General features: G+C 30.3%; 3 protein-coding genes across 7 annotated transcripts; 2 read left to right on the top strand and 1 right to left on the bottom strand.

Annotated features, from left to right (window-relative positions):
* The first annotated feature begins 1,867 nt into the window (after positions 1–1,867).
* LOC129945867 (pickpocket protein 28) lies at positions 1,868–9,225 on the top strand. Its single transcript, XM_056055808.1, has 8 exons — positions 1,868–2,037; positions 2,139–2,351; positions 7,217–7,465; positions 7,537–7,797; positions 7,853–8,197; positions 8,253–8,383; positions 8,450–8,702; positions 8,773–9,225. The coding sequence occupies exons 1-8, from the start codon at positions 1,985–1,987 to the stop codon at positions 9,059–9,061; spliced, it is 1,794 nt and encodes a 597-aa protein (XP_055911783.1). The 5' UTR covers positions 1,868–1,984; the 3' UTR covers positions 9,062–9,225.
* Positions 9,226–28,142: 18,917 nt separating this feature from the next.
* Positions 28,143–122,384, bottom strand: LOC129944342 (putative mediator of RNA polymerase II transcription subunit 26). Of its 5 annotated transcripts, XM_056053700.1 has the most exons (11): positions 121,737–122,384; positions 82,642–82,668; positions 53,124–53,648; positions 52,808–52,915; positions 42,280–42,358; positions 39,619–39,636; positions 38,714–39,531; positions 33,333–33,464; positions 32,543–33,051; positions 29,790–29,966; positions 28,143–29,657 (listed from the first exon to the last, which is right to left on the bottom strand). In XM_056053700.1, exons 3-11 carry the CDS (start codon positions 53,266–53,268, stop codon positions 29,544–29,546), a joined length of 2,100 nt encoding a protein of 699 aa, XP_055909675.1. In that variant the 5' UTR covers positions 53,269–53,648; positions 82,642–82,668; positions 121,737–122,384; the 3' UTR covers positions 28,143–29,543. The 5 variants fall into 5 exon arrangements, with proteins under 5 accessions (XP_055909675.1, XP_055909677.1, XP_055909676.1 ...); XM_056053702.1 differs by lacking the exon at positions 82,642–82,668; XM_056053701.1 differs by lacking the exons at positions 82,642–82,668; positions 121,737–122,384 and adding an exon at positions 57,638–57,960.
* LOC129944343 (ras-related protein Rac1) lies at positions 76,446–77,760 on the top strand. The gene is made up of 2 exons (XM_056053706.1): positions 76,446–76,587; positions 76,675–77,760. Exon 2 carries the CDS (start codon positions 76,969–76,971, stop codon positions 77,545–77,547), a length of 579 nt encoding a protein of 192 aa, XP_055909681.1. The 5' UTR covers positions 76,446–76,587; positions 76,675–76,968; the 3' UTR covers positions 77,548–77,760.
* Positions 122,385–144,179: the final 21,795 nt, after the last annotated feature.

Below are 144,179 nucleotides of genomic sequence, written 5' to 3'. Positions count from 1 at the left end.
TTCGCATTACAAATACACTGTTGTGTAAAATATTTTTTTTTTAAGTAAAATGTTATCAATTTTTATTTTATTTAACAATGTACAAAAATTTATATTTTAAATAAAAATGTTTCCTTAGTAGTCTTAATTTTAAATAAAATACGTCACTAAAACTATAAGTTTCGATTTTATTGGTCATTATATTACAGCCTAATGTAGAAGTCGTCACGCTTAGGAATTGCCAACCGATGTGGCTTATTATTGAACACAATCCTTTTATTATTATCAAATGTATACTAGATTAGATTAGTATCTAGCCAAGTCACACTTAAATAAATTATCGTCTAGGATAATATCTTAGTATTAATAAATAAATAAGTATGAATAAAATATTTCACAAAATCACAATGTATAATAGAATATTTTCCATTAATGGTGATCAAAGTTCATGTCAAAATTTGTATAAATAAAAATGTATTCATTTACCATTTGTTTTCTCAAAAGAACTTAATTTTTTAAAATTGATAAGAAAATCCTTATAGCGTATTTTTTGTATTAATTCATTTTTGATATAATGACATTTTTTAGTCTGAGTTCAAAAATATGTTTAGAGTGCAGTTACTTAGAACATTCTGCGTTTCAATTTCGTGAAAAAAATAACGATCCATTTTCCATTTTAACGGAAATCGGCTAAAAAAATTAATTTCCAAGTTTGAACTAAATCGACTCAATGGTTTGGAAGTACAGGCGAGGACAGACAGACTGTTGGACGGAATCGTGTGACCCTCTTTTTTCGACTTCTCAACCATCGTAATGTCATTTTTGATTAAATACTCGAGTTCAACATTTTTTACGAATGCAATACTTGCCATATAGTTTCTATATCTTGCAAGTAAAAAGATATAAGTTGACTGGCCATAATGACTACATTACACCACCAGTTTGTAATTTAATTACCATCTGACAAATTCACACATTTGCGGCCTTCGATAATTTCTTGAATTCCAAAGTGAAGGTTATGAATCGATTATCGAGCAATAGCATTGATCTTATTTGTCATTTAGCCCTAAAGAAAATGTCTATTAAAAAATATTAAATTAAAAGATCTCCCTGTAAGCAGTTGTGATCAAATGTGAGAGATAATACGGTAAAGAAACTTTTCTTTTAAAATTGTGTCACTTCTTAAGCATCTTCCAAAAAATAATAAAGCCAAATTTAAAAAAAGCTATTGGGTCCGTTTTGAAGAAATTTGAATTGGGGAGTGGGACTGGTGTTTTTTTTAGTGTTAATGTCATTTTTGATTAAAATTTGACTCCAAATATTTTTGCGAATGCCAAACTTGAAATAAATGTGTTTAAATTAATTACACACAGTACTGTAGTTATTTTTCAAATAAAGGAGATAGACCTGGATTGCACTTATTATAACCCATCACTATGGAACGATATACATATATCTAACTAATACATTTTAATTTTACCATTTAACTATTTTTATAATATAAATAAACAAATATAACCTTTCTTCTTGAAGGTATGGTCATTTTTTAGTTTGTTTGTATTGTTAAGACTTTTCACATAAAATATAAATGTATTAGTTTGAAGTTATGTATAGTTACATATGTTTGTATTTATTAAGTTGATAGTGCGGTCATTCAGGGTATTAGCCCCACAAAGCTTATACGCAAGGAAGTATGATGGCAACGGCAGTGTGATTCCCAATTGAATAATTTGGGAATACATATAGTGGCTATATACTCTATTAATTAAAAAAAAGGAAAGGAATCATTCGCATAAGCACTCCTTGCTGACTTATTCATAGAACTTATGTATATTTTGCCACATCTTAACCAACCGCGGCTATAAAACACCTCTCATCAACTAAATTATCCTCCAGAAATATTCCAAACACCGGCCTAACTAAACGTAGCTCGGTCTGGTTATTTCGTTGGAAGTTCTGGAACAACTTTTTAACTTCTAACCAATTTTTATTTTCTATTGTCATCATGGATAAAGATGATCAAAAAGAAAAACCCAATCCGTTTAAAAATGATCAATGGTGAGTTTCTTGCTATTTCTTAATTTTTTGTTTATTTATTTTTTGATAAAGTTTTATTATAATAAACAAAATATAAATGTTTTATAATTTCTTAATTTCAGGAAAAGAGCAGCAATTTACACAAGAGCCGTAAATGCTTTTCGAGATACAATATCTATAAACAGTGATGTTGGATCTGAATTTGATACAAGAAAACAAATCAAATATGGAACTAAATATCAAGCAGCATGGGGTATATTTACGGAATACTGTGATAATAGTACTATTCATGGCATTAGATATATGGGTGAAATGAAACGGCCAATATTGGAAAGGTTTGTTTTGGAATACTTATGGAGAATTTTTCTATTTCTACAAAGGCAAAGAATTGTGTGATTTAAATCGACAAGGTTGTGTTAAGCAAGATTTTTACAAAAGCAATAATACAAATTTCTAAAACCTCACTAGAACCTTTTGTGCTTTTAAAAGTTCAAGAAATTTAAGTGCAGAAAATTTAATAGATTTTCTTATAATAGTGAATAATTAACTTAAAAAGTGTGTACAATATGAAAGGTACTTATCAGTACACAAAAACTAACGCGTTTTTCTAACATTTTTGTGAGCCATGCTACTAGATAGATTATAGTTAAACAAGTTTGTTTTGTGAATAAAAACGTCAAACATTAAATTTAAATTTAAATTTAAATAAAAGAAATAATTCTGAGATTAAATTATGAATCGAATAAATTGTTAAATTAAATAAAGGAATAAATGGAACACCTCACGTTCCAAGTTTAAGAACGTACTGCTTCATTGAATTAAGTTAAAGGAGCAAGTTTTCTTTATCATCTTTTAACATTTCAATATTAATTCATAAACAAGAACAAAATATTTATTTTTGTAGGAATCAAAAAAAAAACTATCTAAAATTTAACCTTTTTTATGCTTGAAGCATTTAATCCTATTTATGATTAGTACCATTTATTTAAATTTCTTGCGTACTTGCACAAAGCAAATGAATTTTCAGAAAACTGAAAAATGTCTAATATTAATTACAAATTGAGCTGACTTAAAAATATGCATTCGTACGGTTTTAAATTTTTGTAGAAAAACTATACTTTAATTTTTTGAAATGTATTTAGGTCATCTTATTTGAAAATTTTGCATTTAAAGGTTTAAAGCCATTATCCTTACTTTTTTATAAATGTTTTCGTTGTAGTCTTACTAGCATTTTGATAATATTTAATTTTGTTCGTAAAAACATTTTAAGATTTTTGGAATAACTAAAATTTGGTCAAGAACAAAAATTATTTGCTAGAAAAAATTGATACAAACTACGTTAAAGTTTTGTTAACATTTTAAAGATCTTATACTTAATTTCATTCTTTAAGTGTACATCAATGAAAAGGTCATATTGTATATTCCACATCGGTTTTTTTTCTCAATATTTTTCAGCACAAGTCACCATTTTAAAATAACCAACGAAAAATTACGCTTTATAGAATTCATACATGCAATTATTGTCATTAGTCCGATTTGTCAAACTGAACATTCTGACATTTCCTGACGTTTCAAGACCCACAGAACATGTCTCAAGAATCGTCAAAGATATCGACTTCAAATACATTTTGTTTTACAAATAATAATACCAGAAAGGACTTTCAAAACAATAGATTTTTAGTCGAAAAATTTTATTTACCAATTTCTTAAATTTTTACAAATTGGAAGAATGAAATTAATTTGAGAGATATCAAGAACCGAAAATTAATTTTTACCAAATTTGCGTACTATTTTTTTGTAAATTTTATATTTGTATGAAAAAAACAACTGTGGATTTTTACAAAAAAAACAAAATTGTGAATATATAAAACAATATTTTCCGTGAAATAAAACAAGTTGAAGACAATATTTTTAATTTTTAAAAGGTTTTTGAGTCGTAGGTAAATTTTGACCAAGTTTTAGTATTGTTTTTTGTTAAATTTTTATTTTTTGTAATAAAATAGATTTTCCTCAAAATTTGACTTAGTGAACAATATTATTATAAAGATAAAAGAAGCCGATAACTCACTGTTTTGAAAAGATATTTGAGTCTAAAATCAATTTTTATCAACTTTTGTTACATTTTCTTTTGAGTTTCTATTTTTTGTAAGAAAAACTGTCAATTCGATTTTTCTCAAAATTTTACTGAATATTTTTTAATGACAAAATTAGGTTAAAGCTAATATCCCAAAGTTTAAAAAAAATATTTGAGTCGAAAATCAATTTTTAATAACTTTTATTAATTTTTTTGTTTAGGTTATTATTTTTTGTAAAAAAAACTGTCAATTTGATTTTTCTCAAAATTTTTCAAAATGTTGAAAACAATATTTCTTATAAGTTAAAATTAGTTGGAAGGCACAGTTCAAGTTTTTGTTTTTATTTTTTGTAAAAAAAACTGTCAATTTGATTTTTTTTAAAATGTTTCAGAATTTTGAAAACAATATTTCTTATAAGACAAAATTAGTTGAAAGCAATAATCTCAAATTTTTGAAAAGATATTTTAGGCGAAATTCCATTTTTACCAGCTTTAAGTAATGGTTTTTTGGGTTTTTATTTTTATAAAAAAAACTATCAATTCGATTTTTCTTAAAATTTTACCAGATGTTTAAAACGTTATTTTTCGTTGTACAAAATTGTTTTTGAAATAATTTTCGGGGTGACACATTTTTTTCACATTTTTTAACTTATAAAAAAATGTTAATTGGATTTTTCCAAAAAATATATTTGTGTGGTATCACGTAACAATATATTATATAAAATTTAATTCAAGTCTCTGCCGTTTTTGGTTCGTAAGATATTTAGGGTTATCCAAGAATTTCACCTTTTTTCAAACTGCTATGTTAAAAAAACCACCCACTCAATTTTTTTGAGAGCCCTTTCTGCATCTTTCTGCCTTTTTATCTGTATAACAAAATTTATTTGAAATCGATATCTCTTCTGGTTCTTGAGCTATGGAGAACGAAAAAAACGTCGTGAACAAGCGTACACACGCACGCACAGATATCTTTCTAAAAATCTTTTATTTCTACTCTAGGGGCCTTGAAACGTCGAGCAATGCCAAAATTTTGAATTTGACAAATCGGGCCCATCACAATAACTTCCTATGGAAGTTAAAAATACTATGTAAAATTGGTAAATTTGATGTTCGATTTGAATATCTCGAAAATAAATTATTCCAACATTATTTCATTCTTTACAAAATAATGTACCAATTGGTATTGTTTTTTCGTAAGAAATACGAATTTCCAAAAATTGGTAAAAATTGTTTTTTGACTAAAAGTCTCGGGAGTAAAAACAAATATTAAAATCATACTGATTTTATCGTATGGAAACTATTGTTGTAGACTTTTAGTTTTAATTTTATAATTTTTTTTAAGAAAAATTATACAATACAAAAAAAAATTAAAAATAAGACAAAACTGAAATTAGTATAGTATATTGACTCAAATATTATCACAACAAACAAAGTAATTGACTTCAAATTTGTTTATCTTACACAAAATGTTGTAAATAATAATTTGTTTAACTTTTAAAAAAAATCAATAGACTGGAACGGATGGAAAGTTACTCTTGTTAGTGTGAGTCGCATTCAAGCTTGTTTTATATAATGAAAATAATGTTCCATCATGGAATTGTACATTTGCATCTTAAAATTCAATATTTTCATTATTAAGATCTTGAATCGATTGTTGAACATTGACCTTATCTGTGTTCCAAAAATCTGGGTGGCCAAATGTGGTTACCGAAAAATTACATGGTCAATAAACTTTTCTTGGAAAACAACAATTGTTTCGGTACTTGTCTTGTTGATAATGAACTTCGGAAACATTATTATCTACCATCTGCTATAAGAAATCGCTAAACATAGCTTGAGAGTGCAGTCCACCGTACTAGTTGAAACAGCCTCACTCAAAAATCACTTGCTAGCATAAACATCACATTTTATAGTGTCAGGTTAAATATAGAGATGCTTTTCGAAAAAAGCTCTAGAATTCTTCCTCAAATGCGAACATTTATTTTATTAACTTTCGATTATGGAACGACTTCAATTTTGGTTTAAAACTTAAGTGTAATGCAAAATACGGTGTAATTTCATTTTTGGAATTCTTAATTTCCAAGATCGAAGACAAAATTTCAAACTTGGTATTTCGTTAACACTGCATGCTACTTCTGATTTTTGTAGGTACTACTTTGTTGGTGCACTTCATTGGTGTAGAGATAAATATTAACAACCCTTACTTTTATGGACTTTAGAAACATGTTCCTAAAATTTTTCATAAAATTCATCATTTCGCTTCTATTCTCTATGAGTTACGGTCGCATCACCAATTTCAACTTATTTACTTAACCGTTTAAAAAATTGATATTTGATATGATATGTTAGTTTGATAGATGACATTTTTAATATAAATAAAAGGAAGTACACGCACTACCAATAAATGTATCTACTATATTTACATACATACGCTCGTTAGTAATTTAATAGGCATCAACAAAATTAAAAAAGTTGTGCACATTCGTGCATCTATTAATCATTTTGAAAACCTTGTGCAAAAGTAAAAACCTATTTTTGGACTCAAATTTATTCATATAGGAGTATTTACCAATTTGTATTTAGAAGGTCGTAGAAAAATAATAGAACTTTGCTAGACAATTAAAAAATAAAAAAGACAATTAATCTGTGAAAAAACACAAACATTCGCATTTACTTGCTTTTATAATTGTATGCGAATTCAATTTTAAAGATTTAACAAAAATAATGTAAAAAAGTAAAAATTTATCTGATTTAAAAGTTCGAAATTTGTGTTTTCCAAATACATTAGATATTAATTTATTTTCGTTAAAGAAAGAATAAAGAATTCTAAAGAGTTCTAAAAATAGTACAAAAACAGTATAAGAAACAAGCTTGTGTATACAAATTTTGGTCTAAGATATGTCAAACTTGAATTCTTGTCCAAACTCTTTGTGCGTTACAGACTCTACGACAGGCAACATTACGACCAAATAGTATCATACAGAATTTTGAAACATAATATTTTAAATAACTCCTGTCAAGCTAACTTACTGAATGATGACCTTATATTAGCATATTTCATAGCCTAATGATCATATATTTTGAATCTTTTATATTCAAGAACAAACATACGCTTATAATTCACAGGCTATTTTGGACCATTGTCTTTTGTTCCTCAATTTTCATCTGTGCCACTTTGACAATGAACGTATGGGATAAATGGAACAACAATCCAGTGATTGTAAGTTTTGCAGAGAAATCCACCCCAGTCTGGCAAATACCATTTCCTTCAGTGACAGTATGTCCCGAAACAAAAACCAGACGTGAAATATTCAATTTTACTGATATGTTTTGGAAATTAGCTGAAGGACAAGCTGGTAATATGACAGAAAAAGAGTAAAGATCAACCATCAATTTAATACATTCATCAAGTAGCCTTTTTCAAGTTTTTAGTTCTTATTTTTTAGGGATTACTATTTGGAAGCTATCTCACAAGTTTGCCTTTACCATTTATTGGGTGGCTTTGATTATGGCAGTAAGTACGCCAATGGATCGGAACTTATAGCTGCTCTGGAAGAGACTAATTTGGTATTCAATGAGACATATTTCTTTTGCAAATGGCGGAATTTCGATAGTTATTGTGATAAGTTCAAAAAAATGATCACGGAAGAGGGGTTGTGCTATAGTTTTAATGCATTCGATCCGAAGGACATCTATCGAGAAGAAGCGTATGTATAAGAGAGGGAAAGCTTGAAAATGAATAATTTTTCTAGCCTCTATTAGTCTTGTAGATGATATAATCTTTGGTGGGGATTACAACGAAACGGTGGAATGGAATCTCGAGGACGGTTACAGTGACGAAGCAGGCCCCGAAACTTTCCCACATCGAGTCTTGGGGGCTGGAGCTAGGGCTGGGCTGTTTTTGGTACTTAAAGGGATGGAATCTGATCTTGATCAATTGTGCCGCGGCCCTGTTCAGGGTTTCAAGATTCTATTGCACACGCCGGGAGAGGTTCCACAAGTGTCACAGCAGTATTTTAGAATTCCGTTTGATCAGGAGGTTCTTATATCAATCAAGCCGAAGATCATTACCACATCGGATGGTTTGAAGCACTATGAACCAATGAGGTTATAGCAAAGTTTTTGGTCAAAAATTGTCTATTTAAACTTTTTCAACTTTCAGACGACAGTGCTATTTCCAAAAGGAGAGATATTTAAGGTTTTTCAAGGTCTACACTCAGAGTAATTGTGAGTTAGAATGCCTATCAAACTTTACTTTGAAGGAATGTGGTTGTGTAAAGTTCTCTATGCCAAGTAAGTGTTTATGGTGAGAAGAAAGGTTTAGTGGACGTCTGAAGGTTTTCGTTGATTTTTTCGTAGGAACTGCTGATATGCCAGTTTGTGGAGCTGCCAGCTTGTTTTGTGTCAACAAAGCTGAAGACTCTCTTCTCCTCAAAGAATTCAAACAAGGCTTAAAAACTTCCGCTGAGAATTTCCGAGGTGCTACAGAATGTAATTGCCTACCAGCTTGTACTTCCATTGCCTATGAAGCTGAAATTTCACAAGCCGATTACGATTATGCCTCACAGTTTCGAGCTTACAAAGAAGAATCGTATTTAAAAGAAAATGCTGGGTAAGGATAAACCTTCTTCTTAATAATAGACTAGTATCATTTTGCAATGACTTTTTATTATTGTTTTCAGAACTCAAATGTCAAGATTGTCAATTTTCTTCAAAGAAGCCCAATTTTTAACCTCAAAACGTTCTGAATTATATGGTACTACGGATTTTCTTGCCAATTGTGGTGGTTTATTGGGACTTTTTATGGGTGTATCGACTTTAAGTATTGTCGAATTGGTGTACTTTTGTACAGTAAGATTGTGTATTAATTTGAGAATGCGTAGAAAGAAACGACTTGAGATGAAACGCCTTGAGAAGGCCAATGAGGAAGGCTTGAATCCAGAAACGGATTTAAATGAAAAAGACGCTTAAAATTACATAATTTGTTTTTCTTTATCATCTTTATCAGGAAAAATTTGCCAAAAATTGTTATGTTTTTTAAATAAAGACAAAAAATATACGTAGGCTAAGATTTGAACAGTTATTACAAATTATGGGGATTTATTAAAGTGCCTTCTAATACAAAATTTTGAAGTGTTATTTTATGATTTACGAAAAAATTTGATTGGAAAACATTTTTAGAAAAACAAAAATTATATGCGACTTTTTTTAAATGGGGAAATTATTAAGCTTTTTGAGATATCGCTTTGATTCTTAACTCAGTCTTGGAAGGTTTTGTAAAAGTTTAGAATTGTCTAATTGAATATTTAAATATTCATATTATTAATAACCAATAACACTATAATTACAATTGGTGATACGTCAGAAATACACAAGAAATATTCTACGTTAAACGATCACCGGCCGTATGGGGGCCATGTAGCAAATTACTTTCACTCTGGGGTCAAGCCGACTGCTGTAAAATAGCCGTTTCGTCAATAAATATTGATCTAACCAGATACCGAGTTAATTCACTACACTTATGCTCGCTAATCGATGTCCGTGAAGATCAAAGTCCAACGCACTAACCGTTACGACATGGGTCTTCTCTTTAATATTTCGTTAATATCAGCTTTATTATTTTCCCAAAATATATCCAATTGATGGAAGGAAAGTCTTTAACTTCCATTCACTCGCATTTTCTTCACCAACCCAACACACGAGAGAGAGAAGACAGGAAAAACTGCAAAATAAAAATAACAAAACTCCTCTTCATGGTCGAATGTCCCTTCAAGTGTCCTATTTTCAATGTAGCTAGCTGGAGCTACCTAACTATAATCCATATAAATTTTTGTCCGATTGATTCACAATTTCATTTTCAATATTGTAAAACATCTCTTCTGTGTCTGCAAACAATTCCCTTTCATTTCAATAGCACTCGTCTTCGATTGTTGTCATCCGTCGTCCTCGTTGTCAAAGCAAAAGTACTATAAGGTAGGTGCATTATCTATTCCTTTGGATGACCGGTGGTTTTGGGCGGTCGGTGGGAGAGCTGTAGAGGATCTCCTTAGAAATCTGAAGTGTTTATTGAAATTGATATTCCTCCGGTGAGAAGTTTATGGTCAGTTGAACAGACTGGTCCTCTGTGTGAGCGTATACATAAAGCTATTCAACTCTTTATGGTCCTTAAAAAATAATACAGTCGTACAAAAATCTAATAATTCGGATTCACTTTTCCGTAACGCAATATTGTCATGATGCGTTCGTGGTACTTTAATAATCATTTACTTTGTATATCTCATGAGAATCATCACAAAGGACACTCGTTCACATGGGATACCGTATTCCCGTAGATTCCCATTTTTTCTAATGAACTCGTCGTCTGTCCGCATCGTCATTGTTGTCCTTTTCTCACTAGAATGACACCACACACCGGAATCGGAAAAGGACAACTACTTATCCGCAATTATAAATAATTTTGGTGTAAACATTAATTTCCTATGACGGTAGGTAACTAAAAGCTAAAAACTCTCAGTTCGTCCTTTTTCACACACCCCAAAGGACATACTATCGCACATAAACCTACTCAGACGACGACAAGGACGAGAGACGTCGACAACGACACCACCAAGCAACGACCAGGGCGGCGGCAGCGATGGACAAAATGTAAACATTATAACTTTGTTTAATGAGGGTTACCGAAACCCTTTTTTCCTGTTTTCTGTTTTCGTATAGGTCGTTTTGGTCGATTTTTGGGGGAAATAAGGTATAAAAAAAGAATAATGATGGTCAAGACCATAAGACCCAGGCCATAGCATGGCACACTCATTTTACCCCTAAGTGACCATTAAGTTGAAAAATTAAAACAATTTTTTGGTTTTTGAAACTTTTGCCATCATTTAAAGGACAAGGTACGAATATAGTGTGCGGTATGTTTATCTAGAGGTATAAAGGTAGTGATGATGGTGGCTAGGGGGATATGATTCAATTATGTGGTGTACTAAAGGATGTCATGAGAAAAATGTACGTACTCCTGCGGTTGTAGGTGTTCGACTCGAAGGTAGTTGTTGACGAAGTTTATTTTCAAAATGAAAAGGTGTAGGTAATGTAGAAGATCTGCGAATAAATAAATTTTCTTGTCGATCATCTTTTCAAGAATTTGATTTTAGATCAAAAAGCGTTTCAAATTGAAATTAGTTATACAAACAAATTTTAACATTTTATCATCGCAAGAATTTTAAAGGCAACTACAATTAAAATTTAATGAAAACCAAAATCTAGACGAATTGGTTTTTTCCTCAAGACCAAATTAAATGAAAGACGGGATCGCAAAAACTTGTCCGAAAAAAGTTTATCTTTAAAAATTTAAATATCGTATTATGTTTCAATATAAATGTCCGATAGGAAGTTATTGTAATCGGTCCGGTTAGTGGAATTGAAAATGTTGACATTTCTCGACGTTTCAAGGTCCCAAGAGTCAAAATAAAAGATTTTATGTACATACGTTCTTACATCCGTCTGTTCGAACCACACTGATAACTTCTACTTGTTTAAAATTTTGTCAGTTGAATTATTCTTAAAAATTTTAAAATTACTAACAATATTGTTCATATAAAGAAATAGGTTAATTCGAAAATCTAGTTTTGTTGAATAGATTTTTAGTCGCAAACTAATTTTTACCAATTTAAGCAAAAGTTCTTAAATTTTTACAAATTCAATGAATGGAATTAATTTGAGAGAGATATTAAGAACCGAACATCAATTTTTACCAAAATTGCGTACTATTTTGTATAAATATTTTTTTAAGAAATCACAGACTGTTAGATTTTTATAAAAAAAAATACTGAATATCAAAAACAATATTTTCTGTGAAATAAAAAGAGTTTGAAGACAATATTTTTAATTTTTAAAAGCTATTTGAGTCGAAAGTACATTTGCTCCAAGTTTTACTATTGTTTTTTTTTGTTAGGTTTTTATTTTTTTTTTAAACTTTCAATTAGATTTTTCTCAAAATTTTACTGAGTGTTGACAACAATGTTTCTTATAAGCTAAAATTAATTAGAAGCCATAATCTCAAACTTGTGAAAAGATCTTTCAGACGTTGAAACAGAAACAATTTTTACCAACTTTTGTTAAATTTTTTTTAGGTTTTTAATTTTTTGTACAAAAACTATAAATTCGATTTTTATCAAAATAAAACTGACAGTTTAACATTGACAACAATATTTTTTAAAAGATAAAATTAACTTAAAACCAATATCTCAAAGTTTTAAAAAGATATTTGAGTCGAAAATCAACTTTTATTATTTTTTTGTTTAGATTTTTATTTTTTGCGAAAAAACCGTCAATTCAATTTTTAACTTCCCATAGGAAGTAAATGTAATCGGTCCGATTTGTCAAATTGAAAAATTTGACATTGCTCGACGTTTCAAGGTCCCTAGAGTCGAAATAAAAGATTTTTAGAAAAATGTCTGTGCGTGCGTGTGTACGTACGTTCGCGACGTTTTTTTCGTCCTCCATAGCTCAAAAACCAGAAGAGATATCGACTTTAAATAAACTTTGTTATACAGATAATAAGGCTGAAAAATGCAGAAAGGGCTCTCAAGAAAATTGGGTGGGTGGTTTTTTTTACCATAGCAGTTTAAAAAAAAGACGAACATTTTGGTTAACCCTAAATATCTTACGAACCAAAAACGCTAGAGACTTGAATTAAATTTTATATAATATACTGTAACGTGATCTCAAAGAAGTATATTTTTTGTAAAAAATCTATTTAACGGTTTTTTTTCTAAATCAAAAAAAACTGAAAAAAAAATTTGTCACCTTCTAAATTTAACGACTATAATACGATTTCATCTCCAAAACAATTTTAATCAACGGAGAGTAATGTTTTTGAAATCTGATAACATTTTGAAAAAAATCTAAATGACAGTTTTTTTTATAAAAAATAAAAATCTAAAAAAAAAAGTTGGTAACAATTGAATATCGATTCAAATATCTTTTCAAAAACTTGAAATTTAGTCTTCGAACTTAGTTTATCTTTTAAGAAATATTGTTTTCAACATTCAATAAAATTTTGAAAAAAATCGAATTGACAGTTTTTATACAAAAAATAAAAACCTAAAAAAAAATTAATAAAAGTTGGTAAAAATTAATTTTCGACTCAAATATCTTTTCAAAACTTTGAGATATTGGCTTTAATTTACTTTTATCTTTCAAAAAATATTGTTTTCAACATGCAGTAAAATTTTGAACAAAATCCAATTGACAGTTTTTTTTACAAAAAATTAAAAACCGAACAAAAATTAACAAAAGTTGGTAAAAATTGAATATCGATTCAAATATCTTTTCAAAAACTTGAAAGTTAGACTTTAAACTTATTTTACCTTATAAGAAATATTGTTTTAAACATTCTGAAAGATGTTGAGAAAAATCGAATTGATAGTTTTTTTTACAAAAAATAAGAACCTTTAAAAATATTATAAAAGGTGGTAAAAATTTATTTTCGACTCAAATATCTTTTCAAAAATTGTAGATATTGGCTTTTAACTACTTTTATCTTTCAAAAAATATTGTTGTTAACATTTGTTAACATTAAGTAAAATTTGAAAAAAATCGAATTGATAGTTTTTGTACAAAAAATTAAAAACCAATAAAAAATTTAACAAAAGTTGGTTAAAATTTATTTTTGACTCAAATATCTTTTTAAACCTTTGAAATATTGGCTTCAAAATAATTTTATCTGATAAAAAATATTGTTTTTAATATTCGATAGAATTTTGAAGAAATTTGATTCAACAGTTTTTTTTACAAAAAATAAGACTCTAAAATAAAACAATACTAAAACTTGGTAAAAATTTACTTTCGACTCAAATAGCTTTTCAAAAATTAAAAATATTGGCTTCAAACTTATTTTATTTTACAGAAAATATTGTTTGCGATATTTAGTAATTTTTATATAAAAATCCAACTGTCCGTTTTTTCATAAAAAATAAAATCTATAAAAAATAGTACGGAAATTTGGTAAAATTGATACTAGTACATATAGACAAACTTTTAAGCAAGACAAATCGACGGACGGGATGGGAAGTTATCAGTGTGGGTCGCATCCCAGCCTCTTTTTTTTCAAAATTGTTTTTAATGTTGAAAACAATATTATTAATAAGTTAAAATAAATAAATGGAAGCCATAATCTTAAATTTTTGAAAAGATATTTGAGTCAAAATTTAATTTTTACCAACTTTTGTTCAATTTTCTTTTAAGATTTTATTTTTTGTAAAAAAAACTGTCGACTCGATTTTTCTCAAAATTTTACCGAATGTCAACAACAATATTTCTTATAAAATTAAATAAGTTTGAAGTAACAATCTCAAGTTTTTGAAAAAATATTTGAGTTGAAGTTCAATTTTTACCAACTTTGAGTAACCTTTTTTTTATGTTATTATATTTTATAAAAAAAACTGTCAGTTCGATGTTTCTCAAAATTTTACCAGATGTTAAAAACTTTAATATATCGTAAATATACTTGTTTGGTATATTATAAAATGTAACACAAGTCTCTAACCATTCAAGTGGTTAACCAAACTTTCACCTTTTTTAAACTGTTAAACTATGGACAGCGAAAACAACGTCGTGAACGTACGGACGTACGAACTTACGTACACACACACTCACAGACATATTTCTTAAAATTTTTTACTTCGACTCTATTGACCTTGAAACGTCGAAAAATGTCAAAATTTTCAATTTGACAAATCGGACACATTACAATAACTTCCCATGGGAAGTTACAAATTAAAACCTACACAAAAAAAATACTTAAACGAGGCAAAAATTTATTTTCGACTCAAAAAGCTTTTCAAAAATTAAGAATATTGTCAGACTTGTTTTTTTTTTTAATCCAACAGTTCGTTTTTTTTTCATTACAAAATAAAATCTACAAGAAATAATACGAACATTTGGTAAAAATTGATGTTCGGTTCTTAATATCTCTCAAATTATTTTTATTCATCCTATAAAAATTTAAGAAATGTTACTTATATTGGTAAAAATTTGTTTTCGACTAAAATTCTATTTAACAAAAGTAGATTTTCAACTAAACTATTTCTTGATACATAAAAAATATTGTTGGTAATTTTAAATTTTTAAGAATAATTCAACTGACAACTTTTTTAACCCCACACGAAAACCTACAAACTTTTAAGCACAAGTAAAATCGAGAGACGGGATGGGAAGGTATCAGCGTATGTCGCATCCCAGCCTCTATTTTTTTAAAGAAAGATCCATAAAATTGGATATTTTATTTCAAAAACTGCTTTAGCCTTCGATTAATTTTTTTGAAACTGTAAAACACTTCCCCCAATTCTCTGTAATGTTGCAAAGTCGCTAGAAGGTAAAAATTAAAGTTTCCACCAAAATTTACCTCTATCATATTTTTTTCGAAGTGGATACGAATTTTCGCGTTAAATACTATTTGCATGACATTTTTCAGTCACACACAATTTCAAATCTAACTATTGGTTATGGAATTTGTTGGTTTTCGCTCTAACATATTTTATTATTGTATTTATTCGTAAACAACAAAACTTCTACTTTAGCTTTTATTATCTAAATCCTTATGTCTTCTGACCAACCAAAAATTTCATTATTAATATGTAACCCAAGTTCAGCTATATTGAATTTTGCGTTTTTTTTATAAAATTAATTTTCAATACTCAAAATTAAAAAAATCATTGACATCAAAAGAGAAAGAGAAATGAAAATTTAATCAATTCAATAAAATTGCTGCATTATAAAAAGTTTTATCGATTGTCAAATAATAATATAATAATAATGAAAACGATATGATATTGATGTTGTTGATCTCGATAAGACTTTGGTTATGGTAATAGTGACGAGATAATGATGATGACACCAATTTGTATGCAGGCCGCGAAGAAAATTACTTTTTCGCAGGGAATCTATGAGTATACAACATAGCACTCTTACCCGCATATTATATCGCCCAAGGATACTCAATATTGTAGGGCTGTTAATGCTGTGAGAAACCGCGAAGAGTCCTTGTGTCAGTCCTTGTATACAGATACACGTATACCTATAACATTATATATTTACTATAATAATAAACTAGGTTTATGCCATAATCTTATCATAGCCAATCACGTGTCATGATTTTCATTTCCCAACACAGAACATGCCATTCCAATAGCAATTCTATCGAACTGACACGTCTGGCACTTTGATTGAGTGTTAATGCGTTTTTCTTCGACGATGACGATGATGATGAAAGAAAAAGGAAACCATTGAACATTCACACCACAGCAACACACCACCAACCTCATTAAATGTGGGAATTTTTAATTCCCGATTGCGTGAATCTTTTTGAACGAGGACTAAGAATGGACGTGACACGTAAGCGATGAGCAAACAAGAATCAAACTGGATCTTCAGTCATTAGATACTGTAATTAATTGTTTAAGAATTTTGTTGTCAAATTGTCGTTACAGAATTAGTTTCATTTTTACTTAAATAGTTATGACCTACAAATATTTTTTTGCTCATGTATTTCAAAAACAAAACTTTTATAGACTAATATTTATATAATTCAATAATTAAGGTAGTTATTTTGTGTATTATAAATAAAGAATCTTGTCTTTATCATTATTATTTATAAGATTTTAAAAACCAATGTCTACAATTTGGCAATGCAGGACTACGGAAGATGTCCCAAGTATTCAAATATACAATTCAAAGAATTATGACGAATGCTCGTTTATTCCAACGGTCTTCGATTCTTTTTAATATGTTATTTTACATTTCGAAAATTTTGATTTTTCTCGAAGTTTCAAGGTCCCTAGAGTCGAAATATACGAAATGTACGAACGTTCGTACACCCCTACGCTCGTGAAGCTTTTTTCGTCGGCCATAGCTCAAAAACCAGAAGACTTTAAAAAAACGTTGTTATACAGATAATAATGAAGAAAGGACGAATTAACAGTTTTTTTACAAACATAAGAAAAACATTACTAAAAGTCGAAACTTTAAGATATTGGCATCAAATACATTCTATCTTAAAAGGAATATTGTTCTCAAAATGCAGTCAAATTTTAAGGAAAATGGAATTGAATTGCAAAAATTGATGGTAATTTTATTTTTTTAGAATAATTTAATTGACAACTTATTTAGCAAAACACAAAAACCTACAAACCTGCTAAGCAAGGCAAATTGATGGGATGGGAAGGTATCAGTGTGAGTCACAACCCAGACTCTTTTTAAAATACGAACTGCAGCTACTTAAACCTTGACGTAGTCTTATTGTTTTTCACAATATTCTCGTAGGAAAAAGCAATACTAAACATTAAAACAAAGAACTTACACACATTTTGGAGCAAATTATTACTATTTTTTAAAATGCTAATAATAAACAAAAATTAATTAATTTAAAAATCCAACGCAATAAGAAATTTATTTATTTATTAATTGAATTCGTTAAACAAACTAACGTTAGAACTTAAGACTAATATTATATTTATTCTAAGATAAATAGATTTACAATGCTTTAAGCAATTTGCAAAAAAAAGCTAAACTGAAGTGTTGAAAAAATTTACTTTAAATGTTTTACTTTTTTACATAAAGGAACTTGTCTTCTAATACTGGAACGGCTATAAATAAAGTTTAATTGTTCCAAAATTGATGGTGATATGACTGACCCATTGATTAATTTTATAATAAAGCATAGCTGAATGCTCCCTGTGTTAAGAAAGCGATGGAAGATTTTTGAGTGTAAGCCTATGGTGGAAGTTCGTGCCTATTGGACCATGGGAAGAAACGCAGTCAGAAGCGCATGAATCTTCTTTGTATTCTTTTCTGTCTATATGGACTGAAGCCATATTCCAATATTGGTCTAACAAATGATATATAAAGAAGTTTTAGAATATGTGGGTCGCGAAAATCATGTGAAAACCGTTTTATAAATCCGAGTGTCTTATTTGCTTTTTTAATAATATAGTCATAGTGATTTGTAAAAGTTAATTTTGCGTCAAGAATAATACCAAAGTCTGAGAAAGTAGAGAGTTTAGTCAAATAAGAAGAGTCTAATTGATAATTGAAAGTCAAATCATTTTGTTTGGGTTTAAAACACATTGATTTACGAGTACATTTGTGAATGTTTAATAAAAGCTTATTTATAAAACACCATTCGCTAAAACTTTTTAGATCATCTTGTAGGAGTAAACAGGTGTCAAGTGAGTCGACACGTTTGAAAATTTGAATGTCATCAGCGTAAGGTAAAACAGATGAGTGTTTTATAATAGAACGTAAGTCTTTAAAGTAAAAAATAAACAGTAAAGGTCCTAAGTGGCTATCTTGTGGTACGCCAGAGTTGGTATAAAAATATGATGACGGCTTTTCCTCAAAACTACGCCGTATGATCTAATATATAAGTACGACGAAACACAACTTACAAATTTATCGTTAAAGCATTGGGTTTTAAGTTTCGAAGTTAACGTTTTATGACACAATTTATCAAAGGCCTTACTGAAGTCAACTTGTTTTCGTTTTTCAAACGAATCTAAACAAAATGAACTGAAATGAAAGAGGTTAGTAACTATTGACTTATTTTGAACAAAAAAAATGTTGACTGTCATAAATTATAGACTTACAACTAAACTATATGACTTTAGGATAAATAAAATGAGCATTTTTTCAAAATATAAGAAGGTACACCATCTGGACTAGCGCTAAAACAAACGTCAAGTTCTAACGATTTCATCTTCAGAGATCCAAAGACTAATTGAATTCAAATGAAGAAAATTTTGTGAGAGGGCCTATGACTCGGGCGTTTGACAGGAGTTCGCTACTTTGAAATCATCTTTGAACAAATTTCCAAACATATTTGAAAATTTTTCAGAGTCATGGCTAAGTTTGTTGTTGAACAACATACTATTATCATACCTCCAAAAGTTTTTTTGGTTGTTTTTAATGTCGGTTTTTAAAATAAAGTCATTATAAAGAATATCTGAATAGTCAATAAACATATTTCTTAGCTAATTGTATATTACCAAGTCATTATCAACTTTTGTTTTATTAACGTCTCATAGGAAGTTATTGTAATGGGTCCGATTTGTCAAATTGAAAATTTTGACATTTCTCGACGTTTCAAGGTCCCTAGAGTCGAAATAAAAGATTTTTAGAAAGATGTCTGTGCGTGCGTGTGTACGTACGTTCGTACGTCCGTACGTTCGCGACGTTTTTTTCGTCCTCCATAGCTCAAGAACCAGAATAGATATTGATTTCAAATAAACTTTGTTATACAGATAAAAAGGCAGGAAGATGCAGAAAGAACTCTCAAGACAATTGCGTGGGTGGTTTTTTTTACCATAGCAGTTTGAATAAAAGTTGAAAATTTTGGTTAACCCTAAATATCTTACAAACCAAAAACGCTAGAGACTTGAATTTAATTAATAAACTGTAATGTGATACCAAACAAATATATTTTTTGGAAAAATTCCATTTAACACTTTTTTTTTATAAATCTAAAAAACTGAAAAAAAAATTTGTCACCTCCAAAACAAAACAAAACAATTTTGTGCAATGAAGAATAATGTTTTTGACGTCTGATACAATTTTGAGAAAAATCTAATTGACAGTTTTTTTTATAAAAAATAAAAATTAAGAAAAAACATTACTCAAAATTGGTAAAAATTGAATATCGATTCAAATATCTTTTCAAAAACTTGAAATTCAGGCTTCAATCTTATTTTATCTTATAAGAAATATTGTTTTTAACATTCAGTAAAATTTTGAGAAAATTCAAATTGACAGTTTTTTTTACAAAAAATTAAAAACCGAAAAAAATTAACAAAAGTTGGTAAAAAATGATTTTCGACTCAAATATCTTTTCAAAATTTGAGATAATAGCTTCTTATTAATTTTTACTTATAAAAAATATTGTTTTCAACATTAGGACAAAGTTTGAAAAAAATCGTATTGACAGTTTCTTACAAAAAATAAAAGTTGGTAAAAATTGATTTTTGACTGAAATATCTTTTCAAAATTTTGAAATATTAGATTCAAACTAGTTTTATCTTATAAGAAATATTGTTTTCAACATTCGATAAAATTTCGAAAAAAATAAAACTCTAAAAAAAAAAAACAATACTAAAACTTGGTTAAAAATTGACTTTCGACTCAAATAACTAGCTTTTCAAAAATTAAAAATATTGGTTTCAAACTCATTTTATTTCACAGAAAATATTGTTTTCGATATTCAGTAATTTTTATATAAAAATCCAACAGTCCGTTTTTTCATAAAAAATAAAACCTACAAAAAATAGTACGCAAATTTATTAAAAATTGATACGAGTACATATAGACAAACTTTTAAGCAAGACAAATCGACAGACGGGATGGGAAGTTATCAGTGTGGGTCGCATCCCAGCCTCTTTTTATATTTTGTTTGTTTCTTTTGTTTTTAAAGTTTTTTAAGCAAGAGTCAAACCACGGAGGAGATTTTGAAATATTGCGATGTTATCGCAAAGATGTCGTGTCATAAAAAAGTTAAAAAGAACACATCAGAATTTATAGCACATAGCATTAATGTCACAGTTCTCAAACAAATGATTCCAGCTAACATTACATAACAGGTTGAAAAGTTCATTAAGTCTGCATTTTTAAAGTTAAATTCAGGATTGTCTTTGGAGCAATTACGAACATTACATACATTTAAATTAAAAGATAGGTCTAAAGCTGGGTGATGCCGGTCTTCTCCGACAAATAGGGTATTGGCTGAATTTACAACTTTATCAGCTTTGAGTGTGTCCGAGAAGAATATAAGGTCCAATTTTTTGTTGAACTTGTTGGCAATTAAAATAAATTAATTAAATTAAAATCTCCTAATACCAATAGCTCATCTTATGGCTCAATTTGATCATATATTTTGTCTATGCAATTAATTAAGTTTTCATAAACTTTGTTACAAGAGTTTGGAGGTAAATATGTTACGATAATGTTTAGCAGTCCTGTCACAGTTTTAACATTATGCAAATCATTTCTACATCAGATTGATGAAAGCCGTCAATCAAAGTGGATATCAAGCAATTTTTATTCGTATCAACAAAATATTGAAAAAAATTCTATTAGTTTGCGAGATCTCAGAAATGTAAAAAAAGTGAGTCCCTGTTTTAGTTCGCCTGGCTGTCTGTACTTGCCTCTACAGCCCTATCTATTGGGTCAAATGAATTTTAAGTTGTCAAGTGAATTTAAAGTTGCATTTTATTTTTGTTTTCATTATTGCTTTTATTGCTAAAAATCGTATGTTCCAATCATAAAAATATTATTTTTTTAAGTTTTGGTTATGGTATAATAAATAAATAAATTATAAATTGGGTGACGCAACAGTCCTTTGCGAACTAGGGCCTAGTGACTTACAACTCTCAACCATTCCTGTGTGCGAGTAATGTTGTCAGGAATGGAGGGGACCTACTGTTTATATGCCGAATCCGAACGGTTAATTTGAGAAAGCACTTTTTCATGACAAGAGTTACTCTTGGAGAATTTGTCAATTCCTCGCAAGAGGCAGTACCCGTGAAAAGACTTTAGATGGCATAGGCAGGGATCGAACCCTAGACCTCTGGTAGGACAGTCCAACGCACTATACAAATATTATTAACAACTTAGCTAGAAAATAGTCAATTTCTAGATAGCTCATTAGTTAAAAGAAAAGTGAAACATCTTCGCTATCTCTTAACATTTTATTAAAGATGAAATGAAATGGATGCCTTATCATTTGATATATTTCTAAATCCATATACGTATTCTGAGGTATGAGTCTCTGACATTTTTATTTTTTTTCTTTTAGTTATTATTTGATGAAATGTCACTAATTAGTTGTGTTCCAATTTAATAAAATGTAGTTAGTATTTTAGTTGTTAGTTAAGTATTAAAATCTTGCTATAGCTGTCAAATTAATAAATTATGAACCCTTCAACTTAAAAAGAAGTTGAAGTTAAAAAAGTTCTTAGCAATATCTTGCTTACAATTTTAAACCAAACTCTTCGGTGAGAGAATCTCAATATTTTTCAATGTGTTGTGTGTCAAAAAAATTCGAATACATTTTTAAAGCATTTTAAAATTTTATCACAAGTTTTTTAGAATTACATATAAAAAAAATTGTTTATAATTTCTAAAATAAATATATTAAATATTAAATCAAAGTATTTCGACTTCCACTGAACTATATCCCAAGCAGGCAGTCTCTAAACACAATGAGTTGTCATTGTCTTTAATGAAAAACAGTGGGTAGATTATTAAAAATCAATCTTAAATTCAATTAGTGTTACAGTGTTTTCTGCGAGCTTTTAAACTTTTCGTTTTAAACAGTAACTTCAGTTTAAACAAAACAAAATCTTACACCTTCGCTTCAAGGCAGATGATGATCTTGATATCGTCACCATGATGAATTATGAACATCCTATAGTCAGCAAGCCGGTTTTTTCAATTCATTGTATCCTTGCATTGGTTAATTAACTTTTATTTTCATTTTACCAAACCCATATCATATCACCACGATGACACAGATGTATTTTTTGCCAGATTTCCGTCACATGTAAAATGTCCTAAATAAGAAGCGGTACTTCAAAAAAAACAACAACAACATACAAACATGTTCCGGTGCAACTCTTCTAATTCTCATTAAAATAAATGATCTGCATGTAATCCTTTGGCCAAGTTATCGCTTAGCTAAAAACGGATTAAAAGCAAACACGACAAAATACTCTCACAAAAAACACGTACATACTCACACATCAACAGACGTACTTATACACACATTTAAATTTTAGCTATTGTGTGTTGCATTTGTATGTGTAACACAAACATATATGTATGTATGTTCAATGTTTTATGTCAAATTCTAGATGAGCTCGATGGCCATGTCTCCATGTTGTATTATAGTCGGATTGGCCCTTTTCAGCAGAGATGCAACAAGGACCTGACTGTATCTAGAAAAGGTTCTAGGCAGTCGACAACATTTCCAACAGTGTTACCTATACAGCTCTACAACTAACTACTGTATACCTAATTTTAAAACGAGTGTCCTTGGCGATGAAGGTGAATATGTGTATAGGCGCATAACACCGACTATGAATTGAAGTGATGTCCTTTTTGAATCCTTTGTGTTTAATTTTTGGTAAAATGTTTCAAGCACCAAGGACATGCTGTGTGTTTTTGTGTGTGTGTGTGTATTTGTTCGATTTACCGGTGTGTTGTTTGAAAATTAAGTAGCTCGTTCAGTAGGCACATACCTATATGCTTGGTGATTTAAAATGAACATTGGAGGCAAACTGCAAAACATTAACCGTGACCAAGGACTAACCAGGACTTAAAATGTGCTTCGGTATAAATAGATATAATGTTCGTATGTATGAGGAAACAGGAACATGCAAACTGTTATTATGCGAATATAGATAGGAACTTGTTACCTTAAATGTGTATCAAATGTTTTTGTACATTATAACCTGAAGGACCCTGACTGTGAACTCGGTTCCACTTTGTGGCTATCTATGCTACGCAATCCCTTAGACTTCCGGTTACATTTTGTTTAGTTTGACCAAAAGTCTCGGAAAAACATGATGTCATCATTAAAGTGGAAAGAAAAAAAATGAAAACAAAAAATAGCACTTAAAATCCGCCTGGACGACATCAACACGCTAAATTGAGTTATTTTGCTTGGAATTAATTGAAGAATCTGGGGATGTATATAATATATACACAAAACTTTATTAACATTCCATTCCGAGCAATTACATTTAACATTTTGTTTCCTCTTTTTGTATCCATTTTTATTTTTGGTCTTTCTTTATTTATACTTACTTGGGCCTGTGCGGATGAAAATTGTCGAAATTCCACCCCAAGGACAAGGCAAGTATAAATCCCTTTTTTTTTGGCAAGAGTGGTTTTGGTTTGTATGCGATTTTGGGGCCGGTTAAAGTGTGTACCATCAGGAGAAGAACTGTTTTCGTTTGAGAAATGAAAAGTATGTTGTGTAGTTATTCAAATTAAGTAATAAAAGTGATGGATATTATTTCCTTGCAGAAGGATTTCCCATAGCATCGGGTCATAGTAAATAAGTATTTTGGTGGAAAATTATTTAATGAAGTATATTATTAAAGAATTAACAGCAGATTGAAATGTCTGTTAAGTATTTATTCTATTAATTTTGAATAGGCGATTGAGCTACATTTAGTAGAAAGATTTAAACGGACATTAACTATGTTTGAATAACATTTAAGGGGCTTGACGTGAAGTTTGTTTAACCAATGGATTACATTTTAAAATACTAGGATATTCTAGGAAAAATTCAAGGTTTAGTAGTATTTTGTACCGGTTTTTATTTTTTTATGTCAAAACGTTATTCATTGTAGTTAAAAAAAAATTTCAAACCAATAGAAACTATATGGCAAGTATTGTATTCGTAAAAATATTCGAACTCGAGATTTTAAACAAACATAACATTACTATGGAAGAGAAGTCAATAAAACTGGGTCCGCGATTCCGTTCGTCAGTCTTTCTCCTTGCCCTACAACTTAAACAATAAGGTCGATTGTGTTCAAACTATGATAATTAAGTTTTAAGCAAATTCCCATTAGGCGTTATTTTTATTTTTTTAAGACGGCAAATAACAGTAGTCCCCTCTGCTTGTAGTTAATATTTGTCACCTCGAAAATTTTATGAACAAAAAATGATTTCATCTCCAAAAAAAATGTGTGCACCGAGGAAAACGTCAATCAATTTTAACCAACTTTTATTAATTTTACTCTAGGTTTTCATTTTTTTTAACTGTCAATTCAACTTTTCTCAAAATTTGTCTGAATATTGAAAACAATACTTCCTATAGGATAAAATAAAATAAAATCCAAAATCTCATATTTTTGAAAAGTTATTTGAGTCGAAAATCATTTTTTACCAACTTTTGTTAATTTTTTTTCGGTATTTAATTTTTTGCAAAAAAACTGTCAATTCGATTTTTTTCAAAATTTTATTGAATATTGACAACAGTATTTTTTTGGAATATAAAAGTAAACTTAACCCAATATCTCAAAATTTTGAAAAGATATTTAAGTCGAAAATCAATTTTTACGAACTTTTATGAATTTCTTTTAAGGTTTTTCTGTTTTGTAAAAAATCTGTCAATTTTATTTTTCTCAAAATTTGTCTTAATGTTAAAAACAATATTTCTCGTAAGTGAAAACTAATAAGGAGCTATTATCTCAAATTCTTGAAAGATATTTGAGTCGAAAATCATTTTTTAAAAACTTTTGTTAATTTTTTTGCAGTTTTTACTTTTTTGTAAAAAAAACTGTCGATTCGATTTTTTTTAACATTTTTCAGAATGTTGAAAACAATATTTCTTATAAGATAAATAAGTTTGAAGCCTAAATCTTAAGTTTTTGAATAGATATTTGAATCGATATTCAATTTTTATGAACTTTAAGTAATGTTTTTTTTAGATTTTTATTTTTTATAAAAAAAACTGTCAATTATATTTTTCTCAAAATTTTATCAGATGTCAAAAACATTGTTTTTCGTTGCACAAAATTGTTTTAGAGATGAAATCATATTTCAGTCGTAAAATTTTAGAGATGACAAATTTTTTTTCAGTTTTATTGATTTATAAAAAAAAACCGTTATATTGATTTTTTTCAAAAAAATATACCTGTTTGGTATCACGTTACAATATATTATATACAATTTAATTCAGGTCTCTAGCGTTTTTGGTTCTTAAGATATTTAGGGTTAACCAAAATTTTCACCTTTTTTACAAACTGCTATGGTAAAAAAACCACCCACGCAATTTTTTGAGAGCCCTCTCTGCATCTTTCTGCCTTATTATCTGTATAACAAAATTTATTTGAAATCGATATCTCTTCTGGTTCTTGAGCTATGGACAACGATAAAAAAACGTCGCGAACGTACGGACGTACGAACGTACGTACACCCGCACGCACAGACATCTTTCTAAAAATCTTTTATTTCGACTCTAGGGACCTTTAAACGTCGAGAAATGTCAAGATTTTCAATTTGACAAATCGGACCTATTACAATAACTTCCTATGGGAAGTAAATAATAACGTAATGAATGAGCTTTTATCGATTCTTTGTGAACTTTGGTTAGTTTTAGTCTTTAGAAGGTTGTCAAAAATATTTGTATGAAACTCGTCTATGTATAAAATTGGATTTATACTCAGTCTCGTCTCGTATCGGTCTTATATGTTTTGCAGATTATTAATTTTTAAATTCGGAGTCTATTTAGTTTATTAGGTTAAACATATTAAAGTAAATTAAGTATGATGGACCTAATGCAAGATTAAAAATACGATAATTTAGAGGAGGCTAAAATTCTGAAGAGGTTAAACACTGAAAAACAGAAAAATCACATAAACTAAAGCAAATACTTACGTTACAATTTTTTTTTTTTACCGCAACCATTTTGAATGTACTTCTTAAGACGCAATAAATTAAAACAAATGTATTGTTATATATATATATATATATTTATATAAGTGGAGGACATATATTTATTATAGAATAGTAGCAACCTTAATTTAACATTTTACATTTTTCTTTTTTATAATAAATTTAATTGTTATAATTTTTATATAATCTTTTTATTTAAATGTTATTTAAGAGAATTTTTTATTTTGCAATACATAAACACTAGAAGAACAAAAATAAACAATATTATTTAAAACATTTAAGGCTTTCGATATAATTTTATAATATTTATGTAGTTTTTTTAAGAAAACATAATACAAATAAGAAAACACATTTCAAATCAATAAGAAACAAATAAATTCCAATTAATTTATTTTTTAGTAAATATATATATTTTTAACAATTTATTTTTTTCTAGCAATTGAATTTTGTTTTTGGTTTTCTTTAAAAATGATATGATTATATGATGAGTGTATTTTGTTCGATATTTGTTTTTATTTTATTTTTAATAGCTAGTCTTACTTAATATGTACTAATTTATGTTAACATATATAGGTTTGTATATATATTTATTTAAATTTTATTTTTTAGATTTTGTTTTACTTTAATATTTTACAAAAGCTCATATTTTCATATTTTGTGTGATGATTTTTAATATGTTTATCTTTGGTTTTCTTCTCTTTATAGAACTTTTGGTCATTTTATTTAATACATGTATTTTTTTTAAACTTAATTTTACTACGTGTACAATTTAATCGCACAACAAATAATTTTTTAAATTACATTTAAATAATATTTAATTTGATATATGTATATATTTTTCTTTAATTAATACAATGTATCTAATTGAATTGCATAGTATAATTATTATTACAATTAATAAAGTGATATGTATTTACACTCAATACTCTAATTAATGTGGTAACATTTTATGGCACATACGTAATAATTATATATTTAAGTTTTTTTTTCATTTATTTTTATCTTAAACACAATGTAGATGAATTTGAATAAAACTTAACTAAAAACAAAAAATTCACTTTCACTTTCACTATTCACTTAGTAAAAACTTAACTTAGAGTTAAAGAAAGGCTAACCAAATTATGTGTTATCAGAACAATCAAGCTAGAGCTTTTTTTAGGTAAAATTTATCATCTTTGGTTTTTTTCATAACTTTCTCATAACTATTTTTAAAATTTTGATTTTTGAAACGTCACAATCAATTACAAATCAATTTTTTTGAAATTAAGCTTAGGAAATTTTGAATTTGGTGAAAAAATTAGTTGGACTTGAAAAAATAATGAACTGGGATATGAAAAATCTTAATGGAATTAGAATCAAACTATGTTATGTGAAATGTTCATAGCCTTTTTAAAATATTGTTTAATTATGAAAAAAATGTCTTAATCCTAAACTTTCAACTGTTGAGTTGTTTTTATTAGGGCTAACAACGCTTTAATACTCAAATTGAGGAAAAATTAAACTTGAAGAGTATTCTGGGACATCCTTTACGAAACAAGTTTGAACAAAATAAGCATAGTTATTTGGATATTTCACAAGTAGATTCATCGTAATTAGGACAATCACTTAGGCGTATGCGCACTTTGTTAAGAATTGTATTTGTACCTTTTACGTTGTAGACATAATAAGAGCAGACAAATGTTAACTTTAGATCTGATGCACACGTAAGATCTTATTGGACATTTTTTTTAAATCAAATGATATCTCAATGACCAATAGAACCAAAAATGAAGAAAAGATTATTATTTGTATATTATTTATTTTTTTTCAAACAAGAAGAGTATTTTTTTTCGGTATTGTATACATTTTCAAAGTACGTATTATTAAATGCACAGTTATTAATTTGACTTTAGTTTTCTTCTTTTTTAAATTAGTTACAACAAAATTTATGCAAATCTAATTGTAACTCATTTTAATTGATTGTAAGTTTATTTGTTTAACATGTAAATATGAATTTTAATCTCCCAAATGATACAATTCAAAATGAAATATGAAAAAAGTAAAATTAAAAACAAAAAAAAACATCCTAGTGTGATTATAACTCTTTGAGTTGTAATCTGCTCGTTTATATTTTTGTTGTTAAAAACAAACAAGGATTTAATCATCGTTGTGTATAGTCATTACAACATTGATACGCAAGTGACCTTTGGTCATATTTATACAAAAACAATCCCAACAACGAAAAATCATCTCATTCACAAGTAATCCCCTCCTCATTCCAATTCCAACAGAAAGAAAAAAAAACAACAAAAATTAAATAAAATGTCCAAGTCCTTCCCTGATCGGCTTAAAATCAACCCCATCAACCCATCTGATGATACACCAATTTTCCCTATATCCAGGTAACGAAACAACGAGGACTTACATACATGTCGGTATCCCCAACACATGATATGAATCTCTGATAAAATGCATGTTCTACTCGTAGTAGGTATATATTGTGATTGATAACCCTCCTACTGGCAACCGGAAAGCATGCAATTAAAATTCCTATAAATGTACATATATACGAGTATATCCAAGATATTAATATTTTGGTTCAAACATCAGCTCGCGTCCATCGTCCATACCAAAATTCCATATCCGACAAGCAATTTAATAAAAAAAAAGGACTCATTATATCCCAAAAACTGACACAACACAATTAAAAAAAAAATATTAAATAAATTATTAACGCAAAAATTCCAAGGAACAAAAATGCAAACACATAACAACTACAACAGGATAACATTTCGGTGATAATTGGGAACAACATTCATTTATTTAATAATTTTTTTTGTATCCTTTTTTACTGTTTTTTTTTTTTTTTTTGTTGGTAGGTATTATTTGTTTCGCTCTCTGGCAACGAATTTGTTGTTTTATTTTTGGATTTTGTTAAATATATGTGTATATAATCTTGTTTTTACGTATCTGTATCTGAATATCGCACCCTCTATCCGTCATTTATTGGGCTGGATGTTGTCTACTGGGGGGATACAGTGGCAGTGCCATTCGTTAAGCTTATAGCCAGACTTGTGGTCATTAGCCCAAGAGCTGCCGCTGCTGCTGCTGTGGCATTTGGTGGGCTTGTGGCTTCCTTAAATGAAATAAAGGTTTTTAAATTATTATTTTTTTGTCTTGATGTTTTTGTGAAAAAAATCGTTTATTTAATTATAAAAATTTTTAATTGTTAAAAATAATTTGTTTTTTAAAGGTAAAATATACTCACAATGCTTAGTGTACGAACAATACAGGCTCGTGGTTGATCGTCCAATGGTTCCAGTGATGGTGAACTGCCACGTGATGACACCGATCCATTAAGTTTCATCATGTCATCGGAGTGATGAGTTGGCGATGAGATTGACATTTGTCCGTCCAGAGATGCGCCGCCATCTGAATGAATTTCCTAAAAAGAAAAAAAAGCATAAAACATGCATAAGGACTTAGTTTCAATCCAGAAAAAAAAATAGAGTTCCAAGGAAAGGGTTCAAAATGGATTCGCGAATGCTCTTTCTCTCTCTCTCTCTCTCTGTCATCATCCATCATTCGTAATTACTTTTGGCGGGACGTATTAAGCCAGTGCAGTGACCAGACCACCAGGCTATCGTCGTCGTGGGGTGTCCTCAAAACAAACAACAGGAGAGTTATATGGTTTAATGAGTAAAGTTTTTGGTTTTCCTTTAATTAATTTGCAAATGAATATTTTAACAGAAGGTTCTTGTTTCAATGAAGTTGTGAGTGTGAGTTTCAGGTCATATACATACACACATACATATATATGTATGGAAATTTACTTACTGAAATGTTTTAATTATGTTCTTAGACAAATTAAGACAGATCGTTTGTTTCATCAGAAGAAACGACAAATGATACATTTATATCATTTACACTCAATTTGGGAAGAATTCTTATCCAAAAAAAGCATGGATACGAATGATATCGATAACTTCCCCTTTTTTCTTTTGAAATAATAAGCCATTTTATCCTTCCAGAAATTTAAAAAAGTATGAAGTAAGTATTTGAAGTTTAAACTGTTTTCTGTCGACATTTTCCGTGAATTAAGTGTTTTTATAATTTTATTGAAAATTAACTTTAATGTTTTGTGAAAAATAGACTATAATTGGAGCCAATACCTTTTTAGGTATTCGAGTCGAAAACCGAACTAACCTGAATCAAGAAATGTTCCTAAAAAATATGAACAATGTCATAAGATTTTCAAACATTTTTTTAAAATAATTTGATAATAATCTTAATAAATTTATTATTATAAAGGGTATTTCAATTGGCACGGGTAGATTTTGGCACCCCGTGCGAGCAATTGACATCTGTCAAATCTTTTGTTTATTATTCAGTAGTTTATGCAAAATCATTATGGCAAGTAACACGATTGAACAGGTACAACTTTATTATCAAAATGAGTGTTCGTTAACGCAATCGTTGCGCGCATCGTGCCCATTTTAAGGTAGACGTATTGGCCCTTCACAGTCAACTCTTCAACGTTTGGTGGCGATCTCCTCAGTTCGTGAAATTATTCCGTACAACCCGAGGCAGTCTTTTTCTCGTCGTGCACAAGAACTTTGCCTTTGGCAGACTTCAGCGTCGGGACTTGGGCCTACAATCGTACAAGATCCAACCGACCCAGGAGGTCAAAGTTCATGACCACAGACAACGCCGTTTTTTCGCTGAATGGCTGTGTTAACAAGCAAAATTGCGGTATATGGAACGACATCAACCCACGCGAGGTTCACTAGGTGATAATGCATCCTCAAAAAGTAACAGTTTGGTGTGCATTTTTTGACGGCGGCTTAATTGTTCCGTAATTTTTTTAAAACGGCGTTAGTGAGGTAGTCACCGTCAACAACGAGCGCTACATAACGATAACAATTTAGTAACAAACTGAACCATATAGACCTAGACGACATGTGGTTCCAGCAGGACGGTGCTACGTACCACCTACCAAACGCCACGATTGACATTTTGCATGAACGGCCACCAAGGTCATGAGATTTGACAACTCTAGACTTCTTCCTGTGTTGTTTCTTGAAGTCGCAGATCTATGTAATGAACCACAATCGACCGATGCTATAAAGATAAAAATAACACAGGCTATCGCTCAAATTCAGGAGAATCTATGCGAAAGAGTCTTTGAATGTTGGACCACTGGGATCCGTGCCCCTGTAAGAATCCAAGGCGGGAATTTGAATGATGTCAAATTCAACACTTAATGTCATACAATGCGTTTTTCAAATAAGAACTTAATTTTTTTAATACCTCATACACAGCTTGTTTTATTCCATTTCAACATCTTCGCCCTCTTATTGAAAAACCCATTACTATTTATTTAGATCACATTGTACTGGTCTATTCGGGATTTTGGAATTTCGGATTTTAGGGACATTGGGATGTTAGAGTGTGATAAATTGCACCGCGGACTCTTTATTATATTTTTACAATTTTAATATCTACGGTAATACATTTGAATTTTCTTATCTGAAAGTTGTCAAAAAGTAAAATCAAAGTGCTATTTCATAAAATTCGTTAAATGGCGCCCGGTTAAAGTGACTATATCCTCAAAAAGGATAAGTCGTATTGAAATTAAATACAAACGCATTCTTAAAACAAATACTCATTTAAGATCAATCAACTGTGTTACATAAAAATGTATATAAGATGTACTTTGAAAATTCATAGATCGATTTGCTAAAATATCTATTCCAAAATGCCCTTTTGGTTACCAACTTACACATAAATCCAACTGCATCTATCGTAACACTATGTAGCACATGTATCTATTTGCTTAAACTTTGCAACGTTATCCATCCAAACCCCAGACAATAAAATGTCAGACGCACTTCACTTGTCTGCACCCCAATAGGGACATTCCCTTAAAAAATCACATTTCACTCAGATTCCGTTACAAACAACACACATACATATCAAGTAAGGCCAGACCCATGGTTTATGCTAGGCATACCTACTTACCTCTTTGGGAATTGAACCATTCGGACTGCACATCATCCCGCCATTGATTTCCATGCAGGAGCCATCACCATCACTGGCATTGCCATCGCCCGGAAAGCTGCCATTTAGAGTGCCATTGACTTTAGGCGGCATCACTAGTCCAACGGATGGCACTAATTCGCCTCCACCAGATCCATTTCTACTTCCAGTACCAATAATAGTTCCATTTCCAACACTAGCGTTAGCACACGCTGTTGAAATACAAACGTCACTTTCCGTTACAGATGTACCATTCATTTGGCTGATTCCATTTATTTCCTTGTTGTTTTTGTTGATACTGTTAGAATTGTTGTTGTTGTTATTATTATTGTTGCTGATATTTGCAGTGTTTGTGGTATCTGATGCCTCATTGCCCAGCTCATAGATGTTCACCATGTGGGCAGCTTGAGCGTGCACCATCAGATCCCAGGGATTTGTGAATGCATCCTTACAAACTGCACATAAAAGTTTAGCTCCCGCGGGTGGATTTTCTGAAAGTAGGAATAGACGAAAATATTAAATTAAACATCATGTTAATTTGCATCCTGGATGATGTTGAGTTTTGTGTTGTGTACAAGGATTTTGAGTTTAGCTGGGTGAGCGTATACTCTTAAAAATAATGCGTTCAATGTTAACATTATCCTAATCCTTGTATAGGAGGAGGTATATGTGCACATTTTAAAAGTAATGTCTCAACCCAACTTATTCTCTTTCAAATTTTCAATGTGTGTTAACTGTGAAGCTATATAAGGAGTTTTAATAAATTAATTACTTGATGCTAATGCTATGTCCTGGCACTTGCATGTAAACCTTAATTTACAGTAAGTCCTTTTGTGGTCCAATAATTCACCGAGGTCCGAGAAGCATTCTCTGCAGTTGCCACAAATTAATGTGTCCGGATTACCTAGAATCAACAAAAACAACAACAAACTTTGAATAAGATACAAAACACAAACCAGAAGAAGTGTGGTCGAGAAGTACAAAGAAAAAAAACAAAAAACCAAAGTAGTTGTCTACACCAACCCTAACCTGAACCTGGGGCAAAAAGGACACATTTGGCATTACTGCTGTGTCGTCGTTGTGTCGGTCTTTGCCCGCCGTAGGTATAAGTACTTTTGCAAACACAAACAATATTTTCATCTGTTTTTTCAATGCAAAAGGACTTTTCAGTTTAACGTTCTCTCAAATGTCATACCCGGCGAAGTCTTTTTACGCTTGCATCTGAAAGAGTATAGGTATATGGTGTATAGGTTAGGTTAGTGTTGTTACCGGCTTGCAACAATGGCCAATGTTTGTTGGCATTGTGCCCCAACCCCGCGGCCATGATCCTTGTGGTATTTTCAAGTTTAGTTCGTACAATTGTATGGCAATTGTTTATCCATTATCCCCTTATATTCATAAATCATATAAGTTTTGTGAACTATTCAGAGTTTAGCTAAATTTATAAAGGAAAACGCAATTTGGAGAGCTTTAGGCTATTGTCAAGTGAAAATAATCTAAGTCGGCATGTTGAAAGGAATGGCGAGGAAAATTGATATACATATGAATACTGCACATGTATGTAAATTAAAAGCAAGTATGTAAAATATGTTCGTACGTTAAAAATTAAAAATTTATTGGAATTCACTTTTTTTTTAACAGCACGCTATTTTTAAAGCTGTCACGTTTATAGCTGTCAGCTGTCAGCATTTAACATTCAATATACTACAGAAATACTAAAAATCAACAAGGAACTGAAGTTGTTGAAATTTACTCTAAAATTGGGGAAAAATGTACAGTCACTAGTTAATATTATTTTGCAAGAAAAGTTTTCTGACCGTGTTTTTTCTCGAGAAGGCTTTGTCCGATGAATGGAATCTCAGTATTGTTTGCCCTCTGAACTGCACCAACTAAAGAGGAATCAGGCTACTTAATATCGCCTACAAAATCTGCTGCCGTAATAAATGAACGTCTAAAGCCCATCGCCAACAACCTTACAGGTCCTTATTAGTGTGGTTTTAAGTCCACGGTCCATCAAATATTCACAATATGGCAGATCCTGGAAAAAACCCAAGAACATCAAATTGACACCCACCATCTTTTTATCGATTTCAAGGCCGCATCTGCAGGGACCAGCCGTATAGAGCCATGCCTAGTTTCGGCATCCCTGCCAAACTCGTTTGTTTGTGCAGGATGACCATGGAGAATTCACGCTGCTCCATAAATGTTGGAAACAACCAAACAGAACCTTTCGATGTCAAAAAATAGTTTTGGAGAAGGTGATGCGCGATTTTTTAACATCGTACTTGAAAGAATAGTGCATCAGAGCTCCCATCTAAACACTAGAGGCACTATCTTTTAAAAGTCTGTCTTTTAAAAGTCGTTATGACGTCTCGGTCATAACGTCACCATCGACAAAGGCGATTGAATAGCAAAGCCCTCTCTCGAGGGACCAAAGTGGCGCTGTATAAGACCCTCATTATCACCGTCCTGCTATCCGGTGCAAAAGCATGGACTATGACATAAGCGGATGAAAGCACGTTGGGTCTTCGTGTGAACTACGCTCCCGTATGCATAGAAGCGGAGTGGAGAAGAAAATGAAACGACGAGCTGTACGGGCCAACGACTAAGATGGGTGGTTCACCTAGAGCGCATGGAATCCAATTCCCCGGCCCGGAAATTCTTCGAATCCACACTCACAAGACAACGTAGTAGAGGTAGACCAACTTGGACCGCGAAACTGGAGACATCTAGATAAAAACCGAGCTTGATGAAGAAGTTTGTTAAAAAAAAGGGACTGGGATGGGACCCACACTGATAACTTAACATTTCGTCTGTCGATTTGTCTTGCTTAAAAGTTTGTAGGTTTTCATGTTTTGTTAAAAATGTTGTCAGTTGAATTATTCTTAAAAATTTTAAAACTACCAACAATATTTTTCATATAAAGAAATAGTTTAGTTTGGAAATCTAGTTTTGTAAAATAGATTTTTAGTCGAAAACAAATTTTTACCAATTTATGTAGCATTTCTTAAATTTTTACAAATTGAATGAATGAAATTAATTTAAGAGATATCAAGAACCGAACGTCAATTTTTACCAAATTTGGATACTATTTTTTGTAGATTTTATTTTTTTATGAAAAAACAGACTGTTGAATTTTTTAAAAAAAAAGTAGGTACTGAAAATCGAAACCAAAATTTTCTGTAAAATAAAAAAAGTTTTAAGACAATATTTTTGAAAAGCTGTTTGAGTCGAAAGTAAATTTTTACCAAGTTTTAGTACTGTTTTTTATTTTTTAGGCTTTTAGTTTTTTGTAAAAAAAACTGTCAATTCGATTTTTCTCAAAATTTTACTGAATGTTAGAAACAATATTTCTTATGAGTTAAAATTAATTGGAAGCCATTATCTTATTTATTTTTAAAAAGACATTTGAGTCGAAAATCTATTTTTAAGAACTTTTGATTAATTTTCTTTAAAGTTTTTATTTTTTGTACAATAATATCCATTCAATTTTTCTCAAAATTTTACCGAATGTTGAAAGCATTTATTACTAATAAGATAAAATAAGTTTGGAGTCATAATCTCAATTTTTTGAAAATATATTTGAGTCGAAATCCAAAAATTTAAAATCACCAACTTTGTGTAATGTTTTTTTAAGTTTTTAGTTTTTACAAAAAAAACTGTAAATTTGATTTTTCTCAAAATTTTACCAGATGTGTTGCAAAAATTAATTTTGGAGATGAAATCATTTTTCATTCGTAGAATTTTCGAGGTGACAAACATTTAAAAAAAAAAAAAAAACCTTTATTGGATTTTTTCGAAAAATATATTGATTTGGTATAACGTTACAATATATTGAAGTCGATATCTCTCTTGGCCCTTTGGCTATGGATGACGAAAAAAACGTCGCTAAAGTACGGGCACACGCACGCATGCACAAACATTTTTCTAAAACATCTTTTATTTAAACTCTAATTGAACCCATTTTGAGCACGAGAATTGAACCAAAACTTAACGAATTTTGTGTCACGACTTGTGGTCTAATATTCGTTACTTACAGAAGAGCGATGATGACCTAAATTATTTTTAAATCGTTTGAGTTTGGGCTTCGCATTTATATTTGTGAATATTTTTTCTCAGAACTGTCATATTACATTAAGCGCAGAGTGTGCTAAATGGATTCTGCAAATTTTGATGACATAAATGCGCTTAATAATATTGAAACATACTGGCCTATTACTGATTATAGACAATTACGAAAAATTGACGTATATGACCCACTCTTTGAAAGGCTCAAAGTATGAATTCAATATTTTGCGATAAAACCATTTCTAGAGATCATCCATCGTCAAAAAAAACTAATATTTTCTAACGCAACAATTAACAAAATTTTGTTAATAAATTCGTTTTTGCCAATATCCCGAAGTATTCAAAGGGGATTGCTCATTTTATAAGGGACATCCGGCCCGGAGTGTACACCAATGAATTTGGTATCAAATTAAAGGTTGTTCTAAGCCGGATATATCTGCAAAAATATTTTGTCCATAACTCATGGGAGATCCGAGATATTTGAGATTGAAGTTCGAAATGTCCAACCATTAAAAATCAGCACTTTTTCGACATAAATGCTAATATCTTTAGATATAGAAAAGCTAGGAAAATCAAAAATGGATTAAAATAAAGGTGTCAAAAATATCTTTCAAATGAATTTAAAATTACATTTCTATGATTTATATATTTTGAGTTATTTTGAATCAAACCTTTGAAAAACAGCATTTTTTAGGCAAACTTTTGTACAATAATATCTTTTAAAATTCAATGATGATATTAATTTTTTTTTGGCACCAATAAATGGTTAAGTTTACAACCTTTATTTTCGTATATAATTTTTTAGGTATTCTTCAAAAATTTATTCATTTTGCCAATCATAACTCAAAAATATGCTCCTAAAATACAAAAAAAAATCTTATACCTAACACTAAAATAAAAATAATTCTTATAGTAACAGTGGAAAAATTAAAACAAAAAATAAATTATTCTTATTAAAGTGGTCGAAATATTAGAATAAAAAAAGAAGTTGTTATCACAATATCGACAAAACAAAATTAAATTAATTCAAAGAAAAGTAATAAATAATTATAAACTAAATAATAAAAAATAAATAATTTTAATGGCAATGGGTTTGGCAAAACATAATTCTAATCTGAATCATAGGTCACTAAAAGGTTGTTTTAAAATTGAGAAGGGGGTCTTAAATTACTCTCATATCTTGCCCAACTTAAAAACCATATTATGGTCATAACATGAGCGCAGCATCCAACCGTTTGTTCGTTTCTTTGCACTTGGGAACTATTTAAGTTACTTATATTTTCATTAAAAGTTGAATCGTAATCCATTTTTGTCAAAAAACATATTTTAAAAAGAAATCACATCAAAAAACCAAATATCAACTGCATCAAACCAAAAAATATAACGGAAAAAAACTAATTGATAGATATTTAATAGCGTGAGTGGTTAACTCTTTCTTGTATGTTAAGCTTATACGTGTTAGGTATAAGATTTGTTTTGTATTTTAGGAGCATATTTTTGAGTTATGATTGGCAAAATGAATAAATTGTTGAAGAATACCTAAAAAATTATATATGAAAATAAAGGTTGTAAACTTAACCATTTATTGGTGCCAAAAAAAATAATATCATCATTGAATTTTAAAAGATATTATTGTACAAAAGTTTGCCTAAAAAATGCTGTTTTTCAAAGGTTTGATTCAAAATAACTCAAAATATATAAATCATAGAAATGTAATTTTAAATTTATTTGAAAGATATTTTTGACACCTTTATTTTAATCCATTTTTGATTTTCCTAGATTTCTATATCCAAAGATATTAGCATTTATGTCGAAAAAGTGCTGATTTTTAATGGTTGGACATTTCAAACTTCAATCTCAAATATCTCGGATCTCCCATGAGTTATGGACAAAATATTTTTGCAGATATATCCGGCTTAGAACAACCTTTAAGATGATACCAAATTCATTGGTGTACACTCCGGGCCGAAAATGAGCATACCCCTTTTGAGTAAAGTCATCAAGCTTTATATTTTTCAGAATGATAAAATCGTTCCTAGCAACAATATAAATAATTAAGAAATTAAGGGAAAAGATTTGACTTACTGTACAATTTGAATGGGCCCCACTGTGTTTGCTGTTGTTGCTGATTCTGCTGTTGCTGTTGTTGTTGCTGCAGCAATTGTTGTTGAAACAATTGCTGTTGTTGCTGCATTTGCTGTTGTTGTTGGTGCTGTTTAAGGTTCGTCTGCTGCTGCTGTTGTTGTTGCTGCTGCTGCTGCTGATGCTGCATCAGTGATGAACTATTTACACACAATGTTGACATTGGTTCACAATTCGCCATAGTTACGGCCGTTGTCGTCAACGGATTATTATTTGTGATGCCCGACGATGTGGATGGCACTACTGTAGAAAGAACTGCCGACGGAGGTGCATTGATTGTGGGTGAGGTTGGTTTCAAATGGAGTCCAGCAAATTGATGTTGTTGTTGCTGGTGCTGATGCTGCTGCTGTTGTTGCTGCTGTTGTTGTTGCTGCTGCTGCTGCTGTAAAAACGCATTCAAACTGTGATGGGGTGTAGTGCCCGACCCAGCACCACCTACTCCATTAACCATTCCATTAGCAGCTGCAGCCACAGCAGCAGCAGCGGCTCCATTCGATAGTAAACTTTGCTGATGCAAGATAAGCTGTTGTTGCTGGGGTAGTAGATTGGCCATAGCTGCCATTGCAGCGGCAGCAGCATGCTGCTGATGTTGCTGTTGTTGTTGTTGCTGTTGCTGCTGTTGGGCGGCTGCGGCTACGACAGCCGCATTCAGAGTGCCATTATTTACCGAATCGGTCAACAATCGGGCTTGTGGTGTCATTAACCGTTTACGCTTCTTGGGACGAGCACCAGCTGCCCGGAATAGGGTCGATGAATAGTAGCTATATACAAAAAGGAGGAATCAAAATTATTATAAACCAAGGTTTTTATTGAACAAAAAAAAGTCTGCTGCATTTTCATCTGCATACCTGTCATAGTAGTAGTCCCTGAAAAGAAAGAAACAACAAGAGAACAAATTAAAAGGAGGTTTTTCGGAAATTTTCTTATTTAATCAAATAAATAGGGATTCATGAGGGTTACACCCCCAAAGGACAATTCTACATATATAACAAAAGTTTCTGTCAATATTTGATTTAGAATTATATTCCAAACCAACCCAACCCAACCCAATTTTCTCACCCTCGATTAACTTTGGGTCTTGGAGGGTGGTTCGTTGAGAAAAGGTATGTTTTGTGAAACTCTTCAACAACTCAAAATCCTCACAGATTTATATAAATTACCGAGGTCGCCCACAAGCTGGTAGTTAGTGGTTCGACCGAACTCACCACACCTCCCAGGAATCACTTCACACCATGCTCGTTCGTCAACGTTGTTGGTTGTTTGACTTTTTGGTCTGGTTTTTGAAGGCAAAGGCAGGACAGTGTGAAGTCAGTTTAACCTTAAACAATTTATAAATAAAACTTCAGACAGTATAGCTAACGCCTGTCACACAGATGCGGGACAGAAAAACAGAGAATATTGGGTCAGCAGCAGTACACTCTTGAATTGTACAACCGGCAGCAGAAAGAGTTTCGGGAAGTTGATTCAGTTCCAGAGAGATGATGATGACAACTGGACGAATCCAGTGCGGTAAAAAGTGTCGGTCACACACAAACTTCCAACTCCCTGTGAATACGAAGTGAATTGTGGCATAAAGTCGAGCGGGATGGCAGGCATCATCAGGAGGGTGTTTCTGTTTATACCAACGAATTTTCCACTTGGAAAAATGTTCCTTTTCAAGTTATTTTTTTTTTAGTTTGAGTGTTGTGTGTGTTTGGTTGTGACTTTAACCATACCCCCTTCACCGCCCCCCTTTTTCAACACTGATGATAAAGAACCGGAACGCGCTGTGGAGCAAAGTTATACAATTTATTTCCGGTCGCTTGCATTCATTTATTCAGCAAAAATGTTCACTCTTCTGTTGATTTTAGCAAAATAGTTAGGAGTGGCGCCCGGGTGTGGGCCTTTTTTTCTGAAAACTTTGTATATATGGCAGAGAATGAATGAAAATTGTTTTATTTGTGAGAAAGGTGTAAAAAAAGGAGGACAGGAACTATTGTCAACCCTATATAGTAGCGTTATAAGTAGGTCTAGTAGCAGCGGTAGAATGTATAAGGATCGGACGGTCGGTTGATTTTATTTTATTTTGTATTGCTTGTTTTTTTTTGTGAACTGTAAAGTGCCGCTCGTTGTCATTGTTGGTATATATATTGAGGAGACAGTTAAGTGATGAATTGGTGTTATTTGTGAAGGGAATATAAAATAAATGTTAAATGGAATGTAAATAAAAACAAATGGAGTACAAAATGATGTTGATGGTTTGAAGTATATTTGAAAATGTCTACTGATATGTTTAAAAGGCAAAACTGAATTCAAGGACTCATATATAGTGTTTTTAATTGTTTGATGGAAAAAAACAAAATATTGCTTAAAGTATAGTCATTTTTGTATGGCTTGTAATAGTTTAGGAAAAAATCTAAAAAAAACTTTTATTGCATGAATATTCAGTACCCGAATTCGAAGTTTGCAGAAATGACAACAGAAAGGACCTTAAGTTTTTGCGAAATTCTAATTGGTATACATTCTCCTGGATAACAAATAAAGAAGTGATATCTATTCACCAATTGACCTTTAAAGTCTCATAGGCTGGGATTTGATCCTTTTGACATCTGATTGGCTTGCCAGACCAACTTTCTAATTATAAGGTACGAATAAAGAAAAAAATTGGAGCAAAAACATAACAAAACATTTAAAATCTTAATTAACAGTAACACCAAAGTCATGTTAAAAGCAAATAATTATCCATTTAACAAACTTTTTTTTATCAAAATACCACACCTCTCCCATCACTAGCACGCATGTAACACAACAGAATACCGCAACAACCAACCAAACGCGTTCTATAAAAATTCTAACACCAATTTGTATCATGCAATACATTTTGTTCCAACTAAATGGAACATCACATGCAAGATTGTCACTCATGGGTCATGGGGTTGCATGTCGTCTTGGTCATTATTATTTTACATATAACCGACATATACAAAAATACAAAAGGACATTTTTAGAATGCCACTCCTTAAAATAATAATAACAAAAAATTATTATGTACATTTTCATGAAAATTTGGGGTAGATGAAAGGAAACCAGAAAATGACCTTCCCTGTTTCCTTTTTCCTTGATACCCTTCAAACATCATTTACCAATGTCCAATTTGATTAAGGGGTTGCCTTTTGTGCCCAGACAGTCTGTATGAGGCCTCAGCTTATAATAATAGCCATCAATCATATTATTTTTTCTTTATTCTAATGACCGTTTAGCATTTTAATGCTAACCTAACACTGATACCGACCGATTCTGACACCACCCACTGACCGTTTCAAAGGTTTTGAACAAATTTATAAATGGGTATGGATTTAACTCTTATGTTGCGGGACGCTTAATTGAAGGTTTATCAAATTTGAGGTGACTTTGGGTTTATTTTTTGACGTGACGTAAGCAAATATGTAGGTTAGGTAGGTATGCAATATCTCAATTAAGGACAAGGAGGATTGAAATATATGTAATCAATCAAGACTTTTATAATTTACCAGTCATTTCCTGTTTTTGTAATATTTTGTCGTTTCCGGCCAACTTGGTGTGGTTTTGGTTCAGCAACCATGTTGACATCTGCAAAAAAAAAAAAAGAATAACTTTAAATTTCGGACACAGTTTTACAATAACAAAAATTAAGAACTAAACTAAACTACGCCAAAAATTTGCAGGTGACCTTCCTTAACCAAAATTATAAACAAAAGTCTTTTTAAGTTGTGCAGCTTGTCGTTAAGTCGTCATCTTCTCAAATATTCTCACACAAAAATGTCAAATAAATTCCTTTTTGAAAATCTTAACCAAGAACACAAATATTTCATCAAAAGACAAATCATCATCATCAAAATCAACATCATCATAAAGGCATCAACACAATTATTATTAACAAAAAAAGAAAATATATGCAACGTTCATGGGATACACATGTTAATTGACTATCATCGAGGGCATAACAAATTGTAAAATATTTGAAAGCTATTTTCCATTTGGCATGCCAAAAGCGTGACGTGGCGTGAATGGAACGTATTCAGCCAACCAGATAAACAATCAACCAGGCGTTTAGGATACTAAAGGTGCACACGCACACTGCACAGTGGACAAGCTAGAAACAAAAGTCAAAAATACTCCAATCGGAATCTAATGAATTTATGAGTTGGCAGCACTTGAAAAAACTCAACTTTAAGACTTTGAAAACTAATGAATTAATGGAAGAAGTCCTGGATTTTGGTTGTCGATTAATTGAAAAGTAATCTTGAAATGAGTAAGAATTTACTCAAAAAGTATTTAAAACAAGATAAAAAGCTGTTTATGTAGATTTTCGTGTTTTGTAAAAAATATTAATTACATTTTTCTTAAAATTTACAAATAGTTAGCAACAATATTTTTCATATGATAAAATAAGTTTTATTCCAATTTTTACTAATTTTGCGTAATGGTTTTTGTAGATTCTTATTTTTTATTTAAAAAAAAACGATTATATGTATTTTCCTTAAATTTTAACCTTTTGATTAAATAAAATTAGCTGGAAGGCAATAACTTTGCAATTTTTACCAACTCTAAGTATTATTTTTTTAGGTGATAAATTTTTTTTTTTTTAATTTTGTTTGATTCATAAAAAAACAGTTCATTTAATTTTTGCTGAAATTACTTATATCAGTTTTTATCACTTCACAATGTAACGAGCTATCCATTTTGAAGTTTTAAAAGCATAGGGCTATAATTCGACATCTGTCAAACTAATTTGTTAAACCCATTTTTGTTTTCAGTAGAAAGAAAGAAAGTCAGACTTATACGAAAATGGATCACTCAACTATCGCAAAACCCGTACGAATTTTTACAACCTACTACGAAAAATGTGAATTTGCCACAGCCACATATTGAGCTTTAAGAGAAGATTATGGTTTTCATAATCGTCCAACTACTCAAGAAAATTGGCAAAATTGTAAAGAAATTTGAAAAGACTATATTGGTATCAGATATTGAAGGGCCTGTCATCATTGTTTTTCTCGAACAAGTGAAAGTGCTGGCTAAGACTCAAATATGTCGATTCCTCGTCGTTCTCAGGAACTAGGACTGCATTTGGATTTACACCTTCAACCATATAAAGTCCAGCTTACTACTTCAACCATATAAAGTCCATCTTACTTACTCACAACGTCGCAGAAACGTCGAATGGATGCTTAAACAGCAGGAGGTGGCCGGCTATTTTTCGAAACAAATGTATGTTTATAAACATGAAATTGAAAATCCTCAAGCAATTGAAGAGAAGCCATTACTTCCACAAAAAGTCACGCTCTTTGGCCCGGAGGTTTGGTTGAATCTTACTTCTTCGAAAACGATGATGGAACAACGTTATGGTCATATGATAACCGACTATTTTTGGGCTGCTATTAAAGAATACTACTTGAAAAATATGTGATTTCAACAAGACGGTGCCACATGCCACACAACTCGAGCGAATATGGCTTTATTGTAAGAGACATTTCCTTGCCTCGTTATTTCTCGTGGCTTCAAGATCATGCGATTTAACACCGCTACTCATTATTTTGTGGTGCTACGCAAAAGACCGTGTTTATGCAGATAAACTTTTAACTCTTGAGCACTTCAAAACCAACATTCGTCAAGTTAAGGCTGAGATGCCGCCCAATATGTGTCAAAAAGTGGTCGAAAATTACCTTAAAAGAATCGATGCTTACAACAATTCTCTTGGTGATGATGTAGTATTTCACACATAACGTCAATGTTAAATCTTTATAATAAAAAATTAATATCATGAACAAAATATGGTATATGTGTTTTATTTACGTTTACTGTTGAAACCCCAAAGTGGATAACCCTGCATAATTCTAAATTTATTAGTTCGTTCCAACTAAATTTTTCACTTGCTTCAGCAAAGATATGATGGACGACAAAAAAACTTTCTGACGTACGGACGTACGAAAGTAAGGGAGAGGGGGGTAAGACGGGCTACCCGTCTTATATCGCAACCGTTTGACCAATCAGGATCTTTTATGCGCGTGACGCAGCGCCACCATAATAGCTTTTAGTCTACGCAATGAAAGATCGACGACGCCACTGTTTTCGTTTGTTAAGTAGAAAAAATAGTGCCCGAACTAAAATAATTTCTATATCAGTAAAAGACTAATTGCAACTACGACGACTGCAACTCCAACATCTAATATCGGATTAGCCCAACTGTCACAGGAGCTCAGCGAAATATTGAAGGAAAACCAAGCCTGGTTGTTCTATTTGGGTTCATGACACTGAAATAAACAAGACACGAAGTGCTCCACAAAAATCAACATTTTCCGTAACCACTCCCCAGTCTGTTGAGAACTACGGCCTAGTGACTTAAAACTCTCAACTATTCCTGTGTGCGAGTAATGTTGTCAGGAATGGAGGGGACCTACAGTTAACATGCCGAATCCGATCGGCTAATTTAAGAAAGCACTTTTTTGTGACAAGAGTTACTCTTGAAGAATAAATTTTATTTGTTTAACCCCATCTTTCCCCTCAGTGTTCACCATCTTACCCGACGTAGGGGGCATGATAGGGAAATCTGACCTTGTCTACTTATTGTCAATTCAATGTTTAATTATTTAACATATGTTCATAATAAGAATTCATTATAAAAGATTGATTACCAAAGATGATTACTGAAATAAAAACAAGAGTAAAGATACGAAAATGTTAGTTTTATTGAGATTCAAACGTAAAGTATTTAGTCTCACCGCTCTCTCCCCTAATACACACGCACGGTGCACAGTGCACATACGTATCTCTCGAAAAACCTTTCATTTAAGTTCTAGGGACCTAGGAACGTCGAGAAATGGCAAAATTTTCAATTCGACAAATTGTACTAATTGAAATAAGTTTCTATGGGTTGTTAAAAAAGAAATATATATTAAGTTATAACTGCAGTATTTAGTTTTTTCCACAAAATAATACAAACAGAACCACTGTGAATTAATCCAAGAGGCCTTACAAATTTGGCAAAGATTAACAATCCATCGGTCAGATGGCAAACGAGTAAAATAAAATGATGAAAATCAAAACTGTAGCCAATTCTAATTGCATTAAAAATAATAACAAAAAAACCTTAAACAAAAACATTGAAAGCAATATTGAAGAGAAATCCACGAAGATTCAGTTTTTGCGTTTTATACCGAAATTAGAAAGTCCTTATTATATACCCCATTGCAATTGTCATTATATTCTGTCATGTACTATATACCAAGTGATGTATATTTTGAGTATAAAATTCTAATTTTGAATAAAAAATTAATTTAATTTTACTCTACTGTGGCTTTTATGCACACCCTCTGTTCTCTGTATCATTCTCATCCCCCTTTATCCTATTCATCTCATTTTTGTCTCGTACATACATATTTATATGTAAATGCACCGCACAAACGATTTGTCTATCAACAACCAGACAACTGCACATACAGATAGGTATGAATGAAATTAGATTTAATGTACATAGATATAGGTATATGTGCATACATCAGAACCATTTTTGAAGGCATTTGAATTCTAAAGGCCCGTCTCGCGGGAATATGAAATTGATTTTTAGAGTTAAAATGTAAATATTTGTTTTAATCTGAAAAAAGTTAAGAATAAAAGTAAAATAACACGGGCCCCAATGAAAGCAGAACTCATATTATATAGAAAAATCGTCCGTACACCCTTTTACAACACTCCGTTTGGGAAAGGGATTCAATAGTTTAAAGTTGGCATCGATTTTTTAAAGTCAAAAAACCTGATTCGAGAAGTTCTCGTGTATATATAAAAACAAAAATTGGAGAACAAACATTTGTATTAATTTTATCGAAGTTTTTACTCCTAAAAAATGTCAAATGTTTATTTGTATTTTTTTCTTTCAATTTTCATTTAAAAAAATTTCGACTTTCTTATACCATTAAAATAAAGTATTGCGCCCAAAATAAAAAAAAGTGTCACGACAAATCCGTCCCTGAATAAGCAAATGGGATATAAAAGTGGATTGTGTCATTATCGCCATATCCAGCGTATGTAGAATGTAGATATAAAACTAGCTCTCAAATGTTTTTGGTTTGTTTGTAAATTTTTGACTCCCTTTCTCTTTCGCTGTCTCTTCTCTTGCATGAAATTTATTCAAATTTTAAACTAGAAACAGTTTTGCGCTTTTACCAGAAACATCTTAATGCACTTAGAGTCGCTATAATGAAATTTCCTTTTGGCATTACACACAAATATTCTGCATCAGTTTTATGTGTTACTTTATAACAAAAAAAATTATATGAGACTCAAAACAGAAATGTCCCTTCTAACGAAAGGATAGATTGACAATGCATGTGAACTTTATTACATACACCCTCTAACACCATTCCCAACCAACTGTACGCTCTCAAAAAAGGAGGAATATATCCGTATAAGGGATTTTAAGCTTCGCAATGAATAACGCCGGAAAATCCCAAAAATGTGCATTTAATTAAAAATAAATATTAAGCATTGTCGTGTCTGCCGCGTCGTGAGTCCTTTTTCGTCGCATCTATAAGCTAGAAGAAATGATAAATTTTATACCCTCTATAAAAGGGAGGTAGGCTAAAATGGAGATATTCAAACAAAAGTTTTGACAATGCCCCCACTGAATCGCATTGACATTATCCTCTTCATCATTCATTTGTTTGTTGCTTACAAACTGTTGAATGAGATGATTAAGCTGGCATAAACATCATATTAACTCTTTTCTTTATAAAACATAAATATCGCGAGTGTTTTGTATTTTTAACAAATACTGACATCAACCCTTTTGGTATTAATGTTTACATAGTCTGAGAGGTAAAAAAGATATCAAAAAGTGAGACATTTTTTTAACTTCCCATAGGAAGTTATTGTAATGTAAAATTGTAAATTTTGACATTTCTCGACGTTTCAAGGTCCCTAGAGTCGAAATACAAATTTTTTAAAAAGATGTCAGTGCGTGCGTGTGTACGTACGTTCGTCCGTACGTTCGCGACGTTTTTTTCGTCGTCCATAGCTCAAGAACCAGAAGAGATATCGACTTCAAATAAATTTTGTTATACAGATAAGGCAAAAAGATGCAGAAAGGGCTCTCATGAAAATTGCGTGGGTGGTTTTCTTACCATAACAGTGTGAAAAAAAGGTGAAAATTTTGGTTAACCCTAAATATCTTACAAATTAAAAACGCTACAGACTTGAATTAAATTTTATATAGTAAATTGTAACGTGATATCAAAGAAGTATATTTTTTGAAAAAAAAAATCTATTTAACGCTTTTTTTATAAATCAATAAAACAGAAAAAAAAATTTGTCACCTCCAAAATTTTACGATTAAAATATGATTTCATCTTCAAAACAATTTTGTGCAAAAAAAATATGTTTTTAACATCTGATAAAATTTTGAGAAAAATCGAATTGACAGTTTTTTTTACAAAAAATTAAAAACCGATAAAAAATTAACAAAAGTTGGTAAAGAATGATTTTTGACTCAAATATCTTTTAAAAAATTTAAGATTATATCTTCTAACTAATTTTACTTATTAGAAATATTGTTTTCAACATTAGGACAAATTTTGAGAAAAATCTAATTGTTAGGTGTCTTACGAAAAATTAAAACCTAAAAAAAAATGTATAAAAGTTGGTAAAAATTGATTTTCGTCTCAAATATCTTTTCAAAAATTGTTGATATTGGCTTTCAACTAATTTTATCTTTCAAAAAATATTGCTGTTAACATTCAGTAAAATTTAGAAAAAATCGAATTGACATTTTTTATACAAAAAATTAAAAACCTAAAAAAATTTAACAGAAGTTGGTAAAAATTAATTTTCGACTCAAATATCTTTTCAAAAATTTTAAATGTAGGCTTCAAACTATCTTATTACAAATATTGTTTTCAACATTCCATAAAATTTTGAAAAAAAATCGAATTGACAGTTTTTTTTACAAAAAATAAAACTCTTACAAAAAACCAGACTAAATCTTGGTAAAAATTTACTTTCGGCTCTAATAACTTTTCGAAAATTAAAAATATTGGCTTCAAACTTATTTTATTTCACAGAAAATATTGTTTTCGATATTCAGTAATTTTTATATACAAATCCAACAATCCGTTTTTTCATACAAAATAAAATATACAAAAAATAGTACGCAAATTTGGTAAAAATTGATACGAGTACATATAGACAAACTTTTAAGCAAGACAAATCGACAGACGGGATGGGAGGTTATCAGTGTGGGTCGCATCCCAGCCTCCTTTTTTCACTCTGGAGAGCTTGAGGATCCCGCAGAAAATTGATAAGACGATGAACCATCAGGAAGACGTCGACAACATTAATGCTTTGTATAGCGTTGGCATATACTAGTTGTTAAATACGGTGATACTATTCTTGTCCATCGTCGAGAAATGTCAAAATTTTCAATTTGACAAATCGGACCCATTACAATAACTTCTATGGAAAGTTAAAAAAACTCTAATTCCCAGAACCAGAAAACCAAAATGTCAGTTTTAAAACCAGAAATCTCAAAAACAAGTCTTAAAATCTTAAATCCTATTTGGGATCTGCTGAAAAAAATGATAATCTCCTTGCTCTTCCTGAGACACTAAGTGAGCTGAGATCTGGACAGATTAAATAGTTGAATAACTTGGACGACGCCATCGTAAAAAACCTTATTAAAGATACGCCGAGGTGAATTATGGCTTTAATAGATATTGGGGGAGGAAATATCCACTACGCAATAAACAAAAACTCAATTATCTTATGTTTTATTTAAAAGTTCTTCTCATACATTAATAGTATTAAATGTTAATAAACAATACTGAATTTAAAAAAAAGTCATTTTTATATTTTTGAAATTATTGCGAAATTTTAAGGTGTGCCACTTTTTTTGTAACTCAGTGTACTTAAAATTTTGAAGTACTATACATTCCTTTTGTACTTTAAATAGTATAAAAGTAATTGGAATTAAAATTCAAAAAAAATTAAAAGAAATCTGAAAATTAAGATACTGGTACTTTAAATGAGTACAAGAGAATCGTACTCAAAAAATGTAAGTACCAAAGAATTCTGAAAGTTCTCTTACTTGAACATTAAGTAAACTTTAATTGCCGACAACAACTTAAAGACAACTCTGATGATAAACATAAAATTTTGCCTTTAGGGGAAGTATTTGAAGTATGGCTTAAAGAATTGCTCAAGAACGCAAACAAATACCAGATATTTTGTAATTTTCTAATCTTACCCAGAAGAAAATCCTGGAAATTTGCTTTATTTGAAAACTAGCATAGGTACTTATAGTTCTCATACTTATCTCGTATTAACACTTAAGAAGACTTAAATTGAGAAACACTTTCAAGTCTTGTTTTTTATTTTGAGTTAATTTTTATTGTAAACAACTTTATATTCCGGATTATAACTGAAGAATGTTCGAAATATAAGCTTTTCTGCTATTCTGTTCTTTTCAGTTTCTTGGAATAAGAACTGTGGCAAAAGATGTTGCTTTTTGAAGTTTAAAATTTCTACCTACAATCATATATAATAATATATACAATACATATAGCAACTTCCTTGCACATTTCAGACAACAAAGAGCTGATGTTCGGTTTGGCTCGGCGTCGGTCGTGGGGGCGACGGCAGTGGAGCTGGGTGATGAGAGGCTTCATCTTAATTATGAAAAGTTTCTTTTTTTTTCCTCCCCAGTTTTCATTTTTCCCATTTCAACTCGACTAAGTGACTTAATTCCTTGTTTTTGATGATGGCATAGTGGTTTGGTTGATGGTTCTGCGATGGTATTGTTTTGTTAAAATCTGACTGAAAGGACTTTAATTCCATAATTTTTGTATTTTTTTTTCTCACAACTTTTGGTTTAATGTTTATGAAGATGGACGCAGCCCCTACCACTGCAACAACAACACTCCGTGGATAAATGAAGTGGGTTGAAAGGATATAATATTCATAATAGCCAAGTTACATGGAAGTGGTGAAAAGGGTTTGTGTCGGACTCGGAAGGAAGAAGAAGGAAATGGTGGATTCAAGCCAAAACCGAAAACGAAAAGTGGATAATGGGCTTGATGAATATAACACTCAGGATCAGTAGTTGTGTCTATAGGTAAGTAGTTGTTTTGTATTGAGAGAGGGTGTTGAATGGAAGTCATCCTTGAACGAGAATACCCACTTATATATAACTTTGTAACTATTGTTTTATAAATATTATGTAGGTATATAATGTGATAGAGAAGAAGAACTCAATTTATTTAAATAAAAGAGTCTTGTTGCATTAAAGTTTACAAATACTTTTTGTTTTTTTTTTCTTCTCTCAAAATATTGTATGTTCTTTTGTTTTCAGATGGATATTGTGTTAATTTTAAGTAGTCTTGTTTTTAAGTATTGAAACTTTAAAGTCAGTGACGAACATAGGCAGTATTGTATTTTTTTTTTAATTTACAATATTTTGCTAAATCCGAATACAATATTTACTCGGGAAGAAACTTTTTATGATTAGAGTTTCTATTGAAGGGTTAATTAATTATCTTGAATGGTTTATTAAAAATCCTCATACGTCATGTGGTTCTTTTTATCAAAAACTGAAATACTGATTTAGTTCTAACCTTGAATATTCTGAATTCTGTGTTGTTTTTAAAAATTCTGTATTTAAGTGGGAAATGGTGGCTTTTCTTAATTTATTCTTTTAAATCTTTTTTGCTAGGATATTAAATTTTAAATAAAAATCGTGTTTAGAGTTATAGGGAGTTTTTTTTGAAATAAAAATGTTAGAAAAATCATTTTATTTTCTTCATCTAAGGATTATGATTTTTAATAACTTTTACCTTCCATCATTTGAATGAAGATACTAATTTTTGACTAAATCAATACCTCACTAGTACCCATGGCTTGATTGTTAGAAGTCCAAAATTCAATACCTGCCTGTGCTATCTAAAGATTCTTCACAGGTATTACCTCTTGCGAGAAATTGAAAAATCCCTCAAGAGTGAATCTTGTTATGAAAGTGCTTTCTCAAATTAGCCGCTCAGATTCAGCACATAAACTATAGAGTCCCTCCATTACTGACATGATTTACACTAGGGAATGGTTGATGGTTGTAAGTCACTAGGACTTGGTTCTCTAATGACTATTTCGCTTACTAATTTATTTGCATTTAATACCTTACAGGATTATTTTGAAACGTAAATTTAAATACAAATAAAAAATACATGAGTTTCAATGCAAGAAATTTGAAGAAATAAGATATCATCTTTCTTAGGATTTTCTAAGAAGAAGTTTCTCTTATTTGATATTTTTTTTTAACTATTACTTTCATGAAGAGTCGATCTTAAAATTGAATATAAATAAAAACCTATTTACGGGTTTTCTACTGTTATCTTCCATGTTCTAGTTCTCTTGGCTGCCCTCTCTAAGGAGACAAAAGCCAAATGGCAATAAATTTATCGTTTCTCGAAATTAGTCGAAATAAAAACAGACAGTACTTCGACAGGCAATAAATTTTCACAAGTGCAATGCACTAAAACGGAATTCCCTCCATACATTTTTCTATACATGAGTGAGAAACATAAGAAGAAACATTACGCCAATATGGTATTAAGTTGAAACTTAAACCAAAGTATACAATCTATGTTGTACGAGTAGGTACATCGACCGCTTGTTAAATTCAAACACAAACCTCTTCCCTTTCTATATACTTCCGGAGAAATTGGTTCGTTTGGAATAGAATGGCTTGATATTCTCGACCAATACTCCGGAAGTGAAAAAGTGAAAATTATCGCTCTTCGTCGAGGACTATAGGACAGTGTTCTTTGTATGCAAAAAGAATACAAAATAGAAGCATTTTTAAAAGGATAACTTGCTTCTAACACGAAGGACGAAACGTACATCAAAGAATGTTCAAACTTAAAATGCACTGATCCAATAAAAAATCCCCACCAATTGAACTTTTAAAACTGTGAAAACGACAAAGCTAAAAAAATAAAAACAAAATAATATAATTTAGCCATACGGCCAATGACTTACCCAAAGTTTGGCTAAGGACTGTCCGTCCATCCTCTCCATGGCAGGCATTGCGCGCATCGAATGGATTTGTAAATTGTACGAATGCATATCCCTTGTGCATTGAGATTCCTGCAATTGAACAAACAAGAACCACTTTACTATAGGTACAAAACTCGTATAAAATAGTCAAATGGGTCAACATAAGCGATATGTACATTTATATGTTCAATGAAAATATGTTTTAATCGCATTAAGAGACCAAATCAGGTGAAATGAAAAAAACAAAAAGTATAAGGACGAAAAAGGATTTCTGGATTATGACAAGCACATAACATACCTGCCAATCGGCCATATATCTGGAACATACGTTCAACATCCGTTTTCGAGCACTGGAACGTATTCAAGTTGCCAACGAATACCCGTGAATTAACCGCCTGTGGGTCCTGTGAGTTGGTCTGGTTCGATAGCTTTGACATCTTCATATTGGCAGGATAGTGGACAGAAAAAAAAATGTATAACCAAGGCAAGGCGATGAGGAACGGGAACGTTGGAATGATTTATCCGTTCCTTATTGAAATTCCACTAGCGCAATCGATTTGCTGCTGATGATGTCGTAGCGATACGATACCATACGATATAATGCCGATACGATGATATCCTTATGCGGTTAGTGGTTACTGGTTTAAGGATTAAATGTTCCTCGGCTTGACAACTTGACAAGAACAACGGTTATAACTACCAACTACCACTACGACGTCGACGATGACGATGACAATGATGACAGCTTGCTTGTTGACTGCTGCGTCGATATTATTACGACGATAAGGAGATCCTAGCTTCGGACAGGACACAGCAGATTATCCTGAAAAAAAGAGAAAAATATAAATAAGACCAAAGATGAAAAGTGAATAAGAACACAGAACAAGCGAGCTTGAACAACAACGAACAAAAAAAAAGGAAATGGAAAAGTATTTAGTGAACCCGCATCCACAGTTGGATTTTCTCTTATTTTGCACTCGCTCAGTTGATGGACAGACAAAAACCAAACCAACCAAAAAAAAGATATAAAACGTCCTGAAATGGGATGGCATGCTATGGAAATATCCATCATTATTCGGAATGAAATCTGCGAGTTTTTCTGCTTTAAGTCGGATTAAGAAGACTGGAAAACAACAAAACGCACCCAACCTAGAGATCCCAGAGAATACACACAGACATAATAGAAAAGGAGTGTATACTTCATATAATCGCCGCAAAATACGCCATACCGATTGTTCTCTGTACTTTGCACAGTGCATAAACTGTTTTTGTATAGGCTCACGTTGGGCGCCATTTTCACTGTCCAACTAAATCGTTTTTTTTTTATATTGAATGATGTGGAGCATCAGCAGAGCAATTGAAATAAGCGCCCAGGACTCTATGGAAATTTATTGTTATTATTATTATTATTTTATTTTGCTTTTTCTTCTTGTTCTGTATTTTAGTCTGTGTTTGTGTTCGTGGGTTTGAGTGTTAAGCGAGCATTGTTGTGATATTGAAGTTGAAAATGATGAATTCCATTCAACTTTAGTATTACTTCATTTCATAAAATAAAAATTGTTTTTCTTGTTCGTTTTCAATTTCATTTTTTTTTTATTTTTGTGTTTATTTATTTATTTTCTTTTTTTAAATGTGGGTAAATAAAGCTTTAAATAAATTAATCGAAATTTTAATCGTTTTTTTAAAGAATTTTTTTCAATCAAAATTATAATATTTATGCGATGAGGAGTGAAATTTAATTTTCCATTACATTAAACGGGAATTTGTTGGGATTTTTTTTTTGTTGATTTCATATATAAATTAAATGCAAAAACAGAAGGGTGTGATGGAAATCATTATTATTTTATGGTTGAGAACGAAAAGAGGAGAGGATACTTAAAGTATTTTTGTTGTTTTTTCTGTAAAAGATGAATTAGTTTTGTTCAAAGTTTTTTTATTGAGCCTCTTTTTTAAAAAGTTGTGGAATTTTGTAGAGTTCATATTATAGAGAAGTTTCCAATCCTGAATTGAGTTTATATAACATAAACTGTAGGTCCCATTCATCCCTAACAACATTTCATTACTCGCACAATGGTTGACAGTTGGAAATCACTGGGCCCTAGTTCTCAACGGGCTGCTGCGCCACCTATGTTTTTTTTAATTTAAAGAAGTGCAATATTTTTGCTTAAAACAAGAGACTTTGTTCGTTAGATAATCTAGAAAAAAATCAATTTTTCATACTTTTCTTAAAAGTTTTTATTTCTTAAGAAACTTGCAAATTGGATTCTTCTTAAAATAAAAAAAGTCATGATATAGAATACGTCTTTTTTGAAGTCTTTTTTTTGTTCTCAAGATATTTGAGTCGAAAATCATTTTTTTTTTTCAATTTGTATTATTTTTTTTTGTTTAGGTTTTTATTTTTTGTAAGAAAACTGTCAATTCGATTTTTCTCAAAATTTTTCGAAATTTTTAAAACAATATTTTTTAAAATTAGTTGGAATCCATGATCTAAAATTTTGTAAGAGATATTTGAGTCAAAAATCAATTTTTACCAACTTCGAGTAATGTTTTTTTTTTAGTTTTTTTTTTTTTAAGAAAACAAAAACTGTCAATTCGATTTTTTTCAAAATTTTACTAGATGTTAAAAACGTTATTTTCCGTTGCACAAAATTGTTTTGGAGATAAAATCATTTTGATTTATAAGAAAACCGTTAATTGGATTTTTTTCAAAAATATACTTGTTTGGTACCATGTTACAGTATATTATATATAATTTAAGTCAACGCTCTAGCGTTTTTGGTTCGTAAGATATTTAGGGTTAACTAAATTGTTCACCTTTTTTGAAACTGCTATGGTAAAAAAAACACTGCAATTTTCTTGAGAACCCTTTCTGCATCTTTTTGCCTTATTATCTGTATAACAAAATTAATTTGAAGTCGATATTTCTTCTGGTTTTTGAGCTATGGACGACGAAAAAAACGTCGCGAACCTACGTACACACGTACACACAGACATCTTTCTAAAAACCTTTTATTTCGACTCTAGGGACCTGAGAACGTCGAGAAATGTCAAAATGTTTAATTTGACAAATCGGACCCATTACAATAACTTCCTATGGGAAGTTAAAAATACACTAACTGAATCTCATACCTTTGCTTGCTTGCTGATGGCTCTCCACTCTTCATTTATGCAGACGGGACCAAAAATCACCCAAAGAATTTTTCCCTCGAAAAATACTAAGACGCTGTCATCTTTCTTTGAAAGAGTCCAGGCCTCGAAGCCATAAATGAGAACCGGGATGATGAGTGTCTTATAGGTGGTGATTTTAGATGCTAGAGAAAGGACTTTACTATTTAATTGCCTTCTTAGACCGAACAAGCAGCGATTTGCAAGAGTTTTTCTTCATTTGATTTCAGCACTGGTGTCGTTGTCTGTCCATGGTAACGTTTTGTCCAAGACGTCGTCGTTCAATGTACTTTTTTAATGACAGCATATATTTTACTTATTCTTGCCCACATTGACCACTAAAGCCATCTTCTCAACGCTTAAAAAATCTCCACTGTCGTCACGCTTTGATCTTCCAATTATATCAAAATCATCAATATTTTTACTGGTACGAAAAAGGGTATATCCTGAACACAGGCAACTCTAAAAACTATATGGATCATGGTTCAGTGGACTTTAAAACGTTAAAAAATGTTACAATTTTCAATTTGACAAATCGTCTGATTTAATAATTTAAAATATAGAATGTTTAAAAAAATAAACAATTTCGAGACCAAATTCTACGAAATACAAAAATATAAAAAGTTAAACATAATTGAAAATAAATATTGGACTTGAATATCTTTAGTTGACAGTGATTTAAGTCTTATTTTATTTTATACAATAAAATCACAAACAATTGGTAAATTTTTCAAAAAATCCCATCGAAAATTTTAAAATTGCATGTCATTTTTTAAAACAAGGACGAGGCATATTGAAAACTTTATCATAAAATGTATACGTTTTATTTTCAATTTTCTTATAAGAAATCTACTAAAGTTTCAACATCCCCTAATATCGCTGCAAAGTATACAGCTTAACATTGGTTTCTGTATTTTTGCTGTCAACTAAGTTTCAATATTAAAGTCCTTGCCTTAAATACTTTTTTAAGCGCCTATACAAAAATTCCTGATTTTTTTTTAACAAAACAAATCCAATCCAATAATTTCAAATTAATATTCTTGTCATTTTTGATTATGATTTATGAATATTTTATACTATTCTAGGACTGGGACTGGGACAGTTTTCAAGGAATATGAGATAGAGTTTTGTTTGTGTCTCTTTTGCATTCTACATCCGTATTTGCATTCATTGCCATATTAAAGGCATTGTTCTTGCCTATTCAATATATAAGTATGTTTGTAACACCAATACAATACAAAGTATGTATATTTATTGTCCTTGTAAATGATACGTGCTCTCATTGTTCGTCCTATTGAATCCTTTAGCCCTTCAGTTATTATTGTTGTTGAGTGTTTTGTTCAGAGACAAAAAAAAATTATAAAATGTCTCTTACAATATTCCACTCTTTGATATATCCTCTTTTTTTTCGTTTTTGTTTTAGAAAGGGTTGTTTTAAAGTTAAAAAACAACAAACAAATGAATTTGAAATACAACAAAAAAAAAAACATTTTTCCAAATCATTACGTAAACAAAGAACATTAATGTGAAAATGTTGGTTTTGAGGACATCCAAAGCACGGGCATATCTTTCGTATACAATGCATGTTGGAGTTTTAAAAGATTATATATATATTTATATTATAATGACTTTTAAACAATAAGTTACCGTTAATTTCTTTTGTATGTTTGAGAGCACGTTTATGCAAATAAGTCCTTTTATTTGCTTCCTTCACCCCCACACACGACACACGACAGCACACAGTACAGCAACACACGCCCGTACACTCCAACACTCAAAATGAAACGACACTTAACTTATTACATTTCCATAATTTTTGGATATTAATATTTTGTATCTGAAGCCTGCAGTTAGCAGAAAGCATAAGGCAAAAGTTCCGCCAAAGGACTCCTTCCAAATACTCACACACAGCAGCCCTTAAAGGGGGACCAACCACATGGCGAGTAAAATTATATTTACCGTGGCACTCCTCGAATACCGGAGCTACTTTTGTAAAAGTACTTCTGTGTGCAGTTAGAATTAATTAATCCAAATCAACCCTGCTACCAGGGGGCATATATGGATGGATGAACCAAACATTTTTGTGGTTTCTTTAAATAGAAGAAGGAGAAAAGAGAAAGAGGACCGAATTTATGCGTTATACAATCGAGAGAAAAGAAATCGAATCGAAAAGCCATTAGGATGCGATTATTCTATTTCCAAACTATACAAAAGGGTTTGAGATGGAGGATTTCATGGGGTTGTATGGGGGTTTTATGCTAGACATAAGACAGCCACTTAATTTAACTCAATTCAGGAAAACAAAACAAAAAAACAAGTGAAACCGAGACTTATTTAGTGCGGTGGTGTAAATACTGTCAACTACCAGGTTGGCATCAAGAAGCCATATATAAAACTCATTTCGCAGAGTTTGTGGAGGTGGAATATGTGTAGGGAGAGCTTCAGAGAAAGAACTGAATTAATTAGATTATCGAGATACAATGTGGCAATTTTTATGGGATATTTTGTATCGAATAACAAATGGCAGCGAATAATTAATGACCATTCGAATGTCACATCAGCTACGAGTATATACAAAAGAGCAAAGCCAGAAAAGGACAGAATTAAGAGCTATGTATATGGAAAAAGTAAAGCCATTTATTGACTTTTTGGACGTGCACTTGACATGTTATGTACCTATTCGATATTGAAGGCTGTTTGTTTTAACATTTCTCTACTCTATAAGAGAAAATCAAATCAGTAGATAAACTGCAGGAAAATATTAGGGAAATACATTTTTTTCAGAATTAAGGTGATTTTTCAAAATTGTTAGCGTCCACTTTTTGTTGAGGTTATCAGCATGAAAATAGTGGATACAATGCAAGTCAAATCGAAAGAAATTGTTTGCTTTTAAAAAGTTAAAAAAATTAACACCGAAAACCGATATACTTGTTTCTAAAACTGTATTTTACCCTATTTCTGGAACATAGCTGATTAAACTTTAAATCATAAAGAATAATTTCCTTGCATATCAAATATGTCACAGCAAAAATTATTCGCACAGAAAGTATATTCAAAAGTAGAATCAATTTCTACAAGAAACAGCTGGGATTTTCAAGTGAATTCCCATTAAATGAATTAACAAAATAAAGTTATTTATAGTTTTTGTTTTAATATCATAAATTGTAAAGAATTGAAAAAAGAAATCTTGAATCGAATTTTTTAAACTGTCGGTTTTATCTTTTTTTTTAGGTTTTTTTAGATGTCCGAAACTTCATTTTTCGTAGTTACTATAAAGTTATACTGAAGTAAAGGCATTTTTATTAAAACTACTAGCTGACCCGGCCACGCGTTGCTGTGGAACTTTTTTTGTTATAAGTTGTAAACTATTGAAGGGAAACGATAGGAGAACATCAGACATGGGTACCACCATGCCGTTTTACATATGTGCCATTTGTAAAAGAAAACATGGCGACATTCATAACAACAAAGATGGAATCGTTAAAGCATTCCAGGTATGTCTACTATGTATATCCATTAAGTATCGATTGATTTAAAAGACATCAGATTGCCTGGTAACAACTGTTATACCTGGAAGTTAATTTCGTCAACATCAACATTTTTGGCTGTCAAAAAAGCCCAATGACTGAAATATAACTTGAATCAATTAATATTTTTTTTAAGAATGTCTAACTATTGTTCGAAAATTGCTAACACCTACAATTGAAAAAGTAAAATTCACTTTATTTCGTTTACCACAAAATAAATTTAACTTATATGTACTTATGCCTCAGCAACATGTAGTGGTTATGCTATTAAATTGAAGCTTTAATGAAACGTTTGGAAGTTTGACAAAGCGCCATCTATTCAATAATGACTTAATCCTTAAAAATTCTTCAGGAACTTTAACTGGTCACTATGCTTCCTCGTAAGTGACATGGATTCCAGCGCATATATGATAACAAATTTAATTCTTTGTGGAATGAGTCAAATGAAAAGAGTGGAATCTATTAAACCCAAAGAGAAATCATGGTTTGATTCGAGCTGTAAAGAGGTTATTTGGTTCAGAGATGTAAATTTTCGACTGAGGAAAACCGGAATAAGTTCAAATAAGCTGGAAAGACCTGTAGTGGTCATATTCGCCGAACTAAATTTTTGCATGATCAGAAATTAAAGCAAAAAATACTACAATGCCTCAAAGGTTGTAAAAATTTCTGATCATTTGTAAAAAACGTACGAAACACCACGTCATCCTCGGTTCAAATGCTTGTCCACAATGACACTCCCTATGTAAGCTTGATTGATAAAGCCAATTTGCTTGCAGCGCAGTTTGCTGTTAATTCGAAGCTACCGGAAAGTGTCATGAGTCCTCCTGTTCTTGAGAGCGTCTATGGGACGAATCTTCTTTCGCAATCGTGCAGTCACAAGAGTACTGAAAGACCTTGACATACACAAATCCGCTGGTCCGGATAGTATTCCCCCTATTGTTCTGAAGAGGTGTTCTTCAACGCTGGCAAAACCACTGCGTAAGCTTTTCCATCTTTCCTACTCTACAGGTCTCTTTGCGGGTGGATGGAAAATAGCATTTGTCCAGCCAGTTCCAAAAACAGGCGCATCATCCTCTCCCTCTAACTATCGTCATGGAAACGGTGATTAATTCTTAGTTTAAGAAATATCTTGAAGAACGGAGCCTTCTTAATGACCAACAGTATGGCTTTCGTAGCAATAGGTCCACTGGTGATCTCATGGTTCAACTCACCGAACAGTGGAAAAAATTTGTACATCGTTTTGGAGAAAGTAAAATTATTGCACTTGATATTTCAAAAGCATTTGATAGAGTTTGGTACCAAGCTCTCTTATCAATAATGTGTGCTTTTGGTATTGATGAATCTCTTCTTCGTTGGATTAGAAATTACCTTAAATGCTGGTGTCTCCCAGGGCTCCCTTTTTCTCAGAGTCTCTTCCTATTATTCATAATTTATCTCTTGTCTGTCAATTCTAATCCATTAGACTGTTTCGCCGACGACAGTACCCTCAGCTTTTCATATTCGTTTCTAGATGCACATCCTTGTCCTTCGGATGTGGAACTTCAACGGCAGCGTATGATGAGCTCATTAAATTCTGATCTTGACAGCATTGTCCAATGGGTAATCAAAAACCGTGTGGAATTTAATGCTTCGAAAACTGAATGCTGTCTCCTGTCATTAAAGCGTAACATACCCCCCTAACATAATGCCGCTTTCTATGAGTGGCACTTGCATCCAGGAAACCAATTAACTATCAGTACTCGGAATGTGTGTATTACAGATCACCTCATATGGAATGATCACATATTCGATATCGCCAAAAATGCTGCCAGGTGCTTAGGATTTCTCCAACGATGCAAGGAATTTTGCACCCCCTCTGATCTGGTTATAATCTACAAAGCTTGCATCCTTCCAAAGCTTGAATATAATTCAAATATCTAGACAGGTGCCCCTAAAACAAGTTTATATCTCTTGGATAGAATTCAAAAAAGGCCTTTAAAAATTATAGGCGACAGAACTATAATCGAGACATTTACATCGCTAGAAAACCGCCGCAATGTTTCATGCCTTTTGTTGTTTTATCGATATTTTCACAAACAATTTTATGTCCAATTAGCTAGCTGCATTCCACCCCTTAAACTTTTCAGCCGAACGGGATAAACAGTATCCTATGTTCGTCTCTTGGCTCTAAGCTAACTACCCACCAATTTTAGCCATATCAGTACAGCCGTTCTTGAGTTATAAATAGTGTAACTAACACAACTTTCTTTTATATATACAGATAAGATTAAGATATATCACAGCAACCCTAAAACATCTAGGAACTCAAAATTTTAATAATTTTCTAGAAGAATCTGCTGTGATTTTTAAGTGAGTTTCTATTAAATGAATTCGCAAAATAAAGTTTTTATATTTTTTGCTTTAAGCTAAAAAACGGTAGAAAATCTTGTCTCGAGTTTAACAACTGTCTGTTTCATTTTGCTTAAAGTTTTTCCATAGTCAAAAACTTAATAAACTTAAACAACTATACTGAAGTTACCCATTTTTTGTTGATAAAGTATAAATAAAAACAGGTATTGTATTTTTATAAAGTTCTTTCTCTCCACTGGATCTTGAGAGCCGATAAAAGAAAGTATCTTGAACTTACGGTCGTACTAAAGTACAGACGTACTAACGCACGAATAGACACCTATCTAAGAATATTTGATTTTGATTTTAGGTACTTTGAAACGTTGAGAAATGTAAATATGCGTATTTTTAATTTGACAAACGGGACATGCTGTAGGAAGTTACTTAGATTGCTGAATGTCTTCACTGCCAATTTCTTGCGTTTTTCATTTTAAAAATTATCAATAATTTTTTTAAATGAAACTAAAAATAAATTAATGCCTGAACAAAGTCTTGTCAGATCTTTCAATATTGTCACATCACATAACACAAACATCTTGTTTTCAACGTAAAATTATTTGTTCAGATGGTTGGAAGATTTTTTCCTAATATCTTACAATTTAATTTCATTCTGCTTCCAAGCAAAAGGTTTAATATAAGACGATGAACAAATTTTCAACAATTTCTGACGTTCGCTTTACAATGGCTGACAAGTAAAGATCTGACAATATTGCGTAAAATCTCCCAATCGTCTGTACTAAGCTTTACATTTTCTTAATCATCAAGAGGTAACAATATAAAACTCTTAAACGTCAAAATCAGGGATCTCAACAGAGTCAAATATAAACCACCATCTCAAAATTTAAAGTTAAGTGGTTAAATTAAAATTCAATACCCAGTTGTATAAAGTTTTTTTTTTGCGTTCCTTTCAAATTACCAAACGAAAAATACACACTTGGAACGCATCTTAAGACATTAGGAACGTACCTATTGATAAAACAATATCAATGATATGAACTGTCAAAATCTTCCATTCCCAATGTATTGTAAAACTTTTCATAACCTTGAACAACGAGACAAAAGTCTACAAGAAAAAACCACCAACAAAACTATATTCACACCATCAAAATAATTTAACAACAATAATAACGAACCAATAAAGACCTACCATTGTCGACCATCATCATCATTGCCATCGCATCATCATTACCATGATGGCAATAACTGTGAAACCACAAAATTGTCACATACCGGCAATAATTTGCGAAATTCATTTGGAAATTCACTAAAAATATTTGTCTGTCAGGCAAAATTCCAGCATTATTCTTTTCTGACCTTCTACAACCCCCCTTCAGTCGTCGCGTCGTTGTCGCTCTCATATAAAAATTGACATAACAACCCTTAACTCTATGTGGGTAGGTATATTATTCATCTCTAGCCATTTATATAGCCAAGTTAAACCGAAACCTAGCCAAGCCAAGCCAGACGACAAGGATGTCGCTGGACTTTATGATATTTATTGCTCAATTTCACTTCAACACAAGTTCATGCTTATAATATTTATATTTTTTTATGTGGCTTTTGTTATTATTGTTATTGTTGTTGTTTTTGATATATGTACCTACCTCTATGTACACATAGGTATACTATTTATAGACAATAAAAAGTTGCAAAAACCTGTTACAATCATAACAATGATAATTGCTGGAATTAATTATTTGCACAATTCCACTATTGCCACGATTGCCAGACAATAAATCATTGCCAAAAGGATTTTCTCATGATGCTGATGCTGATGATGATGATGCAGTCATGCGTCTGTGCGTCCATGTCGGTCGTTTGGTCAGTCTATAGAGTTGGCTTTCCAACTTTGCCCTTGTCCCTATCTCATCCCACAAAAACAAAAAAAACACACCGGTCAACAATCAGATACTATTTGGAGGGTAAATCGCAGTCGTGCGTAGATTGGGGTTGATATAGTTAACATAATACTCATCACGGATCGGCTTGTCCCATCATCCCACAAGCTATAGCCGTAATATACAGTTACACCGACGCGACGTAGCTAGCGGACATTTTAACTTTTTAAATGGCCAACGGACCGGACGGACGAGACGCCCAATTCCGGAAATGAAATTTATAATTTCATTGTGTTGATGATGATGGTAAGAGGAGGAGGAGAAGGAGTGTGAGAAGTGCGACTTTGTTATATGATTTGTTTGTTTGACTGTTTTTGTTGTTGTTGTTTTTGTTGTTGGACGAAATGTTATGTGTGGCTTATACTCTGAAGCTGGAGGTATGGTTCCGTGAAAGCGTAAACGTTTAACCTCAATCGATCCACTTATCAACACAATTTGCATTGGTGTCTCTTTAGGGCATCAGCGCGTCACGCCATCCATTCCATGGCATGCTATGCCATTCCACGCCACGCCATGCTACGCCAGCAGCATCACGGTTTATCACCTTACCATTTTTGTTGTTTAATGGAATGTGAGGGCATTTAATATATTTGTGTACAAACACGGTTGATGGGTTTGTTTGTGGGATACGCGCATTTCGTTCATTTAACCTCTGACTGAAATTTTCTAGTAATTTTTGAGGGTGAGCCTGCACTAGGCAAACGGTACTATAAAACAATACAAATAGGGTATGGGTATTACATTTTGGTGAATCACAATGGTTGACGGAGGTTTTCAGTTGCAATTATACTCGTAGAGCAGGTGTAACTATGGTTGCATCAGCATCAATAGAAGATTTGATTTGTTGTTGAAAATATCAATTTCAGTTACAAATATTTGCTACAATATTTCGAATGCATTGTAGACGCATATAAGTAATGTATTTTTGAGCACATATAATATCAAGTAAAAGTACTTAAAAGATCTCTAGGCCGTAGTGATTTTTGAGAACAAAGTTTCTGTAAAAACTAAATAAATAAAATTTCAGAAAGTTTTTTTTTTTAAAACACTAAAGTTGAAAAACAAATACAGTTCAGAACAACAGTTTTCTTATTAAGTTGTGTCTTCTAGTTTGTTGAAAATCTAATTTCTCTTTGACATAATTGTATGATTTAAAAGAAAGCTTTAAAATACAAACATACGAAGGTATCTGGGTGAAAAAACCTAAATGCAAAGGGGATGTTTCTTTTTAACACAGAATCTTACTTCAGTCAAGACGAAGAATACGATACGATGGTTTCATTTAATAATTTCAATTTACATGTTTTCATATTAAGTAAAAGTAACAAGTAATTTATTCCACATTCCACCTCTTCTCATGATTTCTAGGCTACTTAAAGCCCCATTGCTTCTTATAACACCTTAATGTGTCTGTATAAGTCCTTAAATGGTAACATCTTTCAAAATTACATAAAATAAAAATGAGAAAAAGAACAACATTTTATTCAAGTTACCCTACGTACTTAAAGCCATATACTTAGGTACGTTATGTACCCACAACATTTATAGTCTTATGAAAAGCCAGAAGTTCTAGTATGAGGTATGAAATGAATTAACAGTCTGCGAACACATTCAATTGCGATTTGGGTTAACAGGATGAAATTAAATGGATCGGCATATTGTGTATAATGGAGCGTTGATGTGTGTCTGTATCGTTTTTAAGGACTTTAAGGAATATTTAGAAAGTGCTTAACAGGAAAAACAAGTTGAAAAAAATGGTAATAAAACCAAACATATAGCTACACACAACTTGACTTGTGTGTACGAGAATAAGGATGCAAAATACAAGAGTATGAATGTCCCACAGGATGAATTAACTTATGTCCCGTACGGCTGTTGCGCTATTCTACATCTATCTACACTGTTGGTTGCCTGGATGATGGCCCCTAGCCTAGCCTGGCTGGCTTGATATGGTACTATAGGAAATACACATTTTGCAAAAGATATAACTCCCTTTCTTCGATAAAAGGATGCCGGATGCCATAAATATGCCCGCCGCACATATGGTAAATATTGTCTTAACCTAAAAGTTAGTACCATTTCAATGCAAAACTGCAGAAAAGAGAGAGAGTGTCCTGAATTTTCGTTCATTTTGTTGCCTTTATTTTTTTTTTCTCCATCACAACGAAGAACGCGGTAAAACGTAAGATACGTACGTTTGCACGAGGATGCTCTGTTTTGTATGTATTTTTGTGGCGTGTGCTTTGAATTTCACTTTTTAGTTTAGTTAAGTTCTTGTGGAATTCTCTCCAAAGGACGATGGTTTTTCAATCCTTTTTTTGATGAAAATTCTAAGGAAAAATTGTACCAATACGGAGTATTTTTTAAGGTGAATAAGTTGGGGGAGTTCTGAAAGTTTACACTTTGCATCAAATCATAGAATTGTAGGATTCCAACTAATATAGGATTTTCTTGTTTCGTGTCGTAGTGTAGTTTTAACTCAATACTAGTACTATAGATATGTAGTTATTATTTTCAATGGAAAACTGGAGAAATAGTGACACAGCATTTAATGTGGACAAATAAAGAAGAAATGGCCCAAATACATTTTATTATTTGTATTTCAACATTTGTTCATCTGGAACGTAGTTTAGTAAAAATAGTAAAGTGGAACAAAGTTATTATTTTATAGAAACTTGATGATGTAACCAAATAGTCTGTTTTAAAATAGTAGCTTTACTTTTAGATTTAAAAATATACCTTTAAAATAAGTTAATGTTCAAAAGTTTAAATATCATGTAATTTGCAAGAAAAACTTTTTTTTTAACTTCACATAGGAAGTTATTGTAATCGGTCCGATTTGTCGCATTGGAAATGTTGAAATTTCTCGAAGTTTCAAGGTCCAGAGAATCGAAATAAAAGATTTTTAGAAAGATGTCTTTGCATGCGTGTGTATAGGCACGTCTGTACATTCGTTTTTTCGTCGTTCAGGAACCAGTATCGACTTCAAATAAATTGTGTTATACAGAGCATTGTGCAGAAAGCACTGCCAAAAACTGAGTGGCTGGTTTTTTTAACCAGTAACTTAAAGAACCCAAAACATCTCACAAACAAATTACGCAAGGGACTTGAATAAAATTTTAAATTATATATTGTAACGTGATACCAAACTAATTTATTTTTAGAAAATTGCAATTAACGGTTTTTTATAAATAAAAAAAAACTGAAAAAAAATATTTGTCACCTCGAATATTTTATGAACAAAAAATGATTTTATCTCCAAAATAATTTTGTACATAGAACAATAATGTTCTTGACATCTGGGGAAAAATCGAATACTATTTTCTTACAAAAGATAAAAACTTAAAAAAAAAAAAACTTTACTAAAAGTTGGTAAACATTGACTTTCGGCTCAAATATCTTTTCCAAAATTTGAGATTATAGCTTCCAACTAATTTAAGCTTATAAGAAATATTGTTTTTAACAATTGAATTGATTTTTTTTTAAATAAAAACCTAAAAAACAATACTAAAACTTGCTAAAAATTTACTTCCGACTCAAATATCTTTTCAAAAATTTATAATATTGGCTTAAAAATTATTTAATCTCACAGAAAGTATTGTTTTTGTCATTTTTTTACAAAAATAGAGTAGTCCGTTCGTTTTTCATAAAAAATTAAAACTTACAAAAATAGTACGCGAATTTAGTTAAAATTGTTGTTCAGTTCTCGATATCTCGTGAACAATAGAAGATATTGACTAATATATTTCATTCATCTAATTTGTTTGTGTTTATACAAGACATAAGAACTTTTAAGAAATGCGTCTTTAATTGGTTTTCGACTAAAAATCTCGTTAACAAAAATAGATTTCGAAATCACGAAAACCTGCAAATTTTTAAGAAAAATAAGTTGCAAACGGGATGGAAAATTATGTAACGCCGTGGACAGACAGACAAAATTGGTGGAACAGTTTTTTTGACCTCTCTGCCATGTCATGGCAGATTTTTCGAATGCTAAACTCACCATGGTTTTTACAGGGTGGGTTCGATGTCCCGGTTTTTATATTCCCGTTTCTTAATATCCCGATTTTAAAATACCGTTTTTTTATAATATTGCTTTTTATCATCCCGATTTTTTATAAACCCGCTTTTTGTTATCCCGTTTCTTAAAATACTGGTTTTATAATCCCGTTTTGTTACTATCCCGATTTTAAAATAAAAACAAGTTGTTTGATTTTAAAAAACAGGTGATTTTTTTAAACTTAACATCTAGTTTTTACTGCAAAATCACATTTATAACAAAATAAAACGAATTAAAAAAATAACACAGTCAACAACACTGGTACACCCGTAAACGAGAGGAAGATTTGCTGTAAGATGCATATTGTTTATGTAAGAGTTAATATTGTAAACAAACATTGATGTTTCTGTACATTTAAAGCAAGACAAATTACGATTTTATAATATTCTAGTCAAGTAACTTATCATTCAAAACTTTGACCCCCATTGTTATTTAGTTTAATGTACGTATTTTGTAAAAAAAAGACTAGATTGTCGGGATTTGACGGGATTTTCAAAAGCGGGATTGTAATGGATTGTAATGGATTTTGATTAAGGGGAATTTGAAAAGACGGAATTTCAAAATATCGTATTTTAGAAGAAGGGATTTTACAACTTTTTTTTCTGGATTTTTTAAAAACGGGATTTTAGAAATTTAAACACTTCCGCAAGACTTGTTATTTGAATAGAACAGGTTTTATATCTCATCAAAAATTAAAGTTCCCACAAGAACTAAACAGTAAGCTGGTTGAAGAAAGAGTTATGGCTTTTGCTTTGGTCTTAGCATACTTATATAACAAACTACTAAGCTTGTCTTTATAGGTTATATGAAGCCTTAAGCAAGCTCAGTAGATGAATGGATAGTGTAAGAGTACAACTATTTTTCAGTTCTTTGTTAATACCTGGTTCCGGTAGTACTATTCGATTTTGACATGTCTAAATCGTCATGGACCATAATGATAAATGTAAATGAGTGGAGACTTTTAAAATCTCAAATTCGGCCACGAAAAGTTGTAGATTTCAAAAGTCACTACTGATTTTATGGTACAACCGCTTTCAAGTTGTTTTTTTTTTGTGACTTTCCTTAAATCACTTTAAAATTAAGCTGAGGCTGGATTGTTAGAAATAAACTCTTTTTTTAATTCGTTGAAAAAAGTGTGTCAGATATGTAAGTTGGTTTTTCTATTGAAGTTTTGCGTTTTTCTTGTCAAAAATACTGTCATATTTATTTTCTCTGAAGCTACTGTATCGCTAGTATCCGTCGTGGTGTTGGTTGTAGCTTCGTCATTCATTTTTCCTTGAATTCAATGCTGATGGCTGCTGCAAATAGTTCACTTTAATATGCATGTATTTTTTGTTCAGCATCATTGTATAACAACATCGTTATTATGTTCCTACCTTCAATAACACAAAAACCAAAAAAGAAGCAGTATTTGCGATTTTAAGAGGGTTCGGTTTTCAGAAACACAAAAATATAACTATATTGTAGTAAAAGAAAACCATAAATAAATATTCAGCTTTTTTTCCATTTCAAATAAAATGATGAACTAAATGTGTTTTGAGTTTTGAGTTTTGAGTTTTCGATTCGTTTTGTTTTTTTTTTCGGGTTAAAAATATTCAATATGGTGGGGGTTTAGAAGACTTAAGATAACCTCCACGAAAGTTGCTTATTTTGTATACCTATACTTTAGATAGGTATGATGGAGACTCTGCCAGACATCCTCATCATCGTCATAGTCTACATCATCATCATCATACTCGTACTCGTGTGGCCGGTGTCGTTGTCATCTTGTTTATGAAACCATCCAACTTATATTTACCATCAAGAGAAATTTATATTCAGGATATTCTAGGCCTGCAGCACAAGCTCCTCTTGTTGTTCTCATTCATGGTTGAAAGGATTTTTTTTTTACTCCTGTCCTACCCTTTGATGGGTCGACCCATTGACTGGGTATAGTATCATGTCTCATGTGGCACATGTTATTGTAAGGCTTGCAGGAAAAGCCCTTTTCATACAGGACTATAGTGGCCATGCGATATCCATGGAAAATTCTTATCGACATCTCATATGAAAAAATCTTCCTTCATGATGTTGTGCTTAAAAAAATATACCTACTCCTCGTAATATGTACATTACCTACCTTTACATTTGGTTATTTGTCTGTGGCACATTCTAAGGACCTGTTTGCATTTTGTTTCGTGAATTTTTTTTTGTCATGTCAAGTCGAATAGCGACGCGATGTTTGCTTACTTTCAAGGGAAATGCACTCACTTACATGGTGGATTTTCAGATAAGTGATGAGGGGGTATAGCTATGAGTGAAAAAGGTCTTTTCATTTGGGAATTCTTTTTTAAGCCGTTTACCAGATGAATAGTCAGTCAGATGCAGCTTTCTGTCTTTTAGTCGCATGTTGTGGGGAAGAATATTATACATTTAAATTTCTTTCTGGAATTTTTCTATTTAAAGGCCGAATGAATAAAATTGACTCTTTGAATTGAGTTTTTTATTTCTTTACATTTGGAAAATAAAATGGAAAATTATAAATTGGCAGACTTTGAGATAAGAGATAAGAATTTATATTTGCTTTAGATTATTAACAATAACAACGAAAATGATTATTATTACTTTGGAATTCTGTAGCAACTGAAATATGTACCTTTGGTTTTTTTTTATAATTCTCATAATATATATGATATGGGGCTCATTTTGAAGGTTATTAGCATTTCAAAGAATCCTATAAGCATCATCAAGAAAATAACAGAAAATCCTGGGCCCATATAACTTAAAAGCGAACTGGGCTTATAATATGTCGGGCGGTTCGTACGTCCGTACGTCCGTACGCTCGCGACGTTTTTTTCGTCCTCCATAGCTCAAGAACCACAAGAGATATCGATTTCAAATAAATTTTGTTATTTAGATAATAAGGCAGAAAGAGCTCTCAAGACAATTGCGTGGGTGGTTTTTTTCCCATAGCAGTTTGAAAAAAGGTGACAATTTTGGTTAACCCTAAATATCTTACGAACCAAAAACGCTAGAGACTTGAATTAAATTTTATATAATAAACTGTAATGTGATACCAAAGAAGTTTATTTTTTTGGAAAAATTCCATTTAACGGTTTTTTTTTATAAATCTAAAAAAAAACTGTCACCTTCAAAATTTTAAGACTTAAATATGATTTCATCTCCAAAACAATTTTGTACAACGGAGAATAATGTTTTTGACATTTGGTAAAATTTTGAGAAAAATCGAATTGACAGTTTTTTTTTATAAAAAAAAAATAAAAAAATATCGATTCAAATATCTTTTCAAAAACTTGAAATTTGGGCTTCAATCTTATTTATCTTATTAGAAATATTGTTTTTAACATTCAGAAAAATTTTGAGAAAAATCGAATTGACTCTTTTTTTACAAAAAATAAAGACCTAAAAAAATGTATAAAAGTTGGTAAAAAATTGATCTTCGACTCAAATATCTTTTCAAAAATTGTAGCTATTGGCTTCAAATTAGTTTTATCTTATAAAAAATATTGTTTTCAACATTCAGTAAAATTTTGAAAAAAATCTAATTGACAGTTTTTGTACAAAAATTAAAAACATAAAACAAAATTAACAAAAGATGGTAACAATTGATTTTCGACTCAAATATCTTTTCAAAAATTTGAAATATTGGCTTCAAACTAATTTTATCTTATAAGAAATATTGTTTTCAACATTCGATATAATTTTGAAAAAAATCGAATTGACAGTTTTTTTACAAAAAATAAAACTCTAAAAAAAAACAATACTAAAACTTGGTAAAAATTTACTTCGACTCAAATAGCTTTTCAAAAATTAAAAATATTGGCTTTAAACTTATTTTATTTCACAGAAAATATTGTTTTCGATATTCAGTAATTTTTATATAAAAATCCAACAGTCCGTTTTTTTCATAAAAAATAAAATCTACAAAAAATAGACGCAAATTTGGTAAAAATTGATACGAGTACATATAGACAAACTTTTAAGCAAGACAAATCGACAGACGGGATGGGAAGTTATCAGTGTGGGTCGCATCCCAACCTTTTTTTATTTTTTGTATATGAAAACAACAATTGCATTTTACTTCCCTAACTCGGTTGCTAAAAGTACTACTTTTGACAGAAGATTGGACCAAGAACATAATATGAATCGGATGTTCAGCCCTATTCCAAAAACACAGCACAAATTCATCAACTTTTGACCAATGTACGATCTAGAGTGGGGTCATATGAGCCATAAAGCTTATGCAGTTAAGTTGTATAAGTAAAGAATACATCTAAAGATTTATTAGTAATTTAACGACATTAACTAAAAAGTGGTTTGCTAAAACTTTTGTTTTAACTCAATTTAGAATAATAAAAAACTAGTCATGCTTTAAATTATTTTCATAAAAATTGTTTCTATAAGAAAAAGACCAAATATTCAGGTTCTTAAGAATAAACCTTGAATAAGAGATCATCAATTTTATATTAAGTTGCCTTTAAATTCCTTAAACTAGGCTTCAATTTTATTATGACATTTTTTTGACACACATACAAATTTATTATTGACGTGATTTTTACTGTGACATATAGGAACTATATAGTAAGTTTTGCATAGTAAACAATTTCAAACTAGAGCTTTTATTCAAATATGACATGACGACGGTAGAGAAGTCGAAAAAAGTGGGTGCCCCGACTTCTTCCGTCTGTCTGTCTTTCCTGTCCCCTACAGTCCAAACAATTGTGTTGATTGAAATGAAGATTTTCAGCCGATTAGTGTAAGGCGTTTTTCATATTATATTTCTAAAACTTTCTCTAAATTTTGTGTTCTTAATTTGGCTTCTTTCTACAAGAAAAACATATTTTCGTATTGCACCAGAAGGTTACCTCTCATGAAACCTTTATTTTGTGTTTAAGTTTTCTCAAAAACTCTTCTCTGTGCAAACTCTTGTCAATGATCAAATTGATGATGATTTTTATGATACAAAATTTAATTTGTTTTGATTGTTAAAAAAATACTTATTTTGTTTACAAAACTCGATATCTCAGAAAATTCAAAATATTTTTTGGTGAAATTTAAATTTAAAATGTTCATATTCATATAAGCTCTTTATTTAGTGCTTAACAAAAATATTTTTAAGACAAAATTTAAAATGATTTTCGAAAAAATAGGTCAATCTAGATTTTTTGACAAATAAAATGGCATTTAAATTTTTGAGAAAAACTTATTTTGCAGGTACATTTTTAAATCTTACAATATAGGAAATATTTTTAAACAGACTTTTTGGAAGCAATTATCACGTTCTTGTGACTTAGTCGTGCATTTCATTTCTTTTAAAATTGATTTTCTGTTGAATACAAAAGATCTTAAAAAATTAAATAAATATACTTTTGAAGTGAAATTCCTTTGGATGCTCTAGAAGTGAGATTTAAACACGATTTTCAATAATACAAATATCCAAAATCAAGTGACACTTTTGTTTAACTAATGGCTAAATGAAAAGATAATAAACGTTTCATATCTATTGATATTGAAGCTTTAAAACGTGTAATTTGTGAGTGCTACAAAAACTTTTCTTCAGAACTTATTTGTTTACCTACCTGACTTTGTTTTAATTTAATTTTTTAGAGTAATTATGTAGATACTTAAAAACTATATCCTTAAATCCAAGAGCCAAATCTTTTTATCTCTACAATTTTTAGGTTTGATCTAAGATCAAAATACGAGTAAGCAGATTGATAACGAGAGTAATAAGAAACTCCCGAAAATTGAGTTAGAAAAAACTACGTCAAAAAAGCCCGACATTTTTGAATATCAGATCCTCTCTAATTTTCTGGATTTTTTAATTTTTGCAGCGTTCTTCGCATTAATAGAAATTAAAACAAGAAAAGTGTGTTTAGTTTTTGGAAAAAACAACGTTTCAAAACAATTTCTTACATTTCTGCGCGAAATGCACTAAAAACCCCCTAAACTGTTGTGTTTTAGGTCTTAAATATGGCATATTTAGAAAACTGTTGGAATCTTGGAATGCTTTCATAGGGAGACATCCAAATTAAATAGTTAGACCATACCTTGCTGAACAACAGTGTTCTAAAACAATTTGATAACTAAGCTGTCATTTTATTAGATTTGAGATTACTGTGAAATTGGTTTCGAATCTAATAACCAACAATTTTGTTTTTGTGACAAAGTTACGCGTTTTTTTAACTTAGGACAAACAGAAAACAAAATTTGAAACTTGATTGTACGAGTAAGAGTGAACTAAAAATAAATTTGACCACTTTTACGATCGCATATTTTTATATTATTATCTAAAACTATAATTTAAGCCATTTTTTACTATTTTCTGATTGTAGCTTATTAAATTAAGAACGCCGAAAGTGAGAAATATTGTCCAAAAAAATAAGACTACAGATTACCTAATAAATTGTCAACTTTAAATGACCTCTAAATCTCACAGTTGTCTTCTACGAAAGTAGCTGAGGTTTTGGCCTTTGCTAACAGATTTTTGTATCAAGGGTTTCTCAATTGACGCGGGTTAATTTTGGCGCCCCATGGCGGCCATTTGTTTTGGTGACATCTGTCAAATCTTTTATTTATTATTCAGTTGTTTATGCCAAATCATCATGGCAAGTTACACGTTGAACAGCACGTTTAAATGATTAAACTTTGTTATAAAAATGAGCAAACATTTCGCGCAATGTGCCTATTTTATGGTAGACTTGGTGGTCCTTCACAAGTCGACTCTTAAACATTTGGTGGCCTAATCCACCGACCAAGGAAAGGTCCAACTGACCACAGAGCTCAAAGTTCATGACAACGCCGTTTGTTCGCTGACTGGGCTCCGAATCGTTTTGAAGAGGACAACAATTTTTTCCAAAAAATCATCTTTAGTGACGAGGCGCATTTTTGCATAAGTAGCTCTGTTAACAACCGAAATTGCCTTATATAGGACCACGCGAGGCTCACCAGGTTTATCATCCTCAAAAGGTTACCGTTTTGTGTTAATTTTTAACCGCCGCCTTAGTCGGTCCGTACTTTTTTGAAAAACAATCTTTATTGATTGTTTCATTTTAAAATTAGTTATTTATAAGGCTATTTTAAAGGGTGATGATAACAAAATCAAATGTTTAAAAACAGTCTGTAAGCATATTTTTGTTCTACTGAAAATAAAAAGGAGTGAAGTTAGGCAACTACCTATTGCATCCAAGACTCACGTTATAAAATATGGTTTGTCAAACTAGAAGAATTTCCAAATATTTTCCTATCCAACCATCAAATTTGACAATCCGTTTATTGAAGCATTCAGATTTTCAAATTCTCTTCAATCAAAGCTCGTTTGTCAAATTTGTTTGAGAGTCTGACTCTACATTAAGCAACATTAATTAGAATTATTTAAAGCCAATCTCGTTGTATGCAAAAATGTGATAGATTTCTTGTGTTTATACATTCCTTACACAAATCGGATAAATAAGCGTTTTTTTTTTAATTTTTAACTATATTTGCCCATTGACATATATCTAAGCAATAAATACCATTTGACTATTCTAAGCTTGTTTTCCTGTTGATCGTCTCTTTCACCAGCAATAAAATCCTTAGGCTTAAAATTAGGTATCGAAAAGTAGGAACTATTTACCATTAACAAAAAACCATCCTTCAAAATCCTTCCAAGAAAAGTATCGATTATATTATTGCTACCTTCTGTGAAAAATGGGAGATATAAAGTACCTAATTCCAATTAAAATTGTTCATTTGATTTTATTAAAATTTTGAAAACAGAATATTCTTAAGAATTTAATTTAATTAATCAGACGTTTGCGTTAGTGTCCAATAAATGTATTTAAAAAATGAAGTTTAATGATGATGAATTAATTTTCTAAATACATACAATTTTCTAAGAGTTCCAAGACACACATCTGTATTTATATTAAATGAATCTACGAAACTGTACGCATTATTTTTAGCTTAAACGAAACATATCTGGTAACTCTCAAATCAACAAATAAACACCCATGCGATCTAACCCTTATCTATCAAACTACACATCAACGAAAAAAGACATGACACATCAGACAACCAACAATATTATAACATCCCACTGCTATAGAAGTTCGAAGGTGGTCCGCTGCTTGTTGCTGGTGTATCATGAGATAACATTAAAACTAAATTGAGACAACCAGATCTTTCACACAAACAACAGAGTGAGCAATACACACTTCGACATTAATCTGTCAATGCTTATGTCATTTTCATTTTTGATATTTTGTTCATTCTGTTCATCCTATCGCGATCACGTTCACAGTTTACTTTGCCCCCAGTGAATACGAGAATCTAAATGTCAGCCAAAAATCCTTCGTTGCGGGTGACTCAGAACCAGAACCATTTTTATGAACATCAAACACAAACAAACTCAACGAACGTCAACCACGCATGCACTCGAAAATGATCATATATACATCTCTCTTTGTCCCTCACCTGCATCTACCCTTCTCTCTCGAGTTAAAACGAACCAAAAGTATTTGCGAAGTAAAGCGAGAGATGTATTAACTTGCAACTGCTCATATGGCAAACTGGAAAACTAGAGTAGCACAACCCTTATTTTCCGTGGAATTGGTTTTTTCTTTCTACGTCGTCGATTCATTCAAATGTCATCGGATGTAAGAACAGTATCGTCTATCTAACAGAGACGTCGTCGTCGTCTATCATCTATCGTGGTAGTTTTCGAACAAAGTGCGATCAGCTTGGGTGTGTTTTTTTTTCTATACTTCCATCTAATTGAATGAGATTCTTTTGTTGGTTGAGAAAACAATTTAATTAGGAATTTAATTCCAGAGATATTTTCGTGTTTGTGGCGTTTTTCTTAACTAAATTCTGGTGCTGGTGCTGAGCTTCATTCGATTTGAAAAAGGGAAACAAGTTCCATATCCGAATAGAACGACATACGAAGAATTAAATTCCCATTCGCAGAAACCTCACCTTTGCCTTCTTGCCATAATCTGTGAAGTACCTATCTACTTTATCGGTTGTCGATGTTGTTGTTGTTGTGATTGTGACATTGAAAGGCTGAATAGTAAGAAAAAAATAAATAGAACAAAAATAAAACACTGAAAATACTCAACAAGAACAATGCAAGCTATAAAGTGTGTGGTTGTGGGCGATGGAGCCGTGGGTAAGACCTGTCTGCTGATTAGCTACACAACAAATGCCTTCCCAGGAGAATACATCCCGACGGTGTTCGACAACTACTCTGCAAATGTTATGGTCGATGCCAAGCCCATAAACCTGGGCCTCTGGGATACAGCTGGACAAGAGGACTACGATCGTTTGAGACCATTGTCCTATCCACAAACCGATGTCTTCCTAATTTGCTTTTCGCTGGTCAATCCAGCCTCGTTTGAGAACGTTCGGGCGAAGTGGTATCCCGAGGTACGTCATCATTGCCCGAGTGTGCCAATCATCTTGGTCGGAACCAAGTTGGATCTGCGCGAGGACAAACTAACCATCGAAAAACTAAAAGATAAGAAGCTATCACCAATAACCTATCCCCAAGGATTGGCCATGGCCAAGGAAATTGGTGCTGTCAAGTATTTGGAATGTTCAGCATTGACGCAGAAAGGACTAAAGACTGTCTTCGATGAGGCTATCAGGTCGGTGTTGTGTCCGGTGATGCGCCCCAAATCCAAACGCAAGTGCGCACTGCTCTAAGGGAGGCCACTATCCATCAATCACCAGCAGCAGAACAAAAAAAAACCGAACCAACACTACTCATAATCATGAAGATTTTGATTCTGATTCTGGGTGGGGTAGCAAAAATTGTGAAACATAGCAATGCATTTTATTATTTTTCATATTAATTAAATTAAATTAATTTATTGTTTTGCTGTGAACAATTTGAAGTATATAGTTAGTTTCTTTTTATGTTTTGTCTTTGTTTTCTTTTTTATTTTTGTTTTTAATCGTCGAAATTATTATTAAAAGTGACAGCGAAAAGTTAGCATGAAAGTTAATCAAGTCAAATATATCATGAGAGTGAGGGGGAAATATCATATATGATGCGATAAAAAATTAATACAAACAAACAAAAACTAAAATGCTGAAAACCTTTTAAATAAGGTAACTCAAACATTGTTCGGTCACTTGCCTTTTAGCTTCCAGATTTTATATTCAAAAATAAATACATATATCGTGATTTTTATTTAACACAGTTTTTTTCTTATTGAACAAGAAAATATTAACTAATAAACAAAAATTTGCTGAATAAAATAAAAATAATTCATAACAGATATAAAAATAAGTTGTGTTTTGATTTTAAGAAATAAAATGTGATGCTGGATATTAAAAAATCAATGTTTAAGTTGAAAGTTAAAAGAAGTTTACTCTTAACTAAGTTGCACATATACCTATCTTTGTAAATATATAAATAAAATAGTTTTAAGATTGGGCAGGTTCACACTACATAAGGGACTTGAAAATTAGGCAAGTTCTAGCATCTCATTGGCTAGCTGCCAAAAAATGACCTTACCTGCAGAGTTATTCAAGAAAAATCGGCCTAACTATCTTGTCAAGTCAACTTCTGTCAAAATAACAGTTGATCATATTGTTTTTTATTCAACTGAGAGCTGAACTTTATTACTTTATGATTTAATTATTTTCTACACAACTTCATTTCATGCTTCTGTAAAAGAGTTCCTTGTAAGTTTGGAAAAGAAATAAGTATCATTTCATTACAATGCTATATACAGATCGTTATTGACTTGTTGCTTGACTGAGTAAATATTAAGAAAGGTTTGTGAAGTAAATTCATGACACTTACAAAACTAATTAGTTGCCTTCGTCATAATGTACGTTTCAAGAATGAAGTTGACTGCAAATGAAGTCCCTTATATTGTCTAACTTCCATTGTTTTTGGCTCTGGAATCTTGAAAATTAGTTTGATAAAATCAGTTTTTTATGTGTTTAACTCATATACACCAAAATTAAACTTTATTTTTGGTTTATATACAAATTTAATTTACTTTCAAAACTACTTCTTCTATAAGACTGTGGCTATTCTATATTTTTCTTTGTTAAGCTAAAGCTTAGATAAATAAGAACGTTATTAATACTGGCGCCCTACTATGTAACTTTAAAATCTAACTACGTATGGAAGTAGAATCGGATGCCGGTTATACCAACTTGTTTTCAAAAAAATTTTAACTTTCGAACGAGTTAAAAAAAATATATCAAATTTTTGGACAAAAAAAATTATTACAAAAATGGACACCGTTGGGATTTGGTTCAATTTTCAAGGAAATGAAGAACGGTACGAGCAAATTAAACGCAGAAGAATAAGAGATAATCCCAAAATAATAGAGTTCAGTGAGAAAAGGTTTGTACATATACATACATATATACGGTAGACTATTTGAACGCATTCTTAATTAAAAATATACACTTGTTTTAGTTTTGTTAAGAGCTCCAGTCTTTCTAAAGACGGATTTATGGTGTTACTCAACACCATATTATCCGACATGACTACTCGCAGATGAAAAAATGCTGTTCCGATTATCATTAAATTATCAGCAGCATTGAATTTTTTGGCAACAGGAGGTTACCAAAACCAAATCGGTGGTGACAAGAACGCTGGAATTGCATAACAAACCATGTCAAAAATACTTGCCGAAGTTTTAACTTCAATTGAAAGAGTCATGTGTCCGCTGATGATGAATTTTGAAACTAATGAGGAAGAGAAACGAAAGTTCAAACGCTGTTTTTGGCAAAAATTACGAATTTCCTGTGTAATTCGGTGGTAGATGAAACTCATATTCAACATTTTACTTACACTTGGACAAAAAAAAAAAATTCGCTCGCAAACACATTTGATGTAGAGTGATTATTTTCGATTTTGCCTTGATTTGAATACTACCTTCGAGTTAGGTAGTTCCTCAGTTATTCGAAAGTTCATAATAATATAGTTGGCACTACTAGAACTCTTCAATTCTCTTTGGTTAGAAAGTAGCCAATTTTTCGAATTCGAGCAATTTCATTGTAGAATCGAGGTACATACTAAGGCCGCTGCACTAATCAAAAGCGTGTGGACATGTTTCCAATCAAAATTAGTTAATTCATAGTTGACAACGATGCCAGTCGCACGGAAAAGGCCTGACCATTGGGCTAATAAATATTTTAGCGAAGCACTGCTGATGAAAGTATGCGTGGTAATCTAGAGCTGGGTAGACTGAAAATTTTTCGCAAATATTTCAAATGTATTTCAAGGGTAGGAACAAAAGCTTTTGGAAGACCGGTTTGGATGTTTATAACGTATTTTGGTGTATTACCTGGTAGGTTGAAACATATTTTGACGAAAAACCTTTGAAGCTTTTAACATTGTATATACTCTTTGTACCCCCATACTTGAGAGGCTGAGTCATGGACTTTAAATTTAAACTAAATGTGGCACTAACTTATTTTTCAGGAACTTACACCAGTTTGCGTTGATTGCATTTTTTGATGCTGCAAGCCTCTTTGTCAGATTTTCAGACCAAGACATATTATATGTAAAGACGACGCCAAGATATTTGTACTGGTTTATTATTTTTACTTCTACACCTTTGAAATTCCATTATTTACTTAATGCTCTTCGACCTCCATTCTTAAGAATAACAATTTCAGATTTCTCAAGATTAACCTCAAGGTTCCATTTATCGCAGTAGTTGCTGAACTTGTTTATAATTGTTTGAAGTAAAGCTGGACTCTCAGCCAAAATTACAATTTCATCAGCATACAAAAGAACATTCTTTAAACATGTATTCCGATGGGCAGTTCAGAATGTAGGTCATTAAAAAACAAGACAAAAACAGAGCGCTCAAAAAGCAATCTTGTTTACCGCCTTTGCTCGTTCCAAGGAAATTAGAGGTACTGCTACTATCCCAGACGGCTGCATTTGTATCTTGATATAAAAGTTTGATAATTTTAATCATTTTCATCGAGATGTCCAATGTTATAAGTTTGTGAATAAGAGCTTCTCTGTTAATATTGTCAACGCAGTTTTTAAGTCAACGAACCAAGCATAAAGTTTCTTATTCTGCCTTAGTTGCGGCTGAATAAGGCATGAAAGATTAAAAATCTGATCAATAGTGCTATAGTCTGTTCGATATGCGCTCTGGAATTCATTGATATATTGTTAGTTTCGATCGAAGTAGTGAGACGATTTAGGAGAACTAATGTGAATAATTTGCGGAGGGTACCTAAAAATGAAAGCCCACGATAGTTAGATACAAGACTAGCGTCACCTTTTTTGAAGAGTGGAAAGATAATTGATTTTTTTGAATTATGTTGGTATTGTTTCTGCTTCGTAAATTTTTCTCAGCAATGTATGAACCTCTCCAATAAAAAAATTACTGTGTATGACTAACATTAATGAGAAGTTATTTGTGAAAAAAGAATGTCCACGTTTGAATGCCCAAACTTGTGTACTCACTCAAAAAACGACAATGACGATATGTGTAAGAACAAAATGTAGTAATTTCAATGGTGGTGGCTCAAAATGCTGTTCAATATGATCACAGCTGATGAAACATCACTTAAGAAACGCAGAACTTCTCAATTCGAAAAGCTATTTAAGTATTTGCTTACCGAAAGTTGAGGAACACATTATCATGCAAATTCAAACTAATTGAAATTTTAATGAACGTAAACTTTTTCTTGTTCCCAAACCTCAAAGATAAGCAACAAAGATTTTTTACTCCAGAAGAAGTTAAAATCATGTTTTAGAAAGGTTTGTCACCCGAAGGAAACTGACTTTTAGACGACATTTTCTAGTTCGCAAACATTAAAAAAATTCGTCAACAAATTATGTGTTAGGCAATTAGGAAGGTCCTTCACGCAAAGAAGTAAAATATATTTTTAAAAATGGTTGAAATTAATGAAAACATTTATTGATTGTCTTGTAAAACGCTTTAGGAAAAAGGTAAAATTCTTAGGTAAAAAGAGATGGAACACAAGAGCAGCTCTTGTTAGACCTTTGGCTAAGCTATGTTATGTTACAACGGGTTGATATAATGACATCTCAAAGAGTCATATATTTTATCGCGTTCAGAAAAGAAATGTAGTCTTTGAATTTCATTTCGGAAAGTTCGTTTAGATCTTTCAAGAATGTCCTTCCGAATGATGGCATTCTTAAACTGAACAAGGCTGGACATTTTCAAATTACGTGAATTTCTTTTCCTGCAACTTTAGCAATGAGTAGGGGGAAATGTCCATCTTTGCAGCATCTGCTCCTATCCGACAGTGTCCTGTGCATATTGCATTGATCCAGGTTGTACCATGCATGAGTCTTTGTAAAAGGTCAATAGAAAGGTTATTGTTATGGGTATATACATTCCAAGTGATACTTTCAACTCTATCCAAAATTGCAATTTTCGAAGATGGGACAAGTTGTGAATTAAATTTCATTACCAAAAGTCTCTTTTTAATTTAAATAAAGGTTAGAGCAACAAGTAAGTTTCAAAACGTGTAAGGTTTAACTAGTTTTGCACAAGCTTAAACCTTTTTAGGATTAAATGAGGTTCCATATTAGAAGTGCAAAGCGTAAGAAATAAGTAAATTAATTGCTGCAAATATATTAGAGATATTGTTTCAAGACCATCTTACCCAATTAAATAGATATAAACAAAAATCTATTGGTAAAGCATTTCAAGTCGAGGCATGCGCCATTATAGAATTTAGTTTTCAAGTAAGTATTTAAATTACATGCATTTATTCTATTTGTCTGCACTTATGTATATGTTAATATTGTGTAATTTATTTTATTTAACTTACCATTTGAATTAACAAATTATTGTTTATCTGAAAAGAAAAAAAAGCATTTTATTTAATATTCTATTTAGCTTCTTTTATTTGATAAAAAGTTGAAATTAAATTTAATATTTATTAAATTATGCAATTAAACTAAATGAACCAAATTTTCCAAAAAAAAAACATAAATTTATATTTATTATTCTCTATTTAAAACAAGTAAAATGTATATACCTACATTTCTAAAAAAGAATAAATGCTATCCCATAACAATGTGTTCCCTTAATTATTTTTAAATCTATAACCCCTAGGATTTGTAAGTATAATTTTGTGTGTGCATAGAAGAAAAAAATATCAAAAATAAACAAAATTATCTACATAACTATTTAAAATAAAAAATTGTTTCAATTTTAAAACAATTAAATTTTAAATGTTATTCAAACCAATACTATGCACATACAGTGTATTAAATAAAAACAAACTTATGAATACAGTACCTATCTAAATATGTACCTAGGTCTGAATATATGGACAGTCGTTTGGTCTGGTAAATTATTATCTGCTATAAATGCATTTAATTGAATTGCACTTTGACAGTTTGACATCTTAAATTAAATATGTGCGAATTATATATATTAGGCCTTTGGGAATGCGAGATGAACATTTTTGTGTTCGTGGAATTTTTAGATATAATAAATGAATCGTAAACGAGGTAAGTGTGAAATAAATTAATGTTTTGGAAATAATTGGGCGGGATTTCTAATATTTAATAAGGTACATAATATATTTATGATTGAGACTTTATAGAGATTCAAGGCTTTTGATTAAAAATGTATTTTGTGTAAATATTTTACTTTAAATTAGTTTTGTTGAAATATAATTAAATTGGCTTTGGCAAAGAAGAATGAGTTAAAGTTCGCCGGTGGAAAAAAGAAAAAAGAATATGATTAAAGTGGTTGATCGACATGACGATTTTTGTATGTACACTTTTATTGGAATCATTTTTTTTTGTTTAAATTAGTCATTTGCTAAACTAAGTGCTGACTATTGTCAGATCCTGTCCGATCAGTCAGCCGATGGCCAAATATCTTCCAAAACAAATTGTCTTCTTACAAGGTTGGCAGATTTTGTCTTAAAGTCTTAAAATGTTTATTCATGTGACTAGAAAAATAATAAATATTAAACAAAATTAAATATTCAGGCATTGCAAACAATTTTGAACTTTTGTTTCGTTATATTATGGGAACCTCTTGAACATTTCACCATGTTAACAATTATTATTGGAAATTGTTCCTCAAAATAAATTGAGTTGGATATAACTACGCAGACGGTTAGCTTAGCTTAGCTGAAACTTATCACTTAGCTCAAAAGTTCGCCTGACAATCAGCCCTATCGGGAATTCGTTGGGAAATATTTTTCCCTAGGAATGTTTTCCTTCCTGGGAGCAAGTTCCTACTATCGGGAATTCCCCAACGAATTCTTTTTCCTTGGGAACAAATTTGTCAACATGAAAATAATAAAAAATTGCAAAATTGTTTTTATTTTCGAACATAGTTTTGGAATGATTTAACAGTCGGTTCTTAGTGAAAAAAAATGTTTGTTTTCGTCCTAGACCTAATCCATAGTTAAAAATGCAAAGAATATCCTTTCTTTATTAATCGATGAAATACGAGAACAACGAAGGTGACAAAGATTCATAAGGAGATTTTAAGTAAACTGTTTTGGAACTGGAGCTTTGCTTTAAATATCTGCGTTCTCATCGCTTCCATTTCAAGGTTGTGCCTTGAGGTTTCATCCAACATCTTCTTCTGAAACTCACTTATTTTGTCATTGGGCCTGTTTGTTTTCTTAAAATGGTATTCCATTTCTTCATAGCCTCAACTGCCTCTTTAACCCTATTGCAGAGTTATTTTGGATTTCAATTTCTCGTTTCAAAGCGATGTCACAAGTTATGCCTTTTTCTGGCTTTTCTGTAGGACGAGGAGTTGAAGTTCTGTTTTCAATGTTCAGCTTTGAGAATAAAAGTTAAAGCGTCTGTGCATTCTTCCACCGATTCTTCTAAGGCACAAATTCGTATTATCGTATACTCCAACGCACTAAATTTATACTGTTTGTTTGGGCCTCCACCGGTTACTTTTTTTGTTTCTTGTTTTCAGACATTTTCTTCCTCAAGTACTTTTTTATCAAGCCATATTTTAAATTATTTTTTTAAAGAAAAAAATCAAGGTTATCAAATAGGCCCAAACTGTTGAGTTCTTTTTCTACTTCTTTCCAAAATTTTGATACATCTTCTTTAGACCAATTTGTTTTAAGACCATTACCAATTTCTCCTTTTTAAAACTGATTAAAACTTGAACTTGGTGACTATTTGTTGAATTCGGCTTTAAATATACATTTTTATTAATATTTTCATTATTATTTTGTTTTTGAATTGGTTACATTGTTTGCTCCGCTTTCAATTCCGACAACTAAATAACGGGGAAATATGCAGAGAGAAAACCACAAGATTTTCCCATAGAAAAAAAATTTGCCGATAGGTACTTTTCCATAGGAATTTTTTTTCCCAATTTCGAAAAATTCCCGATACCAATTTTTCGAATGTGGGAACAAAGTTATGGGAAAAGAAGTTTCCGATAACCTTAAATGGCTAACAATCACATTTCTGGCAATACTGTTAATTGATCTCTAGACGCTCAGTGTTATGACTGAATCACAAACACGCTTCGGCTTCGTCTGCGTTACGGTGGGCCTGCTTCGAGGTTGCTTTGAATGACATTTACGTTTCTATTATTTCATCCCTCCAAAGAGCAAATATTTAGTTTGTTGTTGAGCTGTCAGACAAAACCAATGTTCAGATAATTAAACTAGACCTTACGTTACATTACGCTTTTCTCCTTACGATTGACAATCGAAACGTAAGGTCCAAGCTCCATATGGCTGAACTCGTAAACGTCAGGCGAAGCCGAAGTTGAAGCGTGTTTGTGTTTCAGCCATAAACTAGAGCTTCCGTTTGGAGTCACATTACGTTACATTACGCTTTTCTTCTTATGATTATCAATCGAAACGTGAGGTCATAGACATCCATTGTGATAGCATGCATTGAATTCCTATGGCTGAACTCGTAATGGCTGAAACACATACACGCTTCAGCTTCGGCTTCGTCTGCGTTACGTTAGGCCTGCTTCGAGGTTGCTTTGAATGACATTTCTATTATTTCATCCCTCCAAAGAGCAAATATTTTGTTTGTTGACATTTTTTTACAGCTGATGAGCTGTCAGACAAAGCAAATGTTCAGATAATTGAACTAGAGCTTCCGTTTTGAGGCACATTACGTTACATTACGTTCTTTTCCCTACGATTGTCAAACGAAACGTGAAGTCGAAGCTTCATTGTGAAAGCATGCATTGAGTTCCTATGGCTGAACTCGTAAATGTCAGGCGAAGCCGAAGCTAAAGCGTGTTTGTGATTCAGCCATAAACGTCAGGCGAAGCCGACGTAATTAATATCGCACAATATTATTGAGCAGCTAGGGATAATATTGCAAGGTTGTTAAATATTATTATAGAAAATAAAAAACCCTTTTGAAATTTATTGCACAATATAAAATATTGTATCGTGTGTGTGTATATTTGCACAATATTTTATATTTTATTCAGTTTTAAAATTTGACGAGTAAAGATTTTTGAAATCGGTTCATTGGTTATTGAGAAAAGTTAAAACAGAAACAGAATAACGGATCTACAATGAAAATATAATTTAAATATTTAAAGAAGCCAAATTGAGAATAAAAATGTAAGTACAAATTTAAAAAATCGATCGAATTGTTTTTGAGATAATTCGAATTTTGGATTTTTAACCAAAAAATTTGTATGAAGAACTCGAACCCGAATCGGCTAAGAACCTTAAATTTTCAAATTTAAAGTCATCGAAAAAATGGTTGGGGTTGTAGGGGCGAGGACAGATTGACAGACGGACGAAACCGAAGGACCCACCTTTTTCGACTTCTGTTCCATCGTGATGTCGTATTTGATTAAAATCTCGAGTTCGAGATTTTTTTACGAATGCAATACTTGTCAAACAGTTTGCAAGTAAACATTATGAAAAATTACATGGAAAGAGATTCCGAAGCTATAAACAGCAAACAATACAGAAATGTAATTCTTTGAGCACCAATTATAGAAAAGAATTCAAACTAAATTTGGATTCTGAAAAAAGTGGTGCAGTGCAGTTGTAGACGACATAGTGGAACAAACATTGTGTTATTTTGACGCGATTCTTAGAAAATTGGGCCAACCATTCACGTTGCAAGGCAGGATCCATAAAGAAAGCATCACTCAGCATGTTGTCTATACACGACATACATAAGTGCAATATTTTGCACAATAATATTGAGCATCTAGGTGATAGAAAATTGAAAGCTTTTTTTAAGGACATCCTTTTGTTTCTAACAGATCTGACAATCATCGTCAATTAGCTTAGTAGACTAAGTTTTTCAATCGATTACTAATAATCTATATTTATGTTTGTTGACAGATTGTTTTTAAATTTAAACCTCAAAGAATTCACGTAAATCGCTTTTTTAACATAAATTGGTTAAATTTTGACCTAGAAATGCTAAAATTTCGCAATTTTAAGCCAAATCTAAAAACACATGTGTCAAATAAATATTTTGGTTTTTTCTTCAAAGGAAAAAAACAATGATATAAAAACAAAAAAACAAGTTCAAAAACTCATGTTTCCAAAATGAGGCAATTACTCTTTGTGTCAATTCATTCAGGGTATCGAGGTCCGTTGTCGTCGTCTTTATCTTCAAAATGTATCTGTCATTTTCAGCAAAAAGATACCCGTGATTTCTCCCGTGAAATTTGTGGGGGTGTGTTTTCTTTTTCTTTTTCTTATTTTGTTTTTTTCCTGTTTTCATATTGACGAACGACCGCATTTTAGGCATCAATCAACATTATTTATTCACTTGCATGCCAAATATACAAGCATAATTATTGTGGTACATAGAAATATGAAATATACTTTTAGTTCCATTTTCAGCTCAAACAAATTGATATAAGTCCTGGATGTGCTATGGACAGTGTAGGGTAGGTTAATGGTTGTTCAACATAAGATGGCTTCTGCTTCATATTGACAACAATTCAATCATTTTATTAAAGAACAAAACACACTACTTGTAGCGCAAATACAATAATTATTTGTTCATCATTACTATCGTCTGTGGTTGTCTATTTTAAGGATCATTCACAGACCATGTTGGTCTACTTACAAACTTTTCTATTTTTATAGGTTAGAATGTGCAATCGAAAAAAACACCTTACAATCAGTGTCAATCAACAGATGTGTATTTTACCTGTACGAAAATATACATTTCTTATTCAATTGATGAGAATAGTTTTAAGAATAAAAATAAGCATCTACATATGTATTTCAGAATTTAACGAAAGTTTTATTTATAAACTGAATGGTTTTTATACTTTTCTTATTCTAAAATAAAATAAATTCGTCATTATAAATGAAACAACGCCCTCATCTCGTAAAAAGATTTTTCAAACATCAGGGTTGGATTATTGTTAATGGAAAACAAAAGAAATCTCTCAAATTTTTCTATATGGACTGATTAATAGTTTATTTGCTTGCCTTTAATTAGCTTTTAAAGTAATACACAATCAAACATGTAAAAAACCCCGAATTTATAAAAACTTATTAGCGGTTTTATCCCCGGAGAGTTTGTTTTGTTAGCCATAACTTACTAATTAAAAAAAATAAATTTTCCAAAAGTTTCCAAAATAGACCTTATAAACAAAAAAAAAAAGTCATTGCTTCTGTTGGGCGCCATTTAATTTGAATCCAGCTTTGATTTAATTTTACCTGTGTATACTTTGCACGTTATTTTAATTGACAAATTCCTTAAAGAACCGATCATCAACATAAAAAAAGAATATCCACATAATATTCTGATTCATATACCACCTACAAATTTGAAGTGAATTCGTCTCACTGTATACAAATTTTGAACCAATAAATTATTTCAGTTTTTTGTTTTGTTTTTTATTTAATATTAGATTTAAAACATAGTTTTTCTTCACAAAAATGTGATACAGAGATGCGTGATAAATTTTGTGGTGATATTATTGTTTTAGTTTGATTTTTATAACCAGCCTATTGTTAGATACAAACATAGATACATCATACAGCTTATCTTTGTATTAAAGACGAACTAAAAGAACAGGCAATTTACTTGGGACCATTTCGATTTTAATTAAAATAAAATTCTAAAGGTGCGTCTTTTATAAATATTTTGTTTTATGTTTTGTCTACGTATACTATGTAGGTTGAGTGTTTTATTTGTTGTTTTAGCGTTAGAGTTGGAACTAAAACTTAATCAAAGAAAATAAGACTTTGACAGATTACAATGCTTGCTCCTACGTATCACTAAGATACGAGTGTAACACGGGGATGGACCTTGACCAATTTTTGTTTTCTAGTAATTTGTTTTTGTTAAGCATTGACGTGTTAATGTGTATTATTTTGCGTGCATTTTGTGGAAAATGAAAAACTAAATGGATTGAGAATAATGATGAATGAAATAAAAGGATTTAAAATAGAACTAAAGGTAAATAAATGCGTAATTTTCTTATTAGGTACAGGTTTTTCGATAAATAAGTGATTTGTGTTGAGATCACAAAAAGGCTTTCACTTGGATGAAATATGATTGATTTTGCAAATGCTTCAAAAATTTTAAAAAGTTTCCGTAAACAAACCATTAAACCAATAATAATAAATAAATAAGTGAAATTCAATTGAAACGAGAAAATTAGATGTTTATTTCGAAATTTGTCAAAAATGGTGAACTTTGGTGAGATCTGCATTTACTATATAAAAACCCTTACTTTGTAATTATTTGTAAATGGAGTCATCATCTAATCTTTAAATTAATTTTCCTACTTCTTTGAAGTTTTGGTTGCACATTAGGATGTAAGATTTTGAGGAAATCGAAAAATTAATTTTTTATTTTTATTTGGGTGGCGCACCAGTCCATTGTAAACCAGGGCTAGTGCCTTACAACTCGCAACCATACCTGTGTGCGAGTACTGTTTTCAGGAATGGAAGGGACCTACAATTTTAGGCCGCATCCGAACGGCTAATTTGAGATTTCATCTCCAAAACAATTTTGAGCAACGAAAAATAACATTTTTAATATCTGGTAACATTTTGAGAAACATTTTATAAAAAATAAAAACCTAAAAAAACATTACTCAAAGTTAGTAAAAATTGAATATTGACTCAAATTACTTTTCAAAAACTTGACATTATGACTTCAAACTAATTTTATCTTATAAGAAATATTGTTTTAAACATTCGGCAACATTTTGAGAAAAATAGAACGGACAGTGTATTGTAAAAAAAAAATGTATTTTCGACACAAATATCTTTCCAAGAACTTTACATTATGGCTTTCAACTAATTTTGACTTATAAGAAATTTGTTGTCAACATTCGGAAAAATGTTGACAAAAATCAAATTGATATTTTTTTTACAAAAAATAAAAACCTAAACAAAAAAAATAATAAAATAAAAAAAAAGAAAATTGATTTTCGACACATATATCTTTTCAAAACTTTGTGATATAGGCTTAAAACTTCTTTTATTTTTTTTTTCAAAATTCTAAAATATTGTCTTCAAACTTTTTTTATTTTACAGAAAATAATGTTTTCGATATACATAATAATTCTTTTTATAAAAATCCAACATCCCGTTTTTTCAACAAAAAAAAAATAGTACGCAAAGGAGGTTTAATCAAATTAATTTCATTCATCCAATTTGTAAAAATTTAAGAATTTGGAAATATACTACACTGAATTTGTCTATTTGTTATTTTGTAAAAACAAAAACAGGACTATCGGGATATGACGGGATTTTAAAAAGTGAGATTGTAATTATTCAGGATTTTAAAAGACACTAGTTCAAAAAATCAGTATCTTAGAACGCGGGATTTCGTATCAAAAACGGGATTTTAAAACCAGTCTGTTCTGGTTCTTTGGTAGAATTAAGCTAGTCAAAAAATTTAGGAAATTTTAGAGTAACTTGGATAAGACTGGACTTCAACTCCTATCAACATCTAAAAATGTTTGGTTTACTCTAAATGTATTTTTTAAGAAGTTTTACAACTATAGTTTGCAAGTTAGTATTTAAACTTATATTTGCCTAATTCAATTTCAAACTACAGATTAAATAATTTTAACTTAAAGAGTGTTAACGTTAATTTTGATGGTGTGCATTTTTGGTGAAACAGCTTAATCAGCAAATATTAGTTGACATCTTAGTCAGCAAACAAAATAGGAGATATAAATTAAGTCAGGAAAAAATAGTCATATACTAAAAATACCATCTTATCCACAAATGATAATTATGTATATATTTTGGTTTCCATGCCAGCCAGCATTGATCAATTTCGCTGACCAGAAACTTGTGACTAAATATAAGTTATTTGTTATGTCAATAAAACGGTGCCACATAGCCACTAATATTGATAACAAAATTCGAGCTATTAAAGATGGAGCAATTCAAAAATTAATTCCATGATTTCTTGACTAAGTTTTTATAATAAAGACAAAATAAGTAGCAAAAAACTTTCAATAAATATTTGCAAAACTTTATAATCATTTCCCACAAACATAACACATATACTCGTATGAGTATCAAAATCCAACCCTAAAATGTAAACATCTACATTTCCATAGCTTGATAATGATGCCACAACAAAAGAGTTCCACTTCAATTCGATCATCAATAAACTATACTCAACAAGTTTTACACACAAGAGTTTCTATTGAAAAAAAAATAAGAGCAAATCTACAATAAAACTCCTCTTTTACCACCATCATATCGCACTTCATATAAATATAATAATATGGTATCCTCTTTAAGGACTAAACATTGTAAATCACTATTTTCATCATAACTTTGTTTGGAATATTGAAGAGGATGAAGGGAAAAGTTCATTACTTTCTGTCTGCGATGCGACGTCATGGCAGTGGAGATGAAGTCGGGCACGTTTCAAAACTATAAAGAACCATTTTATCAATAATAAACCAGTTGAGCCGGAGACAGAGAGACGGGTCGTCGTCGTCTCGTCTCTCATCTCTTCTTCTGGTCCTGGTGATTCTGATTCTGATGCTGATGTTGATGATGCGGCTTCATTGAGTTCTCTCCTTGACTCTGGCTGAGATTCACATGCTCCATTTGTTTTCCAATGAAGTTGTTATAAAAGCAACCCATCAGCTTGCTATACTCTTACTCTCTATATAGTATCTACTTGCAGCAATGACGACGGACTACCTTACCTACATATACCTATCCTATGGATATGATGACAGGATGCAGTCAGTGAAATGTGAAGTTTGTTACAATCGTTGCTTGTTCAATTTCCTTTGGTTCTCTCTCTCGGTTTGTCTGTCTGTCTATTTGACTATCTCTTTCACTCTTTTTTTCTGATTTAAGTTCTTAATTTTTCCAACTTAATTTGTGAGCGACAATATTAGTATTTTGTGGAATGAAGTGGGTTAATTTATTTAAAGACATGATTATGGCACTGAAGTTTTTAATTTAGTGTTTTTATTGGAAAATGTGATTTCATGTTGATTACTTGTATTTAATTGTATGGAACGAAGACTTTAAACGACCTTGAATGAGTTTTGATTTTGAATTGCTATCATGTGTGAATCTAAGTTTTGACTTTCAAATCGCGTAGCTCATAACTAAATGAATGCCAAAGAGTTGGAACTTTAAAGAGTTTTTATGATTCAAGAAAAAGTTGAAAAATCTTTAATCTACCTTATCTAGTTGAGAAAGTTCGTACATTAATAAGTTCGTAATCTTTTTTGTCTCAGTCTTATCTCTCTTAGTTAAATTGTTCTTCATAAATTTTTAAAAGAAAAAAAAACAACATTTTCCAACAAAATATGATATGGAAAATGTTTTTTTCCCACCAAGATATTACTTGATTTAATTTAGGTTTTTTCGGGTATTGTGAAGACCAAGTATATAAAACAGTCTAACAATAGTCCATCAGTCCCACATACCAAACAATAGGATCGATTGAGTTTTAAAATTTGGAAATTAAGGCTTGAAGCTGATTCTCGTTAGGCTTTTTTTTCTGTTTTAACTTCCCATAGGAAGTTATTTTATTCTGTCCGGTTTATCAAATTAAAAATTTTGACATTTCTCGACGTTTCAAGATTCCTTGAGTCGAAAAAAAAGATTTTTAGAAAGATGTCTGTGCGTTCGTACCTCCGTACGTTCGCGACGTTTTTTCGCTCAAGAACCAGAAGAGATATGGACTTTAAATGAATTTGGTTATATAGAAAATAAGGCAGAAAGGTGCATAAAGGGTTCTCAAGAAAATTGCGTGGGTGGTTTTTTTTTCCCATAGCAGTTAAAAAAATAGTTGAAAATTTTGGTTACCTCTAAATATATTACGAACCAAAAACGCTACAGACTTGAATTAAATTTTATATAATATATTGAGACGTGATACCAAACAAGTATAGTTTTTGAAAAAAATCCATTTAACGCTTTTTTTTATAAATCAAAAAAAACTGAGAAAAAAAATTTTTACCATGAAAGTTTTATGAATACAAAATGATATTAACTCCAAAAAAATTGTGTGTAATGAAAAATAACGTTTTTAACATCTGGTAAAATTTTGAGCAAAATCAAATAGACAGTTTTTTTTTATAAAAAATAGAAACTTAAAAAATATTACTCAAAGTTGGTAAAATTGAATTTCGACTCAATATCTTTTCCGAAATTTGAGATTATGGGTTTCAGCTAATTTCAACTTATATGAAATATTGTTGTCAATATTGTGAGAAATTTTGAAAAAAATTCGAATTGACAGTTTTTTACAAAAAAATAAAAACGTAACCAAAAAAATTAATAAAAGTTGGTTACAATTGATTTTCGACTCAAATATCTTTTCAAAACTTTAAGATATTAGCTTTAAACTACTTTCATCTTTTAAAAAAATATTTTTGTCAACATTCAGTAACAATTTGAGAAGAATCGAATTGACAGTTTTTTACGAAAAATAAAAACCTAAAAAAAAATCAGTACTAAAACTTTCGACTCTAATAGCTCTTTAAAAATAAAAAATATTATCTTCAAACTTTTTTTTTCACAGAAAATAATGTTTTCGATATTCAGCAGTTTTTTTTTTATAAAAATCCAACAGTCCGTTTTTCTTAAAAAAATAAAATCTACAAAAATCTACGCAAATTTGGTAAAAATTGATGTTTGGCTTTTGATTTCATTCATCCAATTTGTAAACATTTAAGAAATACTACCAAAATTTTTAAAAATTTGTTTTCGACGATAAATCTATTTAACATCAAAACTAGATTTTAAAACTAAACTATTTCCTTATATGAAAAATACTGTTGGTAATTTTAAAATTTGTATGAAAAATTCAACTTACAACTTTTTAAACCCAACACGAAAACCTTCAAACTTTTAAACCAGACAAATCGACAGACGGGATGGGAAGTTATTAGTGTGCGTGGCATTCCAGCCTCTTTTCAATTTTTTAAATGATATTAAACAACATCTTAAGATTACAGCTATTTTAACATACAATTTTAAATTTGAAGCTGATTAAGACGGTTTTCGCGATGTTATACAAATTGCAGTTCCAATAAATATTCAACACAAAAAACACCAATCAATTAAACCTACACGGCAAGTTATGTACTTCTTTAAATATACACAAATTTAATTTACATTCATATGTACAGGTAGTATAATCCCAGCGTTTGATGTCTAAAATAGCAATATTCAAATACAAGTATGTACCTCAAAATAATATTATTGATAGAATAAATTTGAAGCAATAGCTCGAGTGATGAAGATGAGCTAAAGACAGATAACACTCTATAGCTCATTAATCTTTTCCGCCAATAAATCTTCTATGTATAAAAAGGTACGAGTGTACGGTCGATTCAATCTTTAATTAGGAAATTCATTGAAAAATTATTTAATCACACAGCTGTGATTGACGAAATTATATGCAGACTGTATACTCGCCGAAGTGTAAGACTAATGAAATGCTTGTGGTTTCCTGCGGATTCGATTTTTTTCTTATATTTTGTTTAAAAGTGTATGGAATTATAAACATTTTTGGTGTCGACATATTTCGATTTCTTTATAGTATACTTAAACATTTGAAGTTTTGTTTAATTCTCAGAAGAGTTTTATAGGTTAAAGAGTGTCCTAATATATACAAAAGATTTGATGTTCAGCCACTTGTTAACAATCCTCAAAAAAAAATCAATTTTACAGAAGACCTTGTAGAATATAGAAAAGTTTTAAAAATATTGAATGATAAATAAATTACAGAGTTATCGAAACTGTCGGTAAAAATAGGCATTGTGTCACTGTAACGTGACCATACATAATAATACTCTTACTGTAATATGTCAGACTGTAATTTCTTTCTATTCATGTGACGTGATACAAAATGATTATTCCTGTCCCCAAACGAGTGTATTTTGAACGTGTGAGGTTATCTTTTACTATAATAATTTATTTGTAAAGGATAAATGTGTTGCATTAATACCACTTAAATTACAGTATGAAAGTTAACGTATGACAATAAAATTGCAATACTCTACAAACAAAAAGATTTAAAGGTTTTGCAGTATGAACATTCACATTTAAACATTGAATTTTACAACTAAACTGTTTTACGTTTTAATTTGTTTGTATACTGTAATACCATTTTAACATTGTAATACTTTTTCTTTACTTTAACAGTAATATTATTTTTAAACAAACTTCCGTCTTTCCGTTGTCAACTGCCATACTGTCGTTTATCCCTGTTGATATGACGTAAATACCCAATATTCCTACACTGTAATAACACTTTCACACTGTAATACTTTAACTACTCTTACAGTAACATACTCTATTGTCTACCCCCTCCTTCTCGAAATTTTCATTCTTTCCTATTGATATGACGTGATATAAGAAAATGTATTCTTTTCAGAAAATACGTCTTATTAAATTCTTCATTTCCTGAAAATACCTAGCTAGATTGAAATAAATGGCATTCCTCATAAAAAAAACCCAAATATCCACTCCCGCGTTATCTATGTGTGTGAATGCCTTAAACTCCTTCTTCGTGTTGATTGATTCATTTCAAAATGTCAAATATTTATACCTATCTGCATCATGGTAGTGAAAAGAAAAAATAAACCTTAAAAAAATTCCATGGTTAGAATTTATTTTTTTGTTTTCAATTTTGCAATAATATTCCAACATCATGATATCCCCATAGAATTCCATCATACATAGATCTTAGCTATAGTAAATCGATTGGAAAACCTTTTCGAATATTTTCAAAACAAAAAATGCCGCAATAAAGAATTTAACAAGCCACCATCACGACCATCACCGTCTGCAGCACAGAAAATAGCCGTAGCCGTACCATAGCGCACAACACTATACGGTCGGTAATATAGTGGTTGGTTATATTTTTATGACTCATCCTTCTCCAGGTCATACCATACCATATGGTAGAGGTATGACGTGGATTGGATACACTTAACTACCTATATGACCTCACACTCCCTCTGAAAAACATCCCCTTCTCTCTTAACTATAACACCAAGCTTGACTTCATAAAACAATTTGAGGTCGTCGTCGAAGGCAACTTTTACACAAGACTTCAGTTTCTATAGGTATAGGTATCATACTCCTGAGCAGGAGCAGTGGCAGGAGTATAGCAACAGCAGCAACAAGAACACAAAATATGACTTTCATTGAAACTTATCCCTTAGGTATACATTCTCACCGAGAATATACCTCCTCACCTTCCTTCTTACGACTGAACGACCGACCAACACGACGACGCGACGACGCCCGCTCTGAACAGTTGCTGTTGCAATTTTGCCAAAGGGGTGGAGAATTCCATACACCAAAAACGTATAAAAGGTGGTGAATAACACCCTCTCTTTATCGTTCCATAATACACACAAGTACTTTTCCATAAACAATCCTTGATAATCCCATGACATAAGTGCCCCCTCCCTCTCCCTTTCCTCTCGGCCCAGCTCGAGGTAGAGTAAAAGAAAGTGGATAGAGGTCGTCCCGGTCGGTCCCCAGACAAAATAAAATAAAAAAAAATATGATAATAAAAATCAAGAAACAATTTCTCACCCCTCGAGACTTGGTCTTGTATGTGGGGGGATTAAAGTTTTTACCCTCAATTAATAGGTAAAGCTATTTAGAGGCATGTTCTAAGCCCTCCGACCGGGAATTGTGTCAAAAACAATATAATTTTTGGATAACATCAAGCCAATACATTGTTGTTGTCATTCAGAAACAAAACAAAACATATCTGATGTTGTTTTGAGTTTTTAATTTTTTGATGAATGCGTTTCAAGTGTTGAGTCATTTACACGACGTTGGCAACCGTTCAAACCGCCATGAATGAATCCAAGTCAAGTAAAGAACACAAAAGAAAGGAAATTACAACAAAAACAAAAAAAACACTCTGCCGCCGCCGCCAACAAAGAGACATTGTTATTCATGCGCTGCAACAGCATCAGCAGCATCCAACATGTGCAACAAGTTGGGCGTTGAATTAATTATTTTATGTTGCTGCAAAGAGTTGGGGTATTAATCAGATGATGTCCTTTATTTTGTATTAAATACAAAAATAGTGCTCGTTTACAGACACATAGTTTTTTGGTTGTTGAATTTTTTGATTGAGAATACCTACAGCAGGCTTCACTATAGAAGGTACTTATGTTTATAAACGGAACGTACATACATAGTTGTTCGAAATTTTAACAAGTTGGCGAATTAATTTGTTTAAAAAAATAGAAGACAAATGAGACGAGAGTGCTACAAGCGATGAATGAATAACAATGCATTTGGCGTCAGGCATCATCATTAACTTTAGTCAACTTGGTAGGTAATGCGGATTAAAATCAAAAGTTGCAAATAGGAAATGGTTTTATTTGGATTATTAATTCGTTTTTCAAAGTTATACCACAACTGAATTAGTTAATTTTGAAAAAGTGGGTTATATTTTTAAGAGGGTTCTTTTTTGATTATAATTTATCTAAATCTGTCAAAACGCAGATTTTACTTTTATTTTGCTTTCTTTTTGGCGAAATGAACTGATATTTTTACTTCCCATTGAAACTGGTTCGAATTGAACATTTTTTGGTTCGAAAACGTAAAATGAAGTTTTTGACATCCATATTCTACAAAATCACTTTTGTAAAGTGTTATAAAGCAAATTTTTAAAAGATGGCTTCATTTTACGACACAGATCAAAAGGTTGAACTCGGCAAGTTCACAAGGTATTCGTATTCAGAAAAGATCGAATTTGATTAACAAGAGTGTTTTTTTTCATTTTTAATTGATCAATAGGAAAGCGATGTTATTTTGCAAATAAAATTGACATTATTTTAATTAATTGCGAATATCATCGACTCAATGAAAAAAGAATCAATTTCCTATACTTGTTCCATTCGTCATTAAAATGTTAATTTTCTAATTTTTTGAAGTCCGAAACTAAAAATCGTTCTCATCTTCTTGAATCACAAATCTACAATCTGTCACACAAGAAAAACAATACTATTTTAAAGGACTTAGTTATCCTGAATTCGAATCTTGACCAGTAGAGCTTGTCGTTCCATCTTCTCTTAAGCTCACGACATTTGGTCGCTCTTTTTGCTACTCAATTGCTTCCATAGCCGAAAGAAACAGCGGTTAGCAAAAGTAATTCTGCGTTTGATCTCAACGCTGGTGTTGTTTTCTTTGTTCATTGCAGAGGTAAAAAAAAGTCGCTATGTACGTTAAATTTACTTCTGTCGATTGTGACGTTTTGATGACAGCATGTACTTTGTTTTGCTTTTATTAACCGTTTAGCCCATTTTTTCTGCCTCTGCCTCAATGCTCGCAAAACTCCCATTGAAATCTTCAGTTCTTCCAAATCTGTCAATATCATCAGCGTATGCTAGTTATTGGATAGACTTTTGAAAGATAGTGGCTCTATTGTTGACGTGGGAGCTCTGCATTATTCTTTCATGGATGATGTTAAAAAAATTGTATGACAGCGCATCACCTTGTCTAAAGCCTATTTTGCCATCGAAAGGTTCTGTTAAGTTGTTTCCAACCTTAATGGAGCAGCGATGCACACACGGACGAGTTTAGCAGGAATGCCAATACTAGACATGGCTTTATACAGCTCTTCCCTGTAGATGCTGTCATGTGCGGCCTTGAAATCGAAAAGATGGTGGGTGTCGATTTGATATTCTTGGGTTTTTTTCTTGATCTACCGTAATGTGAATATTTGATTGACTGTAGACTTTCCTGGTCTGATAAAGACCTACCAGACCTACCTTGCTTGTGATAGGCATTAGACTTTAGACGTTAACATATTACGGCAAAGAAGATTTTGTAAGCGATGCTAAGTAGACTTATTCCACTATAGTTGGTGCAGTTTAAAGGGTCTACTTTTTTCAGTACCGGGCAAACAATACTGAGGCTTCTAGTCTCTGATAAAGCTTCGGTTTCAATCAATCACAGAAATCAAGCATCAGCGAGTGTGGTTAGTAGACAGATGGGGGACCAGCTCAAAACCTACCGTGTCATGTGTTCATCTGTCTGTTCTTTCTCTTCTGTCCTTCTATCTTGTATTAATGTCTTGTGTTGTAATCACTTTACAAAATCTAGTCTCTCAAGGTGCTGTGTTCTCTACTCTGTGTTCATCTGTCTGTTCTTTCTCTTCTGTCCTTCTATCTTGTATTAATGTCTTGTGTTGTAATCACTTTACAAAATCTAGTCTCTCAAGGTGATGTGTTCTCTGCTCTGTACATTTATGTGCTGAGTAGTGTGTAATGTAATGTAATGTACTAAGGTTCCATTCATTGGTCATGCTTTCTTTTTTATAGATAAGTTGGTGCATACTCCTAACTGTTTTGAAGAACTCGGCATTAAATCTTGCTAGTTTCTGGAAATTTTAAGTAGTTTTACATTTTCAACATTATTTTTATTTTTAGAATTTTGAAGACGTTTGGGATCGTTTTAAGAACAAAAATGACTTTCAAATCGTTTTTACCTCTTTCTGTAGAAGCCCATTTTAGCATTAAAATGGCTTAGTGTTTCTTTCAGATTTTTGAAAGATATCTCAATCCTAATCACTCAGGAATATTTTTCGCAAATATTCGAATTATATTATAAAAAAACGTACTTCATGAAATTAGATAGCCTCAAAATATGTATAAGTAATGTCTAAACACCTTACGTTATAGAGTAGTTTTGAAATCAGATTTAACTCCAGACCATCAAAACTCATTGGAAAAAAACTATTTGATTACCAGGTCTTGTCAACCAGTATTATAAAGGGTGATTGTGTTTAGCTATTTGGCAACACTGACTGGTTTAAACAGCTGACGCACTTTTCGTTTTTTTTTTACTGTCAAACATCTTCACGAACAACGTTTGCAAATTATTGAATTTTATTATCGAAATGTATGCTCTGTTAAGAAAGTTCATCGCGTGCTTCTTCCATTTTTTGTTCAGTTCGTTCGACCAACTGAAGCGGCTATTCGGGCTATTGTGAATAAGTTCGCAACAAATTTACATTGTTATACATTTACTGTATTGGATAGTGTTAATTATCAATTATCGATTCGTCGCCCTTAGAAGCAATTGGGCCTCTTTTTTTACTGAAAAATTGTATTCAGCGACGAAGCTCATTTTCGGCCCAATGGGTACGTAAATAAGAAGAACTGTCGATTTTGGAGTGAATATCAGCCAGTAGCAGTACAAGAGCTACCAATGCATCCAGAAAAATTCAAAGTTTGGTGCGGTTTATGGGCTGGTGGCATCATTGGACCGCGATTCGTAACGTAACTGTGAATGGTAATCGCTACCGTGAGACTTTTTTTGCCCAAAATGGAAGTGATTGACTTGAATGACATGTGGTTTCAACAAAACGGTGCCATATACCACACAGCACTTTCAACAATGGACTTAATTGCGAGCGAGTTCGGTGAACATTTTATTTCACGTTCGGGACCCGTCAATTGGCCTCCGATTTAACGCCTTCAAAGTCAAAGTCAACATTTTAATGAAATAATCTCCACATTTTATGTAGGTTATCAAAATCAGTCCAAAAAAAGAACACAAAACAAGAGTTTTTCTAAAAATTTTGAACTCTATGCTTTTTGAGAACATGGGAGCTAATTTCACTTAGCCAGCAGTTCTGTCAGTTGTAAAATCGAAATAAACAATCTGCTCGGAAATAATTTTTGGATGAATATAAAATACGAAAACCATATTTGAAAATCCCATTAAGATACTTGACTTGTTCTCAATTATTCAAATAACATTCGTACCATACAAAAACGTAATCGAAAAACGGTAATGATATAAATATAGCTTTAAAGTCCAATTCGAAACGAAAACATACAAAAAACAGGAGAGCAGGATTTCTTGTCTTATTGTCAAAAAATGTATACAAATATAAACTATTTTTACCAGGAATTAAGTTTTCATGAATATTATTTTTTTTGTTCTTTTTGTTCATTTTTAATTGAAACAAAAATGAAATTAAAAAAGTAGATTATTTAAAATTCAAGCATTATAAACAAAAACTGTCTGAATGTTTGATATTAAATATCTACACATGTCAGATATTATCATTTATTTATAGACATATACCAAAAAATTATATTGAACGAGAAATAAAATAAGTTACCTATTTTACTTTGAAGTGTCTAAAGACTTGACGATATGGTTAAAATATGTACAAAGGTATCATTGAAATAAATTATTTTAAACTTTATGATTTGACTAATTTAAAGTGACATTGAAAGCATTAAATCATTTTATTTTGATTTAAACAAAAAACATTAAAATAAAATTTGGTTAAAAATAGAAAATTCATAAAACAATTTTATTTTTTATAACTTTGACGTTGATTTATTATGTCTGGTTAAACTTAGTTGTACACATTAGAATTCCAATCAATACTTAGCCAAAATTAAAAGAAAAGAAATATCCAGACACATTCCTTTCCTACATTTGATTGTTTTACTTTTAAAACTTTAGAACTCTATAAATATTTTAAAACAAAACAATATATATAAAATATGATAAATGTTCTTTTTGGCCGCAAAATGTTTTATTCTTTTTACATATCGTGGACATTTATGATTTAAGAGGTGTTAAATACAAATTTTTTTTTCTTCATTTGACATTTTTATTTCGTGTTATTTTTTTTAAAGTTTAATTATATTTTAATTTCTAAAAAACTTAACAAAAATTAAATTAAAATGAAAACAAAAACTAAACAAAACAATATAGAGAAGGAAAAATAAGCAATAAAATTTATTAAAAACAAATAAACATAAAAAACAATCAAACAGCCATAAAATCAATTTTCGGTATTTTATATGTCAGCAACAGCAACAGGCAATAAAAACCATGATATTTGCACATTGATCTCTGTTTACAACCATTTCCAGCCCACACTATCAACATTATGTATATTGGTTACAAAAACAAACAAAAACAACAACAAAAAAAGAAGCAAACATACCCTCTTCCTTTTTATTTAAAGGGTTAATAAACTAATTCCCGACGATAGAAAAATACTGCCTTGATATAATATAATGGGAGGGGTTGGGAGTATCATAAATTAATACAAATGGCTAACAACTTCTTTGTCGTCGTCATCGTCGTAGTAGGCTTCTGGTATTTGCGTGCATCACCAGGGATTTGTTTTGTCAATTTATAAGAAAAAATCAGGGGGGAAAGAATTGCTATATGTAAACAATCGCTTAGGCTCAAGTTATCCTTTTATTATATCCTTCCTTCCCCAGTCACCTTTTTCCTTCTTCTTTGAAATGCAAATAATTTCGAATTTATATTTGAATGAACTTTCACATCCGAAAATCCATATCATATCCACTTTAAGCGGTACAAAGTGAAAGCGGAGGAAGTTGTGATGACTAAGACTAAGACAAATATGAATTATATAAATTATATTTCTTGACTTTTCCTTGAAAACGTGTAATCCTTACGATAATAACTTTTGTTCTTTATGTATTGATGCATTAGACGTTATAGACCTTGAAGGACTTTCCATTAGAAAACATCATCGTTTATAACTGAGTACATAGAATTTAGCTGAAATATGGTATTCTTGAAATTCAATTAGAAAAGTTTTATTATTTGCTCCATCACTTTGCATCGGTTTTTGACGAAGGACTTATCGACTGTAGAAACATATAGACATACATATCAAGAAATATGATGTTCAATCAATTGAAGGACTATCAAAAGGATTTATCCTTCGATGCATCATTTTCTTTATGTGCGTTTTCGTTTTTATTTATTTTTTTTTTTTAATTTAAAATGAAATGAAAATTCAATCAGACATCATTCATAATTTATCCTTTTTGGAAAAGTTAAAGGATTATTTGAAGAGGTATGTGCATCTAACACACATGCTTTCTATAGGGTGGTGCACATTTTTAAAGGTTTTTTTTTCCAGTTTTATACTAACAACTCATGAATCCTGTGAGTTAAAAACATTATATAAAAATGAATACCTCTTATACATTCAAGACCCATTTTTTTAATGTTAAAATATTAATTTTATTAATTATCTTAAAATATTTATGTCAGTATTTAAAAACTGGATTTCTTTGGTTATTCTTAACTTAGAACAATTTTAATCTTAAAGGTAAGAACATACTTAAAAAGATACATACATATCTCAGATTGAGTAAATAAACAGTGCACCACCCTAACATACCTTATGAACAATATGTGTGGATATTTTATTTTACATGACATGGATTTTAATTCGGAATCATATCATACGTATAGTTTAATACCTTTCTTATGCAATGCATTCTACTTACGAACCTAAAGTAAACTCTTTTACATATTGATCAGCAGAGAATAATCTTATTACGAAATAAAATAAATTCCTTTGCATAAAGTACAGTGAGTCAAATTTATCACATAAGATGAATAAGGAAGAATTTTAATTACAAATTTTAACAACGTGTTTGTCTGCAAATAAATTGAATCTTGTTATGTTAATGCGTAAAAATAAAAGAATTGTCTTCAACATTTTTGTGTTTGTTTTTAGTTTTTCTTAATCTATGATTTTAAAACAACGTTAAGAAATAAAAGCTGTCATTTATAAATCAGAGCTAAAAGCCCTGGTAGCTAATGCTCTGATAAATATATATTCAATTTTTTTGTTATATTATTATTCACAGTAATACTAATAATAAAAATCATTTACTAAATTGATACATTTATTCCAGAATGAAAACTATCCTATTTCTTCAACATTTTCAAAACAATTGAGTGAAAAATTTAAATTTTTTACTGAGATAATTTCAAAATTTCACCAAAGTCTTATCTCTATCTTATGTTTAATTTTCCATTAAGAGGCCTTATTTTTCAAATTGAAATTTTTTCTATTTCTCTACATTTAAAACCTAATTTTAACAACATATTTCCTTAAAAATTATTTCATGTTACGAAAAATGACACTTTTTACTTTTGCTTATTGCATTTCATTTGCAGTTTTTTTTGCATCAATACATTTTTTCACTAATTTCACTAATTATTCAGTTAAAATGTAAGATGGTAATTAAAGTTCCAATTTGTTTTCTTTATTAAAATAATTGTTTATGGAACTCTTCTTAAGAATTCAATGAATGTGCCCTTTGTTTGCACATGACTTGAGGTTTTATGGAATTTTTTTTTTATAAATCATTTTCGGGTTACTTTTAATATTTTGTAATAGAAAATAATTGTGCATCACATTAAGCTATGACTGTAAAGTTATAAATAATGTTTTAGACTTATCCAAATAGAAAAATATATTGGAAATATGTTTTAACATAAAGTTAAATAATTAAATACGAACACTTTTATTTACTAAGAAAAAAAATGAAAGCAAAATTAAGCAGCTATCGTCTCTCCAGCTGCTCCATTTATAAAATAAAAATAAGAAGGTTATCAAAATTGTTATTTTGTTTTTATTTATTACTCTACATTTAGAGAAGTAAAATAAAAAGAAGACGACGTAAGCCCCAAGGCTTAAGGCCCAACTATAATAGGCATAAGCAAACATAAGCTTATGTCAAAAACCGAACGATAATTCACTTAAGTTAGCGAAATTACTGCATAGCCATAATGCAATTTTGCTCACGTATCTAAATGTCAGATTTTACTTATGCGGCGAGCGACTGGGATCGCTCTTGCTTAAGTGTGCTTAAGTTAACGAAACTGAGAAAAATTGAACGAAACGGAGCTAGACTCCATTATGTTCACTCGTATTGAGATTCTTTGTATTCGCACGTTTACTTATGCGCGCATATGCTAGCTTATGCCTATTATAGTTGGGCCTTTAGACACTTGCATTTTACACATAAAAGTGTTCAAAATATAATTTATTTTGAAATCTAAACAGATTAAGAAAGGCTACAATGCAATACCACTTATAACTTCTAACTATTTTGTAGGAATATTCCAAACAGTTAACCAATTGAATTTTCTAAAAATGTTACCAAATTTAAGGAATAATATTTTGTATAACATGTAATAAAAATAAAGTCAATATTCACAATTTTAAATCGTTAATTTAATTTTTTCTAAACAAGGTCATGAGGGACAGTCAACTAAGTTTTGCATTTGTTTGAATTGTTGTAATACAAACAAGTCAAGATATCTCTACTCAACTTTTATACACTAACGTAAAATCAATCTATTCTTGTGAACCTTTGCCTTGGAGAACTGTTAAAGTTGACAATTTGATATATTAGACAATTCCAACAACTTCAAATGTTAGGAAAAGAAATACAAATAAAATGTACCTATGTTTAAAATTTTTTTGCAAGAGTCTTGTGTTAAAAAAATAAAAATGTATATCAAATAAAAATCACCTGACATAGTCACTGTACTATCAACCAAAACTCGTGTTCGTCATCAATCTTCATCCATATCATTGCTAGCATGTCATGTTCATATGACAAACGATGATTTAATCGACCTTGGTATTCGTCGTATTTATTTTTCTTTTTTTTCTTTTTTTGTGTTTCTTCTTCCTTCTCAGAATTTCCTTTTTTGATTTCTATTTTCCAAAGGATTTACTTAAAAAAGACTTGCACTTGAGGAAAATCACAACAAAAAAAAACGAAAAGAAAAACAAAATCTCTGCAAAAGACGGATTGGGTAGATTGTATAGAGAAATTGAGAAAGATTTGTGCTCACAAATGAATCCTTAACTCGCTTTACTCAGGAACGTGAAGGATTTAAAACAAAACCACTTAATTTCCAACCCAGCATAGCTCACAACATCCTTCGTGCTATATACACTCTGATGGCTTTTGCTTATTGCAAGAAATAACTGTGAAGTCAAGCGATGGAAAGTATTTTCTTTAACCCACACTTTTCCACCAAAAACAAAATAAAAAAAAAACAAACAAATGTTTTGAGGGTGCAATGCGGAAGTTAAACAACGACATTGGTAGTATGGAAGATGGTGGGACAGGAAGTGGGCTTAAGAGAGTGTCTCTTTTGAAATAAATGCTCCAAGGATTTGTTTAATTTACCCTCAATTTATTTTGTCTTCTTTCGGAGAGTTCGTCTTCCGCAACAGCATAAGAAGACTTTTTCTTACTTCCTTGCTGATGAGTCATTTGGAAAAACTTATCGCTTCCATCATCGATAAACTTTAGGTCGGTTATCGGCTACCTAACAATCGTGCGTTTTCTTTTGTTAATTTCGTAAGTTGACTCTGGTCGAACACATTGACTTCGATTTGAGTCCTTAATAAAAATGAAAGCAAATTTAACTCCAAAGTACGAGTTGCTTGCTCCTCGATGATAATGTCACAAAAAAAAAACGAAGAAAGGACATCTGGCAAAAGTCCTTCTGTTTCATTGGGAAAAATAAAATAATTTTCGATGAAGCACTGAACTGTATTAAAGACGATTGGCATTGCCATTGGAGAAGACATTAGACAACTTTTATTTTCCCGGTGAAAGTTCATCTTAATTGGTCTCATTGTGTAAGGTAATCACTGCAAGGACATTTTGATTTAAATTACGGGTTAAATGAACTTGACGAAGAATGGGATATGATAGAAATTGACAGAAAAATAAAAATAACTATCGACTCGTATTCAAATTAAAGAGAAGTGAAAAGTTTGTTCTAGACATCCAGACAGTATCAAGGACTTATTTTTCTTTATAAATACATATGTACATACAAAAAAATATTCGTCCTCGACTGAACTGGATTTGAGATTTGTTATTCGAAGTTTTTCTTTTCAATCAATTTTTACTTTTTTCCAGTTTAAATTAAATTAAATGTTGCTTGTTTGGTGTTTTTTTCTAGGAGGAGTATTTTGGCGTTTTTACTTAAGCTTTTTATGACAAAATTGATTATTTTTACTTTTCTTTTAAAATTTTGATGACGCTTTAAAAATTTCACGAACTTTCGAAAACTATTATTATATTTATTTCCCATCTGCAGAACATGCTTCTTTTTTGACTTGACGTTATAGAGTATCTCTCTACCTATACCTATATATCTACCACCTTCCTTTCTTAATTATTGTTTTGTTTTTGTACGAAAAAACCAATAAAATTCCACATAATTGTCTGTTTATTTATCTCTCTCTGCGTTTCGAAATATTTTTGTTTATTTGTGTTTTGAAAAAAGTCAATTCAAACATTAGGTAGAGGTAATATCATCCAACATTAGGATGTAATTAAAAAAAAATAGAAAAGCTATAATTTTCAAAAGCACTAAGCATCTGTTTAGAGTTCTGAATAAACAAACAACAAAACTGGGGAAATAAAAAAGAAGAAATGTTGTTTTTTAATTTCTTCAAAAAACTGTGTCAGCAATAAAAATTGTATAATTTTTAAACAATTTTTTTAAAGAAAACATTTTTTTTTGGTGAAAATAGCTAAATGTTTACTTTTTTGGTTTTAAAGTGAGATTTTTCTTCAAAATATTTTTACTTAAAAAAAATACGTAAAATACACAAAGAACAAAAATGGATGCGTCTTACATTTTTAAATTATTTTGAAGGACAATCATTTTTCAGTTATAAGAAATTTATCTAAAATAGTCACAACTTAAATTGAAATAAAGAAAGAAGAAGAAACAAAAGTTTTAAAAGAGTTGAAAATCTTAACCTTTTTATTATTCAACTTTCTTTTTTAAATTTACTTAAATTTTTTTTCAAATTAATGTTAAACTACATAACAAAATATAAAGAAATTATTTTTTGCAAAGCTATGTTTCTTCAAATAAGATTGTTAGATAAGTTATTTGGTTAACAATTATAACGGGTTATCCAATTTGCTATTTCAAAAGTATAGGGCTGGAATTAAACATTTGTCAAACTAAGTTACTAAACAAATTTTTTTTTTACAGTTGAAAGTCTGACTTTTACGAAAATGCACAACGCATACAAATTGTTAAGGCCTACTACAAAAATTGTGATTCTGCCACAGCCACATATCGTGCTTTAAGAGGAGATTATGGTTTACATAATCGTCCAACTACACAAACAATAGGCAAAATTGTGAAGAAATTTGAAGAGACTGCATTGGTTACAGAAGTTGTAACTGAAATTATCGCTGCTGTAAGTGAAAGTGCTCAAAGACCCTAATGTGTCGATTCCTTGTCATACTCAGGAATTAGGGCTGTCTTATGGCACATTAATTGGATCTACGCCTACATTCATATCAAGTCTAGCCCACACAAGGCGCTGGACGGCGAACGATTTTTCGAACGAAATTTTCTTAAGTGACTAAAAACATATCTCACTAGGTGGGTATGTTAAAAAACAAAAGTATTTGGGGTCCATATGTAATTGAAGAGAGGCCATTACATCCACTAAAAGCCACTGTTTGGTGAGCTCTTTGGTCCGGAGATGTGATGAGAACTTAATTCTTCGAAAACGACGATGTAACGACTGTCGCTGTCGTGAGAAAATATGGTATCAAGAAGACGGTGCCACAAAACTCGGGCGGATATGGCTTTATTGCAAGAGACATTTTCTGGCCACGTAATTTCTCGTCGTGGCGATATTATCAACTGGGCATCAAGATCATGCGAATCCACACCAATGGATTTTTTTTTGTGGGGCTACGTGAAAGACCGTGTTTATGCAGATAAACATTTAGCTCTTGAGCACTTGAAAACCAACATTCGTCAAGTTAGGGGGGTCATTTAAATGATGGAGTGTTTCAAACATAATGTTTACGTTCAAACTTTATAATGAAAAGAAATACGAAAAAATTAGCTTATATTGTTTTATTTACGTTTACTTTTGAAACCGCAAAATGGTTAATCCTGTATTTTAAATGAAAAACAACTCAAGTTCTTTTCATTTTCAGGAAATAAAGTTTTACAGCAGATTTAAAAGATTGATTTAAATTTGTATAAATAAAAAAAAAGGAAAATTTAAAAATTAAATTGGCCAATAAATGTTTGATATTTTTGTACTGTTCCAAATTCTTTTTAAATACCTTTGAACAAGTGTTTAAGACCAATTCATCACTTGGACAATATGTAATTTTATTTCTTTTTTAAACTTAATCAGTCTTAAAAATTGTATAGAAAATAATATCAGTCCTAAAATCAATTCAAAAGATATTCGAGATGAAAGAGTTTTAAATTTTTTTTTAAAGATAAATAAGAGTTTTTAAAAATTGAAATAATTTTGAACTTAATATCTCTTAAGATATTCAGGTAGAAAAATAATGATATTATTTTTTGAAATTTTTAAAAGTTTTAACAGAAGAAGAAAAAATGCAGTTCTTGTTTTTTCTCTCTTTTTCAATATTTTGATTAAGATAAAATTGTCAGTCAATTATTTTTGAGTATTAAAATTTCAAAGTATTTGTTCTCAGAAATTTGAGATCAATGAAAATGTACACTAATTGACAATTAATATTATAAAAAAGTACTTCAGGATTGTGTTAAAAGATCTTTCTGCATATATCCAAAAAAAACTAGTTTATTTGAAGTCTGCTAGTTTTTGAAATATCAAGAACAAAAAAAAATACTAAACCTAAACGATTATAAAATTGAACATTGATCGAAAAAATTCAAGGATCACATTAACTTAAAATTAATCAACTTTCACCAGTTTAATGGTTCAGCTGACCTAATGTTTTAATAATGAATTCACGATAATTTATTAAAAAACATATCATAATTAATGTTAATAATAATGCATAAGTTTTGAAATTCTGTTAACTTATGGTACCGTTCTTGTATTTTTCAAATCGTCTGAAAAAATATGATTTTTCTGAAAAATCAATTCTTTTAAGACTCATGTGGAATATCAGAAAAAATGTTAGTGGTTATATTCTGAGTCATAAACTATAAAATGGTATTGATAGGATTGCTATCTTAAAATTCTGTACCTATGTATATGCAAAAAGTCTGATAAATCAATTAATTTCTTCTCATATTTGTACCATTTTTTATACGATTATAGACAATTATTATTCAACATAAGTTATAATTTTATAAAAACTTTGCATTATATTTTGTATATTACTGGTTGATCCAATAGACGATTAACTGAAACCATTTAAAAAAGCCATTTAACGAAATTTTAATTACTATTTTAAATTATTGGTTTTGATAATATTTCCCTGATAAGGTTACTGTTTAAAAAAGACTACTTCAGATTACACTGTTTCAATTGAAATTAGACTGAATATTTTGCACCAAAAACATACATTTTTATTTGAATACAGAGCTTTTAATAAGGACTTAACATATAAGTACACTTATTTCCCATTGAAAATATAAAATTTATTGTGTAGTTCGAAATTTTAGCCCAATAAACAACTAAAAAATAACAACAGCTTTTCTTATCGTATCAATCAAAAATATGTTCTCGAAACTATTTAAGTGTATTTTCTTCTTTAGTAAGCTTAGTGAAATATTATTAAAATTATATCCTATCCGCAACGGCACTAATAGGCTTTGAATTCTTTTTACAACACCTTTCATCATACCCTCTAGCAAAATAATTCTCAGTAAGAAATCGCTTCCTTAATCAATTACACATTAACCACTTGAATATGCATTATTATTTAAGAACTCTATTCATAAATAAAAAAACAAACTCATGTTATTTGTAATTGAAAACCATTCATTATTTTTAATTTGAAATTAATGCTACTTAAAAAAATATTATCCACAACAATGTGTGCAACCTAAATAAAAAAAATTTGGTATGGCGTCGTCAAATCCCTTCGTCGTCGTCGCGGTAAGTGTTCTACTATTTCAATTTTTGATCGGCCAATTTTTAATCATACTTGATACAATAATGCAGCAGAATAAGTGTATATCTATATATCTAGCTTTTACTTATAGTGAAATTCTTCTTTGATCTGAATCCGTTTGACATCTCATTTCTTCGGAAGCCAATTAACCTCGACGTAATGAAAATAATTAGTCTTATTTTTTTCGTCTTGTTTCAAAAGATATTTTCAAGCTGAAAAACAAAAATATAGAATTATAACAAGAACGACATTTTCGATCCATACGACACCCCCACTTTCAAAAACAATTTTACTGAAATTCATTTCACTATAACATGACGGGCGTTATGGGGATCAAATCACATTTCTCCTCAGCTCAGCTGAACTCAGGTAAGTATAGGAGGAGTATATTTTTGTATCTTTTTAACACTCCCAATGAATTTCGAAAATTTTTCACCGTTTGATCTGTGGCGAATTCCTGATGGGTCTATACTCGTACTCGTACAATACGGTATAGTGGCGCAAAAAAGACGTTGTTATTTTTGCTTACTTTATATATTCCCGAAATAAACATCGCATTATTCATGATTCATACTTATTTTCTTCTGGTTATTAAAACTATGGGTCAAGTATTGGTTTAAAGGAAAAAATCGAATCTTAATACCTAATTTCGGACGAAGATTTTCTTTTGAAAGGTTTACAAATTGAGCTTAGTTTTTCAATTGGAGGTTAAGTTGTTTGTTTCTTAATTTTCTTTTAAAAATTGAAGTAAAATACTGAGTTCTCTTTGAGCCAAATCATAAACCAAGTTATCAATTCTAATTTTAATGGTTTATGTAGTTTATTACGCAATATATAGATGCATTTTTGAAAATGATCTCTTAGAAATAAATTACAAATTTTATTTTGATTACTTAAACCAAATTTTTTGAAATTTCATCATCAAAAACATACGACTCAGTTTAGTTGAACGAAATCATGATTTCTTGTTTGTTTAATCTTTCACCACATGCTGAGACCTAGAGTGGTTTTTCCTTCGAAAGCAATAAACACTTATGATTTAAAAGTCTCAAAACTATAGCCACCTTAAAAACGAATATTCAAGAATAAATGTATCCGTAAAATGATAGCAAAGTCTTAGAAAATAAATCGAATCGAATTGAAACACCTTATTCATTCAGATCACAGTAAGAGGTTACACAAATATATTTCCCAGTAGCTTGTTTATGTTTTTGTTGCTTTTGAAGTATTGATGATGAATTAGTGCATTTTTCAAAATTCTTTTGATTTTCTCATTTACCTATAGTTATTACCTAATTCAATTGAATAATTAATTTTTGAGTTCTTAGGATTCCTTCCAATCGTTTATTTTTTCATTAAATTTCATCAGAAAAGATTGAGTGCCCGTACATACATACATACATATGTATATTAAATTATAGATTTCAGATTACATACATCTGAATTTCTTTTTTTTAATTGTTTTTGTTTTAAAGAAAAAAACAAAAACTTAATTCTGCACTGTGCGGTCTAGGGAAGCAAAAAACATTTATTGTTATACTCATTAATGGCGGTGTATGATTTTTCCTGCTGCCTGAAGTGCATTTGTTTGCGATATTTCAATTTTATTCCGCGTAAATTCATCTTACTTTAATTTTTTGTTTGTTTGATTCAAAAAGATGATGATGACAAGAACAACGATACGAAGGGACATACAGTGCCATATGTGTGATTTTATAAATGCAATTTATTTTGGCTGACATTCCACATTTAAGAGATTTTAAATAATCCGATCAGACCTACCGCTATACTCTGATATTATATTCAATACTGTTAGTTTGTACCTGAGGAAAGGGACGTTCGGAAAGTTTTTTCTTCTATTTTAGTCTCGATTTTAATCGAATATTAAAAGCCAATAAAATAAGTGTCTTTTTTGGTTATTAGGTATAATTGGTTTGGTAATTTGTAGCCAAAAGCGTATGGCAAGGTTTCAGAAAGGAAATCGGTCAAAAAGTCTTTATAAATAAACTTGTCCAATTATAAATGCCATGAGAAACAATAACGTTTTTATATCTATTATTTTAAATATTATTATTTTTTAGCATATTTCAAACAAAATTAAAGCTTTTTTTTTAGTTTTAAAACTACAAATCTTTTACATTATATTTTATGTAATTGCTCTACCAGGCTATTGCCTGATGAAATTATACAAAACTTCCATCTATTCCAGAAATATTGATGAAAAATGAGCACAAGTGTTTTTTGGGAGATCAAATTGTCTGTGCAGTTTTCAGCTTGTTTTCATTACATCTAGAAGCCTGTTTTCAGAAGTATAAGAATGCTTTATTTCATTCATGTTCAAAAATTAGCATTTAAAAAAGCGTCTTATTTCCATTTGGCAAGTTTTTCAAAACAAAATTTTCTACGAAGAAAAATTGTATGATTATGTTTATTGTTTGTTATGTTTGAATTAAGCCATTTTTGGAATCAAAATAAATGGAATAATAATATTTAACTGAACCTACGCACTTTGGTTGCAGAATTATGTACAAAAGTACGAAGAGCAAAAATAATTCTCTCTTTAATTTAGATCTTTGTTTCAACGTTTTCAATATTTTCTAAAATTTTAAAATAATTCCTCTGAAAAGGCTTTAAAATGAATCAAGACATTTTACATTTTAGTCGGAGTTAATTGTTTTTTGTTTTTGCCAAATTTCGGAAAATTAAAAGCTTGGAGTTATTCTTTTAAAATTAAAAAAAATTAAAATTCTTTTGTTTAAGATTTCTATTTTTTCGGCTTTTAAGTAACATGACTGTAAGGAGACTACATTTAAATCAAATTATAAAAAGAAGCTGCCACGCGACCAACACTGATAACTTCCCATCCCGTCTGTCGAATTATCTTGCCTAAAAATTTGTAGGTTTTCGTGTGGTTGTCAGTTGAATTATTCTTAAAAAATTTAAAATTACCAACAATATTTTTCATATAAAGAATAGATTCTTAGTCGAAAACAAATTTTTACCAATTAAAGTAGCATATCTTAAATTTTTACAAATTGGATGAATAAAATTAATTTGATGGAAATCAAGAACCAAACATCAATTTTTATCAAATTTGGGTCCTAATTTTTGTAGATTTTAGTTTTTTATGAAAAAAAACGGACTGTTTGATTCTTATAAAAATTTTACTGAATGTCAAAAACAATATTTTCTGTGAAATAAAAAGAGTTTGAAGACAATATTTTTAATTTTTAAAAGCTTTTTGAGTCGTAAGAAAATTATTACCAAGTTTTAGTATTGTTTTTTAGTTTTTTTTGTTGTAAAAGACTGTCAATTAGATTTTTATCAAAATTTTAATGAATGTTGACAACAATATTTTTTGAAAGATAAAAGTAGTTTAAACATAATATATCAAATTTTTGACGACATATGTGAGTCGAAAATCAATTTGTACCTTCTTTTATTAATTTTTTTGTTTAGGTTTTTATTTTTTGTAAGAAAAATGTTGAAAACAATTTCTTATATGTTAAAATTAGTTGGAAGCAATAAACTCAATATTTGAGTCGAAATTCAATTTCAACTTTGAGTAATGTTTTTTTTAGGTTTTTATTTCTTATGCAAAAAAACTATCAATTCGATTTTTCTCAAAATTTTTAAGAATGTTGAAAACAATATTTCTTATATTCAAAATAAGTTGGAAGCAATAAACTCAAATTTTTGAAAAGACATTTGAGTCGAAATTCAATTTCAACTTTGAGTAATGTTTTTTTTAGGTTTTTATTTCTTATAAAAAAAAAACTGTCAATTCGATTTTTCTCAAAATTTTACCAGATGTTAAGAACTGTATTTTTCGTTGCACAAAAAACAGTTATTTGGATTTTGTTAATACAATTGTTTGGTACCACGTTACAATATATTATATTAAATTGAATTCAAGTCTTTAGTGTTTTTAGAGTGCTATGTTAAAAAAGCCACACACGCAATTTTCTTGAGAGCCTTTTCCGCATCTTTTTGTATTATTATCTGTATAACAAAATTTATTAGAAGTCGATATCGCTTCTGGTTCTGGAACTATGGACGACGAAAAAACAGACATCTCTCTAAAAATCTTTTATTTAGACTCTACGGATCTTGAAACATCGAGAAATGTCAACATTTTCAATTTGACAAATCGGATCCATTACAATAACTTCCTATGGGAAGTTAATAAGATTTATAATACATTAGTTAATTAACCAACTTATATTATTTATTAATAAAAAGGAGTGGCCCAAGATGGTTGCCTATTGGTACACCTTAAAAGTTTTTATTTTATTAGATAAAACATCACCAATCAAGGATAGCCGAGTGAAACAAAAGCAGCTCAAGTATTTTTAAAAGAATATTGTGCTCCACACGATCAAATGCAATTAAAAAAAATCTATGTAAACAACTTCGAATTGCAAGCAATTACGACAATAATTCGTAAATATTAAAAAATTCATAAGGACTTTCTGATGCTGGGAAATATGATTTCGAACTAAACTTTACAATTTATTTTTAACAATTGCTTCAACTACTTTTGGGGTTAACTGAGGTTTAGCAATAGGTCTATAACTTTCCATCCTGGATCCCTTAGTTGTAGATTTGTGAAGAGGAGTAATCAAAAAATGTTTCAAGTATCTAAAAATATACCTTGTCGCAAAGAATAGGGTTGAAAATATACCACAGCGGGTTGTGAAATTGTATTTACAAAATTTTAAAAGATGTGGAGTAATATTATGTGGTGCAGCGTAGAAACTATTGTCCATAGATGAAAAAACTGACAACACATCATCTATTGATAAGGCTACCAGCATTTATATTAGAATTGAATTTTTTAAATCTTGATCATAATTTATCAAGTCAGCAAAATTTGATTGGAGAATATGGCAAACATATTACAAATATCTCTTTAGTTCTCCGAAACTTAATGTACTAAATTCCAATGCTTTCCCCCATTTTTCTATTACTGTACAGAATTATAACTTGCAAATAGAAAACACATTTCAATGTCTCCTTAAATTGTATCCTCCACTAGAAGTTTAAGGTACAAAAAAGAATATAAAAATTAAGCCCTTCGTCGAAATCAGCATTTTTAAATTCAGCGTAATTAAATTTTGGTTAAGAAACTACGAATTGAGTACAAAGATTGCAAAAGAATGCGTGAAACATTATAATCAATTTATTGGAGTGAAAAACTACTGTCTAATTATTTAAACATTTTAAGTCTTCCAATTAACAATGGAAACATTATAAACTTAATTTCTTATGATTATAACTAATTTGCAAAAATTTGATTTTATTTATATGCAATTTTTATGCAACATAAATATAAACACTTATTTTGTTACGTGCCTCTTTTACCATTCTGAAGATACAATAAACACGTCGCATAAATATATCACTTTACGACCCTGAGTCATAGGCACAATTACTGACAGCGGTTTTTCTATTTTCGTCTTAAAACCAAATATATAATTCCATCAAGAAACTTTTCATTAATGAAATAAACAAATTTCAATCGAAGTAAATTTCAAAAAACAATGAATTTTATCTAGAAAACAAAACAAAGAAAATAGAATAATTGTTCTAAATTCTTTTTCAACTTGAAGTATTCTAGTTTTTCAAAAAAAAAAATGTAAACAAAACAAGAAAGAATTGAATTCAAAATTGCAAGACACTTTTTCTGGAATAAATCAATCATTTTTAACACAATTATAAATTTTTAGTATATTCAAATATAGTGCTACTTAATTTTCGCAATAGAGTCTATAGATATGTTAAAGTGAAAACATTTTTGAATGAATAAACAAAGATTGATCTAAGGAATGATGAAACATAGAAATTTACGTACATAAATATTTTATACTATTATTCTTTGTTATTTTTGCCGAGACCGACTTCCTCGAACTTTTTAAATACAAAAATAGGAACAGAACACAAAACAGAAGTGGGTCTTTGGTTTATACTTATTTATTCCTGTTTTTATTTTAAATTTTTTAGGAAAAAAACGCTCATGCGATTTTTCAAAAAGATAACAATTTTCTTGTTAATGTGAATTTTATTTTTCTAGATTCACAGAATTTTGCAGTTTTGTTTGTTTTCTTTTTTTTTATTTCGGAGAAAATTTAAGATAAGAGTATTTACATATATAAATCAGCTCTGAACAAACATAGCATTCAAAATTTCGAATTCTGAACTGGTATCCAAAACATTAGCTGAAATTTGATTTCCATAGCAATTTTACTAAACGTTAAAAAAAAATATCTTGCTTAAAGTAAGATGATTTGAAGTAAATTTTTGTATACAATTTTAGTGGATTTTTGTATTTTTTGTTAAAACTGCATTTTTTTTTTATTTATTTGTCCAGAAATATCCTTTTTGGTTCTTAATCTTTGGAGGGAAAATTTTTGTATTCATTGGTTTTTGTTTTATAACCAAAACTTTCAGTTGAATATCTTCTAAATAAATGTCAATTTTGTAAACTTGAACAGTGCCTAAAATAAAATTCAATATGATTCCTTAGAATTAAATATTTAAAAACAAATCAAACATTAAGTTTTTGACCACCCACGAACTGATTTGTTTTTATTAAAAGACCTCAATGTTGTAAATTGTAAAACTTAATTTATTTGAAGTTGACACTTTTAAAATTTATGGAGACATAACCATTTCTATTAAAATCATGGATTCAACAGACCCTCGACGTAGACAGATGTCAAAAATTTCAATTCCACAAATTGAAATTCCGAAGGGAATTATATGTGTTTTTGCAAAATTTGTCCAAAATTGATATTTGGTTTATAAATGTACAAATATATGTATTTCAAGAGCATTTAGTTTTGTAGCACATTTTTTATAATTTTTATTGTTGAACAAAAAACTTCGTGCAACACCTCTTTAATTTAAGATCCACAAACGCTTAATTTTCAAAAATATTTACGTACATGTCAACAAGGAATACAAACAACGATGTACAACGAAAAAAACGGATTACCTTAACAACCTAGCAAAAAAACTAACTAACTGCAAGCACTCAAAGGAATTTTGGAGTAATGTTCGAGAATAGGGTGCAAGTAATAGAAATATGGTGAATGCTCTCGAAGCTCAGACACTTGCTGCTCATTTTTAAACACTTTTGTCAGTTGATGAGAATCAACATTATTTCTCCTACGCACTTCTCAACTTTACCGACAGTGAATTAGATAGTCTAATATCTTGGAGTGATCTGGAAACAAGTTTTAGTAAGTCGAAGAATAACAAAGCTCCAAACATAGACGGGATTCCTGTTGAGTCTTACAAAAACAGCACTGATCGATTTAAAAACTATGTATCTTGTGGAGTACTTTAACAGGTTATATAATGATGCTTATGTGCCAAATAACTTTAATAAAGCAGTTATTTTTCCATTTTCAAGAAATGAGTTTCAAATCTTGCGGAAAACTACGGAGGAATTTCTATTTTTAACTCTATGAGGGAGATTTTGACTTCAATTCTGAACGAAAAACTCACTAAGTGGATCGAGAACACCAATAGTCTAAGCAAGTTTCAAGCTGGTTTTCGGTCTGGCTTTTTAACGACATATCACATTTTTGAACTAACTAATATTACCAGGAAGTCTATTGAAAAGAAAAAAAATGTATGCTTGTTTTGTAGATTTCAAAGCAGCATTTGATAAGGTCAACAGACAGGCTTTGATATATAAGCTCTCTTTACTAAAAAATTCCTGATGATATATTTTAAATTTTTGGAGTCATCAAGCGCCTCTGTATTTGATGAATCAGAGTTTTTGGATTGGTTTGAAACAACAGCTGGTGTTCCACAAGGCTGCATTTTGAGCCCAATAATGTTTGCTTTGTTTATCGACGATATCTGTGATGAACTTCCAGTAGGAATACTCTTTTCCGATATCTAAGTGAAAGTTTTGCTATACGCGGACGATTAAGTTGTACTAGCTGAAAATCCTTTCACTCTGCATATACAAATACATAGATTGAACTCCTTCTCTTTGAGGTGGGGCTTGCATGTTAACACAAACAAAACGAAAACAATGATTTTTATAGTGTTTCAAAAAGCCGGAAGAGAATTGGTCACTCAATAATGAACGTATTGAATTAGTCCAAGATTTTAAATAATTTGGAGTTTTGCTTACGCATAACTTAAATTTTTCTAAGCATGTCAAATAAAAGAGCAAAGAGGATAAAATTGCGTTGAATTTATTATGCTCAAAGTTTTTTGCCAATCCAAAAATCGATCTTGTGTCAAAATATCGGGTCTTTTAAGCAACAGTCAACACATTGTAAGGGCCATCTCATTGTAAACGGACTTCATGAGATATTAAATGGTTAGCTAGTATCGTGCACTCTATATAATTTCTGTAAGCACGCCCTACATTTCCGAAATAGTTTCCCAACGTAAAGTCTAATCATTCGGCCAGTTATCATTATTTAAAACTTTTTAATTCTGGGTTTCAAATCACTTTAAAATTGATTTTTGTATGTTTCAAATCATATTAAAATTGGTATTATTTTTTTGTTTCAAATCATACTAAAATTGTTGATGTTTGCTTATCAGGCTAACATTATTTTAAATATTTTAATTTTGTATTTCAAATCACTTTAAAATTGTAAACTTTTTATGTTTCAAATCATATTAAAACTGACATCTTTTTTGTGTTTCAAATCATATCAAAACTGTTAATGATTGCTTCTCAAGTTTTTCTATTGCTTAGTTAATTTATTTAAGTATATGAATGCAACCAAATTGTTGTATTACTTTTATTGTTTTTTTTTAAATTATTTAGTTCAATTCTTTTACTTTTAATCTTTTTCTTTTATAATGAAATGTCAAATCAAGCAGACAGTAGAATTGCCAAGTCCTTATTCTTAAGTAAAAATTATTGTTAAACTTTAATAATAACTTTAAATATTTAGTTTCAGGGAAGCAACTTATAAGATTGATTATTTAAAAAAAACAGGCCTTTTAATTTTAGTTTAAAGTATTTGCCTTCGTTAAGTTTTGAATTTACATTTGGTAGCATTTGTGTCTATTTTAAATTTGATTTTAAACGACTTTAGGATGGTTTTAAGTTGATTGTTTCTCATATATGTAAACAATTTTTTTGAAAATATATTTTGAAAAGAAATACATATTTTTTTCTTTTAAATTAAGCTCTTATTAAATATTTTTAAATTTGTATTATATATATTATAAATTATTTTTATATATATAATATTTATTTTTTTGTGTTTCAATTAATTTTTCATTATGTTTTTAATATCATGATTTTGTGCTTAAACAATAAAAGGTAAGCTGAATTTAACAGCTTTGCAATTTCATGAAATTGTAATTATTATGCGACATTTCTAGGAATATTCAAAGAATTTAATCTTTTGGTGTGAATTTTAAGTTAAAATGAAGAAACGAGTCTGTACATTTTCTCTATGTCTAAAAATTAAGTGTTATTAAAATTTAAAATATACTTGAGCCAGTTTGTTTACGGCAATTTATCTTTTATCCACACCATCAGCACAATTGTACAATATTAAATTTGACAAATCAGTAGACATTTTAGAGAATTCAATATTGGATTGTGATTATTGTTTACTATGAAGATTAAATTTTGTATTATTTCAAAATATTGCAAGTTTCTATATGTTATATTTGTTTCCAATTAGAACAGAAAATCATTATTTTGTTTTGATTTTTTATTGTGCTTAAAAACTGATCCCAGGTTTCTATCCGATGCATATAATTTTAAGACAACTTAAAAAACAAATTAATCAGACAGGTTTTTGAAAAGTGAAATTTGATTTGAAATCGGTTTAAACCTTAAGGTCGTATTTTTAAAGAGTTTAAAAATTATATTTTTTATGCATACCTTTTAAAAAAAAATGATTGCACTGAAATCCAAACGAATCTTAAAATTGCATCTCTCATCTAAAAAAAAATATTGCTGAAAACTTGGCAGCACTTGAACCAATACTTATTATAACATTTGATTTAAATCTATGCTCTTTTAATTTTTAGTAGTCTTTCAAAATTCAATATTTTCGAGTATATTATACCCATTTAAGGCGCGTATAATTTGTGATTTTTAGGGCGAAACTGATCCCTGCCTTTTTACAATAATATATGAGCAAAAAAATGCAGAAGTATAAAAAAGTTACAAGTCTGAAGTTTTGCTTTAAATAAGCTTTCAAAAAGTACTTTGTAAACACTAACAATTTTAAATACTTCGAGAACTTTATGAAGATATATAAATTTAGAATTTTATATGTAATATGCATCGGTTGATCGAGTAATGCTTAGTAACTCTATAGACTTTCGTTGTTTAAATAAATGATGACACAATTGTGCCTGCTTTAGTAAAGGTTAGTAATTCAGTGAAAAATATTTTATTGGAGGATTTTTTTTCATTTGTACTCTATTCTAATTATTGGAAATTATAGGCAAAGTCCGATTTTTGAGCTAACGAAATGTTGTAATACATAGTATTTTAAATAATTCATTTTAATTGGTATAAACTTTTTTATTCTTATTTTTATACGGAATTAATAAAAATTATTAAAGATTTGAACTGAAATTTATGGTAGATCACTACAATTTTGTCCCTCTTCATAAATCAGTTATTTCTTTTTCTAAGTTCTTTCTTGTGTTATTTTCTTATTTTAAGGACTAAATTTTGTAATATTTTTGGCAAAATACGTATATGAGTAAAATAAATTAAGACAAACTTACAAAAACTATTTCCAAGAGATTTTATGTTTATAATACTTATTGGTTCCTTAAGTCACCTATAACACTTTTATACAGATTCACAAAGTTTCACTTAACACTCTAAAATTTTTAATAACTAATTTTTTTTAAATTTTTTAACTTTTACACTTCAAAAATTTAACTTTTAATTTGTATGCAACACAATTTGTTTCAAAACACAACAATCTTAAAAACTTTTTCAATTTTTTTTTTTCAGTACAAATAATATTTAAATTCTCACAAAAATATGTACCACACAAAACAACAATTTTTGTTTTCTATTTCCTTTTGTTTTTGATATGTTTTTTTTTATTATTATTTTATTCGAACCGAAAAATAATAATAATAAAAATGTTGAGGCTGAATGAAATATTGCTCACGCGTCTTCTATAATTTCCGTTAAAAGATATGAAGGGACAAATACACGTCTTATCGCACGAAAAAGTCTGCACCAACTAAATTCAGTCACCCACGATGGTGGTGGCTTAACGGCAATGCCACAAGATTTTCATTTTTATCCTCTGTATGCTTCTGCTGCTGGTTCTGGTTCTGGTCTTTGCTCTGGCTTCTTCCTATACAGTTAGCTGACAGGCTGGTGCGATTTCGATGCCGGCCACACTCGCATTTCGGGGCAACACCAACAACAGAACTAGTAGCACAAGACAAACGACAATAACGGCGACGCAGTCAGCAGTTTTGCTTTTCACACTGCAAAAGAAACAAACATACAAACCAAATAAAAAAAGACAACGGAAAATATCCACCCGCTACGGCCACACAACATGGGGGGATGATTTTCATTTAGCAGCAACGCAATGTTGAAAACATACCACCTGACCCGACCATAACAGCAGCGACAGATGAACGTGAACAGTGCACTCTCTTTCTGTTCACTTTTCTCAACCCACCAGATTTTCATTGTGGTTGTGTAAGTGAGGAAAATATTGGCGGGAAATATTGTAAACATTCTATTTGACAGAAGCAGCCGGCATAGGAAAACAGTCAGCGCATCAAAGTGAAAGCAGAAAATGAAAACTTTGCAGAAATGCTGCAGCAAGAAAACTATGTGTGCGTGTTGTTTGTGGAACGTATTCCTCGGATGCAAGAAGCACAACATTGACTGAAGGCTTTTTCTCCAAATTGTCTTTCGAATTCTATGTTTCAAAGCAATGTTGGTTTGGTGTTTTAATGGTATGAACATATGTTGCAGCAATTTTGCTGGCAACATTGACAGAGAGCAGAGAACCACCTGTTGATTTGATGTTTTTATTTTGAACAACATAAATAAATTCTTAGACATGCGCTTTGATAGATTTTAGCCAAATTTTTTAGTAGAAGATTTCCAAATTCCAGAAATGTTTGTTAATAGTTATAAATTATAATCTTAACAATTTAATCCAAGACCAATTTTAGAATTCAAATTAGTCTAAAATTCTATTGACATTAAGTAAAAGTCATTTTAATTTAAATCACACCTAAAATCCTTCATACGTCAAAAATAATTAGGCTTCCGTTGATTTAAGAATTTTTATTTTAAGAACAAACGGTTGAATTTAGCAAGTGGTAAGAGGGATTCATTAATTTACCTTGGTAAAAACTGCTCTTGACATTAGGTAATAGACATAAATGAGCTCTCGAGGGCATCACCTCACTAAGAAAATTCTTAAAAAGGATAATTAGTAAAAATCTTTTATGAAACGGTACTTAATTTTGTATTCTGTTGAAAATTCAAAATATTATTTATAAATAACAATAGAAATGTTATGTTTACATACCGGGAGAATTTAAGCAAAATATAGGAAAGAAATTAAAGTTCTGAATGGAAGGAAGGAACATACATAAAAGAATTAAGTATATAGCAAGTATTGTATTCGTAACCACATTTGATTTTAATCAAACAAGACATTACGATGGTAGAGAAGTCGAAAGAAAAGGGTACATCCGTCTGTCTGTTTCTCACCCCTATAACCCTAACCATTGAGTCGTTTGAGTTAAAATTTTGAAATTAAGGTTTCAAGCAAATTCGCGTTAGGTGTTTTTTTTTCTTCATTTTTTTGCAACAAAAACGAAATCATGCGCAAAAATCAAAAATTTGAATTTTCTCAAAAACGAGCTGATAATTTTTATTAAATTTTCTATATATTTTTTTACTTTGCTTCTTTCATTAAAATAAATATACTTTGGGTTTTGCTTTAGAATGTGATACCGCCATCGAACAGTTATTTTTATTTTGTTTTCTAAAGAACTAATGAACCTATTTCAATAATTTTTCTACACAAGCTACTAAATATTTGATAATCCAAACTGTCATTAATTTTTTTTTTTGATTTAAAAAAAAAAAACAATTTTAATTTCTTTTTAAAAATTCAATGTCTCGGAAATAGGCCATCAATTCTATGCAACCCTTCCCTTTTTTCCTAACTCTCACACTGTGTTATTGGCATATTATAGGTATAAATAAAACCCTTTTAGTGTTCGCTAATTATAAACAAAAAAAAAAGGATGACCCGCAGAAAAAGTCTTAGAACCCATATTATAGAAATTATATTTAAAAAAAATACATTATAGAAAATGTGCGTGCCAAGTTTTAAGTGTTTTTTAACTTCCTATAGGAAGTTATTGTAATGGGTCCATTTGTCGAATTCAAAATTTTGACAAAAGATTTCTGTGCGTACATGTGTCTGTACGTATGTACACTCGCAAAGTTTTTTTCGTAGTCCATAGCTCAATAAATAGTAATGATTTTGACGTCAAATAAAATTTATTGTACAGATAATAATGCAGGAAGATGCAGAAAAGGCTCCTTTTAAAAAAAGATGCACATTTTAGTTAACCCTCACTATTTCACGAAGCAATGGCACTTGAATTAAATTTTATGTTATATGTATATTGTAACGTGATATCAAACCAGTATTTTGGAAAAAAAAACCCGGTTAACGGTTTTTAGTATAAATCAAAAAAACTGAAAAATAATTTGTCTATTCGAAAATTTTACGAAGAAGGAATAAATTTATCTCCAAACCAATTTTGTGGAAGTAAAAAAAACTTTTTTAAAATCTGGTAAAATTTTGAGAAAAATCAAATACATATTTTTTTATAAGAAATAAGAACCTAAAAAAACATTACTCAAAGTTGGTAAAAATTCATTTTCGACTCAAACATCTTTTCAAAACTTTAAGATATGGGTTTGAAACTACTTTTATCATTAAAAAATATTGTTTTTGACAATCAATAAAATTTCGAGAAAAATTGAATTGACAGTTTTCTTACAAAAAATAAAAACTTAAAAGAAAATTTAACGAAAGTTGGTAAAAATTGAGTTTCAACTCAAGTTTGCGAATTGGCAATTGGAAATTTTTTATAATTAATATTGTTTTCAACATTCTGAAAATTTTTGATAAAAAACGAATTTACAGTTTTTCTTCCAAAAAAAAAAATAAAAACCTGAAAAAAAAAAAAATTCGAAAACTTGGTATAAATTTACTTTCGATTCAAATAGATTTTCAAAAATTAAAAATATAGTCTTCAAGCTCTTTTTATTTCCCAGGTAATATTATTTTAGATATTCAGTAGTTTTTTTTATAAAAATCCAACAGTCCGTTTTTTCACAAAAAAAAAAACATAAAATCTACAAAAAATAGTACGCAAATTTGGTAAGAATTGATTTTCGGTTCTTGATATCTCTCAAATTAATTTTATTCATCCAATTTGCAAAAATGTAAGAAATGCTACTAAAATTGGTAAAAATTTGTTTTCGACTAAAAATTTATTTAACAAACTAAACTATTTCTTTATATGAAAAATATTGTTGGTAATTTAAATTTTTTTTAGAATAATTCAACTAACAACTTTTTTAACCCAACCCTAAGAGCTACAAACTTTTAAGCAAGGCAAATCGACAGACGGGATATGAAGTTATCAGTGTGGGTCGCATCCCAGGCTTTTTTCATTGTATTTAAAAATAAAAGCTGCCTGCTTTTGTTAATAAAATAAAAAATGTCTGAAATCAATTACAATGTTTTTTTTTCGAGTAATTCGAATTTTCTAATTCATATCAATTCTATATTATGTTATTATTTGCAGAATAAAATTATTAAAGTCGGTAGTCTTAGTTTTTTTTTTGATCTTTCATATAAGACACGAATGTATGAACGTTTTTTCTGCACATCTTAACATCAAACTAAAGTTCAAAAAAGTGTGATATGTAAAACCTTGTTCTAATAAAAGCTTCAAACAAAACACGTCATCCTTAAACTTCGACAAATAAATCCTCGACTTTCTCTTCTAATGACACAATACCAGTTTTCTTATGCCTAATGATGCATATGTGAAGTTATTAAGGGTTGAATTAAAACAAATAGTTTCCAAGTAAAAATATTGCTTGACTTACAATACAAAACAACCAAGATTACAACATTAATCCTAAAGTAAATTAAATTAAATCTAAAATAATGCATGTAAGTGTGAATCTTATAACATATCTACATTTCAAAGGTTTCGTGATGCGTGTCAGGAATAAAATAGCGCGGTTGCATTAAATGTTTAGCCTTCAAACATGAATTAAGGCTTTTTTGTTGTTGCTTTATTTTTTTTATTCCTATATACCTTTAACATTTACTTCCTCATTCGTCATCAGAAATAAAGACGACCCCTAATTAAGACAGACAGCTGTATTTCGATTAATTCTTGTCCTGATGCAGACCTCCCCTTTTCTATAGCAGTACCACCATGTTATAGAGTTATACCTTTTACCAATCGTTTATGGCTTAATCTATACCTACAAACATATGTATATCTACCCATAGATATACAGATTCTTTGCAAAACCGCAATGTCATCATTTTCACCGTTACCGTTTATATGCATAATATACTGACACATTTCCGTTGGATGGCATAATAATTCATACGACTGTGAATTATTTCACTTGATTTTATGCAATTAATTTATTAGCTGTGAAAATTTCAATCTGTCCATATGCATCGATCGACCGTAAACAGCATCAGCAACAGCAACAACAACGATGCCGTTGCATATAGGCATAGGTATACTTTTTGAATGCGGCGTAATCATAAATTGCCCGAACATACCCAACCCACCATATAACATACCCAATCTGCCCTCCCCCACGAGAACGTTTATTAGCTCCACACGAAAATATCCTGATGCTCATGAAATTCATAAACCAGGATCGGACTTTCTCCAAACTGATGACTTCAAACAGAAGGGTTGAGAAATAAAACTGTGCAAATTTGTTTTGTCTCAATTCATGAAAACGCTTCTATCTTGTTTAAAACACCCGCCATTTTGATTGTAATCTTAAAACAGAACTTTTATATACCCGAGTATTTCAGAACTTCGTTCCTAATAAAAAGACAAGTAAGTGTTTGTACTTAAGCTTCGGTATCCTGGTGCTGATTTTAAATAAGGCAAAAGGCGTTTATATTTCGGATTTTTCAAAACGTTGGGACCTAGAATTAGTTAATAAAGTACTTGAGTAAGTTTTTGAGCTGGTATTGGTATGCTTCAAGTACTTTCTAGCCCTTGAGTTATAATTATTTCAATTTGAACGTCATTAAAGGAAAGAGAATTAATCATGAATTTTTTAATATTGGTGAAAATTAGTTATTATAAAGTCTTTTGAAGTATCTACTTTTCAAGTATTTTAAAGGAAAGGTACACATTGCTTATTATTTCCACAAAATATGTTCAAAATTATTAATAAGTATTTTAAAGTATTTTGGTAATTTTTAGTAATACATTTCTTAGTTTTTTTTTCAAAAAAATGTCGAACTGATTATTCTACAAATGTTGCCAAGAGTGTTAAAAACTTTATTCTTCGTTTTTACCAGTTACTTGTCACTTACGAAAATATACTCAAAAAACAATAGTTTTCGATATTATTAAGTACTTGTATCAGAGTATTGAAGATCAAGATGAAGTCATAAAACTGGTACTTGAAGTCATACATCTTTGAACTTAAGTAATCTTCATTCGAATGAGTTCCTTTTTCCAGGCGAAGGGAGGCTGAATGTATTTTACGAACATAATCCATCCCTGTTCCAAAGAAAATTCAAGTGGAAAGAGGTACATCAGATTGTGGGTCGCGAATCTATTGAAATTCGATGACTGTGTCCATGAAAATTTTTGTTGTTCGTGTTCCTATATACTTATACCTTCATTAAGGACTCTGCCTGCTGCGTCTGGATTCTACTATCAAATTGAGGTTTGGGGGTAAGAGTAGAGATTGAAAAGAGAACATTTTCTATGCACACATCTGCGTTTGCATTCCATTGCATCGTCGTTGTTATAGCGGTCGCGCCATCCATGCCACCGCGTCGCGCACCGCGCCCCCGGTACCGCACAATGTCTGTCAAATGCAATTAAAATTTCGGCATCTATCACGTGTCATAATTCAGAAAATTCCTTAATGAAAATTGAACTGTTTCAAGAGTGTTGTATAAGAATGTCTTTTATCCAAATTGTATATATATGTATGTATGTATGTGTATCTATGAGTATAGGTACTTATGGACAGTACTTTTGTGTTTATCGAGAATAATGTATATGGCAATTTAGTGGGTGGAATTTAGTGGTTTACCAATTGCCACTGTTTACGCCTACCCCTCCTCACCATGTCGCTCGTTGTCGTGAAATTGCATTGATTTTACGTGTAAAGTATGCCCGCAACCCTGACGACTAGGTTTAAGCATTGTTTGTGGGATTTATTTATGATCTTAAATTTTATGGAATTTTGTGTAATATATTTTTGTTATTAAATATGTGTATTTTTAGAACTCCATTTTTTATGAAATTAGAAAAAAGAAACATTTTAAAATGTGTATTGTTGCTTCATTTAATGTTTATAGTATGGTTCGAACTTATTATGTTATTATTAATTTTTTTAAATTTTAATGACAGCGCACATTTATCGTAAAGAGGAGGATGGAGGTAAGTGGATTGATTGTAATTTTGATGAATGTTGACTGAGTTGGAGTTCTTCCAAGAATTTCATTGTCTAATGAGGCCTAATGTGTGAAATTATGTATTGTATTTATTATTATCATTTCTTTAAGTACAGTTTATTGGATTTTCAATTAAAGCAACAAGTTAACTAATATTTATTTAATAACATGTCTACTTACACTTTATATGAAAGCTTTTGTACGCAACATACTTTTTTAATTGAAGCATTTTTTCAATTTGTCCATTATTAAGCACTAAAAAAATTTTTGATTAATTACACAAGTCAAGAAAAATATTTATAAAAAAGTCTATTCGGTATATCTTAAAATGTTGAAAAGATGTCCATAACCCCTATAAATTTTGCCTTTGTTGTGTTGATAGAAGAATAAAACTATCAAGACAATTCTTGATGAGAAAACTTTTCGAATTTGTTCTATAAGAAAAAAGATATATTACGTATACAGAATCAAACAAACCTTTTTAACAAAAAGGAACCGTAACTTTTAAAAGTAGTATCCGTAGCGTGATGGTTTGGGCGTTGGACTGTCATGCCAAAGGTCTTGGGTTCAATGCCTGCCTATGCCACCTAACTCTTTAGACGGGTACTACCTCTTGCGAGGAATTGACAAATCTTCCAAGAGTAATTCTTGTCATGAAAAGTGCTTTCTCAAAATTCGGATTCGGCATATAAATTGTAGGTCCCCTCTATCTCTGACAACATTACTCCCACACAGGAATGATTGAGAGTTGTAAGCCCTGTTGTACCACCTAATTTATTTATTTAATTAGTGAAAAATGTTAGGGATATATGTTTTGTGTAGAAATGAATTTGCTAAAATTTTGGGGTAAATTTCTTTTCAGAGGATCAATAAAAACCAATCTATCGAGTATACAGTATTTGATAGTATCTTTAATCTTTTTGTTTCCCAATTAAAATGATTTAAGTGTCTAGTTCGTCTACGTATTGCCATTAAAATGAACTTTTGTATCAATGGCCATTAAAAGCTTATAACATCATAGTTTTCGAATAATAACAGTACAATGAACCTTTCTTCAATTTTGTTTACCGAATTAAATGATTGGGAATAATAATTGTTCGTCTACAGTTGAAACATAAAAAGCTGGAAAGCTAAATTCAAGAATATAATTTTTAAAGATGGACACAGAACTATAAACGATGAGGGTTATTTTAACAGTATACAATTTTGCATTTTTACTTACGACATATAGGAACTATAATTATGGTAAGTTTTGCATTCGTGCAAAATTTGGAACTCGGTGGTTAACTTGGAAGTTAAGGTTTTGAACAGGTTTTTTTTTTCATTTTTTTGTTCAAGATCAAAATTAGCAGTGGAACCTATACAATTTTGTTGAACATAAAACGAAAATTTCGAATTTTCTCAAAAACAAACCGATAGATTTTTTTTTAATTTTCTCTAAAATTATATTTTTTAACTGGGCTTCTTTTTATAAGAAAGACATATTATTGTTTTGCTTAGGAAATGTACCGCTCATAGAACCGTTATCTTGTTTCTTAATTTTCTCAGCAACTTATGAACTGATTTCAAAAAATTTTGTTTGAATAAGCTCTTATATTGCTTTAACAATATTTGATTACCAAAAGTGCAATTTCTTATTTTTTGGATTTTTAAAAGACATATTGAATATTTTTTTTCAAAATTGTATATCTCAAAAACAACATTTGTTTACGAAATTCTAATGTAGAGCGTATATTCACAATCACTAAACAACTGCATACCAAAAATATTTTTAAAACAAAATTTAAAAATTTTATATATACAATATTAATTTAAAAAAAACCGCTCTAACAATTTTCAAAAAAAATTAAAAACCAAGGGTTACTTTATTTATAAAATAGCATTTAAATTTTTGAAGACAAACTTATTTTTCAGGTAAAATTTTGAATCTTAAAATAGTTTTTTTTTATATTATTTTAACTGTGCCTATTGTAAATACCAACGATAGACGTGTATATATAGGGAAAGGATTACCGAATATGATATGTTTAATCAACAATCTATTTTAAAGTGTCTATCAAGAAGTATTATATTGGTATATTGATAAACTATACTAATTAAAGTCGACTCTTAACAAAAAATAATTTATAGTTTAAAATAAAAAAAAAATGACTTAATATTTATAATTTGTGAAACTATAATATTTGGTAATTTTCCCCAAATTTTAAAGTCCACTTTTAATTTGATTATTGGTAGAGCCTAAAGTGGAAAAAGTATTGGTAATTTTTTTCGGAGGTGTTTGTATCATGAAGAAATACCAAAAATAGCTAATTATCTATCTTGATCAATTGAAAAACTTCTTTTTTGATAACTAACTTTTGTCGTTTTTTGACTTCCATACCTTAAGAACCGGTAGAGATATTGACTTTAAATAAACGTTGTTGTTGAAATCGATCTGGGAAAATGTTTGAATCGATATTTGACTATATTTACCTTCGACTAGAAATGAAAATTATATACTGATCGATCGGAAATCACCCAAAGAATTTTTTTTAAGGACAAAGAAGTGTAATTGCGCATTTGTTTTTCTCTAAAACTTTATTTTTTCAATTTTCCGGACGAAAATTCATTTCCTCAACAGCTGATACTTTTATGCTCAAAAGTGAAACAAATCTTTCCACTGATTTTTATTCCAATTTCACACAATTACAATGACAGATTTCGGTCAGTAAACATTTTTTGGTGGATTTCAATCAGGAAATTATTTTAAATGACAGACATTTTTTATGATAGCTATAAACGTCCTGCCAAAAAATTCCAATGTTTGTTTTCAATGATTAAAATCAAGGATAGCTATAATTGGTGCCTTACAGATATTAGTATTCATTTTTTTTTTTACTATATGGCAATTTTAAAAAAAAGTAAAAAAAGAAATAAATTGACTTCAAATTTTGTTCATTCAAAAAAATGTGTTATTAATATTTTGTTCAGTTCTACACGAGAGATATTGTAGTATTATAAGACTTTTATTTACAAATAATCATAACACATTTTTTATAATTACCGATCTTTCGATTTTATTAGTTCATAAAATTTAGTGTCTAAATATTATTCCTGGCATATGCGAATTTGAGTTATAAGTCCATTACATCGGTTCATTTCTTGATTCTTCAAAAGAATTTTAACTCAATAAAGCAATGGTAGCCTTATTCCGTTTTATGCCGTCTTACTTATACCATTTTTCCAACAATTGATATGCTATGACAAAAGGGTTAAAAAAGTCATGAATTATTTGCCGCTATCACTAACTACTCACTAAAGTATTGGCACCATTCTTAAGACAAAAAGACCGATGCGACTTAAGAAAGTTTATTCAAGCATTATATTACCATTGAGCTTATTGCAAAAAATAGGAGTACCGATGTAAAGAGTTTACTGAAAGTCACATTCTATGCTCTTTTCAATCTTTATTTCCCTTTAAAAATTTAGAACGAATTTGCTTGGTTTTATACACAAACAAAAATTGTACCAGCAATTTCTTAGAACAATCAATTATTCTTTTATCAAAGAAAACAATGGTGTATTAATTTTCACCAAATCAATCAACTTGTCAATGATGTAAGTTCGCAGAATATCCATCAGTCTTTCTCACTCACTCAACAAATAATATTTATTTGTTCATAATCATTTAAAAAGTGATTTGTTTAAATCTTAAGTAATAAACAGAACAATAAGATGGAAAAATAACTTACGTTAATAATAACAACATTTAGAACAATATTAAGAGGCAGAAAATTTGAACATAAGCAAAAAAGAGAACATTTTTTCAAAGATGAAGTGGTGAAAGAAATTGAAAACTATTTATGTTTAAGTGAAATTAGTATATAATTCACTATGATACAGAAAAGAATATGTAAAAAAAGTCGAAATTCCCTGTAAAATTTCAAAATTGTATGATAAAATCAAATTTATGTATGCCCGAAAATAATGTTTACAAAAAAAAAATATTTTGTTTAACAAATATATTTCGAACGACCCTGTAAATCCCTTCACAACAACTAAGAAAACCATTAATTCATGGTCTGATCTGACAAATTTTATGACACCAAGTTTGACACTTTGCGGTTTATCAAATGACCCTTTCTACTGAATTAAGTCATCGCTTCTTTTATTTACAACAAGTGTCAAAATGCACCCACAATAACAATTAACAATAGAGAGTGATGCTTAAAATAATCTTACATTATATTCTCATAAGCTGCACAAGTCCCAGTCCCATCGTTTGTATTAATATAGACCAAATAAATAATAGATATACTTGTATAGTGCGTCCTTCGAAAATGCATTTTTGAAACTAAAAAAAAAACTTTGAATTTTAATTAAATATTATTAAACTTTTTTGTTTTATTGTTGTTTTTGATTTAAGTAAAACAAAAGTTTCATAAACATACTCGTACAAACATTTACAAAATGTGATGGCAATGTTATAAGTACAGCCACAAAAATATAACGCTAGAAAATAACAAAAATTTCCTTCAAATTATAAATCAAGTCAATTGAATTTAGGACACTGATCTAACACCCTCGACTTGCTTGTTTTCAGAGACTTCCGGTTATGTTTTATAACGCTTCATAAGTATATATGTATATAAGTTAATTCTATTGCGGCATCAGAGTGCGAGTAAAGGCGAATGTGATGATATTTTTGCAGATTGCAGGTGCAAAAGAAATCTGCTTTGACGTCTTTGCGTCTTACTCGTAGATTCTAGGATCTCATCGTTTTTGTTTACCAAATTTATTCGGCAATCTTAATTGTTTTTTTTTTTTTGGGAGCCTTGCATAACAAATTCTTTGGCTTTAAGCCAAAAGTAATTTCACTCAGGTGAAGATACAATATAATCGGCTATTATAGGGGTGGTCTCTAGATGAAGAAAAAGGTGTCTTGAATGTAGATAAAATAAAAAGAATCTATACAGAAAGGTATGTACATAGATGAACTGCGGGAAGCGACATGTGATGATGGAAATATGAAAAGGGAAAATTTTATAACACAAATAATAAAGAAAAATGTAAAAAGAAATAGTACCAATTTACAATGCATATTAAATTTACTTAAATTGTCTAGACTTCTTAATCAAAGAATAAACCAAAAATTATTATGTTTTCAAATATGATACAAAAATCATTGAAAATGCATTGCTCTGTTTTAAAGTTTTTTAGGCCATTTTGTGCTTAAAATTAATTTTAATACTAGAATTTGATATAAAATGACAAATGTTAGTTGTTTTTTATTAAAAACTACAAATAATAAAAGTTTAAAGACCCAAGTTCAAAATTTAAATGAAATTTAAATTTTTATGAAAAAATTGACTGTTGGATGTTTATAAAAACTTTATTAAATTTTTAAAACAATATTTTCTGTGGGGTAAAATTAGTTTATAGTTTTAAATTTTTGAAAAAAAATTTGGAGTAAATTTTTAACAAATGTTAGTATTGTTTTTTTTAGGTTTTTTTTTAATTAAGAAAACTGTCAACTCGATTATCTTAAAATTTAACCGAATGTTGATAAGAATATTGTTTGTAAGATACAATTCATTTAAAGCCAATATCTCAAATTTTTGAAGAAATACTTTAGCCGAAAATCTATTTATGCTAACTTTTATTAATCTTTATGTTTTTATTTTTTGTAAGAAAAACTATCAATTCGATTTTTCTCAAAATTTTACTGAATGTTAACAACAATATGTTTGTATAGCATGCAATTAATTTAAAGCCAATATCTTACATTTAAAGGATATTTTAGTCGAAATCCAATTTTTACCAACTTTTAGTAATGTTTTTTTTAGATCGCGACGTTTTTTTCTTCGTCCATAGCTCAAAAACCAGAAGAGATATCGATTTCAAATAAATTTTGATATACAGATAATAAAGCAGAAAGTTTGAGAAAGGGCTCTCAAGAAAATTGCATTTTGGTTAACCCTTAATATTTTATAAACCAAAAACGCTAGAGACTTTGAAACTTTATAATTTTTTTTTATAATATATTGTAACATGATTCAAAACAAGCATATTTTTTGAAAAAAAAAATTTTAATGTTTTTTTTACAAATCAAAAAATCTGAAAAAAAATTTGTCATCTCGAAAATTTTACGAATACAAAACTGATTTTATCTCCAAAACGATTTTATGCGACGAAAAAAACGTTTTTAACATCTGGTAAAATTTTGAGAAAAATCGAATTGAAATGAAACTTAAGAAAACATTACAAAAAGTTGGTAAAAATTGAATTTCGGCTCAAATGTATTTTCAAAAATTAAAATTATGGCTTCCAACTAATTTAAACTTATAAGAAATATTGTTTTCAACAATTTTGAGAAAAATCTAATTGACAGTTTTTTTACAAAATATAAAAACCTAAACAACAAATTAATAAAATTTTAGCTTTAAACTACTTTTATCTTTTAAAAATATTGTTGCCAACATTCAACAATATTTTGAGCAAAATCTTATTGAGAGTTTTCTTAAAAAAATTGTTAAAAATTTATTTTTAACTCAAATAGTTTTTCAAAAATTAAAAATACCGTCTTCAAACTTTTTATTTCACAGAAAATATTGTTTTTGATATTCAGTAGCTTTTATTTAATCCAACAGTCCGTTTTTTCATGAAAAAATACAATCTACAAAAAATAGTACGCAAATTTGGTAAAAATTGATGTGTGATTCTTGATTTCATTCATCCAATTTGTAAAAATTTAAGAAATTCTATTTGGTAAATTGGCAAAAAATAGTTTTCGACTATAAAGCTATTTAACAAAAATAAATTTTCAAACTAAACTATTTCTTTATATGAAAAATATTGTTGTTAATTTAAAATTTTTTAAGAATAATTCAACATCTTTTGTAACCCAACACGAACACCTACAAACTTTTAAGCAAGACAAATCGACAGACGGGATGGGAAGTTATCAGTGTGGGTCGCATCCCAGCCTCTTTTTATTGTTTTTTTTTATATATAAAAAAACGTATTACGTAACAATAGATCATATACGATATTTAGGGTTAACCAGAATTTCACCTTTTTTAAATTGCTATGGTAAAAAAACTGCCCACGCAATTTTTTTGAGAGCCCTTTCTGCATCTTTCTGCATTATTAACTGTATAAAAACATTTATTTGAATTCGATATATCTACTGGTTCTTGAGCTGTTTACGACGAAAAAAACGTGGCAAACGAACGAACGTGCGTATACAGTTATACACGCATGCACAGACATATCTCTGAAAATCTTTTATTTCGACTCTAGGAACCTTTAAACGTCGGCAAATGTAAAAATTTCAATTCGACAAATTGTATCGATTGCGATAACTTCCTATGAAAACTTAAAAATGAATCTAAGATTTAAAACTCATTATTATTTAAAAAAAAAAAAAAAAAACAAACATTTTGAAAAGTCAATATTGGAGTGATTTTAATTTTAATTATATTTAGAATCCAGTGCCCGTACATTTGGAAAGAATATAAAAACTTGATTTTCGACACATAGCTACATTTCTCGAGATCCTAAAATGTATTTTATCTCATACTAAATATTTTTTGTTAACATTTGATGATATGTAAAAAAAAAAACAAATTGCAGACTTTATTACAATACAAAATTAAGCTTAACTTTCTTAGGGCACGTGATCTTGTCTAATTTTTTAAAAACAATTTTTTTAAATGTTAAACATTGTTTTCTCGTGTTATTAAATTAAATAAAAATACATTTAAAAAAATCAGTTGGTTGGAATATGCGTTGAAAAAAACCTTAAAACTCGTATTCCTTCGGAACTCGGTGGTACTCAACCTTCTAAGAATTCATATGAGTTAACCCCTGAGATCAATTTCAGTGTGCTGACAAGTACACAGATTCTTTTTTCAGCCAAACTTCACGAATGTGGAATGCTTTGTCTATCTCTAAGACCAGTGTGCACATAGATAACATAAACATTGAGTTATAAAGTACATATATAAAAGCCAATAACGTTCGTTTTTCACAAATCTACAAGTCAAACACATGTCAAGGGAAGGATATCCATATAAGTTCACATCAATGTATATATACATACATATGTACGAACATAATGTATAAGTAATGGTAACACGCAATCACTTTTTGAGCTCATGATATATGATGAAATTAAATTGAATTTTTTAAAAATTATGTTTTTATAAAAGCCACTCCTAATCCCACGGGTTGAAAGGGCTGATTTAAACATACAATATTATTTACTTATTTCAAAAGAAGTGAATTAAGACTTTGACAGGACTTTCAAATTATTAATAGTCTTGGTACACGATATCGACAGAGATGAAAGCCAAATTCATTAATAAAAAAATATCAATGCGTGGTCTTTTTGGCAAAAACTTTAAAAGCTTTTCATAATTTTTTTCCTAAAATCTTTGCATGCAACAATTAAAAATATCAATGAAAAGAATGCGAGAATATTTTATTCTTATTAATCTATTTGAAAAAAAAGAGGATGGAATGCGACCCACACTGATAACTTCCCATCCCGTGTGTCGATTTGTCTTGCTTAAAAGTTTTTAGGTTTTCATGTTGGGTTAAGAAAGTAGTCTGTTGAATTATTCTTAAAAATTTTAAAATTACCAACAATATTTTTCATATCAAGAAATAGTTTAGTTTGAAAATCTAGTTTTGTTAAATAGATTTTTAGTCGAAAACCAATTTTTACTAATTTTAGTAGCATTTCTTAAATTTTTTATAAATTGGATGAATGAAAATAATTTGAGAGATATCAAGAACCGAACATCAATATTTACCAATTTTTTGTTCTATTTTTATAGAAAAAATGTTTATGAAAAAACAATATTATTAATTTTTGAAAAGCTATTTGAATCGAAAGTAAATTTTTAACAAGGTTTAGTATTGTTTTTTTTTGTAAAAAAACTGTCAATTAGATTTTTCTCAGAATTTTACTGACTGTTGACAACAATATTTTGTAAAAGATAAAAGTTGTGTAAAGCCAATATCTCAAAGTTTTGAAAAGATATTTGCGTCGAAAATCAATTTTTATCAACTTTTATTAATTTTTTTGTTCAGGTTTTTATTTTTTGTAAAAAAGACCTTGAAACGTCGAGAAATGTCAAAATTTTGAATTTGACAAATCGGACCCATTACAATAACTTCCTATGAGAAGGTAATAAGTTCTATTAATTATTTAAAAAATTTGTTTGTTCTTAATTTCTTTGTTATTTTGAAATTTTAACTATAGCTGTGCCGAACAAAGTACGTATATGCGCTTTAGATACCAATATTATAAATCTATTTTGATTTTGAATAATCATTTGAATAAAGCTTAGAAAACACATGGAAAACTCACTCCACAAGCTCATGAAGTATTAGGCTATAGCATTTAAAACCCATTAGATTTGAATAACTCTATTTAAGAGTTCTCTGTTTATTCTTTTGTTTTGGTTTTAATTTATTGCAGCCTTAAACCTTCAAACACCTGCAATTTTATAAAATACCTCTGACCATCCATAGCACACCTTTATTTTTCGAAAATTTATGTTGAAAATATTCTCTCTTACCCGCCTACCTCGAAAATAATGTTAGATACTGCTATAGGCTAGATAGTAAATCAGGAAAAGTGTTGTCTTAACTTAACCACCATTTTGCGAGCAACAAAAGTGGATAAATATCTACCTATGAGCCTATAAAATGCGATTAAAAGTGTTTGTTGGCAATTAAAACGATTTACAATGTGCGGTTTCGTTCTGCTAAAGCCTATACCTTACTGCAAACATATAATCTACCTATAGAAGGTTGAAGTCTTGGTCTTACATACCATCATAGTATCTTATCTATCTCCTCTACAAGTAAGAAATGTTCTTATCCTTAGGTCTTCCCTTAACTTACTTAAATTATTAGCCGCAGTTTTTAATTTATGATCATTTAACACGGTATATACAAATAATTCAACTCAAAGGTGGAAGTTTATTCACAATTCCACAGTACCATTTCCTTAGCCAAAATATACAAAATACAATCAAAAAAGTTCAAAAAAACGAAAAACTGCCTAAAACTAGCACCAAAAAAACAGATAGCAGACTTTTTGAAACACGAAACATCTGCCTTGCTGCAACTACTTTCCTGGTACTGGGTAGGTCTAAGTTCTACAAAGGGCGTAACATTCGTATAGTGCGGTCTTTCTTCTTCGTGTTTCTCAACTACAACAAACTTTCCGATAGCAGAAGACCAACTCTCGACTGTGATGGTGGTAAACGAGATGGGAAGGAAATTGTTTGTTGTGGCACCCGTTATCATTGTGTAACAGTTTTGGGGTTAAATAATTCTATAATTTCGGTTAGGTTTGTATATATGTAAAAACCGAAATGTGCGTGACTATGGCTATTTGGTCGGCCTTTGGCCAAGACTTCTATAAGACCGCATCTTATTCTTATTTATCCTTCTCGTAACCCTATTCATTTATAGGGTTTGTATAAGTTTCAGAAAACGGATGTCTAATTCATGTTACTTGTTCTTTTGTTCCGCAAATATTCCAGCTCTACGAGTCTCTAGTGGTTTATAGAAGTCTGTTCCCAGAACCATCAAGAAACCAACTCAACTCATTTGCTTGCCAAGAGTCTTATAGTCATACATATATAGTGCGTGTATCTTGCTCTCTCTCTCTAGGCCTAATATGCCACCATATTATTATTAGCTTAAAACGAAGAAGTATAGCAAACTCTAAAATCCAAAGGGTATGGGATTTCTTTGGGGTGCGTGCTGCGTGCATATATCTAAAGTAATACCCAAGAGCAATAAAACAGATTCGTAAAATGTCCCAGGAAGCCTGACCTGACCGTCTCGTTTATAATAGAAGAACATAGAGTGTATAGATACTTATACAATATACATGCGTATAGCGTATGGGTACATGTTGATGGGCCGTGACCTCTTCTTATTAACATGTGACCCGCACATGTTTCAGTGAGGAGGGGGGAGGGTGGCAAATTTGCTTTGTTAGTTTTTGTACTATAAGAAACACTCCTGCCTAAGAGAGCTATAGGTATCTTTTGTGTGTGGAAATATTTATAAGTTTTCCTTTTTACGACTTGCTGAAGCTATGTCACGCCATATCATCCAAGACAGAATAACAAGGTTTAACGAATAGAGTATCCTTGCAGCAACTCGTATAAGCTGGGGTCCCTTCTACATACTATAATGTAGGTAGATATAGAATACTTAATTATTAATAGGAGGTTAAAACATTAATGCGATCAAAGTTAATGTGAAAATTCGTTTGAATGGACGACAAGAAGTCACTGAGTTGTTGATTAGCTTTTGAGTATGAGATGATTTTTGATGTTGTTTTTGTTATTCTTATAGTGTTTTGCGACATATCAAGCTTACTTTTTGTGGTCTTAGAACAGTAAAAATAGTCACTTCTCTAAGGCAGTTTTAATGGTTTATATACATTTCGATAGCTGAATTAGAAACTAAACCAAAATACTTGGTTGAAAAACACACCAACAAATTGTTCTTACTGTCAAGACTTACTTTTGTTTTTAATATGGCCTGAATTTTCTAAAATTGGTTGTTTTAGTTAAAACATAAAAAAATATAAAAAGGTTTTTTGATTTTTGTCTAACATATAAAATCAAATACTTACGACACGTCACGTTACTTAAATATTTTTTGTAAACAGTCGTACACAATATTGATTGAAGTACTTAATCGATTTGTTTTGTTTGTTAATTTTGTTCACATTTGTTGACGTGACATGTCGTAAAGTTCTATTATATATTATAGCCTCGAGTGTCAAGTTAACGGTATAATAATGTTTGCTTACTGTAATTTTTATACAGCAATTGTACAATTTGTTTAGAAATTACCAAAGAGCAAATTAAACTGTGACATTTTTTTTAATGGTATTTAAGTATGCACCTTTAAGATGATCTTAAAGGGTTTCCAATAAGTGGTTTTAATTCGATGTAAAGGGTTTTTTCAATAAGGTCGGGTAGATTTTGTGTGTAGATATCGTGGCGTTTGTTGTGTGGTACATAGCGCAGTCTTGCTGGAACCAAATGTCGTCTAGGTCTATATGGTTCAATTTGGGCAATAAGAATTTAGTTATCATCGTTATGAAGCACTCGCTGTTGATGGTGACCGCCTCACTAACGTCGTTTTGAAAAAAGAACGGGCCTATTACGCCGACGGCTAAAAATCCACACCAAACGGTAACTTTTTGAGGATGCTTGTTAACACAGCCTTTCATCCAAAAATGCGCTTCGTCACTAAAGATGATTTTTCGGACAAAATTGAGGTCCTCTTCGAAACGATTTGAAGCCCAGTCAGCTATTAAATGGCGTTGTCTATGGTCATGAACTTTCGGCTCCTGGGTCAGTTGGATCTTGTACTGGTGTAGGCCCAAGTCCCGACGCAAAATTCATCAAGTTGAAGTCTGCTAAAGGCGGACCACGACAACGTTCTAGGCTGATTGCTTACTGAACCTGTCGTCTCAAATTTGGCCACCAAACGTTGAAGAGTCGTCTGTGAAGGGCCACCACGTCTACCGTAAAATGGAAGCAGTGCGTGCAACGTTTGCGTTAACGAACACTCATTTTGATAATAAAGTTTTAAGAACCTGCTGTTCAATCGTGTTACTTGCCATGATGATTTATCATAAACTTTAATATTTGGCAGATGTCGCCAAAACAAAATGCCCGCCACGGGCGCCAAATTCTACCCTCGCCAATCAAAAAACCTTTTATTAAATCTATATATTTAATATATATTATTAAATTTTTTAAAATGGTGTAGTTTTGACTTGGCAAATGTCAAATGATGACACCATAAAATCTTATAGCTTTTTGGAAATTTTTTTATAAAATATTTCTTAAAATTAAATAATTTTTTTTTTAATATTGAACTGAAAAATGTATTTTTATATAGTGGAAGCTTGCGAAAAAAAATGTCTTCTAATATTTTTCAAAATTATAACAGTACTTAGTTACAAATTTAAATCGATATTAAAGGATTGTTAAATCAAAGGGTCGATGTTGAATTTGAACCAAACCTAAACGTCAAGTTTTGTCAGCATCTTATTTGACTTTTATCAATTTCAGACTAATTCAATTTGAACCATTGAAAGGTACACAATGGAGTTACGTATTACAGTTATAAAAATCAAAATGCAAATTGTTCAATATCTGACTTTTTGGTCAATTTAATCGCGCTCGTACTGCAGAAAACATTTCTGCTATTGGCGATATTAAGGCAGAAGATCAATTCTTCTCAACTGGTCGTCATGCCCTAAAATTGCACATCTCACGCTCTTCGTTGATGAGCATTATGTTAAGATTTGAATTTACACGCATACAAGGTGCAATTGATTCAAACACTAAAGCATATTGACCATTTTAACCGTTCTTCGTCAATGGTGAGAATGGTGGCAAGAAATGTCTTCAGTGGGTGATTAATTTTGAAAAACATCATTTTCAGTGATAAGGAAAATTTTTACCCAGTGGATTCTTCTGGAGACTTAAAATTGAAGATATGTTCAAATTTGATAAAAAACAGATCTTACAACAATTAATTTACAAAGGTTTTAGCAAAATTTTAAACTAGACTAAATATTACATAATTTAATAGTACCCAAAATTTTCATTTGTACCAAACACAATAAGCTTGCATGAATTCCTAATATCTTACAAAATCCGCTTTCCCCGTCTCCCATGAAACTCCCTTTTCAACAAGTTGAGATTGCCTTCTGCAAATGTTCACATTAGAATATTGAAACGACTTCTTATACTTAATTTGAAAGACTCAACTTAAGTCAGAATATCTCTGCCAATTTTCATCCATTCATCCATCCAAACCAAGCCACCCACCAATTGAAAGTAACGCAAACGCACACCCCTCTCGATTTCAATTTAATTTTGTTTGAATCTTTTAATTCTGCCTCTTGGTGGCAAATTAAATCCATAAAAAAGGTGTGTAATATGTTTAAATAATATTTCGCATTTTATTTTATTATAGGTGGAACATCTAAGGGAATGGTAACAAAAAGGTGGTAGGTAAATGAAGAACGTGTGATGTTGAACGGAGAAGAGAAGAAATGATGGTTTTCACCAACGAACCACCTATAGAGGATTCAGTGTGGATTGTGACGCAAGTCCTGTAAAATTGTATCTTATGCATGAGCTGGGATTTAACAACGGTAAAATATTTAATCCACGAATTCATATTCATTTATGGTTACGGGCGCGAGATTTTACACTGCATGAAGATTAAAATAGTCTAAGAAGATAATGTTGCCTCTTTTCGTTTAGAGTTTACGTACAATTTTGTAAAACTTTATTTAACGTTGGAATTAAATTAATTTGAAAGATATCAAGAACTGGACATCAATTTTTACTTGTAAATTTTACTCTTTTTGTAGATTTTATTTTTTTATGAAAAAACGGACTGTTGGATTTTTATAAAAAAAAAACCTACTGAATATCGAAAACAGTATTTTCTGTCAAATAAAAAGTTTGAAGACAATATTTTTAATTTTTGAAAAGTTATTTGACTCGAAAGAAAATGTTTACCAAGTTTTAGTATTGATTTTATTTCTTGTAAAAAATATGTCAATCCGATTTTTCTCAAATTTACTGAAAGTTTACAATAATATTTTTGAAAGGATAAAAGTTGTTTAAAGACAAAATCTGAAAGTTTTATAAAGATATTTGAGTCGAAAATCAATTTTTACCAAGTTTAAGTATGGTTTTTTTAAAGATTTTTAAATTTTCTTTTTTTTTTCAAAAAACTGTCAATTCGATTTTTCTCAAAATGTTTAAAAATATTGAAAACAATATTTTTTATAAGTTAAAATTCGTTGGAAGCCATAATCTCAAATTTTTGAAAAGATATCTGAGTCGAAAATCAATTTTTACCAACATTTGATACATTTTCCTTTTAGTTTTTATTTTTTGTATAAAACTGACCATTAGAGATTTCTCAAAATGTTACTGAATGTTGACAACAATATTTGTTAAGAGATAAAAGTAGTTTAAAGGAATATCTCAAGGTTTTGAAAAGATATTTGAGTCGAAAATCAGTTTTTACCAACTTTTATTAATTCTTTGTTCAGGTTTTAATTTTTTGTAAGAAAACTGTCAATTCAATTTTTCTCAAAATTTTACCGAATGTTAAAAATAATATTTCTTATAAGATAAATACATTGGAAGCCATAATCTTAAGTTTTTGAAAAGATATTTGAGTCGATATTCAATTTTTACCAACTTTGAGTAATGTTTGATTTATTAAAAAAAACATTAATTGATTTTTTTTAAAAAAAATGTAGTTGTTTTGTATCACGTTATAATGTATTTTATAAAAATTAATTCAATTCTAAAGCGTTTTTTGTTCATAAGATATTTAGGGTTAACCAAAAATTTCACTTTTTTTAAACTGTTATAGTAAAAAATTATTA

This window comes from Eupeodes corollae, chromosome 2 (genome assembly GCF_945859685.1).
Source record: "Eupeodes corollae chromosome 2, idEupCoro1.1, whole genome shotgun sequence".
Lineage (NCBI taxonomy): Eukaryota > Metazoa > Arthropoda > Insecta > Diptera > Syrphidae > Eupeodes > Eupeodes corollae.
Note: the sequence above shows the minus strand (reverse complement) of the source record. Positions and strands in the feature narration are given on the sequence as shown.

Excerpts from the sequence above, each read along its gene's own strand:
- LOC129945867 (XM_056055808.1), top strand. The coding sequence starts at position 1,985 with ATGGATAAAGATGATCAAAAAGAAAAACCCAATCCGTTTAAAAATGAT. Across the intron at positions 2,038-2,138 it reads CCGTTTAAAAATGATCAATG|GAAAAGAGCAGCAATTTACA; the intron begins GTGAGTTTCTTG and ends TCTTAATTTCAG. Across the intron at positions 7,466-7,536 it reads GGTAATATGACAGAAAAAGA|GGATTACTATTTGGAAGCTA; the intron begins GTAAAGATCAAC and ends CTTATTTTTTAG.
- LOC129944342 (XM_056053700.1), bottom strand. The coding sequence starts at position 53,268 with ATGAAGATGTCAAAGCTATCGAACCAGACCAACTCACAGGACCCACAG. Across the intron at positions 52,916-53,123 it reads GATATATGGCCGATTGGCAG|GAATCTCAATGCACAAGGGA; the intron begins GTATGTTATGTG and ends GTTCAATTGCAG. Across the intron at positions 29,967-32,542 it reads ATGGTTCAATTCCCAAAGAG|GAAATTCATTCAGATGGCGG; the intron begins GTAAGTAGGTAT and ends TTTTCTTTTTAG.
- LOC129944343 (XM_056053706.1), top strand. The coding sequence starts at position 76,969 with ATGCAAGCTATAAAGTGTGTGGTTGTGGGCGATGGAGCCGTGGGTAAG.